This window comes from Sabethes cyaneus, chromosome 2 (genome assembly GCF_943734655.1).
Source record: "Sabethes cyaneus chromosome 2, idSabCyanKW18_F2, whole genome shotgun sequence".
In the NCBI taxonomy this organism is placed as follows: Eukaryota; Metazoa; Arthropoda; class Insecta; order Diptera; family Culicidae; genus Sabethes; species Sabethes cyaneus.
In genome coordinates, this window is record NC_071354.1 from 95,523,202 (window position 1) to 95,645,758 (window position 122,557).

Here is a 122,557-nt window from a genome sequence, read left to right on the forward strand (position 1 = left end):
CTGAATTTGCTCAATATGGATGTGTAATTTGTACTAGTTTCGTGCGAAATGATATGCATCAAGCTAAACTACATAATTTGAACGAATCTGAATAATTTTTTGATTAAAATTCATATGTAGATATTAGTTAACAAATGCTGCGCTGCATACAAAATACGATGGTGGGTTTTCTCCCACGCGGGATATCTAGATACGTGCCGTATGGATTCAAACTTCGAACATTTCGGCGTGAAATGCTCGTTAACATTGTTAATTAATTGCAATTATTCGGTTTAGAATTATTTTGCAATTCTTTACTAATATCATATATATTATATACACTCTCTAGAAATTTGTCGTCGATTTGGTAAACTTCAAAAACTTTTAGAGCTCATGATAAAAATGATTTTTTATTGATTTAGTTTTGAGTATCAAGTCCCTAACTCTACTAGGAACCATTTTCGAATACTTGTTCCAGTAATAATGGCAACACCCGATTAAAAGTATTGCGGTAAGATTTGCAGCTATTTTCTAGAAAAATAAATCTAAATTATTGGCAAGCTAAAACGCCTCAACAATACGAAGAAGAAAACGAAGAATGCACACAGAGATGAACTATATCAAAGACAAAAATTAGAATTTTACCATTACTGGAACATTTTCCACTATTACAGGATATAGTTACTATATATATAGTTCGGCGGATAGAAAATCGGGAGCCAAATAAACGTCAAAAGCGGAGCCAAAAGCTTTTCAAAATCCAAAATGCAGGAGTAATGGTAAAAAAATACACTTTATTTTCATAGAACTAGTCATTTTCAACACCCGCCAGTGATTATTTTTCGTAAAAACCTGCACATTTCACCATAATTTCAAATTTAATTTCATAAATCAGGGATGCCAATTCGCCTGGTTTTCTATCCGCCGAACTATATATATAGTAACTATATTACAGGAGCATTACCATTATTATTAGAGCAAGGCATGTTGCTAAGTTTTCTTATTTTTTCATTTATTTCTCATTTATATTCTTTCGAAAACTTTTGGACCAATAAAAAAAATTTAAAAAAACTGAATGTCTTATACGTCGATTATTACGGTTTTCAACTGCAACATCAATACTACAAGCGTTCGAAGTTTGAAACAGAACGGTATCGCTTTCGCTCTCACATTCACTGCACTGCTAGTGCCGTGCTCACCTCATTGACCTTTTTTGAGGCTTCGGTTGAAATGAGATGACAAAAAATGTCATCAATAATACCCGTAGGCTGTACTTTTTTTCATCGGATCACTGACAAATCACTAGCCTTGACATATACTGATCGTCAAGCTTGTACTTTGAACGTAATTTGTTTTCTTTTTCGTTTGCATTACTCATCATGTTGACTTCAATAGTAGTAATTATACCAAGCAGATGAATTTATTCTCTTCTATTTGATTTATGGTAATTATATTCACAACAAATATTTACATTACTTCGCAGCGTTGCATAACGAATCGTTGGGTTTTATGTTCTCACGAAGCAGGAAGATACTGATTGTTTGACAGCTGATCGCGTGGTTTCTGAACGAAACTGGGCGAAAACTGCTCGTGGATCCACGGATAAAATTTACTGATTCCCAGTATCGATTTAGGCACACCGATTGCGTCACAGTGAATGTTATGCTTCATCACCAGACCTGCCTGTTTCCATTGACCAAATTGTGCCTGACACATTAATGGGGCCCCTTGAAAGTTAATGCAGTTCCTCGACCATTCGTTATTGGTTGTGCACAATAAACCGGGTTGACATTGGTCCGAGCTTTGCAGCGCCACTCGATGCTGGCGTGGCTCCGTCATTGAACTTCTATTGCCAGATGAACCATCCCAACTGATCAGCACACAGCTGTCGCCATCGAATTGCTCATTATGTTCGAATAAACACGCGATTGGGTAATTATACAGCGGTCGCTCATGCAAAATGAGCAGTCCAATGTTATTGTCGTTGCTGGTTGACCTATAGTCCGGGTGAAGAAATATGTTCAGCACGGGAACAATCTGTACAAAGAAACAATAAATAATCAAAAGTTATTTTCAGAGCGTTTCAGCAGAATCCCAAATATTAGTAACCGTCCAACGACAGGTCTTCATCAGACTTTGGGATACAATAAAAGAGATATATTTTGAAGAAATTCACATTTTATGATTTTTATCATGATTTTTTTCTATCAGCGTTATTTTTTTCTAAAATTACACTTAATTTCCAACGACTTTTCGTCTGACATCATTTTTATCAAATAGTTGGTTTTCGAAATATGATTAAAAAAAACAATCACTTTGCGTCCTTTCGAAAAGTTATTCTTTATGAAAAAAATTATGGTTATTATTTTTGACTGCTTCCCGGGAAAGCAGTTTTCATCCATAATTTTCCATAGCTCTTTACGGTTGATAGTATCGTAGGCGGCCTTGAAATCTATGAATAGGTGCACTACTTACTTACTTAGGTGACTTGCCGTCCTAAGACAAAGCCTGTTGAACAAAGTTTCTCCATGTAACTCGGTTGAGGGCTACCGCTCTCCAATTCCTCGGACACCGAGTACTCTCCGCAAGATCTCGCTCCACCTGGTTTAACCATCTTGCTCGCTGCGCTCCTGGTCGTCTTGTTCCTACCGAATTTGAGGCGAACACCATCTTTGCAGGGTAGTTGTAGAGAACAACCGGTCTAACAAGCGTCCTGTACAGGCTGCACTTTGTACGGGGACTTAGTCTGCTCGACCGCAATTGCTTGTGGAGCCCATAGTAAGCACGACTTCCGCTGATAATACGCCTCAGAATCTCACGGCTGGTATCATTGTCCGCTGTTACCAGTGAGCCAAGGTAGACAAATTCATCGACTACCTCAAACTCATCGCCGTCGATCAATATACAACTGCCCAAGCGGTGTCGTTCGGCCTCGATTCCACTGGACAGCATCTACTTTGTTTTAGACGTATTTACCTTTAACCCAATCTTTTTGCTTCGCGCTTTAGTCTGGTGTACAGTTCAGCCACCACCACAGATGTTCTGCCGATAATATCCATGTCATCGGCAAAGCAAACGAATTGACTAGATTAGTTGAATATCGTGCCCCGCGTGTTGATATCCGCTCGGTTCATAACACCTTGTAGCGCAATGTTGAACAGCAGGCATGCAAGACCATCACCTTGACAGAGCCCTCTGTGTGATTCAAATGAACTTGATAATCTACCCGAAATCCGAACACAGCACTGTGTACCATCCATCGTAGATTTAATCAGTTTGATGAGCTTCCTGGGGAAGTTGTTCTCGTCCATGATTTTCCATAGCTCTTTCCGGTCGATGGTATCATATGCGGCTTTGAAGTCAACGAATAAATGATGCGTGGGAACTCTGTATTCACGGCCCTTTTGGAGGATCTGCCGCAGTGTAAATATTTGATCCGCTGTAGACCGACCTTCGACGAAGCCGGCTTGATAAGTTCCCACAAATCTATTCGCAATTAGTGATAAACGGCGGAAAATGATTTGGGACAGCACTTTATAGGCGGCATTGAGAACGGTGATCGCTCGATAGTTCTCACAGTCCAATTTGTCGCCCTTTTTATAGATCGGGCAGATAACCCCATCTTTCCACTCCTCCGGTAGCTGTTCCGTATCCCAAATTCTAACAATTAGTCGGTGTAGACAAACGGCCAGCTTTTCTGGTCCCATTTTAATAAGCTCCGCTCCGATGCCATCTTTTCCAGCTGACTTGTTGTTCTTTAGCTACATGATGGCCTCCTTAACTTCGCCTATCGTTGGGGCTGGCACTTCTTCCCCGTTTGTTGCACCGTCGAAATCGCTTTCCCAGCCGCCATGGCTCTCCGCCTGGGCGCCATTCAGGTGTTCGTCGAAGTGCTGCTTCCACCTATCGGTCACCTCACGATCGTCCCTCAGAATACTGCCAGTCTTATCCCGACACATTTCGGCTCGCGGCACAAAGCCTTTGCGGGATCCGTTCAGTTTCTGGTAGAATTTTTGCGTTTCCTGAGAACAATTCAGCTGCTCCAACTCTGCATATTCCTGCTCTTCCAGGTTGCGCTTTTTCTCCCGAAAGATTTGGTTTCGCTGCTTCTTCTTCTGTTTGTGTCTTTCCACGTTCTGTCGTGTGGCACTGCGCATCTTGGCCGCCCGCGCAGCGTTCTCCTCATACATCACCCTCCTACATTCATCGTCAAACCAATCGTTCCGCTGATTCCGGGCCACATGCCCGATGGAGCTCTCCGCTACGCTGCTGATGGCTGTTTTGATAGTGTTCCAACAGTCATCGAGAGGGGCTTCATCCAGCTCGTCCTCTTCCGGCAGTGCAGCTTCGAGTGAATGCGCGTAGTTTGCGGTGACGTCTGGCTGCTTCAGCCGCGCGAGATCTAACCGAGGCTGGCATCGGTACCGAATGTTGTTCACAACGGAGAGTCTTGGGCGCATCTTATCCATCACTAGGTAGTGGTCCGAGTCAACGTTTGCGCTTCGATAGGATCTGACGTCGATAAATGTCTGAGAAGTGCCGACTGTCGATCAAAACGTGGTCGATCTGTGATTCTGTCTGATTTGGTGACCTCTTATGGTGTACTTATGGTGGATTCTGTGCTGGAAAAAGGTACAACGTACGGCCATATTCTTGGAGGCGGCAAAGTCGGTAAGTCTTGGGCCCATTTCATTGGTCCGTTGGTGTGCACTGAACCTTCCAATCACCGGTTTGTATTCCTCCTCCTGGCCGACCTGAGCATTGAAATCCCCGATGACGATCTTGATATCATTTTTCGGGCAGCGGTCGTATTCACTCTCCAACTGCGCGTAGAATTCATCCTTGTCGTCATCGGTACTTCTGAGGTGAGGGCTGTGCACGTTGATGATGCTTATGTTGAAGAATCGGCCCTTGATTCTCAACCTGCACATTCGAGGATTGATTGGCCACCACCCAATCACCCGTTTCCGCATCTCGCCCATCACTATGAAAGCTGTCCCCAGCTCGTGTGTGTTGCCGCAGCTCTGGTAGATGGTATGTCCAACTCTGAACGTACGTACCGTTGAGCTCTTACAGCACACCTCCTGCAGCGCTACGACATCGAACTTGCGGCTCTTCAATACGTCGGAGAGCACTCGAGTGCTCCCTTGGAAGTTGAGCGATCGGCAGTTCCACGTCCCAAGTTTCCAATCCATAGTCCTTTTTCGTCGCGTGGGTCAATTCCGATTGTTCCAGTAAGAATTTATTTGTTCTTCGTTCTGTGCTTTAGTAATTTTCGTGGTGACGGCTTGCAAAGCCTGCTACACCAACCCCTGTTTCGCCGGAGGGCCAACGAAGCTCGAAAGAGTCCTCCTTTCCTGTCAGCATAAGACCTTGGCTTCACCGGGGTTGGTTACCCGATCTCCACCAAGGTTGCTTGTATCCCGGCTGGTACCACGAGGAGGTAGGAATAGGAGTTGCTGAATAAGAGGCTATGAACCACTGTAGGGTCTATTTTATGCCTACACTTGCACAAGGCACCGACGGTACGCATTATTCAGCCGTTTACCAGCCTAAGGTGCACTACTTAGGGACTTGGTATACGCGACACTTTTAGAGGACCTGTCACAATCCAACTTGTCACCCTTCTTGCATATTGGGCACATTGCCCCCTCCTTCCATTCTTCCGGTAGCTGTTCTATTTCCCCGAACCTAATTATCAGCCGGTGCAGACAGGTAGCCGGGACTTTCCGGGACCATCTTGATAAGCTCTGATGCGATACCATCTTTACCAGCTACCTGGTTGTTGTTGAGCTGTTTGATGGCTTTCGATTACTTCACCATCATGGCCCGTACAGATTTAGTCATTTCCGCTGTTGTCTTGGTATTCCATCTCCGCGTCAGGTGCTCGTTGTAACGCTGCTCCCAACTTTCGATCACCTCAGGTTTATTTGACAAAATCCCTCCGTTTTTATCCCGACATATTTCGGCTCACGGCACACACCCGAGCAGGAGCTAATAGCAAAATAATATCAAAATGTGTTATTGGAAATCGAATAACTCATATCAAAATTTGGTCTTGTTTTGGCTGACATAGTTGGTAAAATATCAAGAAATAATATTAAAATGTTACTCCTTTAAGGCTAAAAGAATAGCTACTTGTGTTATTTGAATAACGAAGCAATAACATGACTGTATTCAGAGTTTAGAATAACGTATTTTACTATTATTAAGGTATTGAATAACAAATGCAGTAATATATGAGATATTAAAAAATCCTTTTATAAAATATTTCTAATCTAATATTTCTTTAATCAATGAAAAAATTGTATGAAATATATCGAATGTCATTTTAAGGCCAAAATAAGATATGATAACAAAATCAGTTATTGTACTCATCGTACAACCACTGTTTTAAATATCTACTCAATAACAAAATGTGTTATCAATGTATATCTATTCAATGACAAAATATAGCATTATAGCACAGTTTGATATTGTTTTTATATTATTTTGCTATTCCCTCCTGCTCGGGCAGCCTTTGCGGAACAGGTTTAGTTTCTTGTAGAATTTACGCGTTTCCTGTGAACGATCCAGATTTTCCATATCCTCACATTTCATTTCTTCCAGGCGGCGCTTCTTATCCAGGACAAACTGCAACAGCACCAGACCCGGACTTCGTCGCCAGCTCGACGCGCTTCTGGGTAAACAGGAGGGACTTTGCGATACAAACTCTTCACTGAAACGGTCAACTTTATTCTAAAAATGTGTTTTTTATTGTGTAGTGTTTTGATGGGCTGGTTTACGGATCTACACTGCTCACTGATTTCTTTTCTGCTTGTTGACGGTGACGATGACGAATCTGGACCGGCAAGCGCTCGGTGATCTCTGGTGGTGACGTGGATAACCGGCGTCTTTTCTGCAGGCTGGCAAAATGGCGTCTACGTTGTCTCTAGCGGGTGGCGGATGGGCGACCTAGAATGGCGTTCCAGGTGGGTTCTCTCAGGCGCTTCCTTCCTTGACGAATATCGGTTACCTTTACGCTTAGGGTCGTTGCCCGACGTTGCCCGGAGGTTTGGCGTTCTCCTTGGCGTTTATGACCCAGGATGATCAGAGGACCAATCGCTGGTCAATTACGGGTTAGACTTCCCCTGCTGCACCATGAACTCCCGCGCTGCATTCTTCTCATCTATTCTCTGGTAATCCTCGTCGAACCAGTCGTTGCGTCGACTCCTTTCAGTGAACCCAATGGCACCTTGTGCTGCGCTGTTAATGGTTACTTTAACGCTATTCTAGCTGCAGCCAGTTTGCAGTTTGCGACTGCAAACTTGAGTACCCACAATGAGTCGGAAAGAATGTAGGAAAATTGAGAGAATTGCAGTTTCATGTTCCAAGCTTCCAATCGTAAGTCACTTTTCGTTGCGTTGGTCTGTGCCGATTGTTCCGGTATATATTTACATTATTGGCTTAAATTTTTAACGGATGGCTTGTAAGGCCTGACCCAACCCCCTGTATCGCCGGATGACCATCATGACAGTGCCGTTTAGTGTCCCACACTGACACTTACTTACTCACTTAGGTACCTTGTCATCCTAAGACAAAGCCTGTTGAACAAGGTTTCTCCAATTTACTGGGTAGTATGCTACCGCTCTCCAATTCCTCGGACACCGTGTACTCTCCGCCAAATCTCGCTTCACCTGGTCTAACCATCTTACTCGCTGCGCTCCTGGTTATCTTATTCCTACCAGATTTACCTACGCTGACACGAGAACGATCATTTCCTCTTCCCTGTCAGCATTACGATTACCCGATCTACACTAAGGTTGCTCATATTTCGGTTGGTAGCACGAGGAGGTAGGGATAGGAGTTGCTGGATAAACGGCTGAGAACCACCATGGGATTTATTTTACGCATTATCCACCCGTTTATCAACCAAAAGTAAGCATGTTAATACGTTCATATATTTCAGAGACATTTGAACAAAGCAAAGAAGGTCGATCGATAATTTTTCAAACTTCCTCAGTTATTTGCAATGGTCTGGAAAAAAACTAAAATAATGAAGTCGTAGAATATAACATTGCTAAAACTACCTTTCTATAATTAATAAAAACTAGCAATGAGGCACGAATGATACAGAATATATGGTTGATAAATTAAAATAAAATAAAAAAAAAGTTTGAGTGTATACGAATTACTTTTAATTTAGAGGAAATCAAACGAATCTTCTGTAGGCCGCAAAAGTTTTATTGCCTACCTTAGGTCATTGGTTAAAGTTTGGTTTTATCTAAAGATATTTTTTAAATGCACAAAAAGAACTAACCGTATCATTCGCCATCATTCCAGCATGTTGAGTCCCAAATCTAACAAATAGCTGCGTATGCGGTAGATCATTGACACAGTCAGCCGAAGTAAGCACAGCATCCGCTTTTACCAGCGTTCCAAGGCAACGATACTCCTCGGGTGCAGTGTCATGCTTACTCCAAACCGTTACCAACCAGGGAAAGTCCTGCCGCCCATCTGTGTCATAATTGGGATTAAATTTAATAAGACACGAATTTTGGTCTTTATCGCCATCATGCTCAATCATATTGTTGATATCCGTTATCCATTGGGTCCACGACTTTTCCGCGTTGGGTTTTGGTAAAGGATTTTCACAACAAACTAAATTACCAGAGCACCCGTTATCGACTGTTTGACGGCGAATATCTCCCTGAAAGTCAGTATTTTCTATCGAATTGTCATTACATTCCTGTAATGTAACACACGTGCCGGCACAAATGTTGTTACTTGGCTTATCTTCTGCAACGATCCTTACATTTTCACAACAAACTTCCCCGTCGGAGCAACCGCTAGCTTTTCGTGAACTTAACAAATTTTGATCTACAGAATCATAACCATAATGGACGCACATTGAAGTGGGCACACAACTTCCGTCACAAATTGGCTGCTGGGAATCCTTACAACAGACTAGACCTTCTGGGCATATCTCGCCAAGACGAATATCAATCAAATCTTTCTCCGTTACAGTTAAACATTCACTTCTGGGTACACAGTTTTCTTCACACGTGTGATTAATTGATGTTATTAAATCGGATGCTTTACAGCATACCATCTTATTCGGACAATCTCCACCAATGCGTAAGTCCAGTCTATCTTCAGAACTTTTAGGTTTACATTGGTATTCAGGTACACACGAATCATCGCAGCTGAACTTCTCCGGTGTTGGTAGCACATTCAAAATATTTAAGCAGCAAATTTGGTTGTCAGGACATTCCGTGTGCCTTAAATCAATTCCATTAATACCAGAGACAGGATCAGCACACTGTGCCGTGGAAACGCATGCACATTTTTTAGTCTCTTCATTTGTGGCTATAATTTCGAGTTCAACGTTCGGGCAGCAGACTAAATCTAGAGGGCAAATGTTAACGGTGATTGAAGGAATCATTTCATCTAGGCCGAAATCACGACATTGCTCGAGAGGTACACATTTTCCTTCACACACCTGCGGAAGTTGGACACTTGTACTATCCTCAGAGGTACAGCAAATTTCGTCTTGCGCACAATAAACGTTACCACGTAAATCGATAAGGCTATATAACACATTCGGGCACTGATCCAGGGGAACACACGACCCTTTGCATTGCAAATGTTCGTTATTAGAAATTGCTGGTCTTGGATTTGTGCAACATGTTTGATCATCTGGGCATTCGTCTCCAGAGAGTCTCAAATTAATCAAACTCGCCGTATTAAGCACATCGTCCAAACAGTCGTAAAATGGCACACATTGGCAATCATTTTGATGAATGGTATTCACATTTTCAAACATCAACTCTTTACAGCACACCAAATCCGTCGGGCAAGTTTGATCGTAACTTCTCAAATCATATTTCTCACTATCACTAAATGATTTGCCAGTTTCGTTGGTACATTGATCAAGAGGAACACATTTTCCTTCGCACAGATTTTCACTTTCACTTCCTTGGTATTGCATTACCATTGAACGACAGCATACAAAATTCTCACTACAGCTTTTTTGACCCAGTCGCAGATCAATCAAATGTTCTTCATCGTTGAACATACATTGATCATGTGGAACACAAAGTCCTTCGCAGGCAGCTTCTGCAGTAGGATTATCGTCTAACGGCATACAACAAACTGTGTCCGGAGTACTACACATAGTGTCTCCCACCCGAAGATCAATTAGACCTTCACCATTTTCAATGATGATTCCATTAGAACACAGATAATAGGGAACGCAAACTCCTCCCGTACACAACTGTTCCTCTGGCAATTCTTCCGCAAGTAAACCTCCATCGCCAAATATAAGCAATTTCAGGAGGGCAATCCAAACAGCGCAAACCGTCTTACTTTCGGTATGCATCTTTGCACGTCAACAAATCGACTCATCAGTTAAGGTTCAACATTTCTGCAAGTGAACATGTTTTCCCCCGCCCTGAGATGCTTGGCGGCACAAGATCTCATCGATTGAGCCGGTTAAATAAGATGCTAGCGTGCTGCCGATGCGCTTCAGGGTAGATGGAAAACGAAAATGGTTTTGGTCTAAGACTGAGAAACCTAAAAGTTTGAAGTACCAAACGACTACATATTTCTTCGGTCGTCTCAAAGTCCAACCATGTTATTTAGATAGGCAATCATTTTCTGATTTTTTTTTTTTGCACACAAACTGTTGTTCTGCATAAAACCGACATTATTCAGTGAAGCACGCTTTATTTCCATAGATTGAGACGGCCAGTTTATCTTCGAAAAAAAATCTTGTAGTATCGCGTTTCGGTCGCAACCGACCGCGTGAGTAAATTTGCTGACACGACGTTCATGGCGAGCAAGTTTGTCGAAATCGCTTGAACTATTCCCATACAAGAAAGCATCTTACAATGACACATCCAAAGCACTATCAAATGTTTTAGTTTGCCATTTGCTATACGAAACAAAGGAGATGAATGATTGGTTATGATTTCGTAGGTAAAGAATTATGTTCTAATGTATGGAGGGACAACAACCATTAAATTTTCTGTTTGCGAAATACTTACCGTGGAATTAATTTTAAAAATTCAAATCATCAATTCGATATTTTTATGTTTCTCCATTAATTCTCCATTCTCCATTGAGAAATCGAAGATCCTAAAGCCCTCCACGAAAAACTTCAATTTGCTCAATCACTCGTTAAAAACATGTAACTTCTAGCCAGCACTAGCGTGCCCAGACGTAACCAAAATGTGGAGCAAGAAAAATGAATGTATTTGATCTGGAAAAACTGGGAAATCGTATAAAATTGAATCTTTTATTGCTTATCACAAAAATTCCGGCCGATTAGGTTGAACACTTCGGATTTTCGAAGGCAATTGGATTTAAAATCAAACTTGAAATCGGACTAGAAATTGAACTTTCAACTGGACTAGAAATTAGAGTTAAAACTGGACTTGAAATCGAAGTTGTAATTGGACATTGCACAAAACTTGAACTTGAGCTAATTTGGTCCTGAATGTTTACTTCACATGTAACTGGACATGGAACAAACATAATTAGATGAGTCCTTTGTTAAATAATTAGTTAAGATCCTTCATTTACTGATCTAGATATTATGGATATCTTGATGTAACTTGAAAATCAACAGTTTTCTGTGGACTATACTGTTATTCAACTTCCGGTAGATATAGGATAAATACAATTGTAAACCTAGAGTAAGTCTCTTTCCTTGTTAGGACATCAAGTAATAAAGTTTATACAGAAAAGTCGCGTGTATTCGATCCTGAAGACGTCCGTTCACCATCTCGTTCCTGGAGGCTATTTAACATCCTTGTCTATGAACGCTTTGCGTTTATAAGTTCCTAATAAACGAATAACAACAACAACATAATTAGACACCAAGTTTTTCTTGAAATTAAAATTGAAATTTTTTGATTTGTTCCCTCACACATGTTACGACTTTTCTGTTCCGGTTTTTCTCCCCATATTTTTAGGATTTGCTCTCACTTACTTCTGGGTTTTCTCTTTTTCTTTTTTCCTGTCTCGTCTTTGCTATTTCATTGTTCCGTTTGTCTTCGTTTCCTGTCTCATTTTTTATTTTCAGTCATGTTTTTTCTTTCCTTTTCTTTTTTCCCGTTTGCCGTCTTTTCACTACCACGTTCCCTTTTTCTGCTTCCAATTTTAGTTTTCTTTTAACTCACTTTTATTTCCATTCTTTCTCGTTTTTCGTCTTCGTATGATCCATTTTCCCCTCTTTGATGCCCTGTATTTCCGTCTTTTCTGTCACGTTTATTCTTTTTAATTTCCTTTTTCATTTTCCTCTTTAATTTTCTTTCTCTATCTCCCGTTTCTGGGCTTTTTCCTTCCGTTGTATTCGTTTCATAAATCCGTTTTATTTGTTTTTTCTTTTTCTGTCTTATTTTCCCATTTTTGTTCCATCTTTCTTTTTTATATCGCCTTTGACCTGTAATTCCAATATCCTCGTTTACTCAATCAGTTTCCTTTTGACGTAGGACTACGTCTTACGGCAAGTTTTGAGATAGGGTGTCATTCCAAAAAATCGAAAAATGCGAGCGTCTCGAGAAATGAAAGGTTTTGAGCGCTAATAGCTCAGCGGTTTTCCGATCGATTTTCAATATTCTTACACCAATCGATCGGAAAATCTTGTAACAATTGACCCAAATGAAGAAAAGTATGGTTTCCTGATGTTGAACTATTGAAAAATTGAAAATAATGAACCTATGTTTTACCAGAATTCTCGCTTCGTGATTGGTTGGAAGATTCTTTACGATGATCTAAACCTATACCAATTTGATATCTGTGCTTGGGAAGTAAGCCAAAACAAGTGACAGAGTTTCCTCATTTCAATAAGATTTCTTAACACCGCGGTTCAACCTAGACCATATTGATGTCCTTGCTTGGGAAGTACGCCAGAAAGAGTGACAAAGCCCCCCGTGCCAACACATTTCTTACGAATGCGATTAAGCCTAGTCCAATTTGATGTCTGTGATAGGAAAGTGTGCCAGAAAAAATGACACAAGTTCGTTGTCGAAAAAATGCGCTAGTTTCGTTAATGATGAAGAATCGAATGATTACAAGCATGAATACATGCTACTATCACTACAAAGAGACTTACGTAGTCCTGCGTCACCTATATATGCGGTCGTGTCTTGTACACAACCCATCTGATTTTTTCTCGATGTTTTTTCTCTGATTTTCTGTTTCGTATTCCCTTTCTTGTCTATGGATCATTCCACGCCATGTGTCCGAGTCAATTGTAATCGACCTCCTCGAATTTTTACCAAATCCGGCCAGATTGTTCATTTTGGGCCAAAAGACAAAAAATCCAAGTTTGGTACCGATTGGACATCCCCTCGATTTATGGGAGCCCCCCCTTTTATAAGAAAAAGCCTCATTTTCATCAAATCCTTTTTTTTTGGCTTATATCTCCGAAAGTAAACGGTTTATAAAGAAACTCTTCTACATTTTCAAGGGAAATTATCTGGGGAATCCGAAAAAGATATTAGTTTTTACCAGCAGTATTGCCAAGTAGTTTTATTTTCGATTTTAAAACTAAATTTGCATTTTTCACTCAAAATTTCAGCACCATCGTATTCCTCAGAACTTTTTACATAACAACGAACTTTTTACGAGGTGTTCTTTGCCTTTACCAGAAATTTTATTAGGTAAACAAACTGCTGTCAAAAATCCAAATTCAGGGGTGTCCAAAATCTGATGGTAAGAAAATTTTCACGACAATGTGGTTTTCAATTAAAATCTTGAGAAGAAACCTTCAAAACTCGTAAAATACGTCTTTCAGAATAAAACTAACTGATTTCATCAATACGAATTCATTGAATTCAGCTATTAAAAGCAAATTGAAAATGTGTTGCAAACATCGTTTCCCCTTCACCTACGTCGGATTGTGAGCGGTAGATGGCAATACACTTTATGATTGTAAATTTTAGCTAAATAAAAGTAATTTAAAGTGTTCCGAACATATTCAGGCTTAGAAAAGAATCCAAAGAATATTATTACGGTATCAAACCAATCGAATTTGGAGCTGCTACGTAGTAATGTGGCTAAATCAGTTGAAGGGTCCAATTCATGTAGGGGTCCAAATCAAGTTGGTTACCCTATGCGGAATAATGTGATGTGCGGAATTACCAGGTACGGAAAAACTGAATTTAAACGTTTTTGAAATTAGGCTTAAACCTAATTTCAAATTTTATTTATAATTGGGTTTCCAATTGGACTTTTTCTACGCAATTAACATACTTATCGCAAAAATAGTGACTAAAGAAAAGCAAGTCCTTCGGTGAGTGCTTCAATGCCGATATAACCGAAGAAACTGGTACGGTAGTTCCTGGGAGTCTCCAAAAGCGATAGTAGCGTTTCGGCAACGGATTTTTACTAAAAATGACCATGAAAAATTTTACTTTAAAAAGTGCACAAGCGCTTATACAAGTAATATTTTAGACTGAATCGCTTCGGCATCTTCGGCACATTTTTTCGTCATATTTCAAGCAATTAGTGTACCGAAGACACTGAACCATCTATCTACAAAAAAATGAAATGCTGTTCGTGTGTCCGGTATAGACTCGCAGAGCGCTCGACGGATTTTTATGAAACTTGGCATATACATTGCCCATGATGTGTGGTATGTTGTTAGCATGGTTTGAGACCCCTCCCTTCTCTAGGAGGGAGGCTCCCATACAAATGAAACACAAATTTCTGCATAACTCGGGAATTAATAGAACCAAATTTGGCATGTGGGGGTTTCTAGAGACAGGATTTTTTTCTATGGTGGATTGAGACCCCTCCCCTTTCTAGGAAGGGGGCTCCCATACAAATAAAACACGAATAACCTCATCACTCGAGAACTAATCAAGCGAATGCACAGTGGTTTGATTGCTCGGAATCGTTTTTTAACTTTTTTAATAGCTCTTTTCATAATGTTTTTTTCAATATGGCGTCTTCGGAAGAATTTCTGTATATCAACAAACGCAACGACTGGTGGTTAGTATTAGTTCGAAACTCAAACACAGGTGACGCTGCAAAATTTAACTTTCTAATTTGATGATATAGAGCTATAGTATGTTCTAGAAAGTTTTAGATAATCTTATTATGAAGCTTTTTGTTGAAAACATTATTCCTCTAAGTATTACAGTTTTTGAGATACTAGGCGTCTTTCATGACGGACCCCCAAAAATTGGAGTTTTCACTGTAGCTTCAAAACTATGTGATTTAGGGAAAAATAATGTTCTGCAAACATTTGTATCTATTAAAATCACATACTTTTGCAGAAGAAAGTGAACACGTATCTTCTATACAGAGCGAGTTAATGAACGATTTAGGTAAAAATTAGCCATATTTCGTACTGCTATACAATAAAAAGTTGGAAAAACTGGCGACTGAGATATAATTAAAGTGAAAGTACATTCAAAACTGATCTTAAAACATGTTAAGTCATTTGTCTCTTTCAGTATATTCATCATTTAATTTGCATTTCCAAAAAGTGTTACTCAGTCTTTTAGAGACATATAGAGTAAGTAAGGGTAAAAGTGCGATGCGGGTAAAAGTGCAATTCAATGATTTATCAGTGCAGATTCCGAGTAAATTTTCTGCATTGGCATGGATGGGTGACTACTTTGACAGCTTCAATCTAACGTAAACTTTGGTTGCTTACGAAGCATAGTTGCTTATAGAGTTATGTGCAAATGTTCTTTTAGGGCGGTTTTGATGTAATTTTTCGTTATATCGCAAATACGATATCAACAGGTGGATATTACTTGTTGAAAATTTATAGCAACGTTTTACATCACAGAAGAAGAAAAAAAGCTGGCAAAAAAATCAAATTTTATTATCTTTTTCTTTCTCCTCTGGCGAAACCCAGTTTACAAAGCTCAAAAGTTATAAATTTTTTTGTTAAGCTACTACTAACAAAACAGAAAAAAGTTTATTCCAATACGTTGTGTAGTTTCTGAGAAAAAGGTACATAAAGTTTGAAAATCGTGGTTTTTCAGGAGCGTCGTTTTATTCTGTCGAGGTTGTTCCACGCTGCACTGGAATGCTCATGTGTATGATTGTTTTTCGGCCACTTCCCGTGGCCGGATCATTACAAACAAAATTAGTATCAAAACAAGCGGAAAAAACTGCAGAATCAAAATCTGATATAAAAAAATAATGAAATTTTCAAAAATTTTAGTCGTTTATGTCCCCTTAAGCTGTGGCAATACGAAGTTTACCGAGTTGCCTAGTTCAACCTAAAATAGTACTTTTCTGAGCAATTGCACAATTTTGGATATAAAACTTATTGTGCAATCAGCAATAAATTATTCAATAAATAATAACAAACATAACCGGCGCATGAAATTTTCTAACTTTTATGTCACAAACCATTGACAAACTGAATGTGGCATGAAAAAATTTTTTCTTAATGATGCTGTTGTAACAGTACAGTGGTTTATTGCGTGCCTCCCCGGAGGTCGATGCGTCGATTGTAAACTGCGTAATGCTTTATTGAAGCAGTAGAATTTCGATCGTGCCAGTTATTTATATTATAAATATAATCGTTACTAGTACAAATCCTTTAATTAGCGAATGCAGCATTGTATTAGGTTGAACCCGAAGATCTTTTGGTCGTTCGATGGTAGTAAGAGCACATAGTGATAAGAGGAAAGAAGAAGGATCGCGTTGCCCTTATTCAACAGTGTTTGAAATTATTGTGCATGATGCCCTCTTCGCAAGCTGCAAGCACTAAGTCTTATTGGATCAACATGGATTTTATCCGAAACGCTATTCTGCCGCAAACTTTGTGTTACAGCGTTAAGTGCTGTAAATTGATAGGATTTATACCGATTTGAAAACGGCATCGGGTTAATCATAGTAGCTTATTGGCTGAGTTGGAATGACTTGGAATCAACTCTACCATTGTCGAATGGTTTCGATCCTAAATATTTATTAAATCGGATAGGGTAAGGAACGAGTTAAGCAGTGTTACCTATTTTAATCAGTTGAACATAAATGATCCGAAAATGCACTTTTTTATTCATATTTTCAAAATCTTTTGATAGGATCATCTTCACAAATCACTTAACCATACATTTGATTCACACAAACACAATTTACTGGGTTTCCGACAAGAAATATGATGAATTAAAAATTGTTGTCCAAAAACGTACATTTTTCAGCTGCTCTTCAGCAATCGCCACCTCGCTACTAACGAATTCATCAAATTTTCAGCACTGATTACAACCACTCTGAAAGTCAAGCACTCAATTGTCACATACCATATTATTCACTCTCTTTTTTTCTATTATCTAAGGCTTTGTCACTAGCCAATAGTTTTATTATTTTCTAACAAAACTGAAAACAAATTCTGAATTGACGGAACCTGTTCACCACTAGCAGCAGCTGCAGCACAACTGATGAACTATCGTGTTGCCAAGACACTGTTTCGGTTCTGGAAATAAGAATTTTAAGTTTGAAATTAACTGAAACCTCCTATGGTGAAAACGTGGTTCAATACTTTCAAGAGAAATGTATGTTCATAATTAATTTTTCTTTATTAAAAACAACACAAAAGACAGCTTTTTCAATAATTTTCGAAGATTTTCTCAGTGATTTAATAAAGCAACTATGTGTTTCAATGTTATTTGCTTTGACAACACTGTTCAGAGTCGGATCGTTTGTACTGCTATATGTTTACCTCTTTTGTTCTCCCACCATCCTTATGAACAGCGAGTGAGACGTCAAACTCGCAGTTTCCCATAAGAACACCAGAGAATAAAAGAGACGACGAATACCGTTTGCCGAACGGTGCGGTGAGTGTATGCCCCGATAAACAATTTAGACAGATGGCATTATACGCATCTATGCCGATACGCTATGCCGATTACGCATCAGATGCCGATTAGTAGGTCGCGGATAGGAACGCGAACTTACTGAATAGGGGGAAAAGTTCGAGGGATTTTTTAAGGGGACGTAAAAAAATTCAGATTTCAGCATTGCTTAAAAAAGCACCTTGCGGGTGAAAATGGGTTCGGTCCGTTCAAAATTAGTTCCGCCGCTCCAACTTTTAAAGCGAAAAATCAAAAGTTTAGCTCAACAATAGTGTCTTCCAATGGTAACAGCTTGAAGAACTAAAGATAGCAAGAAGATTGGTATGCTGATATCCCCCACTTAGTCAACCCATCGCTTGTAATAAGGTAAAACAATCAGTGACCCGTTTAGACTGCTTAAAACTAGTTCTTTACCCTACTTTCTGTCAAAATAGGGAAAGTGCAGGCTGCACATTTTTCAAAGCTCTCCGGTATTCCACAAGGTAGTAATCTGGGACCACTGCTTTTCATACTGTTTGTTAACGACGTTTTGCGTTTACTTCCAATTGATTGCTGTATGCTTTTTGCTGACGATATTAAACTGTTCAAGACTGTCAGGTATATTATTGACTGTTTTCAGTTCCAGTGATTGGTTGACGTTTTTATTCCGCAGTGCTTCTTACTTACTGACAGTTAGCATCATGATATATCATGTGTGGTCAGTAATTAAAGTAAACCTAGTTCATTGTTCGGGCGTAATAAGAACAAATGCGACAGAAAACGAAAACACAGGACAGAAAAAAGGAAAACGAGAGAAAAAGAGTAAAAACTGAATGGAAGTGAGAGCAAACATCAAGACAACGGAACCAAAAGTGGAAAATCGATACTGGAAAAGAGAAAGAATGGAACATGTAAAAAATAGATAAGAAGTGTGACGGAGTAAGGCGAAATATGTCAATTCTAATAACTTAAAATTATAATTATTTCGTGTCCATGTCCAGTTTAAAGCACATTCAAGTTCCAATTAGTTCAAATTCATGCCTAATTTCAGAACCAATGTCAAGTTCAGCTTCAATTGCATGTCCGATTCGAAGTCCAATTTCAAGTCAAATTTATTTCCAACTTTAGGTCACATTCAAACTCTGGTTACAAGTCCAATTTCAAGTACAATTTGGATTTCAATTTCAAGTCTAATATCAAATGTAATTCCAAATCCAATTTATGTTCAATTTTAAGTCTAAATTCAATTCCAATTTTAGTTTTAATTTCGAGCTCAATTTCAAAACCAGTTTGAAATTATATTTCAGCTTTAGTTTTTAATTCTATTTCAAAAGCTAATTCAATTCCAATTTCAAACAAAATTTCAAATAAAAGCTTCAAATTCAGTTTCATGTCCAATTCCTCCTAGCGATAAGCGATCGTTCTAAAGTGTTCTGCTTTGTAAATAACATAATTCCAACTGGAGAAAAGCTTTTAGTCTATAATATTCGGCAAACTTCACAGATGTGTAGCAAATGCGGAAGTGTGGACAGTATATCCCACAGAATTAAAAGATGTCATAGTGCGAAAAAAATTTGGGATTGGTGTTCTCAGGTCATTCGATCAAGAATAGGCATTATAATCAGTGACATTGAAGATATTATCCCGCAGAAAATAAGCCTAAAATCAAAACAACAGAAAGCAGCGTTGTGGTTAACAATACGGGCTATTTCTTTCAATTTAAGATACGAGAACCCGTCCTTGTTTGTTTTTAAAAAACAGTTGAGGGAAACACGGTGGAACAATCGGAAAGTTTTCGTGAAAGAATTCGGTAGTTATCTAAATATCTGTTGAAAGAAAAAAAAAATTAAAATTAAAGAAGACTGATAGAAATAGAAGAAAGATTTAGACATAGGACTGATAGGGTAGAAAGATTTAGACATAGGATACTAGGTTAGACATAGAGGATAAGATTGAATAACATGTACTATTTTTATTTTTATTATTATTCAATAAAAAAAAAAAAAAAAAATTCCCAGTTTAATATGAAGTAAAACTTGAAACCCAAATTATTTCAAATTCAAGTCCAATTTAAAGTCCTATGTCAAGTCCAATTTCGAACTCAATTGCAACTCTAATTTCTAGTCCAGTTCCAAAGCTGATTTTTGGTCCAATTTTAATTATTATTCTATTTTTTTTCAGACCGAAACATTCTTCTGAAAGGTTGTGTGTCCCACCTTTTGTGTTTGTCTGGGCACGGTAGTGATTGATAAACTTGACTTTCAATCAATTTTGACTGGTTAATAATTGCATAATGATTACAATCGTCACATAACATTAGTGCTGGACATTTTCTCTATTCAACGGCATATTGACGATAAAATTCCATGCAGTGGTGAAAATGTTATCAATGTTTGAAATTTTTCGGTCAGACGTTGCCGTTCCGTTTTTTTTTTCACAAAGTGCTATACAGTAACATAAACAAAGACGTGATCCTACGTCATTAAATGTGGCTTTCGTAACTTCTGGAACCCTGTATCAGAATATTTATCAAAAGGATCGACTTCAAAAAGGGTTGCTACTTTTTCTGGAGTAGCATGAGGTTGATGTATTTCCCAATGAGTCGATTTCGTCCAATAACCCAGAGGAATCAAAAAAGAAGAAAATAACTTTAATTCTACTATGTATATTTTATTCACGACAGATACGTATTTCGCCTACGACTTGCAGGCTTCCTCAGTGTCTGTTTTCGAACTGAGGAAGCCTGCAAGTCGTAGGCGAAATACGTATCTGTCGTGAATAAAATATACATAGTAGAATTAAATTGGATAAGTTTTCTTCTTTTTTAATTTTAGGTTTCGTATTCTAGTAAGACGCTCCGAAAACTTCATCCAGAGGAATCATCCATTAGCGTTAGAGTAATACTGATTGATTGTAAAGGTCCAATTTTTTCAATGTTGGGAATACAACTACCTAGCAATGAATAATTCATTTTTATTATTTATATACTCAGAATTCAGCTACGTTGTAGCATTTGACAGTTCTACGTCAGTTTTTTTCTATTAATGTTGTTTTTGAGAGAAAACTTGACACAACTATTGTCAACGCTCAACGAAATAAAATGAGGAATCGCTAAAAAAACATACACATATTTTCTAATAGAATAAAACTGCATTTGTTTCACTTTTTGCGTCTCAGATTGAAATGCGGTGGAAGCTAGTTTTGATTCTTAATCAATTTATTATTAATCTTTAAAGAACTATCCTGTGTTCGGTAGTGAACAATTTATTGTCGATATCTGGATTCATAATTATTTCTAGTTTTAAAATATCCCCGAGTCAGCCAAACAATCAAAATTCATCTTCAAGTCTAAAATCTGAAATGATTTTGCGTCATCCATTCCGAATATTTTAATCGATGACGCAAAAGAATGAATGCTTTATGCTACTGATGAAACCGGTTTTATGGTATAATGTGATATTTTATAAATGTGTCTAGGTTTGTCAATAAATAGTTTTATCTTTAGACCTAACAAACTAAGAGATTGCGCATCATTAGAAAGTTGATGTGCTCCCGTCGATACCCAAACTCGCCATCTTATTCCGGATCCACGGAATAAAACTAACGATGTCTGTGTATGCTCCGGGAATACCTTTCTGCCCGCAGCCAATTCCCCAAGCGACAATTCCCACTTGATAGTATCGACCACTGTCCCCCGGAGTGGCACAGGCTAGCGGAGCACCACCGTCTCCCGTACACACGTCGACATTCTCCTCTCCCCCGGCGCACATGTAACTGTCATGCAGTACGAAGCGCGGCCCCAACCGTGTGGACCGGAATGCGTCTTGGCATTGGTCATGTGAAACAACCGGTACCTCTACCCGTCGGAGAATATTCTGCAGTCTTCCTTGTTCAAATTTGTCTTTACCCCATGCACCAGTGAAGCATTCCTGGCCAGTGAAGCTGGAACCGACCGGCGGTAGGCAAATGATTTGAACATTTTTATCTGCGTTGAACGGAGTATCCAGTCTGAGCAAAGCTATGTTGTTGTGGTGATGTTTGTTATAATTTTCGTGGATTATTATTTCCGATGCGTCACGGGTCTACAATGGAATAAGTCCAAAATTTTAAGGGTTATCCAAACAACGAACTCGTGGATTGAATATTAAATTGCAGTTAAGTTAAACAGTTTAATCGTGGTTTAGTAGAAACTCACCTGCGTAGAATACAACTCTCTGTCGGTGTTTGTGTCCCATTCGCCTGCTCGAACGTAATATTTCTCGTTTTTGAAGTTTACCACACAATGAGCAGCTGTCAGTGCCAGATTTGGAGCGATCAACGATGCTCCACATATATATACTTCCTTATAAATGTCGACTACTTGTTGGGATTTCAACACCATCAACGTCCATGGGAATTCACCTATAAACCAGTTATCAAAGACGGTGACACATTTGTTTACACTTATTAATATTCGTTGTTACCGTATTCCGAAACTCCATTTTTATGACCGACCAGTCTGTAGCCAATTCCGTTCTGATTTCTTACACCACATTGACCGAAAGTGAAAGATCCTTTCGGTGCACTGGGAATGATATCACCTTCCGAACAGCAGGTCTCCAGTCTATCGCAACCTTCGTCGAGTCTAGCCAAGTTTAAAATTTTCAGTACAACTTTCATCTCTCCGTAAGTAGCTGATAACGTCTTACCTAAGATCGACGAAATCTGCATCAAGTGCACCTGCTTGAGTGATTGGCAATACTGGAACGACCACAACATCTGAACTTCCAGTTATTTGACATTCATCCTTTTTGACGCATCTTCCCGAGCATTCCTGCAACGGTAGTTGTAATTATTTTGATCAGATGTAAAGTATGTAGTTTTTGCGGTTTGACAGATGGTTTAATGAGAAGCGCTTATTGGTTTTGATTGCATAACCATCGATCATAATGTAATTAACGAATTCCTGTAATTATTATACTTATCGTCTTCAGAAAATATATTCATTCTATTTAGCAATGAATATTTCATATATTGTTATTCTTTATTTGGTTCACGATGAAACGGGAATCGATGATCACTTCACAGTTATTAATATTCACATATTACGAATTGTAACTCACGACTAAACAATTTGTTCACCCTTCACCTAAGATTACGATGCAGATAATCGCACCGAACCCCTTTCGGCCGTTGAGCACTGTACACACCTGTGAATCCGCGAATCGTTGTCCGATGAGAAGCGCGAATGCCACTATCAATACTGGTTTCTTCATCCCAGCTCATCAAACGGACGTGTGTTGATCTTGGTTGAATGGAAGTCACTAACTGGCCGACGATGTGAATGAGCCGGCTAAAGTTAAATGCCACATCCCAGCCGATTGCAAAACGATACAGGTACGAACGAACCCGTATGTTGGTGTGTTTTACCGGCACTGGCCGTAAACAGGTTTTACTCTGATGCTCGATTGACGGGCTATCAAGACAGAGAACTTCTTCGGAGACGGAATTAGTTTTCGTCACATATATCACGAGCTTACATTTCGGTGAAAATGCTGATCAAAGGTAATAACCAGAGGCGTAGAAAGGGAACCGTACCAGGGGATTTACTAGAAGTAATTTCCAGCTAACCAATTCAATCTAGTCGTGCGCGTTTGACACTACCTAGGTAATGATTTTTTTTATTCCCGAATGCAAGCAATTCAAAAATAAACAAAATATAATATAATATAACAATTGTTTAAACTACCGTAAAACAGGGTAACATTGATTATTTCAGGAAAGTTGGCGGAAGTTGTTTATTTCACTTAAGAATGATCTAACTGATCCTGGTTACTCCGATAATCAATGTTACCCCGTTTTACGGTACTTAACTATGTAAATATTTGTACATTCAACTACTTAACCACCTATTCGTCATTTCGTATTCTTCGACTTAGGCTTAAAATATTTTTTATAGGAATTCCTAAAAAAATTGATGAAGATTGATAAGTAGTTGATAAGTACCTCACTTTGCTACGCTCGTTATTAAAAATGATAATTTTGATCAACTATTTATTAATTTTTAAATTTCTGTTGGAGAAGAATAAATGCTTAATGCGAGAAATGTAGATTCAAGCAAACTGAAAATTCTTGATATTAGGCCAAAATATAGACTTAGCGAAGGTGATTTTTAAAAATATAGTGCACGTTTCTTTGTGATTACCTATGTCAATGGACTCGCCTATCGGCGTATTTGGTAACTTTTTTCAGACCTTTTATTTTACTGCTCTCTCTTGTTGTTATTATTATGACAAATTTTCAAAACTATTATAATTGTGCAATAAAACCAATGACTCAGGTAAATTTGCCCAAGAGACCAATTCATTTGTCATTTGTAACCGAAATAGTTACCAATATTTTCACTGTTTCTTTACACATATTATTCTAATATGAAGTAAAAAAATCTTGATGTGTATATATATGTAAGTTTTAGTGACTTTTTTAGTTGATTATTGACTGAATATTGACATGAACTTACAAATACAATAATATGTATTCTCATCTGATCCGTTACGAATCTTTCTGTTTCAAACTTGGAATACCAACTCTATTGCGACGTTACACTCACAGTTGATACGCATATTTCGAAGCTGCGAAGTGTTAGAAACAATAGTCTCAGCTAGCTCTTGCACGTTCCAACACATTAACAAAGCTTCAGACAACTCAAGTGCATCGATGTGTTCGCATCAGGAAGTGAAATAAAATCATTTTTGCAAAATGTCCTACCAACAACTGACTGACGAAACGTTTCCTGCAAGCCTGTCGATGGATTTCGAGATTCTGGAGGACGAAATTTCTATCAGCCCACCCAGAATACTGGAGCCGGATAAGACGAACGGCGCTGCCGGTGAGTATCGATTGTCTTGAAGTCGTATGGTTGATTGAAAAGAGAGTCCGCTGTTAAAACTCATTCACTGTGGCTACGTTTGTTTATTAGAAGTCTAACAATAAGGAAGAGAAACATTGATATCCATTTCAAAGACTATAACTCCGTTTACCAATATAAAATAAATTTCAAATAACCGTATAAACAATATACTGTAATTTTTACTAGTATATTTGCTTCAAGCAGTTTTACAGTGAACAATCCGTCTGATAAAATAAACACTAGGTACGAAAAGTTTTGCACTTTTAATATTATGAAATAAATTAAAGACGAATAAAATCTAATACTATGCGATAATGGGAAATAATAATACATATCAATGACGTCACGGAACGTTTATTATATATACGTGTATTTTAGAATTGTTTAACAAGTGCAATCAATGCCGTCTGAAATAGGATGACTGATCGTGGTTCGCACCGCACATTCGCAGATGTGTTTAAAATTACAATGATTCTCGATAAGTATTTCTGACGTATGGAAAGAAGCATTAAAGACGATTCTATTTCTTGACTTGGACGAAACTTTTGAAGTCTAGTTAATTTGTAAATTGATTTGAAATTTATTGTTATTGTTATGTTTAAGCGGAGTTTTTCAAAAAATTGCCGTACTAGTGAAAAACTCCCATGAAAAGCCGTCCTACTGACTAAATACAGTTTGTGAAAAACTTTTGCTTTATGATAAATAATGATTTTCTTGGTTGCTGAGAAAATTTGTTGACATTTTTATTCGATTTTTGCGGTGTGAGTGGTTCCCTAACCAGCTGATGCTATTCATGGTTCGTTCGCCTCCTCCACGTTCCGTCTTCCATCTGCACTCCGCCGTAGATGGTGCGCAACTCCTTCCGTTCGAAAACACTAAGGGCGCGTTGGTCCTCCACGAGCATAGTCCATGTCTCATGGGCGTTAACTTCGTGCGGTGGCGAATTTCGTTCGATCGTAGTGTCCTACGGAGTTTAAAGTAGGCACGATTTCCTGCCATAATACGTCTTTGTATTTCTCTGCCGGTGTCGTTGTCTGCGGTAACCAGTGAGCCCAGATACACGAACTCTTCTACCACCTCGATTTCATCATCGTCTAAATGAATCCGAAGAGGGAGGTCAGCATTCACTTCCCTAGAACCTCTTCCTTTCATGTATTTTGTTTTCGATACATTAATGACAAGTCCAATCCGTTTGGCTTCAGCTTTCAGTCCGATGTACGTTTCCCCCAGATAACACAAGATCGTAATAGAAAGTGCACATTAAATGGTATGCATATTAATTTTACATTGGAATTGCATAATGATTAGAGTGTGTCAAGGCGAAGTGTACAATAAGTTGTTTTGCGATCGTGCGAGTCGTCATATACAACTTATGGCTTGCGGATTGTAAAGCAGTATAGATGATTGTAACCTTTAGTTATATCTTAATCGTATATTGAGGAACATTAAGTCGCGTGTTCCAAAAATTGTTGTATAGAATGCAAGATAGAATTATCAAAATTTCTGCACGTATATTACCTCCACTTTGGTAGTTATATGTTCTTATGTGGTGTGAAATATAACTTTTTCGTGCGGATATGATTTCGTATCTCTCAGTTGCAACCGAAATATACAAACCAAATTGTTTACTGGGTCGCCATCCTCTCAAAGGTACGTATAATAATGTCAACGTCGTCAGCGAAGCCAAGAAGCTGGACGGAGTTCGTGAACATCATGCCACTCGTGTCTATCCCCGCTCTTTTTATCACACCCTCCAAAGCGATGTTGAACAGCAAACTTGAAAGCCCATCATTTTTCCGTAACCCTCTTCGAGATTCAAAGGGACTCGAGACTGCCCCTGATACTCGAACAACACACATTATTCGATTCATCGTCGCCTTGATCATTCGCGTTAGTTTATCCAGAAATCCGTAGTAGTGCATAAGCTGCCATAGCTGATCTCGATCGATCGTGTCACACGCCGATTCGAAGTCGCTAAATAAATGATGCGTGGACACGTTGTATTCTCGACATTTCTGCAACACTTGCCGAAGCGCGAAAATTTGATCCGTGGTGGCACGGGCACCCATGAATCCCGCTTGATGTTGCCCCATGAACTCCTTTGCAAATGGTGATAGTCGACGACATAAAAGTTGGGAGAGTACCTTCTAGGCGGCGTTCAACAGTGTAATTGCGCGGTAATTACAACAATCCAACTTGTCGCCCTTTTTGTAGATCGGACACACGATGCCTTTCGTCCACTCTTCCGGTAGTAGCACCTCCTCCCAAATCTTGACAATGACCCAGTGTAGCGCTCTAGCCGGTGCGTCACCACCGTATTTCAGCAGCTCGCCGGGTAGCTGATCAGCCCCAGCCGCTTTATTGTTCTTCAGCCGACCAATTTCTTCTGCTACCTCCTGGAGGTCGGGGGTTGGTATTCTGTCGTCTTCTGCACGTGCTCCAAGATCCAAGATCCAAGATCTCATCACCTTCATGTTCAGCTACATCGCTGTTAAGTCTTTAGTCTTTAGTCTTTAGTCTTTAGTCTTTAGTCTTTAGTCTTTAGTCTTTAGTCTTTAGTCTTTAGTCTTTAGTCTTTAGTCTTTAGTCTTTAGTCTTTAGTCTTTAGTCTTTAGTCTTTAGTCTTTAGTCTTTAGTCTTTAGTCTTTAGTCTTTAGTCTTTAGTCTTTAGTCTTTAGTCTTTAGTCTTTAGTCTTTAGTCTTTAGTCTTTAGTCTTTAGTCTTTAGTCTTTAGTCTTTAGTCTTTGGTCTTTAGTCTTTAGTCTTTAGTCTTTAGTCTTTAGTCTTTAGTCTTTAGTCTTTAGTCTTTAGTCTTTAGTCTTTAGTCTTTAGTCTTTAGTCTTTAGTCTTTAGTCTTTAGTCTTTAGTCTTTAGTCTTTAGTCTTTAGTCTTTAGTCTTTAGTCTTTAGTCTTTAGTCTTTAGTCTTTAGTCTTTAGTGTTTAGTCTTTAGTCTGTTTTATTTGTATGAGAGTCCATATCCCCCTACCACAGGGGTGAGAGGTCTCTAACTATCATAAAATAAATTCAAGACACCAAAATCTCCCACATGCTAAATTTGGTTCCATTTGCTTGATTAGTTCTAGAGTTATGAGGAAATTTGTATTTCGTTTGTATGAGAGCCCCCCCTCCTAAAATGGTAAGGGGTTCTAATTCATCATAGAAAATATGGTTGCCTCCAAAAACACCCGCATGCCAAATATGGTTCCATTTGCTTGATTAGTTCTCGAGTTATGAGGAAATTTGTATATCATTTGTATAGGATCCCCCCCTCCTTAAACGGGGAGGGGTCCCAATTCATCATAGAAAAAAATTTTGTCTCCAAAAACACCCACATGCCAAATTTGTTTCCATTTTCTTGATTAGTTCTCGAGTTATGAGGAAATTTGTATTTCTTTGGTACAGGAGCCCCCCCCCCCTCTTAAAGTGGGGAGGGGTCCTAATACACTATAGAAAATATTCTTGCCCTCGAAAAACTTCACTTGCCAAATTTGGTTCCATTTGCTTGATTAGTTCTCGAGTTATAAGGAAGTTTGTATTTCATTTGTATGGAAGCCTCCCTCTTAAAGGGGAGAGGTGTCATAATTCCCCTTCTAAAGAGGGGAGGGGTCCCAATTTACCATAGAATAAATTCTTGTCACCGAAAACACCCACATGCCAAATTTTATCCTATTTGCTTGATTAATTCTCGAGTTATGCAGAAATTTGAGTTTCATATGTATGGGAGCCCCCCCCCCCTCTTAGTGGGGGGAGGGGTCTCTAACCATCACTAAAACCTTGCCCCAAAAACCTCTACATGCAAATTGTCACGCCGATTTGTTCAGTAGTTTTCGATTCTATAAGGAACATCCCGACAGACAGATATCCATTTTTATATATAAGATAAAACTTGCATTCCAAAGACCGTATTACCGCAGAGTGTCATTCCCCAATTTAGATTCTATGAAAGATTTTCAACTCTAATAGCTTTGCCAATTATAAATGGATTTCGATCATTATAGATTGAAAGTATAAAGTTTAGCTCACTTATACAGTGAAAACTGCAATCTTCTATATGAGGTTTTTAATATAAAAATTATTGAATTTTACTGTTTTCCCTTTGCTCAATTTTGAGGACCGAGACTTCTGTTTATGGAATGCAGCTAAATTTATCAATTTTCTTGGGTAAAGTTTCCATATTTTTTATTTCCATAAAATAATTTGAATAAGCAAGTTCTCAACTGTATAAAACCAAACTTTGCGTGGTCCTACGTTAACGCGGCGGTAGTTTTTTAGATGCAACCTTCAAGTTTTGCTGCAATTAAAAAAGCCCACATAATAGAAGCCGCTAATGGTGATGGTTCTCAACATCTGGAATTCAACAAAAACATCCATTGTTACTATCTTTTACGATAAATTCCGTACAACGATATAGATTAACCAACCTATTTTGAACCCCATCAGCATCTGTACATAATTTGGACACTTCCACTTGATTTTCCTGTAAGTGTCCAAAATACGTTGGATACCCTACGAATTGGTGATGGCTGGGTCGCGACCTAGTCAAGACATCTTTCACGTTGATTTCCTCCGTTCCTGGTACCGGTGAGGTTGTAGAAGAGAACTTTTTTCGTCGCACTGTCGTCCGGCATCCTTACGACGTGTCCGACCCACCATAGTATACCGCTGGTAATCTCTGCCAGCAGTGCATATAACTCGAGATACATACGCCTCCGTAACTCTTTACTTTCAGTTTGTACTCCGCAAAATATCGTCCGCAACTGGAACACAACAACGGCGCCTATGTCCTCGAATGCCTTCGAATTGCGGCACTCGAGAGTGTCCCCGAGTGGCGCACTAAACACATCACTCGATCCAATGTAGCTTTGATCAGTCGCGTCAGTTTATCGGGAAAACCATAATTGTGCATTATATGCCATCGACTGTATCTAATGCTGCTTTGAAATCAATAAAGCAGTCAAACCGATCACCCTTTTTGTAGATGGGACATACCGTGAACCCCCGTTGGTATGACCTTCTTTAATCTGAACATTTTTAATCTACACCCCGGTGGTATGAATGCGTTCACATTAAAAACCGATCAAGCGTCACACACAATTGACGTTAAAGTGGACCGGTAAATTAAAAAAAGCAAAAAATCTTAATGCGTTTCCTCTTGCTCAGGAGCTTTGGCAATATAGTTCATATGCAACTTATCTCTCTCCAGTACTCAAAATAGACCATTTTAGTCTAAACTGCCGAGCCAATTTCGTATTATACAAACCGAACCTTTAGAATTCGCGCATGTTTGAGATGTTTTCAAAACGTTTGTTTTTGTCAAATCAAAACAACAAGTTTATAGGGTGTGCGTCTTGCGCGTGTGTGGAAATAAATAGAGTTACCAAATATTCAGATTAAAAATGAACTCGCCCAATCTGAACGAGCTGTTTTTCATATTAGCGGGGGTTGAGTGTACCACTCCTTCCATCCATTTCTCCGTTAGCTTCTCAAGCGCCAAAATCTTGAAAATAACCCAGTGTAGAGCCGTTGGCAGCGTTTCTAAGTCATGTTTATAAAGCTTTGCTGGTAGGCGATCATTACCAGCGACCTTGTTGGTCTTCAGCAATCAGATTTCTCGTTTGACTACTTGGAGATCAGGTGCTGGGACATTACTATCTTCCATGGGCACTCCTAGGTTAACTTTCGTTCCGCCTCCTTGTGCAGCTTCGCCATTGCATTGAGGTGTTCATCGAAGAACTGCTTCCATTTGTCGATTACCTCGCGCTCGTTTGGGATTAGGTTCCCATACATATAGCTCGTTTCGTACTTCACAGTATGAATGGTTCTTGCAAATCAATATGTGCTCGCAGCGATGCTATGTTTCGTACGAAAGGCAGTTCAAGTTTCGAAAAAGGAATGCAGCACCTAGGTTTTACTTTGTTGTACAACAGTAATTTTTTCAATGAACAAAGCAAAAGGTAGAAGAAAACAATAGAATTTGGGGTATAATTAGTTATGCTTAGAGTGAGACGGTAAGACGTGACGAGGAAAGAGCAAAATTGTTCAACTATTAGGTTTGCAGTTCATTGTATTTTGTCATACTATGAGATCCTCTGGGTAGAACCGACTTTTAATACCGGATACGAATTTAAAAGATTCTGCCTAGATCCGTATGATTTGCCGATATTGTCAAACCCTTGAAACGTATGATCTCTGGAGATCAGTCCATAGTAATGTAAAAAAGTTCTACACATGTAGCTTGTCTGCGACTTCTTCTTTCAGTTTACTAGGTTCAGAAGTGTTCCTCAAAGTGCTCGTTTTACATACTCTATTTGCATATTCACATACAAATAGTTGTTTTGGCAGTGGTACCGCTCCGTTACTTACCTACTTTTTGATCCATGCTGACGCACATGGATTTGGAATTGGTAGAACAAATGAGTAAAATCAGAGATGATCACCCGCCAGTCCACTGCCGATGATCACACGCCATGGTTTTCACTTGTCGCCAGATGTTCTCATCGATATGCCGGATGTCAATAGCTAAACCACGTCGCCACGAGCGTCTGAGTCTGTCTCTTCTTCGTGATCCATGTTGATTCCAATTCAATTTGGAATGAATTTCAATTTCAATTTCAATTTGGAGATACTAAGATACAAATACCATTATTTTATCAAGTCGAAATAGCTTAAAAAGTGACATATCTTGCTAACTGTAGCCAGAACTCGCCCTGTTTTTCCCTACTAATATTTTACTTTGTCTTCCTGAAAGCACCATCCTCCGTTGCTGCTTCACACCTATCCGGGTCCAATACATCTAGCGGAAACTATAGTTTCTCGACGGAAAACGAAAACGGCAGTAGCTCGAGTGGTTCCAGTAATCCCCCTAGCAAGTTTCATCCAACCACTAGTAAACAAGTCATCACTGCAAAGGACACGAAGAAAGTTTCATCTAACACTTTGGCTAAGCCAGTAACCGGTCAAAAAAAAGCGAAGTCACTGGAAAACCTCTTGAATAATGTACCACCTCAAACCAGTTCTCTGAAACGGCAAAAATACGGTCATATTAAAAGTAAGGTAAAACAGTACATTGATGAGACGACTAAGAAACGGGATCGACAGCCTCTCCTGCGGCATAAGTCTATGCCGGAGACCTGCATTGAATGTCCAGCTGAAAAGGTTAGTAAAAAAAGGTTAGCATTTTGTGTGTAACATAAATTCTAAAACAAATTATTTTAGAACGATGAAATTGACTTGGAAACGAATACGGATAACCTAAAGACAATGCTAAGAGAAAAGACTGAGGAGCTAGACAGCTTGAAACGGCACCTGAACTTCTGCGAGATGCAAAGAGAAGACAACGTTTTTACGATAGAGGCTCTGAAACGGAAAATAGAATCAATGCGCCTTGAACATTCCAAGCGTGAAAATGAACGACAGCGAGAGCGAGAGGTTGAAAAAGAGCGCGAAAAATTAGCAATTATGAATACCTATCTGCGATACAGTAATCCATCATTGAATCGAATATTTGCTACCGTTAGTACCCAAACAAGTCCGGTTCATGTAACATTCAATATCAGCACCTTCCAAAGTGACGACAGTATCCATGACCTTCTAGCGGAAAGTTTTACTGCTACCCCGCCGACATCCGATAGAAGAAGCACCAAAATTATTCGCACTTCGCAGCTGTCAACCGAACCGGATGCTGAGGACAGACCGGCTGAAAGCAGCGAGCAGGAGAAGATCAGTCCAGATTCAGCCACTCATCCGGAGGGTTCACCAGATTATCTCCAGCTGCTGCCACTAAGCGAGTTTTCGGGCGGAACGATGAACACGGAAGACACGGACACTGCTATATCACAGGACCACGCCGAAGTTTGTCAGGAGTGCATGGCCCGAAAGCAGAACAAACGAAAGAAAAAGAGTAAGAAGATCAGGCTGGCCAGTTTCTTCTGTATCAAGAAAGTGAAAGACTAAATGTACGCGTCATGCCAAAATCATTGTACTATAATTCAACTCCTGTAACTATTGTATGTTTTTATAAATTTTAACAGTAAATAACGCACGTGTTTTATATTTAATATCTTTTAATTTCGTCATTGTATAGCCATTTTTGTCAACTTACCATGTAGAAAATAATGTTAATATTCTTTGCTCCAAGTATAAGATACTACAATGCATTTAGGCTCTTGTTATAGACGATTCAGGAAAATATATTATTGTTTTGATAACTCTAAAACGTTATTTTTCGTCGAACGTAATGATTTACCTAAGAGATTAGATTGGAAATTAGAATTAGTATTTACACATTGGTCGTAAAAATGTTCCTAAGTTCTGATATCAGGGCAGTGCCGGCAGATATAACCGGTTTGGCATTGGTGGCATCGGCACTTGCATAAAGCTGGGTGATATTTGTTCTCTTATCCACATTTCATACGAACCAGTAGCGGTCAGAACGTTCGGGACCGCAGATTTGTCACAAAGTTCACTTTTTCCGGTAGAAATCCCAAACACTTTCCAACTGCGTCCACCACTTTCGAAACAGACCAGTGGAGATCCTTGGAAACTGTCACAGTACAAACTGGATTCAAAACGGTCGGTACAGAACATACCTTCCGGACAGTTGAATTGCCCAGCTTTTAACCTTAGTAAATGTTTCTCGGGGATAGCGTTCGCAATGTCGTCCTTCATTATGGACCGTTTGTTCCATCCGATTAAGAAGCAGTCGGAATTCGAAATCCCCTCTGAGTACTGCGAAAGGCAGACATTACTCTTGGTGGTAGAATTTTTACTCAACCTTAGCACCGCAATGTTTGCATCTCCTGATTGAGCGTTGTAATCCGGATGGATTGTTATTTTAGATATTCCGTATTCCTAAAACGAAATATTGCTATTAATATTGTAATCGTTTTTGGGGACTTTATAATACCCTTCTTTTTGAGAGGGTGTTCAATGGTTTAAGATTGAAGTCCCCAATCCGTGCATAGATTTGGTCGGCGTTAAAGTTGGTCAAGCAATCGGCAGAAGTGAGAATTAAACCCGGTTGAAGTAATGAACCTACGCATTCGTATTGATTTCTTTCAATACCCAGTAGTTTCTGGCGACTCCAAATGCTGACTAACCACGGAACATCGACTTTGCCTAGGATGGACGTTCTCGGATCATTGTTCATGGTACAGGACTGCGAGTTTTCCTGCGGACTGATCGGATTTAATGGTTTTGGTTGACCTGTTAAGTGAACGATCAGTTCCGGTTTACTGCAACAGATTTCATTTTGAGAACAACGGTTATCATGTAACCTGAGATTAATTTCATTGTAATCTTTAACATTATCAGAACAGTATTCCTTTGGTACACACGTTCCATCGCATGTCGTAGTGTTCACCAATATCTTGGGAGATGTACAACATACCTTGTTTATCGGACATGTTCCACTATCAGTATCACGCAAATTTACTTCGCCTAAATCATCTGCGCATTGCTGGTGAGCAACGCAAACTCCATTGCAAGAATTCGAACCGGTCTGGGTCTCGCAGCAAACTTGATTTGCAGGACAGCCTGAATTACTTTTTCTAAGATTAATTACATTACTTCCAGAACCATTATTGCGACATTGTTGATGGGGAACGCATTTTCCTTTGCACTTTGTAGATGTTGATAGCTTCAGCTTTTCACAGCAAACTTGATTATTGGAACAGTAAGCATTCGAGCTTCGCAAGTTTATAAAATTTTCATCACACTCCTCGGATGAAGTACACACACCGTTACACGCATCGGATGGTAACGAACTTTGGCAGCAAACTTGATTGAAGGGACAACCGTTGCCAGTCAATCTTAAATTGATCAACGCTTTATCATCTGCATTATATTGTGGACACTGCTCAAGTCGAACACAACGACCATTACAGGTAGCTTTTGACACATCTGATCTGGACTTCACGTGTTCGCAGCAAATTTGATTGCCAGGACATTGATCATCCGAACTTTTTAAGTTAAATCCTCCAGAATCCAAGCACAGGTCGTTCGGAACACATGTCCCATTACAAAAAATGTTCAATGCTTTAGACTGACTACAGCAAATTTGCCCAACTGAACATCCTTCTGATTTCAATCTAAGATTGATCGAATGATCCGAGTATGCTCCCCCCGGACACTGCCTGGCAGATACGCAGATTCCATCGCAGGTTTTTACCTCCGGAATACTCAATACAGTAGTTTTAAGATCCATACAGCAAATTTGACTCTTCGGGCAACTCTGATCCATAAATCTTAAATTTATTGCATTGGTAGGTGTCTGACACTGATCGTATGAAGTACAAGTTCCTGGGCATAACATTTTCTGAGGATATGAATCGACAACTGGAGGTGCACTGAGAAACATATGTTTGTTAGTCTTAGGGTGCGAGCAGCACTGCGTGTTCGGAGGACAATTATCGCTAGTTGCCCTCAGGTTCACCAAAGACGTACTTGTATCGGCACAGTCTTCTGGTGGAATGCACAACCCATCACCACAAGTCTCCGCAGCAAACGGCTTTCTACAACAAACTTGATTTACCGGGCACAAAGCACTCGAGAGTCGTAAATCGATAGAGCTGCTTTGAGCAAGTTCTGGACAATCGCGTAGTGCAACGCACTTTCCATTACAACCTTGAGGAACATCTAAAATTAGTTTCTTTTTCTTACAGCAAACTTGATTCTTTGGACATCTTTGCTTGGAATAATCCAACTCGAATGGACCGTCGTCACATTCTTGGTAAGAAACGCAAGATCCTTCACATTCATTTGGCATTTGAATGGGTTTTAAAGATGAGCAACAAATTTGATTTGCTGAGCAGGTATCGTCCATCAATCGTAAATTAATCTCAGCTTCGGGTGAGAAATCATCCGCGCAAAATTCACTAGCGGTGCATGTTCCTGTACATTTTGATTGAGGCACGCTTTCGCAACATATTAAACTAGGAGGACATTCATCCGAAATTCGAAGATTGATTTGACTGCTTTCCGAAGCCATTTTCATGCATTTAAACAATGGAACACAGTTTCCTTTGCATGCATTGCCCTGTGACGTTATCTGCTGGTTAAAACTTTTACAACAAACTTCATTAAAAGGACAATTCGAATCCAATAATCTCAAGTTAATATCAGTGTCGGCTTCCAAACACTGATCAATCGACATACAAACACCATCCTTGCATCCTTGCGTGGGATTTTTACAACAAATCTGACTGGACGGACATCTTCCATATTGATAACGCAAATTAATGCCACCTCCGGATTCACTGTCGACTTCCGGACATTGATCGAACGGCACACATAGCCCTTCACAATAATCTTCCTTATCCGTGTCGACAAGATTAATGTTCACCTGAAGTGGCGGGCTGTACGAATCCTCTCGGCAACACACGTATCCCGCGGAACATTCGTTCAAATCCACACGTTCATCTATTAATCCTTCGCCGAACAATTTAATTATTCCGTTTTCGCACAGATATTCCGGTACACAAATTCCGTCCCCGTTCTGGCAACTTTCGGTTTCATTCGCCATCGATTCAGTCACACTACACGCAAGGACGTACAGCAAGGTTAGCAACAACCGACGCGTCGGAGCTGAGTTTTGTGATGCTTGCCTACTTGGATGGCCCATCTCTAGTGTACTAAAGTGAAAGAACATGGGCGGCTGGCTGACGCACTAGTCGTCTGTCAAACGAAAAATACCGGTTTTCAGCATTCTGGTCACGGCGACGCGTAATTACGAAAACTGGATAGGAGATGTCCGGAAGCTGAGAGCATTGTTGGCATAATCGCTAAAGTGGGGAATATTATTTATATTTGATGCACTGTGATTCCATGAACACATTGCCGTTCCCAGGTTTAAAGATTTGGGGTAGCTTGTATACTAACCTATGCTGCCAGCACAATTCCGTAATCAGTTCGTTGGTGGCATTAAACCTATTATACTCATTAAAAAATCATATTACCTAAAATTTATCAAATTTTACATTTAAGTTTTTTAACAGCGATAATGTTATTTCTTAGGTTTTTAGTAAAACAGTTCAAGAACTAACAACTTTTCATACCATTTAAAACGTTCATAGGTCGCAAATATCGTTTTAAGTATCGTATTTGGTAAGGAAACACATTTGTAGCATATTTTAAACCACAACGCATTTGATGCACGGTTTCTGACTGGCACGGTTATCGACGAGATCGCGCTGCGAAGATTGTACATACCTAAGAGAACATATCCATGTGAAATTGTGACATGTTCAATGTGCAGTCGTCATGGTCCTTTGGTTTGCGGCGTCGTCGGCTATTCTTACAGTAGAATGATGAACGAGCTTAACTTCGATTCCCGATCAAGTCAGCATTTTTTTCAGGAACAAAAGATATTTTGCTATTTTCCGTTATGTGTCGATATCATACTACTTTTATCATTTAGCTTTATTATATTCGTATAGCACACGAAGCCTTTTTTAAATGTACAGATATTCGTACAGATACACCCTCGATTACATTATATATGTACGCAACATTCATAAATGATGAACCAATCTCTTTCAACAACAGAAGAATTCGTTTTACGGGGTTAGACCCGGCGTAGTGGTTAGCATTCACGCCTCTCACGCCGAGGACCCGGGCATTGGCGTAGGTAGGAAATTTCCCTGGAGGGAGCCTAGCGGGTGCCTTCCAAAAAAATTTGACTATGATTTCGTTACTACTGCTGTTAGCGATAGCACAGGGTTTCGTAGGGAAATACCAGGCGGACTTCATGAGGGTCCGCGCAATTACCAGATGTCTTACCATCCGACAGGTCTTGCAGAAATGTCGGGAGTACAAGGTGTCCACGCATCACATCATTTTAAAGCAACATACGATACAGTCGCTCGAGACCACCTATGGCAGATAATGCACGAACACAGCTTTCCGAATAAACTGACGCAACTGATCAGAGATACATTGGATCGAGTGATGTGTTTCGTGTGCATCTCGGGGATACTTTCGAGTTTCTTTGAAACGCGGCGAGGGTTGAGGTAAGGTGACGACTTATTTTGCATGGGTTTCAACATCGCACTTGAGGGGGTGATTCGACGAAATCGGAGTCTAAGAGGATTGGGCTAAACATAAATACGTCGAAGACCAAATACTCAAAGGAAACAAACGCGTGTCTCTCGCGGACGGTAACTGTTGACGGCGACGAATTAGAAGTGGCAGATGACTTCGTGTATTTGAGATCGCTGGTGCCCACGGCCAACAACACTAGTAAGGGGATCCAACAGCGCATTTATGCGGGATTGTTCTTCGCAAAATGCTACAATCCAGAAGCATACGCTACCATTCGAAGAACAGTAGTTTATTATGGACTTGAAGCCGTGACACTGCTTACGGAGGACATACGCGCGCTTGCCATGTTCGAGCGAAAGGTACTACGGACGATATTTAGCGGAGTACAAACTGAAAGCGAAGATTATCGGAGACGTATGAATCTTGAGCTACAAGCACTGTTTGAAGAGATTGCCATTGTCATCTGGCGAAAATCTGTAGGGTGTAGGCTACAGTGTACTGATAATAAAACTTGGTTTATAGTACGAAAACGAGCGTTTGCTTTATGAATTCTTTTGTTGTTTTCTACCACGAAGTAGATTCGTAAAATCAATCCTGAATGTTTTGTACATAGTAACAAAGCTATATTCGTACGAATTATTGCATTTTACAAAATGGTTCGTAGATTTTACGAATGCACGAAAAGGCTGTCGATAAAAATAATACTAGACTTCACTATTTTCCAGTAGGTGTCAGTATGCTACATTACCGACACCTATCGAAAAATAGTGAAATCTTTATTATCTCTGAAAAAAGCTGACTTTATCGGGAATCGTACTGAGCTCGTTTGTCATACTTCTTTACGAACAGCCGTCGACGCCGCAAAACACAGAAACACAGCTACTGCTTACCAAGAAGGTCATAATTGCACAAGTCTATTTTCTCTTCATACAATCTTCGCATCCCGTTTTCGTCGATAATGATGCCAGACAACAACCGTGCATCAAATGAGTCTTGATGCAAGACAGCTACGAATGTACTCTCGTAAAAATACGAACTATTCGTAATAACAACATTTGCGGTAGACAATAAGCCTACGAAAGTTTTTAAATGGTATGAAATTATTTGTACCAGTTACGAATATAGTTTTACGAATGTTTTTTCAAAAACAATACGAAATTATATTCTCAGTGTGCGAAGTTCGCTTTACCAACTGCACCAGCATCAGGAACAGGGAGGTTCAACGTGCAAGATGGCTCGACCAGGTTGAAAGTGATTTGCGACTTCTGACACTGAGAAATTTGCGACGAGTGGCCCAAGATGGAGTTGAATGGAGACGACTGCTTAAAAAAGCATGAGCCGGGGTGGCTACTAGGCTACCGACGACGACGACAACTACGCGTTTGCGATGCCTAGTGGAAAAGAAAATATCTACACAGCGGGAACATATGCACTGAATTTTTTTCCTGTTCCAATGGGGAAATTTTCTGGAGGGGGCCTGCAGAACTTTGGAGGGGGTCTGGTACCCCAGGCACCCCCTCTAGCTACGCCAACCCAACTCTAATCCCAACCCCGCAGCTGTTAAAGTGACTATAATCTAACAAAAAAAAAAGATTCGTTATACTAAATCGTTCCATAAACCATGCTTTATTTTCAGTGCAGTAGAAATACTTATGTTGATCTTGATGCTTGATGTTAAAGTCAGGACTAATTTATTGTTAGGTTAATGACCATAAGGATTGCTGACGGTTACCGTACGGACACTTTGTCGCGTATACGTACGGGCGATTTGTTGATGCTGCTATTGGTTTTTCCATGACGCTGTTGTTGAGTTTTTCAAACTGGGGGAAAACAAACCCCTAACACAACCATAAATTAGCAAGCTCTAAACGCGGTTAAAGTTCAGTGATCACAATCACTACAAGTAAAACCCTAACCCTATAGGGATCGAAGGATCTCTTCTTCAACGTTTCACTAATGACACATTTTATGCTTTATTTTGTCATTTGTCATTTGTTTATTGTTCAGTAGTGTAAGGTTCAACCTTTTAAAAATACTACCTCCGGTTTGTCAGAGTAATTACAATTATAATGTTTGTTTACAACTAGTCACTAATAAATTAATTTACCAATCTAACTACGGTTCCAAAAACTTATGCAGCCACTCTTAAAAATTGCTTCCGATGAAGAACGTTTTACTATTCCAATTAATAACACCTCGAACGAACAGTGAATTGGCGTAACTCGTTGTATTGTTTGCAGGAATCACTAAGTTTTGTAAACGACGGCGGCGTGATTGTATCAGTTTTCGATGCAGTATGGCCGGGTATTCCAGCGTTAAGGAACGTAATTAGCACCCATTTTTACTGTGTAAACTGCTGCCTGCTGCCACAATTTTTTCGGCAAATACCTTGTAAAATAGTTGTTGAATGAGGACATTATTTTCCACTTTAATGTCAGGGATATGATGAAACAGCAACTGATTTGCATAGTAGGGATGATGTCCCGTAACGCTGGAATGTGTCTAATGTTAGGGTAGAAATGGATTCTAATCTATTTTCAAAGCCACTCCAGTATGATATCTTAAGCAAACCGAAATTTGGGGGCTATTATGCGCTTAGTCAAAGATTTCCGTGATCCGTACTCCCAGCACGTTCTCTATTTTTCTTTAGTACGATCCATTCTGGACACGGCCTCTGTTGTATGGAGCCCATACACGTCTGGCAGCCATGGCAAAAACATCTCGCCTACCTGCTGGAATAAAATAAACCCCACAGCGGTCCTTAGCCTCTTATTTAGCAACTCCTATCCCTAAAACTGGCGCTCTACAGACACTAATCCTCCCGGTGGCCCTTTACGGACACGAATCATAGACGCTAAAGGAAATTCTGCGATCTATACTTGGTGGCAAAATGGAAAATGGAGTGTGGCGCAGACGCATGAATCACGAGCTGTACCAAGTATACAAATATGCTGATATAGTGAAGGTAGTGCAATGTGGCAGGCTGCGGTGGGCTGGACACGTGGCCAGAATGCCCGATGAAAGAGTAGCCAAAACTATTTTCAGCAGAGAACCAGGAAGAGGCCGTAGACTCCGAGGCAGACCCCGCACCCGGTGGGTGTGTGCTGTCGAAGACGATGCACGTTCAGCTAGTGTTCGTGGGGATTGGAGAACGGCAGCCCAGGACCGACGGTACTGGAGGACCATAATTCGTTCGGCGCAGGATCGGCAACGGACCGTTGCCACTAAAGTAAGTAAGTATCCCTAAATTTTATCGTGGACAAAAATTGCAACACGCAAAATTAATTCGATAAAAACTCGTTTTTATCCAATTGCCATCAAACTTCGGGGCTTCAAATGAAACAATTAAACTTACCCAGGTAACCAATTAGGCATTTCCAATGCAATTTAAATGCAAGCCAAGAAGCATTTAAGTTGCCTTAAATGCTACTTAACTGCAATTTTGGCAAAATATGCGGCTGCTTTACTGGTAACCCTCTTACAATGCTGACAATGCTTATTTGCAGCTAGTTACCGACTAGAAGAATTTAAATAGAATTTTGGATGCCAATTTACAACACATATGAAGTCAAAAGGTTGATAAACAGCAACTTGCAGTATAAAACGCCAGGGATGCTAATAAACGATTGATTTACTGCTTATACTAATGCTTATTGGTTACCTGGGTAGTTTTAGAGTCTTTATTTTAATAAAATTTGCCTCCATATCCGAAAGCCCGTACTGTAACCTTAGGGAGCATTCAATAATGATGTTCATTGCTTATGGGGGGAGGGGGTGTCAGTTTTGTGACAGGTTCTGATAAAGGGGGGGGAGGAGGTGGTCTAGGCAAATGTGACATCCGTAAAAAAAATTGCATTTTCATTAAAAGGCAGCAAAAATATGTTTCTCAGTCATGCATCACTCATCGATTTTTTCCGATTTCGAACTTATTGTTCCAGCTGACGGCGCTTGAAAGTCAGGAACAATTTGTCAATGTTAACTAGATAGACCACGCGTTACATTGAAGGATTTATGTAAATCAATTTCAGTTCATTTGCAATCAAAGTTTCTAGCTTTTTACTAAATATTGGATAGAAAAGAACAATGTACTCTAAAAGCTATCGTCACGATGTAGTGAAACCTGCTTCGCCGACGCAGATTGAAGCTTGTTTTGAAGCGGAGCCGTGCTACTTCAATTGAAACCAAAGCTTCATTTTTGGGGGGCTCTGTAGCCGCAAGGGTACCGAGTCTGCTTTGACAAGCGAATGGTCATGGGCTCGAATCTTAGTAGAATCAGGCCATTCGATGTCAAAGCGACTTTAGCATGGGTTTATTCTCAGGCCCCTCATCACCCTTCCTTCATGCTGAATTCTATATTATCCCGATATGGCCTATTGACAATGCAAAAATGAGACCCTTATAGTAAAATGCACTGGTTTTGCTACGCCAGGGATGGCTATTATTGGGGACTGCGCGCTGTCATGTGGAACTAGGTGGGTAAAGTAGAGAAAAGCATTGAAGGAAGGGTACCCAATTACACAAAAGCACGCATAAAAAATTCAATAAGCATATCGCCCAATCAATAGCGATTATAGCAAAAATAAATGCAGTGCGGGTTATACAGCAAACACCCGGGCGATATCACAATAGATCAAACGTTACTGGTCGCAGTGATGAGTCCATACAGGAAAAAAAAGCTTCATTCCTTCATTGATTTTGTAACAACTTGCAATTGAATGTTGTTAGAGCCCTTGTCCGCATTTATTAGTTGTTATTAATTGTTATTTTCTTATCTTTATCTTTTTTAATCATACACTAACTCTTGAAAGGTTAAGCTATTTTTCTTAACTACTTTTTACTTTCAACACGCTTTTTCATTTTCATTTTGAGTTTGTGTGACGTCCAAAGGGGGGGGGGGGTTGAGTTCTGTGACACAATCGGTCAGAGGGGGGAGGGGGGGGTCTAAAAAAGCAGAAATTTGGTGGACTTCATATTTGAATCGTCCCTTAACCCCACCCGTGAGATTTTGCACAATCTCAAAATCAACATGTTTTGTATATTTACCCATGTTTTTTCATTACTTCAACTATTTGGACTAGTTTAGGATGTTTTACAAGATTCTCCCAAGTAGCACACGTTGTCACAATTGAGTCGCAGCGGCTGATATGCGACAAATTTAAATGTAAAACTTCGGTTACAGTAACCTAAAATATAACAGTTGTGTAACCGAAATAGCGCAACTTATGTAACTAAATCTGGTTGCATTAACAGTTACTCAATAACCAATATGTAACATGTATAGTTACAAAATGGTTACTATTGAAGTTACACATAAACTGTAAATTGACTTTCAATTGGTGGCAAATTAGTTATCTTGTAACTTTTATTGCATAGCGAAAATGTAGCAGGTTTATTATTTCAATCTATGGCTGTCAACGTCAAGCAGTAAATTTAACTGTTGAATATAGAAGAGTGTATAAATTATTATTTCAACACAAATTTTAATGCAGTTCCAAATTTATGGTGAAATGCATGATTCTAGCTTTGAAAAATTCACGCGCTCTTATTTAATATAGCTTTTCGTTATTTACTTCTTTGAAAAATTGATGTTTTGTAAATCAAATATAAAAATTTTAATTTTAATTTTTTGATTTTTTAAATTTATTCTTAGCAATAATGAATTAGTGGAGCATTCACCTAGAAACCATTAAAAATCAAGTTGTTTTCGCTATCACTTCTATCACAGTAAAATTCATAGCCATTTTGCCTTTGGTTCTAACTACTACACCATCGTCCTTGAAGTTTTGTATCGTTTTCGGCATATTGCATGAAATGATTTTAAGCAGCCATTGTTCATTGTTCACATTGTTGATATCGGGAAAAGGTATTTTTTAGTGATTGTTGTGAAAAGAAAGTGTTAATTTAATATCAAAGAATAGTTTCAGTTTGAATAAAACAGTTACCACCAGTGTTAATCATAGAAGGTTACATTTCAGTTACATTCTAGTTGTACGTAACCTTAGCCTTCGACCTGGTTACGGTATCGGTTATACGGTAACCAATATTAAATCTGTTGTAGTCACTTATTTCTTATGTCGTCATTTCTAAGTTACACTGTAACCTATTTTCATTGCCGGTTTCGTTTCGATGTAACTTGATCGTTTTGACGTTTGGGAATAATCATCATTTGTTTACTTAATACCAATGTCTGGGCGGAGAAGATTCCAAGTACCATCAATTAAGTAAATAAACGCATTTACAAGAGCATTTCACAACCCGTGTACCAATTGTTTATCTTTACCATTAGCAATATTCTTCAGGTCTAGTTTTTCCTTAATCCGTTGTGTTTACAAGGAACAGTGAACAAATTGTTGCGAAAATGTTACTAGCCGACTTTTTTTGACTTCGTAACTGCTCGTAACGGAAAATTAACTGTTTTGCGACCAGCAAGTTGATGACAGTTCGAAAAAAAGGTTTCAATTTGGTCATTTAGTAACTACCTGGTAACTTTTTGAGATTTTTGTCACTAGAAAACTAAAAAGTAACTATTTTTAATTTTATGTAACCTAACTCGTTACAAGTATCCTAAATGTAACTGCTGTGCAACCTTTTTGTATTTTTTTATTTTTATGATTAGTTACAAGTGCTACTTGGGCTGCTTCATAATAGCCCAGTATTTCTCGATTGGCCGCAGCACCGGTGTATTTGAGGGGTTATGATCTTTCGGTACGAAATCGACATTATTTGCCTTAAACCACTCCAGCACGGCCTTTACATAATGGCATGAAGCCAAATCTTACCAGGAAGTCATAGGACAGTTGTGGGACTTCAAAAGAGGAAGAAGTAGCTCTTGGAGACACTCTTTCAAAAATATCTGTGGTTACGAAAGGTGTACTCCGCAGTCCACATGAACAAATTGCTCGCCAAATCGAGAACGAGCTTCAGGGCATGCGATACAAAAGATGCGTCCAAAGAACCAGAACTGCAGTAGATCGCGAAGATCGTAAAACAAGAAATTAATCAGAATAAATGCAACTAGTTTAGTGAGCTGTGCCGAGAAACTCACGTCAACCGCTGGGGTGACACGTACTGCATCGTAATGGCAAAGTTCAAATGCCCTGCAATAGCCAGTAAGTTGTGCCCGAATAAGTTGAAAACTCTCGCAAAGGGCCTTTTCCCGACGCCCAACCCTACCAATACCGCACGGTGCAGAAGAGAGAACGATATGACATTTTTTTTGCCGATATGACAATCGTCTAACAGCGTCAGCTGTGTTAATAAAATGATATTTGTTTCGATTGTCGAAGCTTAAAGACGTTTGTTTATCGTTGCTCTGAGGTTTTGACTGTTTTGGCAAGATACTTAGTGATTTTGTACCAAGTTTGCTCATAACGTACCGTGTAACTTGCTTAGTGACTTTATTTTGTGAAGTATTCGAGATTCGTGAATGCTTTGGCTGGTTATTTCGCTAATAACGCAACTGAAATTTTGCTTTATCTACGATAGCACCAAGCTATACGCTCCACAATATATACTGTTCGATAACAAAGCAGACCGATCAAACGAAATGGATAAAAAACAGTGTGGAGAATGTAAATGCGAAATTAACGATCTTGAGCCACTACGCTGTGGTTTTTGCGAGGTGTTTCTACATATAAATCAGCAGTGCTGTGGAATTAATGCTCGTGGATTGAAAGAATCTTTTGCTGCTGGGAAAATATTACTAATTTGTTCAACATGCCGGGCTGAGCTTAAAGGTCGCAGTTTTAGCTCTTATATAGAGCAAACAACACAATGCCAGCCGCAGGTTCCCGCTATGCCTAATCTTGCTGCACAATTTCAACAATTGTGCAGTGTTGTCGAAGCATTAAGCAATAAAATCGACGATTTTACTTCTAAACCTAAGCCACTTGCTCTTACTCCATCCTTGTGTGATGCTCCAATCTGGCCTAAACGTAGTGCTAAACGTCGTCGAGATGAACGTGACCCACCCATTCATGTGGCTTCTGAGTGCGGAACAAAAGACATCAGTCTAAGTGATCTCTCTGTTCCTTCAATTCTGCCAGCTGCAGCACCGAACAAATTTTGGCTTTATTTGTCTGGCTTAAATCCGCTTGCAACGAACAGTGACGTACAAAAAATTGTCTCTCATTGCTTGGATGTATCAGATGCTATAGAAGTTATACGGCTTGTACCGAAGGATAAAGATGTTAGCAGCTTGTCGTTTATTTCGTATAAAGTTGGTTTAAACCCTGCGCTGAAAGAGTTAGCACTGGATCCCTCTTCATGGCCTGCAGGATTGATGTTTCGCGAGTTTATTAACCAGCCAAAAAACTCACCCCGTCAGCCAAGGACGGACCAAATGTTTTAAATTCACTGCGTACTTCTGTGGACGGTGGAAACCTTCGGGTTTCCGCCAGAGGCGAGTATTTGTCTGACAGTTTTATTCTTCCTGCATTGAATGATACCGTATTGCAGCATGACGTCACCTATGAAAATGGAATCCGGATAGCCTATCAGAACGTGCGCGGCCTACGGACAAAAATCGACCAGCTCTTCTTGTCAACCTGTGAGTGCAATCTAGACATCATCATCTTAACGGAAACCGGCTTAGATGACCGAATTAACTCGTTGCAACTTTTTGGTTCTTCATTCAACGTTTTTCGTTGCGATCGTAATCCCTGCAACAGCGACAAATCCAGCTTTGGAGGAGTGTTGATTGCGGTTGCGCAGTGCCACCCTAGCGCAATTATCGAGACTGTGAACGGGGAAAATCTGGAGCAAATTTCTGTGAGGGCTACTGTTAGAGGAACGACTATTCTGCTGTGCGGTGTGTATATACCACCAAATCGAAGCCAAAATATCGATGTCGTTGAGATACATATGTCTACCGTTGGCGAGCTGCTTAGTAAATGTGCAGATAAGGACGTTTTGCTGATTTGTGGTGATTTTAATCAACCACGACTTGTATGGGATGTAAATTCGGTGGCTGCTTCTGCTCATCTCCCAGCAGCCGGTGCGGCGTTGAGAGACGGTATGGATTTTTTCAACTTAAATCAAATCAATTTCCAAACAAATCACTTAGGACGCACGCTGGATTTGGTGTTCTGCTCTCCCGACCACCGATCGTTGGTTGAAGGCAGCATCACTCCGCTCCTCCCTGTCGATCCTCACCATCCGCCTCTTACCATAACAGTACCTACTGCCCGCAATAACAGCGCTGCTTTTACTCGTGTAGTTAACGATAACGAGAAAAGATCGTTAAATTATCGTAAGATTGATTTCGTTGCTTTGAGGTATTACTTATCGAGCTATGATTGGGGAATCTTGCACGATTACTCTGATGTTAGCGACATGACTGCGACCTTCTGCGACATCATCGAGCAGTGGTTAAATTTGAATCTGCCTTTTTTGAAGCGTCGCAATTCACCTGCGTGGAGTACCGTTCGTTTGCGTGAACTAAAGCGGCTAAAGAACAATTCTCAGCGCAAATATCGTCGGTTGAAAACCACTGCAACGAGGCAGAGCTTCAAACGTCATAGTGATGATTACCGTCGCCTGAATAGTGCACTGTATAAATCTTACGTTTCACGCGTACAGACCGACCTTCGTAAGAATCCAAAAAATTTTTGGAACTTCGTCAATTCCAAAAGGATATGCTCTTCGGTACCTTTAAATGTCTGTTTGGATGGTACTGAGGCGATATCAGAATCGGATTCGTGCGAACTTTTTGCACAATTTTTTGCTTCTGTTTTTGCCGATCGAATTGCTTCTGACTCAGAAGCCGAGATTGCAGCAGCGGATGTGCCAGCCAGTTTAGTTGACTTGACTGTTTTTGAAGTAACCACCGACATGTTTTTGGCGGCTGCAAAGAAACTAAAACGATCATACTCGGCGGGTCCCGATGGAATACCTGCTGTCGTTTTTAATAAATGTGCTAATGCGCTGGCAGACCCACTGTGTCTAATTTTCAACAAGTCATTCGCACAAGGAAAATTCCCCGAAATATGGAAGCAGTCTTTTATGTTTCCGGTGTTTAAATCTGGGGACCGGCAGAACGTCAGGAATTACCGTGGCATCACTAGCCTATCGGCTGGCTCTAAACTATTTGAGATTATAGTTAGCGGCGTCATTCTTTCCCGGACGAAGAATTACATCTCTACTTCCCAACATGGATTCGTGCCGGGTCGCTCTGTATGTACCAATTTACTGGAGTTTACTTCATCGTGTATCTCGAAAATGGAACAGAAAGCACAAATTGATGTCATTTACACTGATCTAAAAGCCGCCTTCGATCGAATCGATCATGGTATACTTCTGCGTAAAATTTCGCGACTTGGAGCTTCTTGCCGATTCGCTGAATGGTTAAGTTCATACCTACGTGGAAGAATCTTACGCGTTAAAGTCGGTGAATGTATATCTTCGCAGTTTACCAATAGTTCGGGAGTGCCGCAAGGAAGTAACATGGGCCCCTTGTTATTCATCCTGTACTTCAACGATGTCACGCTGTTACTACCTTCTGGCTGCAAATTGGTATACGCTGATGATCTAAAATTGTATTTAGAAGTTCGAAACACGGAAGATTGTCGTCGTCTGCAAACTTTGATAAATGATTTCGTTGGCTGGTGTCGGAGGAACTGGCTCGTGATCAGCATTGCCAAATGTGAAGTTATAACGTTTCACCGTATTTTAAACCCAATATTGTTTGACTATCATGTGGACGGACTGAAGCTAAAGAGAGTCGACTCTGTAACTGATCTCGGTGTTGTCCTTGACTCTAAGCTCACTTTTCACTTACACCATGCCACCCTGATATCGAAAGCCGCACGTCAACTTGGTTTTATCTCAAAAATTTCCCGTGACTTTAAGGATCCACACTGCCTGAAAGCTCTTTATTGCTCTTTGGTTCGCCCAATTCTGGAAAACTGCAATTTGGTTTGGTTCCCTCACCAGTTGTCTTGGAATTTGCGGATTGAACGTATCCAGAAAAGATTTGTCCGACTTGCGCTACGTGAGCTTCCTTGGCGCGATCCTGTTAATCTACCACCGTATCCAGACCGTTGCCGCCTACTGGGTATCGATACGCTCGAGCGCCGTCGGAAACTGCATCAGGCTATTTTTATTGCGAAACTGATGAATGGTGACATTGACTCGCCGACGCTTTTGTCTCGCATAAATTTCCGTGCTTCACAACGTGCCCTTCGCTCTACTGGCCTGTTACAAACCAATTATCATCGTACGTTGTTTGGTTATCAAGAACCCATTACCGCCTGCATTAGGACTTTTGAATTGACTGACGAAATTTTCGATTTTAATGAAACTACACAGCAATTTGTGACGAAACTTAAGAGATCTAGTATTATATGAATTTGACGCTAATCCATTTATTAAGAACATTGTTCAGATAAATTATTGTAATAATAAATAAATAAATAATCGTTGTCGATAACGACTGCATTGAAAGTAGGTTCTGGACCCCTACCCTACCCTAGAGATCTGTGCAGAATTTAGAGAATTTGCTTCCAGAACTGGATGCTAGTTTACGAGGCCGTCGAGGAGCTGCGGACGATGTACATTAAGGAAAGAGTTCTGTGGGGCTCGATCTTCGGTTGAACGGTGTAGTGAATCTGAAGCTGGCCAAAGTTGTGGTTGTCACTGGCTTTGCTGAACCAGAATGAACATTATCGAAAGATATTTGGCAGTTTTTGAGATTACAAGGAAAATTCTAACAATAATAAAGACGAAAGCGTTAATCGAAGACTAGGGTTCCATTTATATTTATTGTCGTTCACTAGTAGTTAGCTCAACGTTAAGTATACTCTTGAAACTCGCTTTAAACATAGGTGTAATGCTTGGCCTCAACGTGACGCTGGGTCAACTGCTGGTCAATCCAATCTCGGAACATGGCAACGTTTACGTAAACTCCAGGGACTCCCTGTTCACCACAACCAATTCCCCAAGCAACGATACCGGCCTGATAGTAATTGGTTGGTACTCCAGGAATCGGACAAACCAATGGAGAACCTCCATCACCACGGCAAGTATCTTCGCCTGGTTTTCCTCCAGCGCAGATAAAGCTTTGATGCAAACGGAAACGGTTTCCTAGCCGAGTGGTGCGCATTGCATTTTCACATTGACCGTGTGGTACGATCGGTAGCTGAACCTTCTTCAGAATTACTTGGTATTTTCCCTCTTTGCCGAATATGTTTTTACCCCATCCCGAGGCAAAACAGTTGCTTCCATCAAAGTTGAAGTTCTTCGGAGGAAGGCATGCGGGTTGGATGTTTTCAGCCAAATCGAATGGCTGTTCGAGAATTAACAGGGCGACATCGTTGGCTAGTGAGCCCTTTTGGAACTGGGCATGGGTAATAACCTCTCGCACTCGACGATCCTGATGAGGGTACAGTTCGTTCTTGGTTTGAGTATCCCATTCTCCAGCACGCACCAGCAGCGTTTCTTTTTGTTTGTTCAAGACACAATGGGCCGCAGTTAGAACAACGTTGGGGGCAATCAGAGAACCACCACATTCGTACACGTTGAGCGTGGAGTCCATAACTTTATCCTCCCGCAGTACCGCCAACATCCACGGGAACTCACCGTATTCGGATTCGCCGTTCTTGTTACCGGTTATTCTAAATCCCAAACCATCGGCATTGCGTGCGCCACAGGTGTACTTGTTCGCAGCCCGCGGAGGTTCGGTTGCCGTTGGGGGCGGTACATCCAACACATCCCGCTTCTCGCAGCACGTATCTAGATAGTTGGGGCATTCATTCTCAACGGTGGTGTCCTCTCCGACACGGATGTCGATGATACCAGTTCCGTCGGTAATGATTTGGTTGTCGTTGCACAGATAGTACGGCACACATTCACCGTTGCACGTCTGAAATGGTAAGAGGAGGTCGAGTATGCTAAGTTTAGTCAATTCACAAAACCGATTAAGATGTATATGGTGATTTAACAATTGACAAAACAAAATATAAAAATAAATTAAGTAATGTTACTTGTCAATGGACAACATCATAAAAGCGAGTGGCATTGCAGGATAAGGATGCAGGAAATTGTTTTCGCTAGTGAATGTTACAGCTAATGAATGTCAACAGTTTTTTTTTCGTTTGAGTCAGTTTTCAGTGAGCAAATCGCTAGTTTTTAGCTTGATTTGTCAGCTGTGATATTGTCTTTTATATCAAGTTACAAGCTAACTTTTCACATGGTTTCAAATGCGAATCAAATCGATATTGATCCATACTCAATAACATGACTGGCTGTTTTGTGTGGTTTTTCATGCGGAAAGAAAATCAATATTCTGTTATTATGTACCTACAGTTGAGTCTGGTTTTAGTCTGTTGATGTTTTCGAGTTCGATATTTCAACAAAAAATTTCTTCATACTAACTGAACGAAAAGTTGGTAGAAGCATGATTTTTCCTTTTTACATTACTGTGATTCATTTATTTATTACTGCTAATGAATTCGACTACCAAGTCCTAATCAGTACGATACACAAAAAGTAGTAGCTTTCAACTGATTGTGCACGTTGCTGTGAGAATTTTTCACTCTTTTCAGACAAAGATATATGTTTTAAATTTTCTCTAGACAGTGGCTAGTGATGAGAAGAGCGTAAGCTACGTGGGTAGACAAATCGGGTACTTACGTATACGGGCGGTGGTGTTGGAGGTAGCGGGGCAGCCGGAACTGGAGCACTGGTTACCGCTGCTGGCGCTGGTGAGGCATTTTCAGCATTAAAAACAGACTCAAACAGGGCGTCCAAGTCATCTTGGGCTCGGGTAGAGACCACTAAAAGTATCACGAAAGTGGCCGAATGGAAAAATTTGTGCAGCATGGTTTCGACTGATAGTCACCGTTAAACTCCTAAATCTGCAAAGAAAATAAAAAAGAGTAATGAGTAAAGAATTCTTATCTAAGTTAGAGTCGTAATCATGAAAAAACAAATGAAATATAAACAACAATGACCCTCACTGGAAGCCGTGGATTGAAAGGTCATCAACGAGCCGAAACAAAATTGTAGGACAAATTTAATCTTTCACTTTGGGAATTACCACATATTTTAGATGACTGAGACTGACGAATCCGTAAATTAGATTATAAACACAAGTTAAGTTATATAGAGAAAACTTTCGTTAAATAAAATAATTCCACACGTTCGAACCAACATTGCCATATAACGAAGATTCGTTTAGAAAACAAAGAAACCCCTTTCGAACCAGTTTGACCACAATCGTCGAAAAACAAGTCTGTTGGGATTCATCTTTATCCAGTATTGTTTTTGCAGTATGTTAAAATCACTTCACAAACTTACTTATTCACTTTTTTTTTCGTCGGAGCAATCCTGCACTGTAACTCTCCAGAACAGAAGCGAGCAAGTTTCGTTGTTCGTAGCTCGCGCGCGATTAAAATAATATGTCGGGAACTGGAAATCATTTAAGCTCGAGAGAGAACCTGCGGTTTGCCGGTTTTCGGTACTTCCCAAGTGCACACAGACACAATCGGCCGGAGACTCGAAATACGATCGGTCAAGCAACAGCCGATGTGCGTGATCTTGACACCGAGGCCTGTGAAACCCGGTTCCGATCTATATAAATACATGAGAACTCGTCTGCCGTGCCGATTGAATGCATGTATGCGTATAGAAAACCGGTATCAAGTTATCAATTTCATGAGTGGAATACCCTACGCGAGTAGAAAATCCACTTGATCCGGAGGATTAAACTCTCCCGCTCTTGTTGGTTACATATGGAGACAAGTTTTAATAAACATGACACGATAGCGCTAATCATTTACATGACTTTTGTTTTGTTCAATAAATCATTTGGATCGAAGTCAACTAAGCAAATACGTTTCGCACTGGCGTTCCTAAACGCTAGACCTAAAAAGCAGGACGGGCACCGACCTTTCAGAAGCATGTTTGACTTAGACAAATCCGAGTGATTAGGTTTAATATTCCGGACCTTCAGATGGGATAATCCTTTTTTATTAAATTTCATAGAGAATGTACAGGGCACACGCCCGTCCTGGCCACGCCAGTAATGACAAATAAATCTGCAAGTCGAAGTAATTATACGTACCGGTTGAATTAACAAGAAACAAATATTTTATTTTCTTAAAAAACTTAAAAATAGAGCATTTATTTCACAAATAACCCTAATAATGAACAACCTAAATTCAATGATAATAATGGATTTTTTTTATTAATAGTTCAATAATTCAATCACACTTTAAGGATCAGCAAAAAAAGAGTAACGAGTTGATATCTAGTATAGAAATGGAAAACTAATTTAAGTTCTTCGACCATTGCAATGCTCCTGAACACGAGCCTTCTAGTTGAGGCGGGAATATAATTTTCTTATTCAGAAAATGGGAATATGTTATCACTCATTGTTGTTTTTGTTGTCATATGTTGAGAAAACACTATCGCAAAAACCCATCTCTCCTCCCCAAAGTCAATTAGTGAATGGTCACTGGTTTTTTCTGAATATATTTTTCCCCAAACATAAAAACAATCATTTTCATGAGAAATTCTATTAAAGCAACATCATGACCAGTGATGTAGCCAGGATTTTCGTTTGGGGGGAGGCAAGCCATTTTTTTATTAGAGAAGTTTTAAACCTCTGGAGAGAGACTTAGTTATTATGCAGAAAACCATTTGTTTAAGCAATATATTTAATGCTTATGTTACAGAATTTTCTTTCGAATTAATTAATTAATTAATTTAACTAAGTATTCATGTAACACAAGTAACTTTCTAATGGTTTTCAAAAGTTTGCGTAGGGTGAAGTGGTGCAGAATGCACCGCTTAAGCGAAACATCATTTTTCAGAGCAACGGTGTGCTTGTTCCACGTTTTTCAACTTCTAGAAGACTTTGGGATCTTTTCTACACTTACTCCTGGTGAAATTTCCTAACAAAAACCAGTATTTTTTGTTATTTTTGACGAGTTTTGGCAAGTGTCAAAATCATTATGTGGGGAAACGTCAAAGCCCGTACACAAAACACACCAAGTTTGCCCAGCTAGGCGTAGCAAATTTACATATAATCACGTGTTGAATAAACTCTTAAAACTAGGCTGCCGAAATGGCGGAAGCGTTCGTTACAGCGTTTGTTACATACGCTTGTTTGCTGGGATATAATGAGTTCATATCTCAACATAATTGGCAATCAAATTTAATCATCTATTTTTCTCCAACTGATGTGTGATGAAATATCGTAAGTTAACCCTCTAACGGGCAACATCGTAAAAACGATGCGATCAAGCTAAAGACTGTTTTATCATGAAAGTACACTCAAAAGAACCTTAAGTTCTGATTTTCATGCAAAAATAATTATCTGGTGGAGCGCCAGGTTAGAAAAAGTCCAATTTCTCTTTTTCGTTTTTCATATCTAACGCTCTACTCAGGTATTTTTTTAATTCAAATACATTGCAAAATTGATATAAAGCATGAAATTTCCTCATAGAAAAATTTTAAGGTCAATCATTTCGTTCTAGATGTGCTTTTTCACATTGGCGTAACTAGGGGGGGGCTAGGGGGGGCTAAGCCCCCCCTAGGAGACATTTAGCCCCCCCTAGAAAAATTAGGCTAGATTTTTAAATTTAAGAAAAAACTATAGTTAGATAACTTTACATAATAAAAACTTGAGAGTAATTTTTATATGCAACACATTTTAAAGTTCTCATGCATCAATGTGCATTTAATATGAATATGCCAAGGAAATAAAATGGTCGAAAAAATGCCGGGGGCTATAGCCCCCCCTAGAAATGAGCGCTAGTTCCGCCAATGCTTTTTCATCAAAAGTAAAAAAGGAAATATTCGTGCATTAATTATTTTCGAAATTTTTCGGAATTTTTGTTTTTGAAAAATGATAACTTTTGAATGCATAGTCAGAATCTTGTCATATTAATATCAAAATGTCAAGAAATCTGTTCTGAACACATTTTGCATATTGTCAATTTAAAACAAATTTTGTATGCGGCTCTGGAGCTCCAAAAGCGAAGGCCGTCTACAGACGGCCTTACCCGTTAGAGGGTTAAGCAATGTACAATTAGGTTTAAGGCAAATTCTAAGTCCTATACAATACATAATATTGCTACATTTTTAATAAATAATCAGAAACAGAAGATGTACTGCAAATTAAACATATTTTATAACTGTTCGATCCCGCTGTGATGCATTCTACCCCTGTTTTGTAGTTTGAAGTTTTTTTGCAATATATGTGAAAAATATGCCTAGTTAATGCCGTTTTTGTGATGAATCATCGAGTATGACAGTATATCAATTGAATAGACTGTATTTATTATGACATTTGCATACCGACTAGTGGTAAAAGCTTAAGAGAAAACCGCGATTTCTTACATGTGGAATAAGATCGCGGATAATCGCCTGATTTTATTGGATGTGGCTATGTTTGATGCTTTTACATTCTACACAATTATGAATTAGCTTCTTTTACACCAAATAATAAAATGCGCATTCATAATTTAACCAAATAGTTTCCGCGTTTTTAAACAATTATTAGCATGGGCCATTCTACCCCGACGGTGCGTTCTGGACAGTCTTCCCCTACAATATTGTTTCTGCTAATTAGTTTGCTGTCGAGAAGATTGTTTTACAGGATTTTTAAAGACTGCATAGCTTCTGGCACTCTCGCATCGAACCCTTCTTTTCCCTCCGCAAGACGCTTCGATCAAGGAGCATACGCCGCACTAAGCTGACGATGTACAAAGCGCTAATCAGACCGATAGGGTAAACAACCTATTTTGGACCCCTTCAGCAACTGTACATAATTTGGACACTTGCATTTGATTTAGCTGTAAGTGTCCAAATTATGTACAGCTGCTGAGGGGGTCCAAAATACGTTGGTTACCCTAGTCTGTAAGACGGGACGGCTGGGACCAGAGCTTGATTCTGGAATCAGCGGGTGGCTTAAGCGCCACTCTCAATGAGAGACCACCCACCTTGTTCGCTTTGCCCAGCTATGAGACCCTCTCCTTACGGGCGGGTATTATTTTGTTTCAGGATTCCGGCTCTAAAACGGTTCCACCGTACCGGGACAACGTCAATAGTAAACCAAAAACCTTAGAGAAAAACCAGCCAAGGATAACAAACCGCAACTCAACTTGCATCGGTTCGGTCCCTTCGATTCTATCCAAAATATATATATAATTTCTCATCACAGGGACATGTCTCGCATGCACATCATCCGAGAACGCTTCAAAATAGAGACGGGGGCTGAAATATTAGGCCAACCCTGCCCGCTTTCAACGTAAAGCATAAAACACGATGAGATAGCAGAACGGGAATCGTGAAATTCTTCTGTTTAATCTTTATTTATTTTTTTATTTATTGTTTTATTATTATCCTTTTCTTTTTTCTAAGGAGCAGGGAAAAGCCCGTTGGAGTAAACCTCTTTCAGGTTTCTTCTCCAACAGGCACAAAACCTCCTCATCTTTTCCATATTTTATCTATAATTTTACAAAGAACTGTTTGATTGATTTCACTTCCAGTGAGCATTTGCTCTTTTGCTGTTCAAAAAATACCAAAAGGCTACCTCGTTAGGTTTAAAGGTTAGGGGTTCGCTGACCTGGGGTTTTGTTGTTCAGTCATTACAGGAATGATCGATCGATCGAAAAGGTAAAACAGATTACTGTGTACACTGTATATCATTTTCCAAGGCCGTTCAAAAAAGAGTAACTCGGCGATGTTTTGTATCTGATCAAACGACGAGCAAAAAGAGAACCGTTGACGTATGCGGTTCGAACTCAGGCGATGTTAACTGAGATGGATTTTCACGTTGGGTGGTTCAGCCCACTGGCCCAGCTCTGCACTCAGTGGGGGAGGTACGGTACGGTACCACTAATCGACCATGCGCATGGCTGGAGTAAATAAGTTTGGAACGTACTCACATAATTTGTAACTATTGATTTTATGCGTTGCTGGATTCCGATGCGATGCTGCGATATAGCTTCCAGCGGAGATTTGACGGTGCTGCTTCGTATGCTGCTCCTTGCCTAGCGACGAGTTGACGGACGTCGCTCTACCGGCCACATGAAGTTGTGCCGGGAAATTTGCCAGTAGAAAGTGGAGTGGAATGCGGTTGGTCCGTTGAATGCGGTGTATCGGGAACTGCTGCGGATAACCTGCACCAGAAAAGCACGTAACCGATATCGAAATGTCGGGATTAAGGAATGCACTGCACGTGGTCCGTATTAAATTTTTTACCTCTTTTCTAGCACCAATACGCACGATATTTTCCACTATAATATTTACACGCGCTAAGCCTATCTATCGAATTTATTCTGGGGAATGCAACTGCTTTTAGATAAACTGAATTAAATAGTTTCACGATTTAACCATCTACCTTCGAAAATACATCGCGGCACTTAACGAATTTTAATAACCGATCCTACTTCTTCCACGATCCAAGACAAAGTGATCGAGTCAAGTTAGTTCCCTCAGATAAATGATAATGATAGAAATCTTCGGTTCCGGAACTACGTAATCATTTGCGAAATGTCTTACGAAAGTTCTACCGAACAAGTTGGTTGAAGGAGCCGTCCCCTTAAAGTATCCCCAAAGCATTGATTTCCTACATCCGAAGTTCAGATTCGACCGAACCGTTTCTCTTTGAAATCCCGAAACAAAAATTCTTCCTCATGCTTTTCCCCTTTTCCTGGGCCAGTGCCGAATAAGGGTTAACTCATTTGCTCCTATATCAAGCTTTCAACCCGTCCCCGAGTTCTAGTGGGCATGTAACTCAACTTTTAGACCGGCGCTCATGCGCAAGGTGCCCAATGGCACTCACTCACTCTCTTGGTACAGCGTGTGAGATTAAATATCTAAAAAACTTTCATTCGAAGCAAGCCGAGGGGTTGCTCGATGAGATAATCATAGCAGTAGTAATATTTATACTAAGTAAACTTTTGATTTTAAATTAATTTTAAATAGTCGTAATGCTATAAGTCCTATTCTTCAGCTGACGAATTTCTCGCCGAATCTCTTCGAGATCGGGAGCCGGCACGCTGTTGTCGTTTGTAGGCACTACGAGGTTAACTTCCGTTGCGTCTCCTATTGCTATATCGCTATATATTGAGGTGCACATCGAAACACTGCTTCTAACTGTCGACCACCTCGCGCTCGTTTGCGATTAGATCCCCTCCCTCGTCCCTACACATGTCAGGTTTAGGTGTGTAGCCCTTATGAGTTTGGTTCACCTTCTCATAAATCTTGCACGTGTCATTAGCCCGCAATAGCTGTTCCAGCTCCTCACGATCTCTGTCCTCGTTCTGGCGCTTTTTCCTCCTCAGGATCATGGTCAACTCGTTCCGCGCTCGTGGATACTTGGCTAAATTCTCTTACGTGGATATGCTTAGACAGATTTTCAAGAAAAACCGGCCTTCGATGAAAATATGGTCGATTTGGTTAAAAGTTCGTTAGTCAGGTGATCTCCACGTGGCTTTGTGAATATCTTTATGGGAAAAGAATGTGCTTCTGATCACCAAGTCTCGGGAAGCTGCAAAGTTGATGCATCGCTGGTCGTTATCGTTGGTGTCGGTGTGTAAGCTACGGGGCCCAATGACCGGTCTATACATTGTTTCCCTGCCGACCTGGGCGTTCATATCCCCGATGACGATCTTGATGTCCTATCGTGAGCAGCTATCATACGTTGCCTCCAGCTGCGCATAGAACGCTTCCCTCTCGTCGTCTGGTCTACCGTCGTGTGGACAATATACGTTTAAGATGGTGTAATTGAAGAAACGGCCTTTTATCCTCAACACGCACATCCTCTCGTTGATCGCTTTCTAGTCCATCCTGAATTTTGCCCTACACTACGAAGCCCGTTCCCAGCTCGTTGGTCGATCAACCGCTCTGGAAAAATTGGGCTTTGCAGCCACGGATCCTGTACACCTTCTCGCCTTTGGAACAGATCTCCTGCAGTGCCACAATGCCAAACTTTCGGGGTTCTAGCTGATCGAGCAGCACCCTGTCGCCACTAACGAAATTTAGCGATTTGCAGTTCCAGGCACCACGTCTCCATTCCTTGCCCTTCGTCGCCTTTGTCCATGCCGAATGTTCCGAGTAACGGAGAGCTACATAGTTGAGAATTTTCAAAGATTATGAGAGATACAAAACGATGTCGGTTTTGAACTATTCCAAATATCGTAACCGTGTCTCCTTCAGCTTACGATCTGCACCGACAAATGTTGTTGCGTTATCGCAATATATATCCGATATTTCACCGCGTCTTGCAATAGTTTATACCTCTGGGAAGTCAACAACACAATGTGGTACATTTTTGATAATAAAGACATGTTCGGAATTGGCCATTGTAGTTCTTGGTACTCAATTTGGCTTATTTGAACCTATTTTAAAAGTTTTAGTGTGATTTAAAGTGTCGTATGATGAGTTTTTGTTCATGTTCGTAATTGGTCATTTCCTAGGGGTTTCCGGAGCCCCCCAAACATGTTCAGATATGACCAAACCTGTCCCTAGATAGCAGATTTGGCTTCCATTGATCTAATTATTGAATTCTGGTGTGATTTAAGGTGTCGCACGATAAGCTTTTGTTTACGGACGAAATTGGCCACTTGTCTGGGTGTTCCCGAAAGTCCCCGGAACTTGTCCAGCTATAACCAACATGGTGCTAGGTAGTTGATCTGACTGTCAGTGACCTAGTTTTTAAATTCTGGCGAAATTTGAGGCGTCGCATGATAAGTATTTGTTCATGTTCGATACTGGCTATTTTCTACAGCGATAACTTAACCCGGAACATTTCCGGTTAGTCCCAATACAGCATAAAACTCCTAAAATGGTCCGCAATGGGCATATGTTGCAAAAAAAATCAATACCGGCTTTGACTTACGTTCATTTTGGAAGTGTCATTGAAGATTTTTATTTACTTTATATGAGCAGTCTGCCTTTTAAAACTTCAAAAGGGCGTAACTCAAAGATTCGTCGATCGATTTTTTTTAAAAATTGGCTCAGAGGTGCAGGATTGCAATACAAACCAACTGGCATTTTCCGTTTAAATAGCCCATTTTATTTTTTAATAACGGTATTTTGAACACCGTGCTAGTACATTTGCCCTACGGCGAATCAAAATCTTCATTCGGCTAACACCAGGACGAGCTCTCTTCTCCGGGCTCATCTTATATATAAAAATGGATTTCTGTCTGTCTGTCTGTAGGGATGTTCCTTATAGAATCAAAAACTACTGAACCAATTGGCGTGAAAATTTGCATGTAGAGGTTTTTGAGGCCAGGAAAGGTTTTAGTGATGGTTAGGGACTCCTCTCCCCACTAAGAGGGGGAGCTCCCATACAAATGAAATACAAATTTCTGCATAACTCGAGAACAATCAAGCAAATAGAACAAAATTTGGCATGTGGATGTTTTTGTTGACAAGAATTTATTCTATGGTAAATTGAGACCTCTCCCCTCTTTAGAAGGGGAATTATGACTCCTCTCCCCTTCAAGAGGGGGGGGGCTGACATACACATGAAATAAAAATTTCCTCATAACTCGAGAACTAATCAAGCAAATGCAACCAAATTTGGCATCTGAAGGTTTTCGAAGGCAAAAATATTTTTTATAGTGAATTAAGACCCCTCCCCACTTTAAGAGGGGGGGGGGCTTCTGTACAAACGAAATACAAATTTCCTCATAACTCGAGAACTAATCAAGCAAATAGAACCAAATTTGGCATGTGGAGGTTTTTGGAGGCAAAAATATTTTCTATGGTGAATTAGGACCCCTCCCCACTTTAAGAGGGGGGCTTCTACACAAATGAAATACAAATTGCCTCATAATTCAAGAACTAATCAAGCAAATGGAACCATATTTGGCATGTGGGTGTTTTTGGAGGCAACCATTTTTTCCACTATGAATTAGGACTTCTTACCTTTTTAGGAGGGGGGGGGCTCCCATGCAAATGAAATACAAATTTCCTCATAACTCTAGAACTATTCAAGCAAATGAAATCAAATTTAGCATGTGGGTGTTTTTGTAAGCAAGAATATTGTCTATGGTGAATTAGGACCCCTCCCCACTTTAGGAGAGGGGGCTCCTATACAAATGGAAATCAAAATTCCTCATAACTCGAGAACTAAACAAGCAAATGGAACCAAATTTGACATGTAAGTGGTTTTGGAGGCAAGTTTTTTTCTCTGGTGAATTAAGACCCCTCTCTTCTTTAGAAAGCGAGTTATGACCCATCTCCCATTTAAGAGGGTGGGCTCCCATACAAATGAAATAAAAATTTCCTTATAGAATTTGAGTACTAATCAAGCCAATGGAACCAAATTTAGCATGTAGGAGATTTTTGAGTCTTGAATTTATTTTATGATAGTTAGAGACCTCTCACCCCTGTGGTAGCCCCCTCATAGCCCCCTTGTATGGACTCTCATACAAATAAAACAGGATTTTTTTCGAAACTCAAAAACTAATCGAACTCGAGAAATTCGAGACTCTTCCATAAAACATTAATCAATAACAAGACTAACTAAAACTATCTGTAGTAACACTAGATCATTCAGGACGAGACGGCCGCGAGTGTTACCGGCGACCCGCCGTCGGAAGCGCCGCCCACTGTGGGGAGGCAACTCCCTGCAGAAATCACTACTGTCTAGGTTTATTTATTTTCCTAGGTCTACCTTGATTTCCTGGAACGAACGACAGCGAGTAAGGAGAGGATCGCGAAATGGTACTTTCCACAAAAAAGTTTTCCGTGAAATGGTACATTCTGCTTAAGGTTTTTCGCAAAATGATATTCGGCGAAATGTTGTACAATCATGGCAAATATTACTATCCGCTTTCTGGCTATGCACTGAGGGGACAGGGGAGTTGTTTTCTACTTTACTCTGAGGAAAAATTGCAAACTTGTATATTGAACTACCCATTCCAGGTAACTAATAAGCATTAGCATAAGCAGCAAATGAGCGTATCTGGCATTTTATACTGCACGTTGTTGTATATTAGCTTTTCTGACTGCATAGGTGTTGTAAATTGGCATCCAGAATTGTATTCAAATTCTTCGTGTCGGTAATTAGCTGTAAATTAGCATTGTCCGCACTATAAGAAGGTTATCAGTAAAGTAGCAGTATATTTTGCCAAAATAGCATTTAAGTAGCATTCAAGGCGACTTAAATGCTTATTGGCCTACATGTGAATAGCATTGGTGAGGCTTTTTGGTTACCTGGGATACTTTCATAGCTACGTAACTGCCAAAATGAATCATCTAAGGTTGAACTCGTCAGAAACTTGCAAAACTCGAGATTGTGACATAGATCATCCGAGATTCATGATTTATGTACAATACAGGTTAATTTGTGGCAATACGAAGTTTGTCGGGTCAGCTACCCAGGTAACCAATAAGCATTAAAATAAGCAGTAAATCAGTTGTTTATTAGCATCCCTGGCGTTTTATACTGCAGGTTGTTGTTTATCAGCTTTTTGACTGCATAACTGTTGTAAATTGGCATCCAAAATTCTATTTAAATTCTTCTTGTTGGTAACTAGTTGCAAATAAGCATTGTCAGCACTATAAGAGGGCTAGCCGTAAAGTAGCCGCATATTTTGCCAAAATAGCATTTAAGTAGCATTTAAGGCAACTTAAATGCTTATTGGCTTGCTTTTAAATTGCATTGGAAATGCTTATTGGTTACCTGGGTAGTTATCGTATAAAAGTACACACCTTAAATTGCCTTACTAAACTTCGATGAGAGTCGACCAGCCTTCCTTAGTAGAAACGATGGTTAGTGAACTCGATTGTTCACCCGTAGACGAGAAATTACGACAAAATTTATCCGGCGACGCGATTCCCGGGTTTCGGCACCACTGTTTAGTATAATTCGACGACTTCGAATTTAAGAATTTTCGAGATTGCGAAATAATAACGACGAGCATTTGTTTGATGTATATAATTGAACGAGTTTCTTAAGACTAACTAAATTATTCATACAAAGTGATTTTATATTCACCAATACATATATAGATTTTCATGACGCGATAATAAGTAATATAATATCAATATAAGCGGAAATACTTTCAGTTCAGTGGGCAAAGTAACAATATCGTGTACATGTACTAATTTAATTTAAGGTTGATGAGTTGATGATTATTTAATTATATAAATGCGAAATTCAAATATGTTGTAATCCTAAATAGCTTGATTTGTCAGCCATGATATCTTTTCACATGATTTCAAATGCGAATCAAATCGATATTGATCCATACTCAAAAACATGACTGGCTGTTTTATATGGTTTTTCATGAGAAAATCAAGATTCTGTTTTTATGTACCTACAGTTGAGTCTGGTTTTAGTCGGTTGATGTTTTCGAGTTCGACATTTCGAAAAAATTCTTTATGTTTCGTTTTGAAAGTCAGCTTCTGTCGTTTTCAGCTAGAAGAATAACTTTTTCACATTTACCCTTATTCTGCGAGTCACATGACTCAATACGACAATTGTCACTCGCCGTGACTCGCCACGGCGAGTCGAGTCACCTAGGTGACTACCGTGTCACCTAGGTAACAAACCCCTGTCACCTAAGTGACAAACCGTGTCACCTAGGTGATAAAGCGAGTCACCTAGGTGATAATTGTCACCTCATTCGCGGCGAATCCAAAATAGTCACGTCACTCGCTTCGCAGAATAAGGGTGATTGTTGTGATTCATTTATTTATTTTAGCATTAAAAACAGACTCGAACAGGGCGTCCAACTCAGCCGAATCTTCAGTTACCGCGCCTGGCGCTGGTGAGGCATTCTCAGCATTAAAAACAGACTCGAACAGGGCGTCAAACTCAGCCGAATCAGGAGTTACCTCGTCTGGCGCTGGTGAGGTAAAAAAACCACTCTCGAACAGGGCGTCCAAGTCATCTTGGGCTCGAGTAGAGACCACTAAGAGTATCACGAAAGTGGCCAAATGGAAAAATTTGTGCAGCATGGTTTCGACTGATAGCCACCGTTAGGTTCCTAAATCTGCAAAGAAAATGAAAAAGAGTAATTAGTAAAGAATTCTTATCTAAGTTAGAGTCGTAATCATGAAAAAAACAAATGAAATATAAACAATAACCCTCACTGGAAGCCGTGGATTGGAAGGTCATCGACGAGCCGAAACAAAATTGTAGGTCAAATTTAATCTTTCACTTTGGGAATTACCACATATTTTAGATGACTGAGACTGACGAATCCGTAAATTAGATTATAAACACAAGTTAAGTTATATAGAGAAAACTTTCATTAAATAAAATAACTCCACACGTTCATACCAACGTTGCCATATAACGAAGATTCGTTTAGAAAACAAAGAAACCCCTTTCGAACCAGTTTGACCACAATCGTCGAAAAACAAGTCTGTTGGGATTCATCTTCATCCAGTATTGTTTTTGCAGTATGTTAAAATCACTTCACAAACTTACTTATTCACTTTTTTTTGTCGGAGCAATCCTGTACTGTAACTCTCCACAACAGAAGCGAGCAAGTTTCGTTGTTCGTGGCTCGCGCGCGATTAAAATTATACGTCCCGGTTCCCGGTTACCCGGTTCCGATCTATATAAATACATGAGAACTCGTCTGCCGTGCCGATTGAATGCATGTATGCGTATAGAAAACCGGTATCAAGTTAACAATTCCATGGGTGGAATACCCTACGCGAGTAGAAAATCCACTTGATCCGGAGGATTAAGCTCTCCCGCTCTTGTTGGTTACATATGGAGACAAGTTTTAATAAACATGACATGATAAAGCTAATCATTTACATGACTTTTGTTTTGTTCAATAAATCATTTGGATCGAATGCAACTAAGCAAATACGTTTCGCACTGGCGTGCCTAGACGCTAGACCTAAAAAGCAGGACAGGCACCGATCTTTCAGAAGCATGTTTTGACTTAGACAAATCCGAGTGATTAGGTTTAGTATTTCGGACCTTCAGATCAGATAATCCTTTTTTATTAAATTTCATAGAGTAATGACACGCCAGTAATGACAAATGTAAATCTCGAAATAAACCTGCAAGTCGGAGTAATTATACGTATCGGTTGATTTACCAAGAAACAAAAATTTTATTTTCTTAATAAAATTAAAAAATGGAGCATTTATTTCACAAATAGTCCTGATAATGAACAACCTAAATTCAATGATAATAATGGAATTATTTATTAATAGTTCGATAATTCAATCACACTTTAAGCATCAGCAAAAAAAGAGTAACAAGTTGATATCTAGTATAGAAATGGAAAACCAGTTTAAGTTCATCGACCATTGCAATGCTCCTGAACACGAGCCTTCTAGTTGAGGCTGGAATATAATTTTCTTATTCAGAAAATGGGAATATGTTATCACTCATTGTTGTTTTTGTTGTCATATGTTGAGAAAACACTATCGCAAAAACCCATCTCTCCTACCTAAAGTCAATTAGTGAATGGTCACTGGATTTTTCTGAATATATTTTTTCGCCAAAAATAAAAACAATCATTTTCATAAGAAATTCTATTAAAGTAACATCATGACTTTCGTACAAAGAGAAAATTGTTCGATATTAGCATTTTTTTTGTTTATTGATTATAACAGAGTTATTTTTGAACATCCTAGTAGAATGTTAAATGTGAGTACACAAAACATTTTTTCGTTTAATTTTACTACTATGCATAGTTGTAAAATATACTTCTCAATTACTCATACAAATTTTTATATATTCAAAAAAATTATTTTTAAAACATCCTTAGATAAAGTCTTTTTCATCAAATTGGAGGTAAAAAATTATCCGATCGAGAGTGTTTTGTTTTTTTACGAACATGTTTGAAAGACTACATAACGATTAACGGGAAACTAGCAGTCATTACCTTTTCGTCCGAGAGCCCAATTCCGGAAGAAGTTTTTGGGCCCAAAAGTGGGATTCTGTTTATAGAAATGTATTCACTATATTCTTTTTACCAATCTGAACCACAGCGAATATGAACATGTTTCATGAACAAAATTTTTGTTTCAAACAAAAAAACTGCTTTTGAAATTTCGATGTCGATGTCGAGTCGATGACGACAAAGTTCGCCTTAATATGTTTGTCTCGCCTTTTTATTGGAAACCGAGTTTTTTCGACAAATAATATTTACTCATTATTGACCATTATTCTGTAATATAGTTTCAATGTAATTGATGCATTTAAAGATTAGCAATATTTTGTGATAAATTTTATTTCTATGGTTTTGAAACAATAACCATAACCAAACGAGAACAATATTTTAGCGGATTCAATAAAAACCCCTATAAAATTTGTATCGGCATAAATATTGAAAATCAGGCTATTGCTGTATTAACAAAAGACAATATAAATTTTACACTCATTTTCATAAAATTGATCAACCCACTGGGACCACAATGAATAATGAAGGGACACAACCATTTCATTGAGGTATATTTTTGAAATTTTAATTAATTTTAAATTTTTCAAATCTGTTACAATGGATTAAATTAGACAGAAAATTTGTATTCGACCATTAATTCTACTTAAAAAGGATTGCAGAGTGTCGGATATCAGACAAGTTCTGAAAATAATCGTTATCACTTTCTAATGTGGGGCAATTATTTGACGCTTCAATTGACCTCAATTATTATTACGAAATATTTTCGTGTGTAGCTTTCGTCAGCATTCATTCATTATCTCGCCACTGTACTACCACTAGTGAGCGGTAACGATGACTAGAATAATGCAACGGACTTCTATAAACATTGTGAACAGGATGTTCTGTATCAAAATCGCACCAAAAAGTTTTATTGTAAATTTTGCTTGCTCGTCATTGTAACCATCGGTTCACATCTAATTTCAATAATATCATTCCATTATAAGTTTTGAAATGGCTGTTTTACGAGAAGAGCTATAGAGTAATACAAAAATACAGGGGAATGTCGTCGTAGTTGGGCGACCTTTTGGCATTCGCCCATAACTTCCGTTTCAAATAGAGTTTCAAAAATTTAAATACATCGTTACAAAGGTCTGAGAATAAGGTTTAGTTCTGGAAAGTCTCGAACAGATTTCTTGAAAAATAATAAAGTTATAGGCATTTACGAAAATATAAAAAATATTGTCAAAGTGAGCCATATTGTACAGGTTGGGCCACCGCTGAGAATAAGTTACGTCCACCGGTCCATATAAGTACAAACAATTTATTTTTAATTATATTTTTGCGAAGTTTTGGCGATCTTGTAAAATCAATATTACTACGATCGCCTTTAATACACTTCGAAAATAATTTAATACACTACAAAGAAAAAACAACAACAATCCAGGCTTTTATCGTATTAATTTTGAATTATTTCACCACATTACACGTGACTGACGGTCTCCAGCGAATACATATTGCGCTTCTGCAATTATGCTTCGACAGTTACAAATAGGCCCTTTTACATCATTCCGCTTTACCCTATCCAAAGACCTTCAGGACAGGATTTTTTATATGATCTTCGTATAGAGCACAACACGCTAAATACGTTTTCAATATTTATCTCGATAACTGCATTTTATGAATCACTAGCTGACCCGACAAACTTCGTATTGCCACAAATTAAACTGTGTTGTTCATGAATCATGAATCTCGGATGATCTTTCTCGCAATCTCGAGTTTTGCAAGTTTCTGAGGAGTACAACCTTAGATGATTCATTTTGGCAGTTATGTAACTATGAAAGCATCCCAGGTAACCACTCCTATTTCTCCTATTTCGCTAGTTATGCAGAAGTTTGTGTTTCATTTGTATGGGAGATTGTATGCAAGTTCATGTAAAACTGCCGAAAGTACTCTAGTTCATGAACCGTACACATTGAAGAAGAGCGACTGACAATCTATGGGTGTTTAGAGCGTCAAATCTTGCGTTCAATTTTGGCTACAAATTAGAAGAAGTGTAATGCAGGCGCATGAAATCACATGCATCACAAGAAATACAGTTGCAGATATTGTACAGCGATTAAGATACGGTAGACTACAATTGGTCATGTAGCAAGGATGCTGGATGACCAACTGGCTAAAACAATATTCAGCAGAGAACCGGGTAAAGATCGAAGACTCAGAAAGAGATTACGTGCCCGTTCGATGTGTTTTGTTGGATTCTATAATATTAGCCCGAATACCACTAGCCCGAAAACCACTAGCCCCAAAGCAACTAGCACGAATAACACAAGCTCGAACGTAACACTTGCCCGAATGTAACACATGACCGAATGTAATACATGCCCGAATGTCACACATGCCCGAATGTAACACTAGCCTGAATGCTACACTAGCCCGAATATAACACAAGCCCGAATGCAGCACGAGCCCGAGTGTAATACCAGCACGAATGTAACACAAGCCCGAATGTAACATTAGGAGCTCCGTAACCGCAAGGTTGCAGATTCGGCTGGCTGCGAAGTCTGTTGTATAAAAACAGAAGGTGTACGGAGTGGAACACCCAAGCTTTACTCGGGCTAGTGTAACATTCGGGCTACTGTTACATTCGGGCCACTGTTACATTCGGACTTGTGACATTCGGGCTACTGTTACATTCGGGCTACTGTTACATTCGGGCTAATGTTACATTCGGGCTAATGCTACATTCGGGCTAGTGTTACATTCGGGCTAGTGTTACATTCGGGCCACTGTTGCATTCGGGCTTGTGACATTCGGGCTTGTGACATTCGGGCTACTGTTACATTCGGGCCACTGTTACATTCGGGCTAGTGTTACATTCGGGCCACTGTTACATTCGGGCTTGTGACACTCGGGCTAGTGTGACATTCGGACTTGTGACATTCGGGCTACTGTTACATTCGGGCTACTGTTACATTCGGGCTAATGTTACATTCGGGCTAATGCTACATTCGGGCTAGTGTTACATTCGGGCTACTGTTACATTCGAGCCAGTGTTATATTCGGGCTTGTGACATTCGGGCTACTGTTACATTCGGGCTACTGTTACATTCGGGCTAGTGTTACATTCGGGCTAGTGTTACATTCGGGCCACTGTTACATTCGGGCTAGTGTTACATTCGGGCTACTGTTACATTCGAGCCAGTGTTATATTCGGGCTTGTGACATTCGGGCTACTGTTACATTCGGGCTACTGTTACATTCGGGCTACTGTTACATTCGGGCTTGTGTTACATTCGGGCTTGTGTTACATTCGGGCTTGTGACATTCGGGCTACTGTTAGATTCGGGCTACTTTTACATTCGGGCTAATGTTACATTCGGGCTAGTGTTCATTCGGGCTACTGTTACATTCGGGCTTGTGTTACATTCGGGCTAGTGTAACATTCGGGCTACTGTGACATTCGGGCTACTGTTACATTCGGGCTTGTGACATTCGGGCTACTGTTAGATTCGGGCTACTTTTACATTCGGGCTAGTGTTACATTCGGGCTAGTGTTACATTCGGGCTAGTGTTACATTCGGGCTACTGTAACATTCGGGTTAGTGCAACATTCGGGCTACTGTTACATTGGGGCTACTGTTACATTCGGGCTAATGTTACATTCGGGCTAATGCTACATTCGGGCTAGTGTTATATTCAGGCTAGTGTTACATTCGGGCCACTGTTGCATTCGGGCTTGTGACATTCGGGCTAGTGTGACATTCGGGCTAGTGTGACATTCGGGCTAGTGTTACATTCGGGCTTGTGTTACATTCGGGCTTGTGTTACATTCGGGCTAGTGTTACATTCGGGCTACTGTTATATTCGGGCCTCTGTTACATTCGGGCTTGTGAAGTCACACATTCACATTGTGTTACATTCGAGCTAGTGTTACATTCGGGCTACTGTTACATTCGGGCCACTGTTACATTCGGGCTTGTGACATTCGGGCTACTGTTACATTCGGGCTAATGTTACATTCAGGCTAGTGTTACATTCGGGCTACTGTTACATTCGAGCCAGTGTTATATTCGGGCTTGTGACATTCGGGCTACTGTTACATTCGGGCTAGTGTTACATTCGGGCTAGTGTTACATTCGGGCTACTGTTACATTGGGGCTACTGTTACATTCGGGCTAATGTTACATTCGGGCTAATGCTACATTCGGGCTAGTGTTATATTCAGGCTAGTGTTACATTCGGGCTAATGTTACATTCGGGCCACTGTTGCATTCGGGCTTGTGACATTCGGGCTAGTGTGACATTCGGGCTAGTGTGACATTCGGGCTAGTGTTACATTCGGGCTTGTGTTACATTCGGGCTAGTGTTACATTCGGGCTACTGTTATATTCGGGCCTCTGTTACATTCGGGCTTGTGAAGTCACACATTCACATTGTGTTACATTCGAGCTAGTGTTACATTCGGGCTACTGTTACATTCGGGCCACTGTTACATTCGGGCTTGTGACATTCAGGCTACTGTTACATTCGGGCTAATGTTACATTCGGGCTAGTGTGACATTCGGGCTAGTGTTACATTCGGGCTAGTGTTACATTCGGGCTAGTGTTACATTCGGGCTTGTGACATTCGGGCTACTGTTACATTCGGGCTACTGTTACATTCGGGCTAATGTTACATTCGGGCTAGTGTGACATTCGGGCTAGTGTTACATTCAGGCTAGTGTTACATTCGGGCTAGTGTTACATTCGGGCTAGTGTTACATTCGGGCTTGTGATATTCGGGCTTTTGTTACATTCGGGCTAATGCCCTTCGGGCATGTGGTATTCGGACTTTTGGTATTCGGGCTAGCGTTATAAAACCGTTTTGTTGACGAGGTTGCTTTAGTTCTCTGTTTTATCGGTTAACCGTAAAATGCATGCAAGCAGTGTTATCCACGATTGGAGTTTACTATGACGTGGTAGATGGCAAGTATTGCACAGAATCAAATAGAGAAAAGATAACAGTATGCTACAGAAGTACAGACACGACTCTTCTGCCCAGTTTTACCAAGTCATGCATTCCTAATATTTCGTTGATGAGGCATTTGGATTTATGAAGCCAAAATCTCGAAACCACCACTGGATGCTTTATATTTAGAAGCACAACCGGCTATAACGGCTCACGTGCTTCTCAATTTAATACTTGATAACTATAGATGGAGTTCTTCTTATTTCCTGTGTGGACTCATCACTGCGACCAGTATAGTTGATCTATTGTGATATCGCCCAGGTGTTTGCTGTATGACCAGCACTTCATTTCTTTTTGCTATAATCGCTATTGAATGAGCGATATGCTTATTAAATCTTATGCGTGCTTGTGTGTATTGGGGCTTACCCTTCCTTCAAAGCTTGATCTACTTTATCCACTTATTCCTCAATGCCAGTACTATCCCATATTATAGCCGTCCCTAGCGAGAACTCATTCGTTCCTCTGATCAGTACACTTTACTATAGGAGAGACTTTTGCACTTTCAGGAGGCTTCAGTGGGTAAATTTAGAATACAGCATGAAGGAAGGGTAAATGAGGGGGGCCTGAGAATAAACCCATGCTAAAGTCACTTGACATCGAATGGCTTGATGCTACTAAGATTCGAACCCACGACCACTCGCTTGTTAAAGCAGACTCGGTAACCTTGCGGCTACGGAGCCCCCCATGGAGTTCTTAATATTATTGCAAAACTTTCCAGGCTGCCACCACCAAATTAAGTTATATAGAAATGGGCTTCTACATTTTGGTAATTAGCATCCAATCATACAAAAATTATAACTTGTACACCCTTGTACATTTAGTGTGACGTAGTGTACTTTCCAGGGTATCAATGAATCTGAAACAGCAACTTTATTATTTTTTTGAAACGATGATTCTACAATTGATGAAGGGACGGTAAGGGAAAGTAATGAAGAAGGATTTTTTTTCCGGGAATGAAGGGGAAGGGTGGAAAGGAAGGGGGGGGGGGTAATAGGTAGCTATGCTTAACAAGTTGTCGTTGTGACTCCTATCTTTTGTCCATCGTTTCAAAAAAATAATAATATATGCCTGACCGCATTTCACGGTCATGACTAAAGTCACGAGTTTGGTCAACAGCAACTTTCTCGAAGCTTCAAATCAACCGTGCGCTTCGCCTATAATCTTCGTCGCCGCGACACTACGGCGGAAGTTCGACATACCATCTTAGGAAGAGACCTATTAGATAACTACAAACTACGCATTTGCTGTTTCGTACGCCGTGGCTACCTACGCGAATTACCTGGGTACCTGCTTTAGACACATTCCGGCGTGACGTTACAACGTTTTGACATTTCTTTGCACAGTATTTGTGTTTCAGCTAAGAAAATCGTTGAGAAACCCTCAAATATTATTATATATTTGGAAAGAGCATAAAATTTCCTATTAAAAGTGAACAAATTAATAGCATTTGCCTTATTTAGATTGTTTTGGAAAGCAAATATGTACCGTGACGTTACAACGCGCCAGAAATTCGTCTTTTGGTTCTTTTGTTAAAAAATATGAAAATTCTGCTCTCTTTCAAATTTTATCTAAAGACTTTCCTCTATGATTTGATAAAAGATGAATTCTGAACAACTTGCTATGTTCAGAATTCCGATAATTAGTGAAGTTAATTTTTAAACAGATTTTACTTTTCGTGACGTTACAACGCTCTGCTCTACACAGAGAGGGTCGTAGCTCCGTTGTAACGTCACGAAAAATCTGTTCAGTTAATATTCGTTAATTATCGCCGTTGCTGCCTTCTGTACATAATGGATAATTGAAAACAGTGTTGTTAATTTGCCTTTTCACTATTTTGCCTACGTAATTGTAGGGTTCTTCACAAATTACGTCGCGCAGTGGGAGGGATTCTAAGAAAGTGAGACGTAAGTAATAGCATCGAAACCTTAAGACATAGCATAATAGTTGCTTCTAGAAAGTTTCTTCATTTAAAATGCACTTTCCAGTGGTGAATAAATATTCGGACATTAGGGTGTCCTCAAGCAGATACAAATAATATTTTCTTTATTTTAAGTCAGAAATGATTGCTGTCAACAAAAAACTTGTAGCAAAACTGATTTTAAGAAACTTTGTTGAATACTGAAGATTTCTATTTCTTACATGAAAAAAGTTATAGAGAAAAACTCTTAGGGACACCCTTAAAAATAGTTTTTTTTAGACTAATCTCAAGTTTTTAGTCTTGACCTTGAAATGCGGTCATACATATATATTAATATTTTTTTTTTTTGTAGAACCATCGTTTCAAAAAAAGTTTTTTTTTGTCTAGCGCTTTAATAACGCTTTGTATGCCTTGCAAATGTTCTAAGAAATTGGTGATCTAATTAAATTGCCCATTTTTGTCGGAAATAGTAGAGCTCTATCTTTTTCCCTTTAGAAGCTATCACTGTTTTTTTACATGTACTCTTTAAGGGGGTGTATCTCGAGAGAGAGCATCTATGAGCAGCTAATCTCACTTGTTTTGTGAGTTAATTTATGCTGTATTCCACCATGTACAACTTAGGGTATAATGTGAAAAATCTAAAAAAAGTTATTATGAAGACAACCGTAGGTGAACATGTATAAATAAAAGAAACAAGGGATAGCTCCTAAAGGAAAAAAGATAGATCTCTACTATCTTCGAAGAAAATGTGCAGGATAATTCTATTACCAATTTCTTAGAACATCTAAAAGGCGTACGAAGCGTTATTAAAGAGATAAAAAAAACTTTTTTTAAGGGTGTCCCTAAGAATTTGGCTCTATAACTTTTTTCATGTAAGAAATATAAATCTTTAGTATTCAACGAAGTTTCTTGAAATTAGTTTTTCTACAAATTTTCTGTAGGCAGCAATCATTTCTGACTTAAAATAGAGAAAATATTTTTTATATCTGCTTAGGGACACCCTAATGTCCGAATGTTTTTTAATCACTAAAAAGTGCTATTTAAATGAAGAAACTTTGATGAAGCTACTATTATGCTATATCTTAAGGTTTCGATGCTATTACTTATGTCTCACATGTTTTGAATCCATCCGGCTTCCCGCCGTGACTTTACAACGCGGGCTTCAATCAGTTGTAACTTAGATTCTACTTACCTTATCTCCATTCTTTAGGTACCATTTTAAAGGTATTTTTGAGTACGAAGAGAATACGGATCATTAGATTGTTCGAATTTGTACTTTTCGGCGAAAGCGGAAAACTACACTTTTTTCGTGACGTTACAACGCAAAAAATGGCCCTATTTCATCCACTTGAAATACAAAATAACTGCAAAATTACATCCAAACTATTTTTGGAATGGATTCAGCATATATTCCTTTGTAATTTGGTCGAAACCAAGTGCTATTATGAAATGCTCTAGCGCACTATAGCAGCATTTTTAAAAATATCACGAAAAATCATTTATTTCTTGTAAATTTCATTTATTTTCGACACACGTTTTAAATAACTTCCGAAAATGCTAGAAAGGTTCAAACATTGCCCAATCATGAAAAAATATTCAACAATGCTTAAAGCAACTTTTATAAAATGTCTGGTTGGTATACCGGCCCGCGGAATGTGTCTTTAGCATCTTCAACCAGGGATAAACGTTTGGGCCAGGTCATTTGTTCTCCCACACCATGTAGTGTAAGGAGCAATATGGAATTAGATACTCTTGGCCATTAAGCAGTTGCCATCTTTGGCTTTATTTAAGAAAAATTTAAATTAGAAATAACGTAGTGTATTTATAAATTTTAAACCTCGAAATTGTTGAATTCGTTTATCTGTATAGTTTAATTCATGTACCATCTCTGACTTGAGTAAAAGTTTTATGTAACTGACAGGATTCCGTTAAATTATGAATGAATAAATCACAAATTACAAATTACTAAGCAGAATGAAGTTAGTCTTGCCCCTCGGGAAATCAGAAAATATTTCTTTTAAATCATCGTCTTTAATAATCATCTTCAATCAGTAAACACAAAACACAGGAATTCCCACAAAGCTTGATGTTTTTATAAATCGTCTTTATTTCAATAACTTACGACCGAATATCTCTTAGCTTACTAGATAGATGTTCCTGCTGATGTGAATGGCCATTGGTAAAGGGAAACGAACCGATATTGACTTTAGGGTGTGTAACTGCTGATGTCCAGTTGGCGAGTTTGCATGTGTTGATCGATCCAATTTCGGAAATGGGCAACGTCAGCGTACACTCCCGGAATTTGGTTTTCGCCACACCCGATACCCCACGCTACAAGACCGGCCTGGTAGTAATGCTCATGAGAGCCCTGAATGGCACATACCAATGGAGAGCCTCCGTCTCCCTTACATGTATCTTTTCCTTGTTCCCCGCCGGCACAGATAAAGCTCTCGTGCAGTAGGAACTTCGAACCTAACCTTGTAGTTCTCAAAGACGCCTGGCACTGCCCTGATGGAACGATTGGCAGATCGATCTTCTTTAATATAACCTGGTAAGTTCCAGATTTTCCAAAAACATCTTTGCCCCACCCTGATGCGTAGCATCTCTGAAGATCGAATTTTGTGTTTTGTGGTGGCAGACAAGCTGTTTGGATTGCTTCATTGAGGGTAAATGGCGAGTCCAAAAACAAAAGAGCGATATCGTTATACAATCCACCTTTATAGTAGTCTGGATGCGATATCATTTCAACTACTGAACGATCCTACAAAAAGTAAAAAGTATGTCAACTATTAGTCAATAGAAAGTTACTGATATCACTAATGAACTTACTTGATGAGGATATATTTCATTCGTTGTTTGAGTATCCCATTCTCCGGCACGGACCTTTAGCTGGGAGGGCGACCTGTTGTGCAAGCAATGAGCTGCTGTCAGCACAACTTTCGGATGAATTAACGACCCTCCACAGAGATAGACATTCACCACCTGATCCAGGGCACTTTCTTGTCGCAAAACTGCTAGCATCCACGGGAATTCGCCATACTCGGCCTCACTATCTTTCTGGCCGACAATGCGAAAGCCAATACCATCAGTGTTGCGTTTGCCACAAACCGGATTGACCAGAACTGGATCTATTGGTGGTTTTGGTGTAGGCGGTGGCGGAGGAGCTTGGATCTGTAAAAAAAAGAACCATTATTAGAGGTCATTATACTTTTACAATTGTATGTCACCCACAATATCTTCCTCGTAGCAGCACTGTAAAAGATAATCAACACAGGGATTGTCATCGTCAAAACGGATGTCAATTAGTCCTTCTCCAGAAGTGCTGGCGTTCGTACACAGATATTTCTGAATACATCTTTGACCGGGTTGGCAAGCTGCCTGCAAAATATTATACTGGATTATATTTCGAACTAGAACATACCCTGTTTCACAACCTGTGATCCAACAGGTGGTGCAATGGGTGCTGGAGGTGGTGTGGTTCCTGCGTTGACACCAGTGTTGGGTGGTTCTTTGGTAAATAGGCTATTGATAAGGTCGTCTAGATCACCATCGTCGGCAGTGGTCGTCGTGGTAAGCACTAACAGCAGGAGATACAACGCAAAAGCTCGACTCATTTCTATAGCTGAAATATAAATGCGATTGTAAATGAAGAGACAATACGTTTTATAAAACGAATAACGCTCTCTCAGTTGTACCGCACGAAGGAAGTGGCAATTTTGTTTTCTAATGATTATCTGCCGCAGCAGCTCGATCATGCTCGAGGTACCGGCGCTTGAAGTTTTTATTCGAGCTAAATGCTTATCAAGAACGCGTCACAAAAACACGGTGCTTGCTCTAAGCTGCTTCCCCTTACATACTAGTCTATGGTAAAAAATACTATAACAAACGAAAACATGGTTGCAAATCAATAATTTCGCCTAAGCCATAATCCGCAATAAACCTCCAAAAATTCGTTCCTAAAATCGTTTAAAAACTTTTACGTAGAGAACACTTGGTTTTTCCCTACTGTCAACAACTTCTCATTAATCTCGTGATCATAACAGCAAGAGCTATAAAATCGAACATTTTAAGAGTTTTGCGCATGCTTTACAGACTAAAAATTGTCGAGACAAATCGTGGAATAACCATTAAAAGATTTGAAATATAAATGTACTACAGTTGAGATTTTTTATTATTATCACTATTATTTACCATGATTTTTAACTATACAGCAGTTCCTCGAATAAGGCGGTGGGTACGCCCACGGCGATTCCTTAGTTGTGCATTAATCAATAAAATTGATTTTTGGTATATTGTTACTATCTGGTATAACCTAGTCAACTAACAAAAATCAACTTTATTGATGCATGGACCGCTGAGATATCGCAGTGAGCGTACAGCACCACCCATTGCCTTACGCGGGGGTTTTCTGTAGTTCCATTCTTCATCCATCCATGCATAAACATTCATTTATTCAGGAAGTGTAGATACTTTAGCGCTAATGTAATGGTTAAAAAAAGTAAAAATGTAACTCATCTTAAAAGAGTATTGAAAAGAAAAAAGACAACATGAAGGAAGGGAGGATGAAGGAACCGAGAATAAACCTATGCCTAGGCCCCTTTACATTGAACGACTTGATTTCTACTAAGATTCGAATCCGCAACCATCCGCTCATTCAAGTAGACTTTGTAACCTAGCGAGTGCGGACCACCTTAAAATAGATTTTTTACTAAACTTGTAAACTTTTCCGAAAATATTTTCTATTGTCATAGTTCTTAAAGATCATGGTGACATATCACTTGGTCCCGGACACCATGTGTTACGACGGGATCCCTCGTAGTAACGTTACTGAGCGTGCCGTAGTTTAGTAACTGTTAATACATGTCATCGGAGATGGCATCGCTTTCATCGATAAGTAACACTGTCATCCATTTTGACTTAGCAAATTCTTTACAACACGTTTTCACACGCTATGTATAAGTTCTCCACTTAAAATTATAAAAGTTGGCTAAAATAATACTTAGATCTAGACTTAAAACTACTATTTACATTACTAAGCTAGAGTGAGTATACATGCAATTAAAATTTAATTAAAAACTCTAATATCTATACATAAAATTAGCTTTCACGAGTACGGTAAGCAATCGGTGAGATAAGACCCTAACCTCAAATCAACTCGAAAAGGGACACCAATAAATTGTAAGTTGGAAAGATCCGTTGATTAGTTATACCAAAATAAGACATCATGTAAACATTTTCAGTTGAAGCAGTTACAATTAGGATACAAATATAAATACGAATATAGAAACAAATATCCTTTCTGCTATCGGAATTTGGTCGATCACCACCCCCACACCATGAATGACCATTTTTACTATGCGAATCATTTCTCATTTTACCAACTAACCCGGAAAAATAGCTAACTAAAACGACCTTTACCTACAGTTATTTAACGAAAATTTTGTGAAATAGGATCTGATTCGTAACATAGAAATAATAATAATGTTACTCGCAAAGTACGCCGCCGTGTTTTTGCTACCTTTACAATGTTCACCCAAATGAGCTTTAGAAGTAGTCAAAGTGGTGCTTCTCAACAAATGGTCGAATGGCTGAACTGATACCTCAGTGGTAGGTTACTGCGTATAAAACGCATAACTCCATTGTTTATTCGGTGTTCCCTAATAAGTCTGGAGTTCCTCAAGGTAGCTACATGAGATCTTTTCTTGTTGTTCTATAACGATATCACTTTACCGCAAGGTATGACGACCTGAAATTGTTTGCTCAAATGCAAAACATAGGCGACTGCCGCTTGCAAGCGTTGCTCGATTTGTTTGGTAAATGGTGCAAACTAAACTGGCTCATTTTGAGCATTGCTGAATGCGAGGTGATGAGTTTCTACCGCATTAAAACCCCGATTTGCTGCAGCTACACTATTGATAGTATTGAGTTACGCAAAGTGGATCGAGTTAGTGCATCTTACTGGGTACAAAACTGCCGTTTAACTTACATCGTCAGCTAATTATCTTTAGAGCATCTCGGCAGCTTCGATTCATTTTTAAGATTTGATGACATTTTGAGGATCCCCACTGTCCAAAATTATTGCATTGCGACCTAGTTCGCTCGCTGTTGGAGAATAAATGTAATTTGGTGTGGTTCCCTAAGCAGCCAATTTAGAACATGCGGATTGAAGACGTACAAAGAAGATTCATCTGACTTGCTTTGCGACATCTTACCTGGAATCATCCGGGTAACCTGCCTCCCTACAGCAGATAGATGCCGTTTCCTTTAACTTGATACACATGTGACAGGCATTATTTGTAGTCAATATTATCAACGGCTAAGTTGATTCTTTAACGCTACTATTCATGCTCAATTTCCGAGCATGGGGTTAAATATTGCAGATCAGGTATATTCAACCTGCGACCTGACCCGAAAGCTTGATGTGTAGGAACTACTAGCAACGGCACTTCGCTGGATAAGTCCAAGGATTTGTGAAGAGGAGAAACTACAGCAGGAATTGATGGAAGGTGAGGTTTATCCCATCTACAAAAAGGGTTATCGGTTCGACAGCTGTAACTACCGTGACATTACGCTGATCAACACCGCAAGGTATTCTTCCAGATTGTGTTACGTCGTGTACAGCAAGAGATTTCGAAGAGCAGTATCGAGCGGTCTTTATGGAAATACGCTACTACATTGCTACTACGGATCAAATTTTCATTCTCCTACGAATCCTCCAGAAATGTCAAGAGTACAACGTGCCCACGCATCATATTTTCGTGGATTTCGTAGGGCAGCATACGATACAGTCGAGCGCGAACAGCTATGGCAGATAATGCACGATAATGGAAGAAAAAACTCATGACTAATTGGAGCGAGTGATTTGCTACGTGTTTCGGAGCCTGGAGGGCTCAACGAGCAAGTGGACTGTGTAAACTCTTCGGGTATCGCTGCAGCTTTCGGACAAGAACCAAAACACGTCTGATTCTATGTAGCGTTAACAAAACGTATGAATTTTATTCGACAGAATTCAATAAATCAAGGAAGAAGAATACATGTGTTAGTAAGACAGTATTATTCATATAAAAGGCAAAAAATAGGTATGCTCAAATTATGATCAACATTCTCCCGGTGTTGAAACTCATTTGAATTTTCGTTGTCCATGTCCAACGACATATCTCATATCAATGACATATCTCTGTAACTGCTCGCTTACATTCTCCTTTGGATGTTCTTAACGAGACGACCCATGTCACACCATCAGACCCTGGGTGTAACGCGGTTATCCTACCAAGTTGCCAGTTCATCGGTGGTGCATTTTGATCCACGACAAGAACAAGCGCGCCCAAAGTAATACTCTTATGTTTGAGCCATTTCGATCGATTTTGCAGTTCAGGCAAACACTCTGCTGTCCAGCGCCTCCAGAAATGCAGGAACATAGTTTGAACTAATCGCCAGCGAGATAGTGTTGGTTCACGTAGGTTCAAGTACGTAGGCTCAATAACGGCTTGCATTTCTCTTGCGCTGGGGTGATTACTGTTAAGTCACTGGGGTCACCCGAACAGGGCGCAAGCGGTCGTGAATTGAGCACAGCTTCAGCCTGTGTGAGAGTGGTGTACAATTCCTCGTAAGACAGCTTTCTACTTCCGATAATTCTTGTAAAATGATGCTTAACTTGTTTTACGCCTGCCTCCCAAATCCCCCCGAGGTGAGGGCTCCGTGGTGGTATAAATGACCATTCAAATCCCTGTCTAGAACAAAACGCCTTGATTTTATTCATCTCCACCTGATTGTTGAACATTTCTGCCAGTCACGCCAGTTCATTTTGAGCGCCAATAAAATTAGTGGCGTTATCGGAGAACATTTTGCTCGGGAATCCTCGTCTACAGGTGAACCGCCGAAGAGCAGCCAAAAACGCGTCGGTCGTCAAATCAGAGACTAATTCGATATGTATGGCACGGGTGAGCACACACACACACACACACACACACACACACACACACACACACACACACACACACACACACACACACACACACACACACACACACACACACACACACACACACACACACACACACACACACACACACACACACACACACACACACACACACACACACACACACACACACACACACACACACACAGGCATCTGATTTCGTGATTAAAGGCTTCCGTCCGATCGAATTAGATTTGAGTAGAAATGGTCCTGCGAAGTCAACACCGGTGTTCGCAAACGTAGGTGCTGGCTGTACACGATACGAAGGTAGTTCGCCCATCAGTTGTACTGTTCTTATCGGATTAGCCTTGAAACATTTAGTGCAATTTCGTATAATTTTTCGAATGGTTTATTTATTTACTATTTGAAGGGGCTTTCAACCGTTGGTTGGTTCGCCCCAATTTTCGAATGGTTGTTTTTACATTAAACGGCCAGAACCGTTGCCGAATTATTGCAAGAAGCGCCTTTTGTCCTATATGGAAGTTTATAAGATGCTGGTTTCTCACGAGTGCTTCTGTGAATGGATGCTTTGCTGGAAGCAACATTTGATGACGACTATCGTTTGGAATAAATGCGTGCTTGATTCGTCCGCCTACTCTTAAGAATCCGTCCATGGGATCTATAAACGCCTTAAGACCACATAGTCTATGCTTAATCCTGCAGCCCTTATACAAAACTTGAATCTCTGGTTGAAATGTCTCTTGCTGAATCAATCGCACTATCAACCGCAAGACTTGCGCTCGTTCGGATGATGTAGGCGTTCCCTTCAACATGGTAGTCCGTCTCGTTAATATATAATTGGCGAACCTAACGACGTAGGCCATAGAATTCAGAATGTTGTCGTAGCTACTTACAGTCTCAAAAATCCGCAGTCGGTCCCTAGTTACATTCGTGGTAGGCTAACCCCGAAACGCATTTCCGGTAAGTCTTCATCGGGAATTTCAGGTTCTTAGTTGAGGCCGATAGGTGTCGTGGTTAGCATCGGTGGCCCCTTCCACCGAACATCGTTCTTGTGTAAATCCCGAGGGCGCTGGCCGTGCGATGTGAAATCAGCAGGATTTTCATTTGTCGTAATGTGATGCCATTGAAAATTGCCAGTAAGTCTCTGTATTTCAGCAACTCTATTAGATACATAAACTTGCAGTCTCTGCGGAGACCTTAAATCCAGCAGTAAACAATTTTCGAATCAGTCCACAGGTCTACAGAAGCAAAGTTTAAATTAAACGAACGTAAGAACTTATCGATAAGCTGTGAAAGTAGTACAGCCGCCAATAACTCCGCACGAGGGATGGTTATAGCCTTAGACTTGTTAGATTTTTTGGGAAGAATTCTTGATTTGCTTGAAATCAGATGCATTGTTGCTGGTGCGTCAGGATAAACAACGCGGGAATACACGCACGCCCCATATGCTTGGTCTGAGGCGTCAGAGAAGCCATGTAATTCTATCGCCATAGCTCTTTCGAAAGAAATGTATCTCGGTACTCTCAGTTCGCTTAATTGCACCAGCTCATTCCGGAACGATCGCCATACTTGAAGTAAATCTTGCGGAACGGGGTCGTCCCAGTCCGTCTGCAGCATAGAAACTTCTCGTAGTATTAGCTTTGCTGTCGTGATTACGGGTCCGATTAGTCCCAGAGGATCAAATATTTTAGCCACTTCGCTCAAGATTTTTCTCTTCGTGATGACAGCCGAATCACCTTCTGCGACGTTGAAAGAAAACCAGTCTTCTATCGGGCTCCATACTACCCCCAAAGTTTTGACAACTGCACGTGGATTGTCTTCAGCAATTTCAAAGCTAACTCCTCGAAGTTCTTCAGGAACACTATTTATCAACTCTTCAACATTCGAACACCACTTGTGCGAACCGAAACAGCCCTTGGCGAGGAGTATTTCAACATCGTGTTGCAACTTACAAGCGTCTGGCAATGTATAAGCTCCCGTCAAAATATCATCCATATATGCTCCCTCCTTGATGGCCTACGCAGCTTCTGGAAGTTCGTTTCGGTGATCTTCAGCTAATTGATTAATGGCCATCGTTGCCTGGGAGGGGATGTGGCTAAGCCGTAGGTCACAGTTTGAAGCTCCCACGCCTTCACTGGTTCATTTTGATGTTTCCTAAAGAGTATGCGTTGATATTTTCTATCGGGCGGCAGTACACCGATTTGTCGAAACATCATCGGAATGTCAACTGTAAAAACAAACGGAAATCCTCGGAAGTCCATCAAAATCGAAGCTAAATCACGCTGAACTACTGGTCCCACTTCTAAAGTGTCGTTGGTGGATACTCCACTTGAGCTCTTTACAGATCCGTCAAATACGACTCTTAATTTGGTAGTCGTATTCGTTGGTTTCAATACGCCGTGATGCGGTAGATAGAAAACAGATCCTGGGTCCTCTTTTTCGTCGATCTCAATTGGCTTCATATGGCCAAGCCGTTCATAATCATTTAAAATCTATGTACAGTTGTTTCACATGGAGATGCAAAGGCAGTAAGCATAGCATTGCCCCCATGGTTGCAGTAGGTGTTGTACGCATGGCACTGCTAACTGAAAGACATGCCAAGCGCTGAACTTTGTTTAGTTTGGCTTGGGCTGTCGCTTCATTCACCTTTGGCCAATATACGACTGCAGCTGCGATAGCTTGTGAAGGAGTGCGTCGGCCACCAGTAACCAGAGCAAGCGGGAGAGACTCCTCCCTGTGGACTGCCTTTGACCACAGAGATCGTGACAGATGTAATGATGCTGTAATTTCTCTACTCGAGAGCATTGCTTGAATCCAGCTCAATGTAGAGTGGTCGATTCCCTTTTGACAGAGAGCCGTATTAATGATTGTGTTACCGAAAGCGCCTTCAATAACAAGAAAAGCACAAAGTGCCGCTTTCGACATTTGGGTGATTTCTCGATTAACGTCACTATGCAGTACAGTGCGGTATCTCTAGATTTATCGTGTTGTAATGCATGTTGATTTACATGTAACGAAGAGTTTTTTAAAAACTCATTGCGGATGTAGTTATCCGAGATTTTCTCCATCAGCTTAAGAAGCGTTGAAGTCAGACTTTAGCAAGATGTTAAAAATAAGCATAAGCGTAGGATACCGCCCATGTGCTGCTACTCCGTTATTGACCATGACCGATAAAAATTGCAAAATGATGACTGGAAAAAGAATACTTGGGACAGCACGCTATTCCTCATTGTGCAACATTATCAGGTCCTTGCATGCTGATCAATATCGACGCCGGCCACGTCCGAATGCGAGTCCTGGTGGGATGGGAAGGAATGTTAGTCCAATACTTGTTGCTACTAAAGACCAGGGAATCCTCTGCATCTTCACAAATATTTCGGGAAAGGAATTGTTGTTAGTAGATGGAGGGAGCTAGATGGATAATGTAATTTTGCAACCACCAGTTACATGAGACCAGCTGGATATTCGAAAATTTTCTTGTAAAGCGAGTAATTACAAAAATTCAGATATAAAATGGTACTCATAAACAGCCATAGTTTGTTAATTTATATCGAAAAATACTATACATATGCGGGATTTACGGTGGCTCGAAAACCACGTGACAACTTGAACTTATATCAGAAAATAAAAATCTGGCATAATGAAACGAGTCAATATAGTCCCTAAGTTGATAAACATTTCTTCTTACCTACGCTAATATGCAGAGTTATAGCGCTCTACACGCTTACTTAAGCCGGATGTTAAAAATAACGATAAAAGAATGACAAACGTATCACGAACTGGTTTGATTCAAAACAGTCTTTCCTTCAAGCATAATCAAGAACAATAAGGTTTTGCACGGGCGAGCATAACTTCACTTCTTTGACGTCTATCAGTTGTTTGTTTACATGGACTTGGAATATGGGTTAACATGTTGAAACTGAAACTGTATTGCTAAAGACCTTAACGGCAAGTCAGAAAAGCACAAAAACTGCCATTCCGAGTAGTTTGGAGGGCGACACTGCTGGATAATATGCTTTTAATACGTTTAACTCCAATTTATGCATATCGCGTTCGACTAACAAATAGTAAACAAACCACGAGTGGATGTCAAATGGGTGAATTGCGTTCATTCCGGTTCATTCGTGACGTCACCTTGCAAAACGTTATACCCATGCGATAAAAAATCGTGTAAGCGTTTAGACGAGATAAGGCGGTGTTCGTCTGGGGGGTTCACTCTAAAGTATTACAAAACAGTACACATCGAAAAAAAATTTACACTTTTTCGCAAAATTTACAAATTTCCCTCTTTCTGAGATGGAAACGGAATTATAAAAGCAAAAGCAGCTGTTCAGCATGTGAATAAATGCCAAAAATTACAGTTATTGTTAATTGTACAACTAAGAAATTAGAGCAGCCACAGGCGCTTGTTGTCTGCTGCATATAGAATACATATAGGCTGGAAATAGAATCGCAGGTATGAAATAATCGCTGCCAGCTTACCGTTTATCGAACTCAAACTTTAAAGAGCGTTATTAATACCAAAATATACTCAGATATTCAGTAAATGTTAGTAAACGAATTGGTATGAAAAACTAGTATAGTATAAACACAGTTTCAACATAATTCGTGAATATTGTTCAGGTTACCGTTTAATAAGCCGAAATAGATTTTCTGCCCTATATGCGATATCTTCGCTTTTCGTCAAAGCTTTCAAAATTGAAATTATAAAAAAAACCAACATACGTTATAAATATATTTAGTCTGTACGACTTTCAAGTTAATTCTGAAAGATTCCATGGTAAATCATGAAAGATCTGAAATACTGTAACATAGCATGGTACACCGCACACAAATACAAAATATAATTGGTACAAAAGTCAATCTCATATCATATTCTGGATGACCTACTAAAACAGGAATATGCACTGTGTAATCCAGATTGGATTGTTAACACTTGGAATTAACATTAACGAAAACAGACACTGAAGAAACCTGCAGGTCGTAGGTGAAATACGTATCTGTCAAGAATAAATATACATAGGGCACCAGTAGTAGTGGTAGTACCAGTAGTGGTGGAAACTTGAGTTATTCCATTATTTTTGTAGATTTTGGTACAAGTTTGATAAGTATCGAACTACCAGTAACAGTATTATTTGATTAGTATCAAACTTGCACCATAATCTGCAAAAATTATGGAATAATTCGAGTTTCCACCACTACTGGTACTACCACCACTAATGGTGCGTCTACCCTTGTAGAATTGAATTGAATGAGTTTTCTTTTTATTTAATTTCAGGTTTTGTATTCTACTAAGACGCTCCAAAAACTTCAGTTGTGAATACGTCCTCTATCGTCTTCTAAGGATCGCGAAAAAACCCATTGTTACCGAAACCGAAACGTTGTCGTTTTGCAGTGTGTCGATAATCTCAAAATGAATGTTTTTAAAAGAAAATGAAACATTTTCAATCCTTCCCTCATTCAGCATTAAGATGAAATTAGTCATCATCGATTCTGCCAATTTCAAAAGCAATTTTTTGTTTGAAACAAAAACTCTGTTCATGTAAATATATTCGCTGTGTTCAGATTGGCAAGAAGAATGCAGTATTTACATTTTTATAAACAGAATCCCGCTTTTCGGTCCAAAAACTGCTTCTGAAATTGGGCTCTCCGACGAAAAGTTAATGACTGCTAATTTCCCGTTGAACAAAAATATCTTATATCTTTGTCTATCTTATTATCTTATTAATCTTATTGTTGCAGGATTGTAAACAATACAAATAGGGTTTGACACATTCTGTGGATAATCGATAAGAAGGAATAAGTCATTGATTCTATGAATTTCAATAGCAATCCTTCCAAAAGAAATAAAAAATCTGTTCATGAAAATGTATTCATTGCGTTCAAATTGGCAAGGAAAAAACAGTGAAGACATTTCTGACAGCAGAACTTTCAACTTGTGGCCAAAAACTGCTTCTGAGATTCGAAACGTTAATGACTACTCATTTCTCCATAAGATTCAAAATTGTTGGTTTATTTATTTAAGCTCGGTCTGCGGACGGATACTAAATCGTACTTGAAAATACCAGTCCTAGATCGTTGGTCTCAGTTGCAGTGCTTCAACACGTATCTATTCTTTTTCTGTACAATTTATTCGCATGAATGAATCCGAAGCTCAGTGCTTTACCATCGGAAGCGTTGATTCAGTGCGACCGGGGGAAACCCCAAACATTCCATTTATTTTACAGACTACTGTTGACCTTCTGATGGCATATTCATTATCAATGTTTTATTGCACTGTTCGCTGTGTCAGTCACTCATTTTGGCAATAAAATCGATAAACCATTGTTAGATTGCAGTGAACCATAGCCCAACTGTATTAAACAAAAAGTTTTCGGATTATGATTGATAATTAGCACAACACACATCGATTTAATTCCTCTTTAAACCGTGCTTAATTCAATTCGTTGGTCAAAGACTTACCTTCATCGAGTCTAGTCCCCACAAACCGGTCTAACTTGTCAGTGGCAGACGCTAGCAGAACACAAGAAACGTACACAATATGCTACGTCCAGCAGGAGCGATAATCAAAAACTATCGATCATCCTATTTCAGTTTTCCGCCGCAGCATTCAGTGACTTATCCGATATTTTTGGATAGAAGTATGTGTGTTACGATAAAAAAAGAGCAAAATCAAGTTAACTTGCGAGAGCGCAGGTTGTGCTTGATTTTGTTTTCAAACTTAAGTCAACACAGGGCAGTATTGTAATTTCTAGTTTTGTTTTATTTGCCATTTTCTGTATTTTCGTCGTCCTCATGTCCGGAAGCTGGTGTATAGATGTATGCATTTCGCTGATTTGCTTCGAGATGGTGATCTATCCATTGCCGAAAATAGCTGACCTTAATAAACACATTTGGGCCTTTCCACGCGCTGCATTCCACAGGAGTGTAGGAAAATATTCCCACCTGATAGAACTGCTTTTCACGACCGGGAACCTTGCACATCAGAGGAGATCCTGTATCGTACTTACAAAGTGCGTCACCGCGATCTCCTACGGCGCACTGGAACACCCTGCTTAGCTGGAAGTTGGGATTTGCTCCTCCAATTTGTTTCGCGCAACGTTCATGCTCGACCAACTCCTGCTGCAACACCTTCATGATAGGTCGAATTTGTTCCGCGGAATTACCTATCGATTTGTCTCCCCATCCTGTCGCGAAACAGTTACTTTCATTGAAATCTACGCGCTGATCCGGCAGACAGATGCGATTGACGTTTGGTGCGTAATCTAGTTTGTCATCCAGAAACAGAAGAGCAATATTGTTTAACGTCGATGTTGGCACGTACTTAGGATGGCTTATAATTTGCCTCACTTTTCGTACCTGTAAAATATTGTAAACAAATATAACTTTTATTTTGGTAGGTTCGACTTATCAATTTAATTAAACCTATCCTAAAGAAAGTCAACCCAAGTTGCTTACGTCAATTGCCCCGATACTACATCCTTCATCGAAACCCATTCTAATCAGAATTCCTATTCCAAAATGGACTTTATCATACAGTTTGAGATTTTATTTTCATAAATCAGTAAAATAATCTATATATGGGTCATTCCACGGGAAATTTACAGTCAAAATTTTTTTTCTCTTCGGAACATTTTTTTTACGTTCTTTGTTCGAAAAAAATCGACACGTATTTTTGTATTTCGCTGTTACTGTTGGAATTCGCAAGATATGATTTTTTAAAGTATTGTAATTCGAAAAAAATACTATTTTTTAAATGCTGATTGTAAACATAGTTTGTAATATCAAAAAATGACTTTCTACCAGATGTGTTCACTATTCCACAAGCTTTCAAAATTGGTATACCATACCTCCTCTCCATTGTTTTTCAATAGTTAAATGGTGCATTTTTATAAACAATTGCAATTTTTTCAAAGTTAAAACTTTTTTTTTCGATTTTTTTTATTTTAAAATATTTGTTGATCTTTCTCGAAGAAGCATGCAAAATTTGGACATTTTTTGATATCACAAACCATGTTTACAATCAGTATTTAAAAAATAATATTTTTTTCGAATTACAATACTTTAAAAAATCATATCTTGCGAATTCCAACAGTAACATCGAAATACAAAAATACGTGTCGATTTTTTTCGAACAAAGAACGTAAAAAAATGTTGCGAAGAGAAAAAAAATTTTGACTGTAAATTTCCTGTGGAATGACCCATATATTATGCAACACTTGGAAAGATAAACCAAGTAGAACCTAATGGACGATAAAAGTTGTCCGCAGATGGTGAGCGTAGACCAGTAGTAGCTCGAAACGTCCGGACCAACTCGTATTTAAATTTTTTTATAATTATTACGCAGAAAAACGTCGATAGAATCGAACAAACACTAATAGTTCTTCCAAATTGAAAAATTACCTATTAGCCGATGAGAAATGAACAATTTGTCGTTTCTTTCGAAACAGAAATTGCAAGGAAAATAAAGATTCCTTGAATGTTTGTCTAAATAGGAGACTTTCCCACCTGTAAATAATAATTCGATATTAGATTCTAACTATTTTAGCTCACCTGCCGCTTATCCTGCACGTCATTTATGTCCCACATCCCTGCGATAACCAGTAAATTTTTAGCTATTTTTCCCCGAACACAGAAAGCGGCAGTCAAGATCACGAATTCATCGATCACCGTACCTCCACAGTGAAAAATCTGTTGATCGGTGCCGAAATAGTTTTTACCGGTTGTAAAAATTCCCACGTTCCAGGGGAATTGATTTCGGTTGGCATTTTTATTGTCTTGCTCATCAATGTCTAATTCGGATTGTTGAGTTCCGCAGTCCGGAGGCACGTAATCATCATCCACCGGTTCTTCCGTAGTAGTGGTGACACTAAAAATGCCGGTAGTGGTGGTAGGTATTGTAGTTGTAGGTACTGTAGGGGTAACTCGTATACTAGGCCTCGTTGAAGGGAAGTAAACCTCACCCCCTCCTGGTTCTGGCTGCCCGAAAAATATGTGAACTGGATCTTGAGTTGTTGTTTTCCGTTCGCCGAAATAAAAGTTTCCTCCTTGCTGCGATGTTCCAAGCACAATACTGTTGATGATAATAACTAAAAGTGAAACTTTCCAGCCCATTGCGGAAAAGAAACTGTACAGAGCTTGAAATTTCAAGCTTGCAATACCCCATCTTCCGCGGAAGGTTCGAAGGTCGAGGCGTATCATCCCTGATACGCTTCGTTTTACTGGGATTCCCAGAGTTGAAGCAAAAACTTAAACACAACCTGAAAGAAGCCAGATGAAATTCATTCCGCTAACAGGTTATGGAAAGAGATGATATGCTTTGAAAATTGCATTGACAAATAATATTTCTTTTAAATTTTAGAGTAACATTGTGTATGCTTTGCAAAAACGACTAAAATAAAGATAGTAAAATATTCCTGTTTACATCTGAAAATATAATTATACCTGTTATCACTAATTCCCGGTAATTCAAATGACACCTCGTTCAGATTATAATTATAATGTTAACAAGATAGCACCAAGTAATTTTCAGTTCAGTTGTAGATTTTGCAAAAACTAAAAGGTGGCGGGCATGAAGTTATGAATCATCCTTCCTTTGTTCCGGGAACGACTTCCGGAACTAACAAGGAAAGTGGCCAATCACTGACATTAATAAAAAGTAGTCATTCTATTTACCAATTCTCTCTCTTTCTCTCTTTCCCTTTCGCACTTTATCTCTATCTCACACCCACACTCCTACATAATTAAAGCAAAGCGAAGCCTAGGTGCTACATTCCGCTATCGTAACTTGACCTTCTGTTTTTATACGACAGACTTCGCAGCCACCTGTTAGAGTGCAGGACAATTGCAGGGCCAGTTGCTACGATCCTATTGACTCTAACAGTCTCTCCTAGTCCAGATTCGAACATACGACGAGTGGCTTATTAGGCCAGCGTCATACCTCGGAGCCAACTGGGAGGCTACACCTACATAACCACTCTCGCTTTATTTTTCTTTCAATCTATCTCTCACTCTCACTCTCATCCTCACTTTCTCATTTTCGTTATTGTTCTCTTACTTTCGTTCTCACTCTCGAGAGCCGATGTGGCTCTTGCTGTATCGAAAATTCGTCTCCAGTGTATTCAGTCCTGCGCTACTTGTCGCCGATTCGTTGAGCGGCTCACGCTCTCGAGTCGGTTTCAACCTGAGCGAACCATCTAGCACGTTAGGTCTCTCTATTCCTGGTGTCGATGCGATGCTTGAAGAGAACGGATGTCACTGGACAGATGCCCGGAATCCTGTCGATGTGGCCGGCCTACCGTAGTCTCCTTACTTTCGTCAGGTGTACGATGGGAATCTCTCCTAGTAGTACCCGCAGTTCGTGGTTTATACACCTGCGCCACTCTCGGCTTTCCGCTAATACTACAGCAAGTACACGTATGTCTTCCATAAGCAAAGTTACAATCCCGGTCCGTAGAGGACAACCGGTCTGATTAGCGTTTTGTGGGGCGGTGTATATTCCTTGATCGAAGCATCTTGCGGAGGGAAAAGTAGGCTAGACTTCCAGCTTGAATGTGTCGTTAAAACTGACTGAAATACGGGACGCTTCACATATAACATTTAAAGAGAATCGACGAGTTTTCATCGGCCATTTGCCGGTTTTGCAACTCAGAACGAAAGCTTTGGAAGCATGGATGCTCAATCCCAAGAAGGTCATTGGTTTTATTAATTGTGAAGTATCTGAATGTCTAAAAATACCTCAAGGAAGCCACCTAGATCCTCTGATGTTTTTACTTCACTTCAACGACGATGTGCCATCAAAGACCCATGAATCCATGAATGCAGGTGGTCTGAAAAAGTATCTCCGAACCAATCGACTAACAACTGTCACTTTCTTAAAAATCAGTTTGAAGCCTTTGTAACCCAGCGCGGCGTGAATCATACAACAATTAAGCCGAAGAAGTGTTCAGTAACTGTGTTTTACCGGGAAAAAATGCCGATTCTGTTTTGTTATGAGCTCAAAGCCATAACAATTGAACGTAAAAAATCGTTAACATACACATCCTCTCGATGATCGCCGGATTGGACATCTTTTACGCAATCATTGATTCTGCTCAACACTACAAAGCCCGATCCCTGCCTGCTCGGTGGATGTTCCACCGTAAAATTGGAGTTTGCCACCACTGATCCTCTACTCATTCCCGCCTTAGTTACAGGTCTCCTGCCGCGTTACGATAACGAACTTTAGCGATTTTAACTACTCAAAGAGCACCCCCGGGTTCCGTAGCTCCAGATAGCAAGTAAGCATCTCATATCCTTATTTCACCACCTGCGTCCATGTTGAATGTTCCGAGTCGTATGTTCTTGATTATTCGTAACAGTATGGTTTAGATAGTTTGCCTTACTAGAACCATGTTACCGAGTGGTGCTATGATCCCACGATTGTAGTTTTAGTGCCCAGACAAAGCAGTTCCTAGTTCAGCTTCCTGTCCCGCGTCAGACGCTTTCGTGAGCCGTTCCTACCATGGGGTGCAGATGCCCACTAAAAAGATGTTCCACCTTACAGTTCAGTCATTGTCAAAAGCCGTCCCAGACTTGGGTTCAGGTGCTCAAGGCTACAAGGCTATTCCACGTGTCAACAGTCTGCATTTGCAGGAGTGTTCCTCCCCGGCAGCATACGACCTTAGTTTCCACTAGATAAAGGGTGTCCCGCATCAAATTATATCACGGAAAAAACGTTGTAGAAAATCACCTAGTTGACCGATCCTTTTCAAACTTTCAGAGAATAAAATGGTAAGCTTTTGGCATATTTATTTCATTTATCTTCAATACCATAATCGTATGCTCGCACCTTACAACTGTACAACATCTGGTTGCAGCTTCTTGTGTACGGAAACCAACATTTTCTTTTCGGTGCGTTGGAGGGGTTCATATCCGTGGGTACGAAAGTGACCCTGTTGGCTTGGTACCACTCCACGGCATCCTTTGAATAGTGGCACGAAGCTAGATCCGACCAGAAGATCGTAGGGCCCTCGTGTTGCTTCAACACAGGAAGCAGACGCTTCCGTAGACACTCCTTGAGGTAGATCTGTCCGTTTACAGCCCCGGTAATCACGAACAGCGCACTCCGTTTGCCACATGAGCAGATCACTTTCCAAATCATGTATTTCTTAGCAAACTTGGAAGTTTCCGCTTGCTTACTTCCTCCAGAACATCAAACTTGCACTGAGCCGTGAAGTACAGTAATCGCGGAAGCGGTCGGAAGTCCGCCTTGACGTAAGTCAAGTCCATGATAATGCAATGAGGCTTCGTCAGTATCTAAGTGTACAGTTTCCGAACCCCTGACTTTCCCACCATATTTTACCGTTCGTCACGATTTGGATACTTCTGCACTTAGTACGTATGCGGTCCCACCCTGTCCTTGGCTCTCTGAACGAAAGAATTGGACAGATTCAACTTTTTGGCCACATCCCTGGCCGAAGCATTGTGATTCCGCTTAAAAGCTTTCACCTTCACGACACGCTTTCCGAGCAGGGTTTTAAAGCAAATTGAAAACAAAATTTGATATCTTGATCTAACGGATTTTGAATACTCGGTGTGATTTCATTTTGGTCGACTTAGCGGTTAAAATATCAAAATTGATTGCAAAAATTCCACTCCGTGAAATTAAATTGAATACTACTTTTGCTATCAAAAATATCAAACGGAATACTAATCTTGCTGTTTCACAATATTAATAGGAAAGCAGAATTAGTTATCATTTTACTATCATATCATCATCATTTTGCTATCATTATCTAATTTGAACCAACCATTTTACAAGAAAAAGATAGAAGTGAAAATAGATTAATTTGAATATTGAAGGTTTATTTACATCATATATAGAATCTGCCAACACATTTTCTTTCAATAAAAATGAAAGCAAAATGATAGCACAGTCTGATACATCATAAGTGCCATTTTGAGTTGGTAACAAAACATGTTTTCTAGTTGATATCAACAGCAGAATATGTAATAATTTTGATATACTTTTGTTGTCAATCCTTGCTCGGGTTGTGATTCTGATCACTAATAGAACATCTATTCTGACCGCATTTCTCCTTCCGTTCAGTGTTAAGAGTTTCGTAGTAACATTTATTCACACGACTCACCGTTGGTTGCAATATTCAGTGTTGTTTTCCGATTCCGACTACCCGATGAGAGAGTTCACGATTTTCCAGGTGGTCAATTCGCGATGTTGCTTTTCGGGTGACGCCATTTTTTCCAATTTTCGAAAAAATGTCAGCGATACAAATACAATATAAACAATACACTCTAAACTACTTGTACCCAAATACCCAAAAAGAGAAAATACCCAATGGGTAATTTTCTACAGCATTTTTTCCGTGATGCATTTTGATGTTGGACACCCTTTAAAAAAATTAGAATCACCGACAAAATGCAATATCCAGGCTTTTACGAACAATACAAGTGCAAACCTCATAATATATGTATCAATGCATATGCTGCAATCTTAGTATTTTGCGAATGTTTCTGAAACGTAAACGGTAGTGTCGTTCATTATTACACGCGTTTAACTTGTACGCAATTATTGGAGTTAGGAACAAGGACAAACATTTATATTTCTAATTACGATCAGTCAGTTTGATAGAATACATTTCGTAAACGAGCCGAGGTGATTTATAACAGAGTTGTTTAATCAACTGAGAAAACATATTTTGTTGGCGTTTTTTGCTACTTCCTATGTATGTATGTATGTATGTATGTATGTATTTATGTATGTATGTATGTATATATGTATGTATGTATGTATGTATGTATGTATGTATGTATGTATTTATGTATGTATGTATGTATATATGTATGTATGTATGTATGTATGTATGTATGTATGTATGTATGTATGTATGTATGTATGTATGTATGTATGTATGTATGTATGTATGTATGTATGTATGTATGTATGTATGTATGTATGTATGTATGTATGTATGTATGTATGTATGTATGTATAGGGGGAATCCATCAACAGTTCAAGGTCCTGCCAGTGTATGTGGCTAGACTTACAGTAAATCCAAATTTGATTGTCAAATGAATTTCCCACTAAAGCTGTTGTAGAAGGACCAAAAGGGATTGGGTGGACCCACAAGCAGAGACACTTGTACGCATTCCTGGATTATAAGAATTTCCTTCCAGCATTAGGATCCTTCCATATAACAATCAATTTCGCTGCACCAGCTTTAACTCACGTGATGGTTTGTTTGTTCGAAGAATGCAACATAAATATTGTTTCAGACCTTCAGGAGTTTCCTCCTCGTGATTCCGGTTTACTCCTCACTCCATTCTCCAGTCTTCCACTCATATGATGCCACTGTATTCATGAATTTATCATATAATGCATATAATGAATTTATCACATGAAATAAAATGAAATTGATATGGATAGAAATAGAACGAGCTCACCAGCAGTCCTTTGCATCAGATATAGTTGCATCATAATGATGCCATCATTTGAGTTTCGATCAATCCTACATGTACAACAATCCAACAATATCCATGTACATTTTTAGCAAGTTTTACGGTCAATGCTTCTATTGTATAGTAGGGTTTTGAAGAGCTAGAACGAAACAAACAATTAGAATATATGTTGGGGCTTACCTATCAACGGGGCCGGGTGGATCAGCCGTCTGCCCAAAAGTACAATTTTGATATCAGGCAGCCGGGATCGCAGCATCGCACCTCCTAGCTTAGCTACTCTTAAGGAAAGAGCATTACCGGGTATGACCACGTGAAGGTGCTAGATAGGAACTTAGGTTGGCTAGCGATATGTTGGACGCATCTTCATTGTCGTCCCCCTTTCATACCCTTGTTGGCGTTTTTTGCTACTTCCTATAGAATTAACTCATTAAACTCTATGTTTCTTTTGGATCAACTAAGAAAAAACAGCCGATATGTATTTTTTTTATTTTTGTCTCGCAATGAAACGTTTTGAAAAAGGCAAATGCTAGGTCTTACAGCAGGTTGGGTATAAGGTATAGAGTGTTTTCACCACTTCATCGTTCCGGAAAGGTTATAGAGTTAGACCCAGAAATGCTTAAACCGAGAGAAGGGGGTGTTTCGTTTTCGCAACGCTCTGACAGAAAATGATATTTTGAGGAGCAAATTCTGGAATTATGAGCTAATCGGAATTAAGGTAATGAATCCTCTAACGAAAAATATCATCTCATGCACAAAGTCTTCCAAAATCAAAAATTACTTTTTATTTCCACCTATTCATTATGATTCTGCATTATCTTCCTTAACATAGTAATAACTAGAATCCTTCAATTGTTGCTGCTCCATTTGCTCGTCAATCCAATTTCTAAACTTTGCTACGGCGGTATAAGCTGCTGGAACTCCCGGACGTCCACAACCTATACCCCAGGACACCATACCGACAAGGTAGACTCTATCGTGGACTATGTCATCCGGAATGGGGAATATAACCGGTGAACCTGCATCTCCTCGACAAGTGTCTACCAAAGGTTCTCCTCCTGCGCACAGAAAACTGTCATGAAGTTTGAACTTAGAATTCCCTAGTTGTCTTCGCATAACGCGCTCACACTCAGAAGGTGAAACATAGGGCAGGTCAAGACTTTTCAGGATCTGTTGAGAGTTATTACGATTCGTTGGTGTTACTCCCCATCCAGCTGCTGTGACATATCCATTATCAATTTCGTAATCTTGTGGAGGTAAACAAATAGATTCTATTGTGCTACTAAAATCAAATCTATCATTCAAAAAAATAAGAGCAACGTTGTTCACCAAAGACGTTGACTTAAATGCTGGATGTACTTTTATCAAACGAACCGTTTGCTCTTTGTACGGTTGAGGCTCATTCAATGATTGCATGTCCCATTCACCGGCTCGAACAATCAGTGCATCATATTTCGTTTTATAAGCATTCAAACAGTCGGCCGTCGTTAGAACCACTTCTGGGTCAATAATGGTTCCTCCACAGATAAATTTGCTACCAAATCTCGTTTTGGCGAAAATTGCTATTACCCAAGGAAACTCGCCATATTGCGATTCTCCATTCTCAGCTCCGGTAATACCAAAATGAACACCGTCCATATTGCGGTAACCGCAATTTCTTGCACTGTAGCTAGAGCTTGAAGGCGTAAGCTGATTTATTTCACGATCCGTTGAGCTCTCTGATGCTTTACTCTGATAGCAGCAAACTTTCTTTTCTCCACAATCTTCGAACTGTTCGCTGGCAAAATCCGCGCAATCGTCTGCTAACCGGCACAGTCCTCCATTATCGGAACAGATGGCGCGTTCAATATCAGGCAACTCAGTTTGTGGACTTTCCGTTGCAATTGGTACAGGTTGGACTGTTGGCTTAGGGTGGACTGTTGGCTTGGGTTCGTCAACACTTCCGCAGCAAGTTAAACCCTCACATTCGTTTCTTCGATCAGTGTATTTTGCACCATGACAGTTTCCTTTTTCCGTACACTTTCCTCTTCCGTTGAAACAGGCCTAAGTATAAATGATTATAATTTTAAATCGATTTTCATATTTGCTTTACTATTTGTAGTTTTGTACCTTTCCGTCTGCCGGTGCTTTATCTGGAATTAGAGCGTCAACGTTGCAACAAACATAACCAGGAGACTCGCATTGCGATACGCGAATGTTGATCGAAATCTCAGACAAACATGTATTTTCTGGAACACAGCGACCACCAACGAAAGTGCAAGAATCCGAATTCGCATAATGTAGTCTGCTGGATGGACAACAAATGTGCTGGTTATTGGTACACTTCCTTCGATTAGTTTGTATCAATTCATCTCCAGTTGCCAAACACTGATCATTTGGAACACACAAACCGCCGTCACATTCGTCTGGTAATTGAACCGGCACATTTGTGGGTTGCTTTTCCTGAAACGGTAGAATGTTAGATCTCTCAATTAAGTTCTACCACATATCGTTACGGACCTTGTCTACATAGTTTTGTGGGCAACATTTGTAACCACTCCAATCACAATCGTTAGTATCCTTAAATTGGCTAAATTTGGGATCGTTAAGATCCACTCCACAATTCTCCTCCGGAATGCAAAGTCCGTTATCCCATGCGCAGCGCTAAATGGAAAATTTGATACGAAATCTTTTACTTAAAAAACAGAGGGTTATCTTACCGTTCTTTTCGAACAACATTTCATCATGTAATCATCACATTCATCTGACATACGCAGATCCAACAATCCGGAGCCATCCGTAATGATTTTTCCATTTTTGCAAAGATACGCATACACACAAACACCATCTTTAATGGACGGTGAAGAGCAAGGCTGTAAAACAGAAATTTTTGAGAGAATAGTTTCATATGTTAAAACGAAAAGGATACCAACTATATCATGCAAATGCTCAGGAAACAAAGTAGAGTTATGTGAGTGGATTAAGGGAAAGAGACCACTCAGTGTTAAAATAATCCAATGCAAAAAATATGTCATTGCGATCCTCTTCTATCGCTGGTTACTTAGGTACTGGCATTCTGCAAGTGATTCCATTCAAAGAATTTTAGTATGCAACTATCAGTGAATTATGTGGGTTTCCCCAGCTGGCGATAGCAGCGTGATCAGTCTGGGCAGTGTACTTTTGTGTCGAATACCGCGCACGGAAATGGTGCTGAATTCTACAGCAAATCACTGGAAACGCCACAACAGTAGCGTCGTAATAATAAAAATACTACAGAACATATTTCTTGTGAATTGAAGGATTTATAGGTAAAATATTTATATCGTATGAAATTGCAACGCACCTCTGTTGAATATGAATTAAAAGAATAAGTAAAATTAGTGATGATTACAACTAAGTAGTTACATAGTAAAATTTGAGTATTGTTACACTCTAATAAACCGAGCTAAAAAATAAAGAGGCATTGAATAGCAACCAAATTTTATTATGGCCATTGCTACTGCGACCAGTATGTGGATCTATTGTGGTATCGCCCAGGTGATATTTCTGTATTCCGCACTTCGTTTTTTGCAGTATCGCTGCAGAGTAAGCGAATTGCTTATTATCCATGTTTGAGTGCCAGTGTTTGCTCCTTTTGTTTTGCTACTTTTCAACCAAGAGCCAGAAAATGCGGAGACTAGTTATAACTTGCTCTTGGACAAGGTTAACGAGTTGCCAATACAAACTCAACTGCTGCTACAGGGCCCTTACTTGTCATTGATACTGGACACATCTGTTGTACCTATTTAAATCAGATATCGTAGAAGTTGTAGTGGTCAAGAAATTGCATTATTAATAATTATAAATTATGAACAAAGCTTGTGAATCTGGTCTCAACCACCGTGTATCGATCCAAGCCCTCGGATTTTCCCTTCATTCGAAAGTTATTATACGCAACTGGCTTTTGCACATAATTACGGGAGGATTATTTGTCCCATCACGCAGGAACAGAACGTAGTGTAACCCATTTAAGCATTTATGCGAAGGTGTATTTGGAGCGAGTCTTCAAAGACCTTTTGACTCTATCACCACGCAACTGGCATGCGGGATATAACGACGGCTTATGTAGAGTCACTCCACAATAAAAACAAATTTTTCCGCCTTTCTTTGAGGTATCAACGGCATCATACTCCCCGTATGTAATTGCCTGCAGTCCACAGTCAGTGGTTTCATTGGTTGAACATTGAAATCCTTAAATTGTCCAATTCCATAGTCCAGCAGGTCCTTAACGACCAGACTAGGACCGGTGATTCGTACGTCAATCTTTGCTACGTTGACAGAAATGCTTGTCCCATATAAAGAGCATTGTTGCAGCAGGATGGCTTTTGGCCCTTAAAGCCACCAAACAAAGCTAATTATTCGGTGAATGTATAAAATTAAGCAAAAAATCATAGTCGAGTCAATATACTAGCAGTCGCTGGTATCTTTTATTCTCCTTTATGGGATTTGTTAACAGATCTGTGACTCGAGAACAAAACACGCAATTTGATTGACTTGAATTTCAGAATCTTGGTCACGCTGGAATAATTCATAGCCATGCTCCAGTATATTAGTAAAATATTTACATCCCTATTCTGTACTTTGAACGAGCTTCCTGTTTAATATTGCGCAATACTTCTCTATTGGACGAAATTGCGGATTCAGCTCCTTTGGAATGTACTGGACTCCATTGTCGTTGTATCATTCTCCTTACTGTAATGGTTATGGCCAAAACGTAACTGGACCGTCACGGGACATAATGAACGGTACAATCCGTTTGTTGAGACCGTTTTGTATACTTCCGATTTCGTGATCTTATCTGTCACAAAAACGCTGGTTTTTGCTACAGGAATCAAGAATTTGTTCGCGAACTCATCTACAAAAACAAGCTTGAATCTGCTCGGAACCTACCCGTAAACAGGAGTGTTTTGGTATTTGACTCCTGGGTTTTGGTTAAAATCGGGTTTTGCGTAAGTTTCATCGGCGAGTAATCCAGCGCATTTCGTCAGCACCTGGTCGTACAGCTTACAAACCTGAATTCTGGTTGTCTTCTTACTCGGTAACACCACGGAGATTGATTTGCCGCTCAGTACAGTCCAGTGTCAGCATTCAGTCTTTCACCAAATCATAATCCGAGATGTCGGGATGAGTTTTAACCTCCGAATGGGCTTCAACTTTCAGTTGACTATCAAGGTATCCACTCTGACGCTTTGTTTGCACATTCTAGGTATTCGTATAGGAGTTTACCACGATACTCTTAGAATAATCCAGCAGGTTTGCTACTCCCCGAGCAGTTTTACCAGCTCGTATATCATCATGAAAGATTGGAGCCAGTAGTCCGTCCCTGGCCCCAACAAACAACAACGCAAGGATGGAATAGCCGTCGTCGGCAGCAGCCTAGAGCATGGGGTGGCATGAGCTGTTTCAAGCAGTCGTTTCCATTAAACTCGATCTTGGGCTACTCGTCGCCAATTTCCTACTCGTCTCAGAAGTCGTAAATCACTTTCGACCTAGGCGAGTCATCTTGCACGCTAAGCCCCCCTGTCCCTAGTGCTGGTGGGGTTTTTGAAGAGAACGAATTTCACTGCACAGTGGTTCGGCATACTTGCAATCTGGTTGACCCAGCGTAACCTCCCAACTTTCGCCAGCTGTACGATGGGAATCTCTACCAGTAGTGCCTGCAGCTCGTTGTTCAAACGTCTACGTCACTTTTTGCTTTCCGTTTGTACTCCGTCAAAAATAGTCCGCAACACCGTTTAGCGTTTTGTATATCGTCAGTTTTGTGCGGCGGTGTATGCTCCATGTTCGAAGCGTCTTGCGAAAGGAAAAGTATCCCCAACTTCCAGCTTGATGCATTCAATCTCCTTGCTCGTATTATCGTCGGCGATGACCAGCGATTCTAAATCTGTAAACTAATTAACCACGTCCAGCACACCGCCGTTAATAGTCACTGTCCGTGGTAGGTGAACGTTGGAGTCTCTTTCTGTCATAATTTTGGTGTTAGACACATTATTTAAATTATTTATTATTATAGTCAACAGATAATGACAACTATCTAATTCAAACATATATGAACTAACCTAGCACAAACATCTTTTAAAACAACACTTATTGTTTTCTCAAGACACATTAAAAACAAATACTTCGTAGCAGCTATTAAGAACTGGCAAAGGCTGGCAAGGGTGAACATGTGCATTCCATAACCTCTGTTCATTAACTCCTATTCCTACCTCCACGAGGTGCCGGCTGGGGTACGCAACTTCGGTTGTCGTATGCTAACAGTAAAGGGGGCACAGTGGCTCCCGCCCACATTAAGATGGCAGCCCCATCAGCGGGGTAAGGGCCTTAGGTTAACAGCCTACTGTACCAGAACATACAAAAAGTTACCGAAAATGAAAGAAGAAATCTCTCCGGATTATTGGCAACGACCTTTAGCATGAAAACACGGACACGAATCGGAACATGGAATATACTGACCCTTGCCCAGCAGGGCAAGCTGGCTCAACTTGCAAAGGAAGCTAGCCGCCTGAAGCTTGAAATCCTGGGGCTGAGCGAAGTCCGCTGGCCGGGTACTGGCGAACACAGGACATCATCCGGGCAAGTCTTGCTCTACTCTGGCATACGAGGTGAAAATGCTACTCGAGAAATAGGAGTTGGATTCCTACTGAGCCCAGGGGCACATGATGGCCCTATTGGTGGGAACCAATAAATGAGCGAATAATCGTTGCCAGATTCAGAACACGGGTTAGGAACCTTACGGCACTCCAGTTCTATGCGCCAACAGATGCTGCCGACCTGCAGGAGAAAGAGAGTTTTTACAGCTAGCTGAACAGCGTGGTTGAGAAAATCCCGAAGGGGGACATCCAAATTCACATGGGCGACTTCAACGCGAAGATTGGCTCAAACAACGCGGACCTTGAACGCGTCATGGGACGCCATGGCCTAGGAGAGATGAGCGAAAACGAGGAGCTGTTTACAGAATTCTGTAGTAATTACGACATGGTCATTGGTGGATCGCTCTTCCCCCATAGACCAGTACATAAATTCACGTGGGTTTCCCGCGACGGCCGAACAGAAAACCAAATCGACCACATCTGCATCAGCCGGAAATGGAAAAGGAGCCTTCTTGATGTACGCAACAAACAAACGTGTCCAACGACGGGAGGAGAAAGTTGGGTGCCGCTACGACGTCCGCCGATTGGAGAATCCTGAGGTGAAAAGGGCCTTTGTTAAACAACTTGAATCTCGAGCCTCGGAGTTGCCACCTGGTGGAACCGTCGAAGAGCAATGGACCGGCATCAAGAACGCCTTCATCACGACCAGTAATGAAACCCTCGGAAAAGCGCGCAATGGGCGGAGGGAGTGGATTTCGGATGAAACTTGGAGGAATATCGACGAGCGGAGAGAGGCGAAAGCCGGCATTGAGCGAGCGCGGACCAGATCGGCTAAGACAGCTGCCCGTCAACGATACGCCGAACTGGAGAAGGCTGTTAAACGTGCTTGTAGGCGGGACAAGAGAGCCTGGACTAACTCCCTAGCCGAACAAGGAGAAAACACCGCTGCCAATGGTGATATCCGTTTATTGTACGATATTTCTCGCCGCCTTAGTGGTGCCAGGATGAATACAAAGATGCCGCTAAAGGACAGAGCTGGTCAGCTATTGACTGACCGTACAGAACAGCTTAAGCGATGGACTGAACATTTTGAAAAACTCTTCCGAGTTTCAAATGTCAGAGAACAACAAAACCAGCAGCGTATGACGCCTACAGTTCGTCGAATCAATCGCGTGAACTCGGAGCCGCCATCGCTGGATGAAATTGTAGCAGCCATCAAGAGTATGAAATCCAATAGAGCGCCAGGGATAGATCGTATTTCAGCCGAAATGCTCAAAGCTGACCCATCTTTGTCAGCCCAGATGATACATCAGCTTTTCAGCAATATTTGGGAAACCGCAACTTTTCCGGTGGACTGGATGCAGGGCATATTGGTCAAAGTCCCTAAGAAAGGAGACCTAACGGAATGCGGTAGCTGGCGTGGCATCACGTTGCTCTGTATTACTATCAAAGTACTCTGTAAGGTAATCCTCAACCGGATCCAGGAGAAGATCGACGCTACTCTCCGGCGGCAGCAAGCTGGATTCCGTGCTGGCCGATCATGTGTAGACCATATCACAACGCTCCGCATTATATTGGAGCAGATCAACGAATTCCAGGACTCTCTTCTGCTGGTGTTCGTTGACTTCGAAAAGGCGTTTGACCGACTCAATCACGAAAACATCTGGGGCGCACTTAGGCGTAGAGGAGTTCCAGATAAGCTAGTCCATCTCATCGAGGCTCAGTACGAGGCGTTCTCGTGCAAGGTTTTGCACGACGGCGTCTTGTCCGACCCCATAAGGGTTACTGCTGGTGTGAGACAGGGCTGCATTTTATCACCGCTTCTGTTTCTCATCGTTATGGATGAGATATTAGTTGGAGCAATTGACAGTAGACCGAATCGAGGATTGCCTTGGAATCCTCTAACGATGGAGCAGCTAAATGACCTCGACCTAGCCGAACAAGTTGAGCAGGTAGCCGCCTTTCAATATCTTGGTAGCCAAACAACGCCTGATGGTGGTACCAAGACTGATATAGCCACACGGATCAGGAAGGCCAGGGGTGCCTTTGCAGGTCTGCGAAACATTTGACGCTCAAACCAGATCACTCTACGTACGAAAACCCGAATCTTTAATTCAAACGTTAAATCCGTACTGCTGTATGCCTGCGAAACGTGGTGCGTCTCAGCGGAGACAACGCAAAAACTGCAGGTATTCATTAACCGGTGCCTGCTATACATTATTCGTGCCTGGTGGCCTGATAATTGGATATCCAATGAGGAACTCCATCGTCGGTGTCATCAACGGCCGATAGCCACAGAAATTCGTGAACGTAGGTGGAAGTGGATCGGACACACCTTCAAGAAAGGAGCGAACGAGGTTTGCAGAGCAGCACTCGACTGGAATCCACAAAGACAGCGTAGAAGAGGCAGATCCAGAGGCTCATGGCAACGGAGCTTAGCCAACGACATCCGGGCTGTAGACGAGAACCTGTCCTGGCGACAGGTAAAAGCCATGGCGGGTAACCGTCAGCAGTGGAGATCTCTGATTTCATCCCTTTGTTCTGCCGGACCGGCGGACATGGACACATAAGAAGAAGCTGTTAAGAACCCGGCACATACTAAGCACTGGTTCGTGTAACCCATTGTTAATTCGGCACCATTCGTCAAAGGTCTCCAGATCCCGTTGCAAGAAGTCATTCGTCATTAGGGCTTTTATTGTATAGTACATTTTGAAATCCTCAGCATAAGATAATCTCAAACATTTGAAGATCAAGTCCACGTCATTCATATACAGCCCAACACGAACAGTCCCAAATGACTGCCCTGGGGAACACCGGAGGTTACTGCGAAGGGTGACGTGACGATACGTGTTCGTCGATTTTGACTGACATAGTTCTGCCGATGAGTTAGGAGCGAAGCAGATTATCGAGAATGCCCAATATGTGGTATTTAGAGATGGCTATCTTCGAAGCAGCAAAGTTTACGTCGGGTTCAGCGAATAACGAGTTCTAGTCCAAGTAAACGAAAAAACTATTCATAGGCTCAAAGTCTTCTTTGTAATAGTCGTAATAGACGGTTTCAGCATTGTCTAAGAAGCGATACTCGGGTTTCAAATCCAGTGTCAACAATAAAGGTGGATGATGCCTGTAATGCTTGACAAGTGGTGTTGGAGCTTGTAAAATAGAACAACGTTGCACTAATTCTTCGCTTACGAAGCACAGGTTAAGCAAACGGATATTTGCCTTTAAAATACCATTCAGCTGCCTCAGTCCGGATGTTGAATTGTAACCGAATCCACCCAGGCATAGTCTTCCCAAGTTTTTTAGGCTAGTTCTCTTGCTATTGGGGATAGACAACGTAACAAAAACTAGGAATGCACCTTGTAGGCGGCGTTGATCACCGTAATACCACGGTAATTATAGCAATTGAGTCGATCGCCCCTTTTATAAATGGCGCAAACCACAACTCGGCGTGTTCGGGATGCGAAGATTATGTAGAAGAAAAAGTATGCTTGTGTAATTGCTAAAACTCCATCAATTCTACTCTTACCAAATATCTTAGATGATGGGACACAACACAATTCGTCTATTTACGGTTTTTTGTGTGGAACTCATTAAGATATACAAATGCCTAGCTACTTTTTGTTATTGAAAAACCTTTTTCAAGCGCGGGTCGGTAAATGAATGATCATAAATGAGCTAAAACCACATTAAAAGAGTGTGGGTGAGATTTAGTTTAAGCACACAGAACACACGATTGTTGTTTTCGCAATGCTTGCTATCCTTTATTTTGGCTAAATGTTGCGAAAACAATACTACCGAAAGGTTATGGATGTGGCATTTCCATGTTTTCTTTTTAAAATAAATCAAAAACGTAAATTTAAATTTACGGCGATGAAGTTCACTGTTCAAATATTAAGTGATTTCCATTCTTTCAATTTGTTCATATATTGTCGAATACATCGCTTTTACACGTAAATGTAATAGTCATGTGGAATGCTGCGTTGCGTCAAATGTTCGTCAATCCAGTTTCTGAATCCTGCGACGTTTACATATACACCGGGAATACCTGTTTCACCACATCCAATGCCCCACGCTACTATTCCCGCTTGATAATAGCGATTGACCGTTCCTGGGATTGGACAAACCAGAGGCGATCCACCATCGCCTTTACAGGTATCCTTTCCAGGTTCGCCACCAGCACAAATAAAGCTCTTGTTCAATATGAATCGCTTTCCTAGTCGAGTGGTCCTAAGCGCCTCCTGGCATTTAGCGAATGCCATTATCGGTAGCTCAATTTTCTTCAAAATCACTTGGTATTTGCCATCCTTTCCGAAAACGTCTTTACCCCAGCCAGATGCAAAACAACGTGACAAATCGAAATTGTAATCCTGAGGAGGTAAACATGCAGTATTAACAGTGTCGATAATTTCCGCTGGCTTATTGAGGAACAGTAATGCGACATCGTTGAACAATCCTCCCTTGTAAAATTTATCATGGACAATTATATCTTCAACATTGCGATCCTGCAAATAATACGATCATTAGATGCTTTAAACCTTTAAAAAGTGTGATAAACGTTCTACCTGATGATCATAGATTTCATTTGTAGTCTGGGTGTCCCATTCACCCAAACGGATTTTAATCTCATGTGGTTGTTTATTCTGAACACAATGAGCTGCAGTCAGCACTACGCGGGGATGTATCAGTGAACCACCACACTGGTACACATTGATAACCTGATCCAGGGCCTTTTCTTCCTTCAGAATAGCGACCATCCAGGGAAATTCGCCGTATTCGGACTCACCATCGTTATTGCCCGTAATTCGGAATCCAACACCGTCGGCATTGCGAATTCCACAACCTTTGTTTTCTTGCGAAGGTACAAGTGGACTTTGCGTAACATCTGGAAAGAATACCAACTAAGCTTTAGAAAATAGCATGGACGATGCTAACTATACAGAAAGAGGAATCAGGCGGATGCTGAGATAATATTAATGATAATCAGATATCGTGCAATCGATCACAATATTGCATAACCCCATGCATCAAAAAGTGAAGTTTACTAACCGTAAGAGCTACCTTGAGAACCTCCATGAGTGTATTTACCGGAATGTTTCTCATTGTAATGCCCACCGTATGCACCAGATGCATATTGATGATGTGCCCCACCTGAAGTTAGATCTTTCTGTTTCGTGGTCGAGCTACCTGTGCTCTTTATTTGGTCCTTGGTAACACTTCCTGTGCCAGATACAACTGTCCCAGACCCATAGCCAACATTCGACGGACCGGTACCATGAACTACTTGGTGATCAGAACCAACACCCATTGCAGAACCTGCACCGGTGCCAGCCGTATTTCCCTGACCATATCCAGTGGTTTGACCACCAACTACAATGCCGTGCGGAGAACCAGAAATTGATCCCGGAACTTGGGTTATTTGCCCTCCTCCCAGTCCACTACCAGGTTGAACTACATTAGCTCCGCTAGAACCCACTCCATGCACTTGATTAAAAGAACTTCCCGACGAAGTTCCAGAAGATTCTCCCAAACCAGAACCTCCAAATCCTGTGCTATGACCAGCACTACCGGATCCAGGTAATTGACCACCAACAGCAGTTCCAGAGGTCAAGCCAGAATTTGATCCAGAGCCACCGGTTTGAACCAGGTTGGATTCAATTGAACCTGATCCATGCGCTTGATTGAAGGAGCTTCCTGATGAAGTCCCGGTGCTTCCATGAGCTACACTGCCGGATCCAGTTGACTGACCGCTTTGTACCGTACCAGAGGGTGTACCATAATTAGTTCCAGAAGCTTGCTGCTGTACTCCACTGCCTTGCTGAACTAAATCAGACCCACTTGAACTTGATCCATGCGCTTGGTTGATAGAACTGCCTGATAATATCCCAGAAGTTTTTCCTGATCCTGTGCCTGGATGACCTACACTACCAGATCCAGTCGATGGACCGCTTCCTACAGTGCCAGAGGGTGAGCCATAATTTGTTTCAGAAGTTTCAGTTTGCAATCCACTGCCTTGCTGAACTACATTAGATCCACTTGAGCCTGATTCCTGCGCTTGGTTTAAGGAACTTCCCGACCCATATCCAGTAGTTGCTGTGCCTGCATGACCTATACTGCCGGATCCACTTGGCTGACCGCTGACTACGGTACCAGTAGGTGAGCCATAAGTCGGTCCAGAAGTTTGAGATTGTAACCCACTGCCTTGCTGAACTACATTAGATCCACTTGAACCTGATTCATGTGCTTGGTTAAAGGAGCTTCCCACCCCGGAGCTGGTAGCTCCGGTACCTTCATGTCCCACGCTACCAGATCCAGTCGAGGGACCGCTTCCTATAGTTCCAGAGGGTGAGCCATAATGCGTTCCAGGAGCTTGAGTATGCAAACCACTGCCTTGTTGAACTAAATTAGATCCACTTGAACCTGGTCCATGCCCTTGGTTGAAAGAGCTTCCCGTCCCAGAGCCGGTAGTTCCTGTACCTGCATGACCTACACTGCCGGGTCCAGTCAGCTGACCACTTCCTGCAATTCCGGAACCTTGAGTTGGAAACCCACTACCTTGTTGAACTAAATTAGATCCACTTGAATCTGGTCCATGCCCTTGGTTGAAAGAGCTTCCCGTCCCAGAGCCGGTAGTTCCTGTACCTGCATGACCTACACTGCCGGGTCCAGTCAGCTGACCACTTCCTGCAATTCCGGAACCTTGAGTTGGTAACCCACTGCCTTGTTGAACCGATCCATTTGAACCAGCTCCATGGGCCTGGGTTACAGAACTTCCCGATGAGGTTCCAGAAGTTTTATCCACTTCAAAACCAGAAACTGCTGCGCTTCCATGACCTACGCTTCCTGACCCAGGTGCATGCCCACCTACCACCGTTCCAGGGGATGAACCTGGACCTCCAGTACCAGATTGAATTAGCTCAGATCCGGTTGAACTCGATCCACTTGCTTGTCCAACAGTTGAGCCTTCTGAACTTTTGCCAGAACCAGGAGCTACTGCGCTCTCGTGGCCCGCACCAGTGGGTCCAGTTGATTGTCCACCTAAGCCAGTACCAGTAGGCATACCAGAACCAGAAAGTTGGGCTCCCTGCACTCCATCGCCAGATTGAACTACATTAGACCCAGTCAAACCTGATCCATAGCCAGAAGAGCCTTCCGTTGAGCTTCCAGAGCCAGCTGCTCCCGCAGTTTGATGACCCGCGCTACCGAATCCAGCCGGATGTTGTCCTGCTCCGATGCTGGAGCCATAGATAGATCCGGGAAATTCTGGTTTTTGCACTCCGTAACCAGGTTGTCCTGCTGGGCCTGCCCCTTGTGTACCACTCATTGACGACGCAGAGCTACCAGATCCACTCAAAAAGTTTCCACCCTGATTAAACGTCTGGGAGAAAGATTGGGCTGACGAACCCGAGAAGGAACTGTCCTTATATTGAGAGAACTGCTTAATACCACCGAACATATCTACAAGCGGATTATGGCCATAGCCTCCACCACCCAAATGATCACGACAAGGACAATTACCGGGATGTACTCCACCTCCGACTCCAGTAACAGGACCGTGAGGTGGTACATCGCCTCCACCAACTCCTCCAACTGGGCTGGATCCACTCCCTCCGGTGCCAATTTGATTACTTCCTTCACCTGAACCACTTCCGATGCTTCCTCCACCGGTTGAACCTGTTCCAATGCTTCCTGCACCTGCATGGCTTCCACTGGCGGTTCCAGTTCCAGCTGAACCGTCACCCACATTTCCACCCCCTGTTTGACTGCCGCCTGTAGCAAATCCTCCAATGGGCTCGCCTTGTAAATTTTCATGAGTGGGAGATACACCTGGAATAATTTCCCCATGTCCTGTTCCTGCTCCTTGATCAACTGATGATGGCGGCTCTACGATTTCGTCCTCTCCGCCATCGGGAATTCGACAACACTTCAAAAGATAATGTTCACATGGGTCTTCCGGATTGAATCTAGAATGTAAAAAAACATTACGATCTACATTGTACAATAAACAAAACTGTTTAACTTGCCTAATATCTATTATATTTGAGCCGTCTGTGTTAATTTCGCCATCTCTACAGAGATGTAGTTTCACACATTCGCCGTCCGGACATTTCTAAAGAAAAAAATAAACAACAAAATTTATAATAGAGTCGGGAAACAGCTATATGTCAATACTTACGATAACCTCTTCCTCCGAATGAACCAAGGTCAGACTGAGCGCCAGAAGTAATCCTAACTGGAGAGTTCGCATTCTCCTTGCGATGCGAAGCTACACTAAACGAAAATAGAATATCAGTGGAAAGTGCATTCTGAGATGCCGTAATCTGTTATTCGCGATAACCTTCTCTGCTTTGCGAAAACAGTTTGATCGTGACTTCAGTGAATTTCGGGTCCCCAAAAAAATAGGCCAGTTATGCGATTAAACCGGCTATTACCTCATTCGCAATCGCAACAGTAGTGGTCTGTTTTGCAGTTGAATGATTGTGCAATCATCACATGGCATTACGAACGGATCTCTAATCGAGACTCAAAGTACAGTAAATTAATTTAGTTTGACCGTTAAATAATTTATGAAATTAATAAAAATAAGTCATGTACGGTTTCACTAGGTCAGAGAGCTTCCCTTTTTGAAGGAAGCATAGAGTACAGTGAAAAAATATTTTTGATGTAGACTAGGGCCACATATCTTAAAGATTACATTTGTTTGTATGGAGAAAAACCACAAAATGTATGGAATAAAGTGTGTGCCGTAGGACAAAAAATATGTTAAATGTATAAATAAACATTTATTTTTCCACTGGCGTTGCCACTGTTGCTCAAAATGACACACACAAAATCAAGAAAAATGAAAAGGGTTGTGCTAAGGTTGAATAGGCAATGTGCATTGGCGTTGACTAGGTTAGGTACTGAATAAATTTTTTAACGCCTTTATACTAGGTATTTACAGCCAAAATAGAGTAAAAAATAAATATAGCATGAAAATAATATTGTATTTTTCCTGAAAAACTAAAATTATTGTCTATTGTTCACGCTTAGCATAAAACCATGAATTTTCGTATCTAGTGTTCACATGTTGAAAGTGGTTTGCATTTTACCATATTTTTGGAAGGCGAACTATTTTATATGGCCAAAGCTTGTGCTAGAGATAGAATCGGGGAATGTCAAATTCGACATCTTGTCTATTTTTCCATTCCATGGACTCTACTAAAAAAATTATAGAGAATTCAAATTATTAGAACAACATATCAATGACATTAACGAAGTAATCAGACCGTATGCAATTGTGTCGTCTGTGCTTGGGAAGTTCAAAAATCATGACGAAAATTTAATTTTACTCTTCATCTCGTTTGTCTACAGCTGCACTGACATTAATCAAAAAGCAAACTGCTTTCCAACTATCCAATTTTATTCCGTTCCATTTGAACATGTTTTGTTCCGCTTTTTAAGCTGCAACCGACATGGCTCTGATAGTAAACAGCTCGTGTCACGGGAATGGGGTTGTGCCAAAAACCAATGTTTGTAAAAATATATTAGATCTACGAAAACGGAGGGCTCAAATTCATTATTTTGTACAACATAACAAAATGATATAAAATTCGTTCATAAAATTATGCGTATAATGGAACTAATCCGATGAAACAACTGATTTTGTGTGAGAAGGTTTATATTATAAAAAAATTTTGAACTTTGCGGCAAAAAATTAGTTGTAAGTTTCTTGGGTTTCTTGGGTAAATACATACATAATTAGAATAATGTTTCTTATAACATTTATTCTCAGCTTTTCAATGGGGTGTTTGAAATTAAAATAGTTGGTGCGATGCCATGTTCAGTAGATTTACTAATAAATTCCAACATGACACCAAATTTTGCACTTTAACTATACACCTAAGCTAAAATAAACCTTGTGGCAATAAACTAAATGTTATATTTATTTATACAACATTAATACTAAATGGTATGTAAATTCGATTAATTACTCTCAGCGAAGAAGTTGTTTGCAATACGCTAGAAGCAATATATAGCCTCCCGTCGATTTTTATGATTTCCTACAGTCAAAATAGTCGCGAAAATCCCACTTTCACCTCACAATAACGGTGCAACAGTTTCAAAATAAAATAGTTTTAAAAAAATTCCCTCTACCGTTGCCACAAGGTCACAAGGTTCAGAAACGATGCCGCATCGAAAACTTGTTCGATTCCAACACTAACTGGGTTTACCAAGTTTGAATGTTATTCCGGTTCTACACTTTTACGTATTTAGCCTGTTTTTTTTTTTGGCCTGTCGTTCAGTATGAAAAATCACCTCCTTATGAATCAGGATTTTACCTAAGCAAACACTGTTTCACCGGAAGTTGTCGAATACTTCAATCTTAATAACAGAAAGGCACCTCCAGAAGTTAGTCTCAGATATAAATACTGACTGTGACTGACCGGGCAGTTCAACAATCCACTAGTGACTAAAGTTAGAATAACTGCTTCCTCACTGAAGTAGCATACATGTCAATCGGAATCATGGAAAAACCACCGATCGTTTCGTTTGATTGTATTCTTCGAACACGACCAAGTTTCTGCTATCGCACAACGAATGCTGATGAGACGATGATGCTGAAGGAATCGAGTATACGTCGTGTGTGAAGAAAGAGAACAGATGATATTCAAATTATTTGAATAAATATGCCAAAATACTGATGAGTACAAAGTTTATTACATCTCTACAGTTTTACGATATCACATTTTTGCCCAACCATAAGCAAATCTTATGAACAAAAAAATAGTTACGGTTTTATTCGCATTATGACTATCAATGTACAATGACAATTGACTGTCCTCCTTTATTTAGGAGAGACCAAATTATTATTTCATTCCAATATCGATAAAAATTCGCTTATTACATTATTTTTGTATAATCTATATACCTAGTATTGCTAATTCATTAAAAACAAAATTAAGCAAAGTGGATGTATGCCTTCCTCCTCCTTTATTATAACTCATTTCTTTTTCAACCACTCTGAATGTACTGATACAATGTTGTAATTACACCTCTAACTCGCCTGTACAATAAAATAAAAACAACAAAACGTGCCATTAAATCTATAACTTCACCATAATCCCCCTCATAGTGCATACCTGTTAGAAAACTACAGGTATCTTTACCGTGATAAACACTTGAATGCACTCGCACTGATAATGACTAGAATCGTTAGCTGTTAGGATATGACTGGATATGACTTACATGCTCATGAGGCTCAGGATTGCCATGGCAAAACAAAAAAGTGAACCAAAAAAGAAGGAAGAAGATTAAGTCACAATCTCAATTCCTCTCAGTGAAACCAATACAGCTGAGAGTTTGAGAGACACACTGCTAAATTAACCGTGCAGCGGGGTCCAGGCATCGTCGAAACAAATAGATAAATCTGACTTTCTGTTACCTTCGCTTCATACATGAAGCGACTTGCTTCATTTGTTTAACAGAACGTTTCAAGCAAGCAAGCTTCAGTTGAAGTTGGTGTCTGTTTCAATTGACGGCAGAAAGTCAGTCACGATTTGTCGACATTGACTAGGTTAACTTTAATATGCGTTGCATTGTAGGAAATGTTACTCAAATTCAATTCATTTGCATTCATAGTTGCTGGCCAACTTCTGAATATTTGAAGAAAAGTACAAATGAAAAGTTGAAACCGAGAGTCATGATGAAGTGAAACCCGTCTCACTGACGCTGACTGAAGCCAGTCTGAAAGCGAAGCGGTGCTGCGTCAGTTAAAACCGAAGCATCACTGCTTCATTGCTGTGTGACGCTATGCCATTGAAGGTGACGTTGTCGGGCCCTGGTCTCCACTGTTCGTTCAGGTTCTCTCCGAGATGTTCACCGATCCACTCATCAGTCTTCCGAGAGTACTCTGCAGCAACTCCTTACGCTGATAACCGCCGAATTTTCAGTCGTATCTTCCTCGTTGGTTTCGATTTGAATACGTTGGACAACCGGGCGCGGATCTTGCTTACTACGAGATAATGGTCCGAGTCAACGTTTGGTCCCCGGAAGAATTTGGGGTTTCGAGGGAAGGCCCCGTTCCTGTGAAAATTTGACCAAACTTCGTGATTTTAGTCATGACCTTGAAATGCGGTCAAGCATATATTAATACTTTTTTGAAACGATGGTTCTACAATTGATAGGGGGCCTTCCCCCGAAACCCCGCGCTAAGAATCGCGGCTAACACGCTGACAGACGAACAGCGTTCACACGCAGTTAAGTCGCAAGGGCCTGCATAGTGTCGTCGTCCCGCCAGTAAACACAAAGTTAGATTAAACTTCTCATTCGGTGGTTTCTACAGTAGAAGGAGGAAGAGGCACAATTTGTGTCTAAAAATAGCCCAACCTATGTCGCTACATTAATAAGGGGGATTGTGCGGTCTCGTTTTGTCCTGCGCCTCTGTGGTTCATAGGTACACGGGTACCAGCGAGCCACACGCCCTCGCGGGTGTTGTGGGTTCGAATCCGGTTATAATCTCAGATTATAGCTTGGTTCGACCCATGCACATGCACCTTCCAGCATTGGACAAAAGGTAGAAGTCACAACGACAACTTGTTAAGCGTAGCTACCTATTACCCCCCCCCCTTCCTTTCCACTGTTTCCCCTCTATTCCCAAAAACTCCTTCTTCATTACTTTCCCTTACCATCCCTTCATCAATTGTAGAACCATCGTTTCAAAAAAATATATTATATAAATGAGCGCATTTCAAGGTCGCAGGTATTCATGTAACACAAGTAACTTTCTAATGGTTTTCAAAAGTTTGCGTACAATATTGTTTCTGCTAATTAGTTTACTGTCAAGAAGAATGTGTTACAGGATTTTTAAAGACTGCTTCTGGCACTCTCGCATCGAACCCTTCTTTTCTCTCCGCAAGACGCTTCGATCAAGGAGCATACGCCGCACTAAGCTGACGATGTACAAAGCGCTAATCAGACCGATAGTCCTATTCTTCAGCAGACGAATTTCTCGCCGGATCTCTTCGAGATAGGGAGCCGGCTCGCTGTTATCGTTTGTAGGCACTCTGAGGTTAACTTCCGTTGCGTCTCCTATAGCTATATCGCTATATATTGAGGTGCTCATCGAAATACTGCTTCCACCTGCCGTCCGCCTCGCGCTCGTTTGTGATTAGATCCCCTCCCTCGTCCCTACACATGTCAGGTTTTGGTGTGTAGCCCTTATGAGTTTGGTTCACCTTCTCATAAATCTTGCACGTGTCATTAGCCCAGAATAGTTGTTCCAGCTCCTCACGATCTCTGTCCTCGTTCTGGCGCTTTTTCCTGCTCAGGATCATGGTCAACTCATTCCGCGCTCGTGGATACTTGGCCAAATTCTCTTACGTGGATATGCTTAGACAGATTTTCCAAGCTCTTTTTTCCGCTTTATTGCTTGGTGGCATTCCCCGTCAAACTGATCATTTCGTGCACTCGAGTCTTCCACTCCTAGCACCGCGGTTGCGGCCTTGTTGACGGCCGAGTGTAAAATACTCCATCCGTTTTCGAGGGTCGAAGCATCTAGCTCCACAGAACAAGGCAGAACTTCATCCAGTACTCGCGCGTAGATTTCGGCAACTGGTAGGTTGTTTAGCTGCCAAATATTTAACCGAGGAGGGCGGCTTTGTTGCAAGGTATAAACCGTCGATAGTTTTAAGCGCACGTGTATTGCTACTAGGTAATGGTCCGAATCGGTATCCGCACCCCGTAGGGAGCGTACGTTGATGATGTTCGAGAAAAACCGGCGCTCGATGAGAATATGGTCGATTTGGTTAAAAGATCGTTAGTCAGGTGATCTCCAGGTGGCTTTGTGAATATCTTTGTGGGAAAAGGATGTGCTTCTGATCACCATGTTTCGGGAAGCTGCAAAGTTGATGCATCGTTGGTGTCGGTGTGTAAGCTATGGGGCCCGATCACCGGTCTATACATTGCTTCCCTGCCGACCTGAGCGTTCATATCCCCGATGACTATCTTGATGTTTAATCGTGAGCAGCTATCGTACGTTGCCTTCAGCTGCGTATAGAACGCTTCCCTCTCGTCGTGTGGACAATATACGTTTAAGATGATGTAATTGAAGAAACGGCCTTAAGTCCTCAACACGCACATCCTCTCGTTGATCGCTTTCCAGTCCATTACGCGATCCTGCATTTTGCCCAATACTACGAAGCCCGCTCCCAGCTAGTTGGTCGATCAACCGCTCTGGAAAAATTGGGCTATGCCGCCACGGATCCTGTACACCTTGTCGCCTTTGCGACAGATCTCCTGCAGTGCCACAATGCCAAAATTTCGGGGTTCTAACTGATCGAGCAGCACCCTGTCGCCACCAACGAAATTTAGCGATTTGCAGTTCCAGGCACCAAGTCTCCATTCCATGTTCTTTGTCGCGTTAGTTCATGCCGAATGTTCCGAGTAACGGAGAGCTACATAGTTGAGAATTTTCAAAGATTATGAGAGATACAAAACGATGACGGTTTTATTGTTATTCAAAGGCGCATTCAACAGAAATATACTTGTGCTACAGTTTTGGCTTGGTGTATTTTTATTATGCATTGATCGATCGATCGATCGATCGAGATCAGCTATGGCAGATTATGCACTACTACGGATTTCCGGATAAACTAACGCGATTGGTCAAGGCGACGATGGATCGAGTAATGTGTGTTGTTCGAGTATCAGGGGCAGTCTCGAGTCTCTTTGGATCTCGAAGAGGGTTACGGCAAGGTGATGGGGTTTCATGTTTGTTGTTCAACATCGCTTTGGAGGGTATGATAAGAAGAGCGGGTATAGACATGAGTGGCACGATATCCACGAAGTCCGTCCAGCTTCTTGGTTTCGCTGACGACGTTGACAACATTACACGTACCTTTGAGAGGATGGCGGAAACGTACATCGGACTGAAAGCTGAAGCCAAATGGATTGACTTGTCATTAATGTATCGAAAACAAAATACATAAAAGGAAGAGGTTCTAGAGAAGTGAAAGCTGACCTCCCTCTCCGGATTCATTTAGACGGTGATGAAATCGAGGTGGTAGAAGAGTTCGTGTATCTGGGCTCACTGATTACCGCAGACAACGACACCAGCAGAGAAATACAAAGACGCATTATGGCAGGAAATCGTACCTACTTTGGACTCCGTAGGACGCTGCGATCGAACAAAATTCGCCACCGCACGAAGTTAACAATCTACAAGACGCTGATTAGACCGATAGTCCTTTACGGCCATGAGACATGGACTATGCTTGTGGAGGACCAACGCGCCCTTAGTGTTTTCGAACGGAAGGTGTTGCGCACCATCTACGGCGGAGTGCAGATGGAAGACGGATCGTGGAGGAGGCGAATGAACCATGAATTGCATCAGCTGCTTAGGGAACCACCCATCGCTCATACCGCAAAAATCGGTCGCCTGCGATGGGCTGGGCACGTCGTGAGGATGTCGGACGACTGCCCGGTTAAAAAAGTTCTCAATAACGATCCGACTGGAACGAGAAGGCGGGGTGCGCAGCGAGCAAGATGGATCGATCAAGTGGAAGGCGACCTGCGGACCCTACGTAGACTACGTGGCTGGCGAATTGCGGCCATCGACCGAGGGGAATGGAGACGACTTCTTCGTACAGCAGAGGAAACCACGGCCTGGAGCTGATTAAGTAAGTAAATAAGCATTTCAAGGTCATGACTAAAATCACGAAGATTGGTAAAAAATCAAAAAATTCTGGCTATAGCCCCCCTAGAAATGAGCGCTAGTTCCACCAATGCCTTTAATATGCCCCGTGGTGGGCCAGTTTCGTTTTGGTCAGATATAGCCAACTGCCACTACAGCAAGGATATGCTATAATGGTTAAACCAGGCTTCGCTTTATTTTTGCTCGTTTGATTAAAACGGCTCAAGCAAATAGAATTCGAAAATGTGGTGTATCGAGCAATTCTAGAGTTGATTACTATCTACGATATTGTTGAAGAAAGTATAGTTTCATCTTTTGTATTTATGCCGCCATGGGACTGTTACCCCGTTGCCAGCCAAAAGAATGTTCTTTTTACTACCAACGATATTGTAGTGGATGGTATTTTTCAGTCCGTCAGAAAAACAAAAAACAAAGAAAGAAAAGAAAAGAAAATCAAAACTAAATGGACGAAACAACTCGTTCGAAATAAGTCTAAAATAAAGAAGTTAAGATCCATCTGAGTACGCAATAAGGGTGAGCGACTCATATGCACTTTTTATTTGAACTTTTTTATAGCAGAGCCAATGCCAGCATCAATAGGTATAGCTTTTTTGTTCTACAGCCCGGACTCGATTATTCGGGTGTTTACTTTTATTTTCAGCCGGGATAATCGAATCATGTTTCTGGTACTAAATTTTTTTTCGAGAGTCATGTTTTTTGACTTGTTGACTTGTAGGTGTCATAAATGTATTTCTAGTACACTCAACCCCCGCTAATATGAAAAACAGCTCGTTCAGATTGGGCGAGTTCATTTTTAATCTGAATATTTGGTACCGCCATCCGGGGTGACATTGGGCCACGGGGGTGAGATTGGGCCAAAAACCAAAAATGTTTATTTGTGAAAATTTATTATATCTGTAGAAACTGGTGACTTAAATTCAAAATGATGATGAACATAACATATTTATTCATAACTTAGAATGGAACACAGATAATATTAGCAAACTATTTAGCCTAAGCAGGGTTTCAAAGTTCGCGATCAAAAATACGCGGAAATAACGCTTGTAAAAAATGTCCCGCATAAACCAACCCAAACAAGAAATCGCATCAACTTGCTATCTTGAAGGTATATAAACTAATCATTTACAATGTTTCGAAAGGTTATTATGTGTTGGATAAGTTTTGATTACGAAAATAATATTTTTCGAAACTTTGTACTTTTCGAGCTTCACGGGGATGAGATTGTGCCAAGCCATAATGATCGATCCAATTTGTGGATTTCACATACACAACAAAAATACGTCAGTATACACCAGCACACTCACATTCTTTGCTATTGAGCACAATATTTTGACAGATTAGATAGCATCATCCATTTTGGAGCAAACTGCATCATAGGTCTGCTAAATAATTTAAATTAATTTTTACTTTTTCTCTGGAAATTTCAGATACTTTGAATAAACACTCTAATATAAGACGAATATATTATACCGTGAATAAACTGCCAGTTTTAAGGAGGGGGGAGGGGGGTAGGATAGGCCACATGTTCTGCGGCCGCGGGTTCTTGAACGAAGTAATGGTTACTTTTGTTAAATAATCAAATAGATATGCTTCCTTAGGATACACCCTTTCATATATCTCCCCCTTGTTAACCCTAGAAATGCTACTGGCTATATAAAGGCTGTCCATTGACTACGAACTCATTTTTAGTTATTTCAGACCTCCTCAGGTTATTTTCGTTCATACTTTTTGTATGATGCGTTGTTTTTGGCCGACCCCCTGCCCCTGATAGTCCGCTTAGTTCATGGATGGCCCCAAATGAACTACTTTATACTGATCTTTATGTGTATTGTTTATAAACATGCTAATGTTCACTGTTTAGGTTTTTAGCCTAACTTTATGTTTTTGGCACAATGTCACCCCCTAGAAGGGGTGAGATTGTGCCAAAGTTGATGCACTTCCAGTAAAATTAGGTTTCATTGTAACTAGACCATCTCTACGGTAATTGTTAATTGAACAATTTAGTATATATTGGCAGCTTCGAAATCAACTTAGTTCCTAAATTGTGTGTATACTGAGCTAAAGAACAAAAATATATACTTTTTTGGCACAATCTCGCCCCGGATGACGGTAACTCTATTCATTTTCACACACGCGCAAGACGCGCACCCTATGAACTTGTTGTTTTGATTTGACGAAAACAAACGTTTTGAAAACATCTCAAACATGCGCGAATTCTAAAGGTTCGGTTTGTATAATACGAAATTGGCTCGGCAGTTAGAAAATTCCTTTCTTACGATTTTTGTCACTACTGATGATGATGGTTGATCGTGATGATGGTGATGATGATGATTTTGCTGATGATGATTATTTTGATGCTGATCATATGATATTGTGATGGATTTGTTGATGATGATGATTTTGTTGATGATTATTTTGATAACGATTATGATTATGATGACGATGATGATGATGATGATGATGATGATGAATTATAAATCATACCACGAAAATTAAAAATTAAAAATTGATACCATTATCTGCATTACTCGCTGACAAAAATATACAGGTAAGGAATTTTATATCTTTAGGGATTAGGGATTAGGGAGGTCAATCAGTATTTCTGATGCTAGAATTATTATCTATCGTGAAAACTATGATATTTGTGTTTAAAATAAATTATTAAAAAAATGATTTTTTTTTACCCGGATAATCGAGCCTAAAAACCTAGATAATCGAGTCCGAACTGTAATAAGAAATAATTCAATTCAATTCTCAATTTTCACGCCACATTTAAGATCAATGAAAGTCCAGGGATGTTCATTATGTAATTATATTTCAACTAAATTTGCATCTAGATAAATATCATATTTTCTATTTACATTTTTTGAGAATGTTTATCTTACTACCTTAAAAATTGTGGGTGCCACTATGTTAAATAACATAAATTATATCAAGTTATCTTGCTTGATTTGAAAAAATATTAAATTAGTCAGAAAAATATTTATCCTCGTGTTCTAAACGATATCAATCATCACTTTTATGTTTATCATTTAGGTCCTACTTTCAATTTGGATGACTTTCAATGAATCAGTAGATACTTACTTTGATCAAGATTTCAAGTCATTTAGAAGCTGGCATTAATTGATTGCCGCGAACAAAAAACTTCTTTCTTATTATTTGCCTTCACAAACTTCTATTTATCACATGAAAGGACTAGAATGGATAACTTATCAGATAGTATTTGATCTTGCATTAGAACATTACTGATGTCAGTTCTATTTTTGTTGGTTAATTCCATGCAATTTTGTGATAAGCAGGAGATCCATCTCTACTTGATAATTGTTTCAACTACTCATTATTACTTGGTGATATTCATAATTGGACCAGATATAACTCGATGCAATTAGAAGTTAACCAGTCAGCTACCATTTAGTATTAAGAAGTAAAGAGTAAAAATGTTCTGACTAGTTTGGCCTCGAGGTCTAACACACCAGTCGTCGTATGTTCGAAACTCGATTGGAAGAGGCTATTAGAGTAGATGATCGATAAAATCGCAACACTAACGCCGCAATTGTTCTGCATTCTTGAAGTCTGTCGAATAAAAACAGAAGGTCAACTTTCGAAAAATAGAATGCTGCTCTTACTTTACATACTCATCGTTACGTTAGTAAAAAACTAGAAAAGCATCAGGCCGCAAACAAATTGTTTGTAACATCCAGCACTACCTTAGCATTCCCATTTCACCTGTACAAGTTAAGTTGCTCCTGCAGTTCATCTTCGTCCAAATTAGAATTTATGCAAAATTCTTCGTTTTGCTTTTTTAGTAAGCTGTATATGGCAGCTAGTTGTACTTTTTCTATCCTGAAAACAATTAATTGAATATCTATACATAAGTCCATAACTATTTCATCAATCAATTCCAACTTACTCTTTTTCTACCTCTTTCTGCTCTTCAGTTAAGCTGTCTTCAAGGGACCTTAACTTTGCCGATTTAAGTTGCCGAACAGACTCAATTCTCATATCGCTAGTATCACTACTGTCACCGTCTTCATCAGTGTCACTTAAAGCAACAGATCGCTGAAAACATTAGAATAAACAAGTTAGGTAGCGATCAAAAATGTTTTCATAATTTACATGACCTTGAAACCTAGCTCGAAACTTACCTTTTGCGCAGATTCACTACATTTTTCCTCACGTTCAGCTGCTGCATTCTTCAGGCAAGAGCCAGCCCCCATGTAAATTGTTAGTAGAACTATTGCAACCGATGTTACTACACTAAAGATATAAAAATACGATAGATTACTGAAGTAAATTACCAAATTTTCCAAGTAATTCATAGTTTAATGATACGCAAGCGATGCAAGTGATTTGTTTTGTATTTTATCTCACGCTTTCATAAGGGTGTTTCACGTTTCACTTATAGTCAGTGATGCCTTCTATTTTATTTAAATTAAAATTAAAACTATGTACGCAAATGATTAAAAGGGCATTGGGTATAATTTCGAAGAATTCGAAAATTTTGGCTTAAAGTGGAACAGGTTCAAAGAGTTTTTTATGATTGGATGACAGGGGATTTTTTGGGAAAAATATCAGTACAGAACGTGCATGTTGTGCACATGCTGGTTGTGCTATGCAAGCTGTGCATAAGAAAATCATCAAATTCGAATCGAATCAGGAATGTTGGTACCGCTGCTCACAGTGACAACAGCGTGTATTGGGCGATGTTAGTCACAGTCCCAGATCTCATCGATAAATAAAAATATCGATATTTTAACATTAATTACGATGCAGGCATTTTTCAAAATTGTCGTAAAAGTTTGAGCCGATTGGTAGCAGTTCTATGAAATTTTATACACGTGCATAGTTGATGGACTATGATGGATAATGATGGAACAAAAACCATATTTTAAAACGTAGATATCTTCTATTTTCCCATAAAACTCCAATTATTTCCAAGCCTAGTTCAAACATTCACAACTATCTTTATAGTATTGCCGATTGCGACGAAAAATTTACCATCATAAGTACGCAACCACTTGTAAAAGTGTTATTTTAGATAGAACCACTTCGGTGTCTTTGGCGAGCTTATTGGAGTTTGCATATTCGCTATGACGGACGCATACCTTGTTGGGGTGCACGGAAAGATCTGAAGTAGCAAATTTATATATTTTTGGACCGAAGTAAGTGTAAACTCGATTATCTGAACAATCTTTGGCAAAATTAAACTAAACTTGCCATTGTGTAGTACATTTTTATTGTACCGGGATGATAAATCTAAGCATGCTGTCGTTAATTGTAAGCGGTTGGTACCATACCCTAGTAACAATTTGGGTTTTATCACACTCTTATGATGACCACTCTAATTTAAGACGAAAAATAAGCTTAAAGACCACCATAAGAGAACAATAAAACCCACATTGTTGCTTGAGCA

At 40.2% G+C, this 122,557-nt stretch overlaps 9 protein-coding genes across 10 annotated transcripts; 1 reads left to right on the forward strand and 8 right to left on the reverse strand.

Moving 5' to 3' along the window:
* Positions 1 to 21,286: 21,286 nt before the first annotated feature.
* On the reverse strand, positions 21,287 to 23,088 carry LOC128737242 (phenoloxidase-activating factor 2-like). Its single transcript, XM_053831840.1, has 5 exons — positions 22,955 to 23,088; positions 22,454 to 22,578; positions 22,229 to 22,389; positions 21,961 to 22,166; positions 21,287 to 21,847 (listed from the first exon to the last, which is right to left on the reverse strand). The coding sequence occupies exons 1-5, from the start codon at positions 23,018 to 23,020 to the stop codon at positions 21,299 to 21,301; spliced, it is 1,107 nt and encodes a 368-aa protein (XP_053687815.1). The 5' UTR covers positions 23,021 to 23,088; the 3' UTR covers positions 21,287 to 21,298.
* Positions 23,089 to 24,503: 1,415 nt separating this feature from the next.
* LOC128735716 (putative uncharacterized protein DDB_G0271982) lies at positions 24,504 to 32,608 on the forward strand. Its single transcript, XM_053830201.1, has 3 exons — positions 24,504 to 24,633; positions 31,404 to 31,810; positions 31,871 to 32,608. The coding sequence occupies exons 1-3, from the start codon at positions 24,504 to 24,506 to the stop codon at positions 32,606 to 32,608; spliced, it is 1,275 nt and encodes a 424-aa protein (XP_053686176.1).
* Positions 32,609 to 32,951: 343 nt separating this feature from the next.
* On the reverse strand, positions 32,952 to 36,176 carry LOC128735717 (balbiani ring protein 3-like). Its single transcript, XM_053830202.1, has 2 exons — positions 33,561 to 36,176; positions 32,952 to 33,505 (listed from the first exon to the last, which is right to left on the reverse strand). The coding sequence occupies exons 1-2, from the start codon at positions 36,174 to 36,176 to the stop codon at positions 32,972 to 32,974; spliced, it is 3,150 nt and encodes a 1,049-aa protein (XP_053686177.1). The 3' UTR covers positions 32,952 to 32,971.
* A 13,254-nt stretch (positions 36,177 to 49,430) lies between these two features.
* On the reverse strand, positions 49,431 to 52,072 carry LOC128738812 (phenoloxidase-activating factor 2-like). The gene is made up of 3 exons (XM_053834215.1): positions 51,989 to 52,072; positions 51,323 to 51,546; positions 49,431 to 50,552 (listed from the first exon to the last, which is right to left on the reverse strand). Exons 2-3 carry the CDS (start codon positions 51,509 to 51,511, stop codon positions 49,506 to 49,508), a joined length of 1,236 nt encoding a protein of 411 aa, XP_053690190.1. The 5' UTR covers positions 51,512 to 51,546; positions 51,989 to 52,072; the 3' UTR covers positions 49,431 to 49,505.
* Positions 52,073 to 74,476: 22,404 nt separating this feature from the next.
* Positions 74,477 to 86,909, reverse strand: LOC128738813 (phenoloxidase-activating factor 2-like). The gene is made up of 5 exons (XM_053834216.1): positions 86,848 to 86,909; positions 75,878 to 76,065; positions 75,675 to 75,821; positions 75,273 to 75,614; positions 74,477 to 75,204 (listed from the first exon to the last, which is right to left on the reverse strand). Exons 2-5 carry the CDS (start codon positions 76,055 to 76,057, stop codon positions 74,650 to 74,652), a joined length of 1,224 nt encoding a protein of 407 aa, XP_053690191.1. The 5' UTR covers positions 76,058 to 76,065; positions 86,848 to 86,909; the 3' UTR covers positions 74,477 to 74,649.
* Positions 86,910 to 87,142: 233 nt separating this feature from the next.
* LOC128735718 (phenoloxidase-activating factor 2-like) lies at positions 87,143 to 89,499 on the reverse strand. Its single transcript, XM_053830203.1, has 2 exons — positions 88,939 to 89,499; positions 87,143 to 87,744 (listed from the first exon to the last, which is right to left on the reverse strand). Exons 1-2 carry the CDS (start codon positions 89,497 to 89,499, stop codon positions 87,148 to 87,150), a joined length of 1,158 nt encoding a protein of 385 aa, XP_053686178.1. The 3' UTR covers positions 87,143 to 87,147.
* A 6,129-nt stretch (positions 89,500 to 95,628) lies between these two features.
* On the reverse strand, positions 95,629 to 97,857 carry LOC128735053 (transmembrane protease serine 2-like). Its single transcript, XM_053829522.1, has 5 exons — positions 97,752 to 97,857; positions 97,539 to 97,691; positions 97,339 to 97,482; positions 96,949 to 97,281; positions 95,629 to 96,882 (listed from the first exon to the last, which is right to left on the reverse strand). The coding sequence occupies exons 1-5, from the start codon at positions 97,851 to 97,853 to the stop codon at positions 95,641 to 95,643; spliced, it is 1,974 nt and encodes a 657-aa protein (XP_053685497.1). The 5' UTR covers positions 97,854 to 97,857; the 3' UTR covers positions 95,629 to 95,640.
* Positions 97,858 to 105,218: 7,361 nt separating this feature from the next.
* On the reverse strand, positions 105,219 to 111,888 carry LOC128733911 (uncharacterized transmembrane protein DDB_G0289901-like). Of its 2 annotated transcripts, none has more exons than XM_053827780.1 (6): positions 111,773 to 111,888; positions 109,627 to 109,716; positions 109,475 to 109,560; positions 106,500 to 109,414; positions 106,016 to 106,335; positions 105,219 to 105,955 (listed from the first exon to the last, which is right to left on the reverse strand). In XM_053827780.1, exons 2-6 carry the CDS (start codon positions 109,696 to 109,698, stop codon positions 105,398 to 105,400), a joined length of 3,951 nt encoding a protein of 1,316 aa, XP_053683755.1. In that variant the 5' UTR covers positions 109,699 to 109,716; positions 111,773 to 111,888; the 3' UTR covers positions 105,219 to 105,397. The 2 variants fall into 2 exon arrangements, with proteins under 2 accessions (XP_053683755.1, XP_053683756.1); XM_053827781.1 differs by having other exon boundaries at positions 109,627 to 109,721; positions 111,773 to 111,884.
* An 8,146-nt stretch (positions 111,889 to 120,034) lies between these two features.
* LOC128737673 (uncharacterized) lies at positions 120,035 to 121,463 on the reverse strand. The gene is made up of 4 exons (XM_053832364.1): positions 121,290 to 121,463; positions 121,055 to 121,203; positions 120,780 to 120,987; positions 120,035 to 120,717 (listed from the first exon to the last, which is right to left on the reverse strand). The coding sequence occupies exons 1-3, from the start codon at positions 121,461 to 121,463 to the stop codon at positions 120,867 to 120,869; spliced, it is 444 nt and encodes a 147-aa protein (XP_053688339.1). The 3' UTR covers positions 120,035 to 120,717; positions 120,780 to 120,866.
* Positions 121,464 to 122,557: the final 1,094 nt, after the last annotated feature.

Bases quoted from the DNA above. Each gene is read 5' to 3' on its own strand.
- LOC128737242 (XM_053831840.1), bottom strand. From the start codon at position 23,020: ATGAAGAAACCAGTATTGATAGTGGCATTCGCGCTTCTCATCGGACAA. The intron at 22,390-22,453 runs GTAAGACGTTAT...AAACTTGGCTAG, and splicing joins GCAGATTTCGTCGATCTTAG to ACTCGACGAAGGTTGCGATA. The intron at 21,848-21,960 runs GTGAGTTTCTAC...ATTCCATTGTAG, and splicing joins GAGAGTTGTATTCTACGCAG to ACCCGTGACGCATCGGAAAT.
- LOC128735716 (XM_053830201.1), top strand. From the start codon at position 24,504: ATGTCCTACCAACAACTGACTGACGAAACGTTTCCTGCAAGCCTGTCG. The intron at 24,634-31,403 runs GTGAGTATCGAT...TCTTCCTGAAAG, and splicing joins TAAGACGAACGGCGCTGCCG to CACCATCCTCCGTTGCTGCT. The intron at 31,811-31,870 runs GTTAGTAAAAAA...AAATTATTTTAG, and splicing joins TTGAATGTCCAGCTGAAAAG to AACGATGAAATTGACTTGGA.
- LOC128735717 (XM_053830202.1), bottom strand. From the start codon at position 36,176: ATGGCGAATGAAACCGAAAGTTGCCAGAACGGGGACGGAATTTGTGTA. The intron at 33,506-33,560 runs GTATTATAAAGT...ATTTCGTTTTAG, and splicing joins ACACCCTCTCAAAAAGAAGG to GAATACGGAATATCTAAAAT.
- LOC128738812 (XM_053834215.1), bottom strand. From the start codon at position 51,511: ATGCTGCACAAATTTTTCCATTCGGCCACTTTCGTGATACTTTTAGTG. The intron at 50,553-51,322 runs GTAAGTACCCGA...TTACCATTTCAG, and splicing joins CAACACCACCGCCCGTATAC to ACGTGCAACGGTGAATGTGT.
- LOC128738813 (XM_053834216.1), bottom strand. From the start codon at position 76,057: ATGAGTCGAGCTTTTGCGTTGTATCTCCTGCTGTTAGTGCTTACCACG. The intron at 75,822-75,877 runs GTTGTGAAACAG...AATATTTTGCAG, and splicing joins CACCACCTGTTGGATCACAG to GCAGCTTGCCAACCCGGTCA. The intron at 75,205-75,272 runs GTAAGTTCATTA...TACTTTTTGTAG, and splicing joins ATGAAATATATCCTCATCAA to GATCGTTCAGTAGTTGAAAT.
- LOC128735718 (XM_053830203.1), bottom strand. From the start codon at position 89,499: ATGGGCTGGAAAGTTTCACTTTTAGTTATTATCATCAACAGTATTGTG. The intron at 87,745-88,938 runs GTGAGCTAAAAT...AATATTTTACAG, and splicing joins ACGTGCAGGATAAGCGGCAG to GTACGAAAAGTGAGGCAAAT.
- LOC128735053 (XM_053829522.1), bottom strand. From the start codon at position 97,853: ATGACATATTTTTTGCATTGGATTATTTTAACACTGAGTGGTCTCTTT. The intron at 97,483-97,538 runs GTAAGATAACCC...TTTTCCATTTAG, and splicing joins AATGTTGTTCGAAAAGAACG to CGCTGCGCATGGGATAACGG. The intron at 97,282-97,338 runs GTCCGTAACGAT...CTACCGTTTCAG, and splicing joins CACAAAACTATGTAGACAAG to GAAAAGCAACCCACAAATGT.
- LOC128733911 (XM_053827780.1), bottom strand. From the start codon at position 109,698: ATGCGAACTCTCCAGTTAGGATTACTTCTGGCGCTCAGTCTGACCTTG. The intron at 109,415-109,474 runs GCAAGTTAAACA...TTTACATTCTAG, and splicing joins TCAAATATAATAGATATTAG to ATTCAATCCGGAAGACCCAT. The intron at 106,336-106,499 runs GTTAGTAAACTT...TATTCTTTCCAG, and splicing joins TTCTCAAGGTAGCTCTTACG to ATGTTACGCAAAGTCCACTT.
- LOC128737673 (XM_053832364.1), bottom strand. From the start codon at position 121,463: ATGAATTACTTGGAAAATTTGGTAATTTACTTCAGTAATCTATCGTAT. The intron at 121,204-121,289 runs GTAAGTTTCGAG...TAATGTTTTCAG, and splicing joins GTAGTGAATCTGCGCAAAAG to CGATCTGTTGCTTTAAGTGA. The intron at 120,988-121,054 runs GTAAGTTGGAAT...AATTGTTTTCAG, and splicing joins CAGAAAGAGGTAGAAAAAGA to GATAGAAAAAGTACAACTAG.